The sequence below is a fragment of the Mchenga conophoros genome, linkage group LG4, assembly GCF_057382185.1.
Source record: "Mchenga conophoros isolate Kocher_MC1m ecotype Shallow Benthic linkage group LG4, M_conophoros_male_GT1.1, whole genome shotgun sequence".
Classification (NCBI taxonomy): domain Eukaryota; kingdom Metazoa; phylum Chordata; class Actinopteri; order Cichliformes; family Cichlidae; genus Mchenga; species Mchenga conophoros.
Genome location: NC_140529.1, coordinates 31,240,100 through 31,366,508, shown reverse-complemented (window position 1 = coordinate 31,366,508; position 126,409 = coordinate 31,240,100). Strand labels below are relative to the sequence as shown.

The following is a 126,409-nucleotide window of genomic DNA, read 5'->3' as shown; positions in this document are numbered from 1 at the left end:
GCGTGCAAGTGAGAGGGGAACTGCCATTAAAACAGGCTGGGGTAGTCATATTTCAAGCTGAGGGGCCCAGGGTCGATGCATAATGCCACTGCCTCTCATAGTACTGCGTAGCTTTAGGACGCCTGTCCTATTTATATTGAGGGGCTGTGGATTGATGCGAAATGACGAGGGCCGCGAGGCTGCTGAGTGGGTGGGCATCCACATGCTCTGCTCCACAGGCAATCCTCTACTTCTATGCACAGATACATACACGCGCAGAGATGCACACTTGTCTTTGTGTCGCACTGCCACCAGCCTTAGAAAAGCCCTACAGTCTCAATGTGCAATGTCCTCTCTCTGTCAACATATCCTCTATCCCAGCGTTAATGTGACAGAATATAACCAGAGCCCAGAACAACCAGGCGGTGCAGTGCAATGAAAAACAGCATGTGTAACAGGCATGTTTCCTCATCTTCTATAACAGTTTGCTTTCTCATCACATTGTAACTCAACATGTAGCAATATTGAAAGTTTGAGATGCTGCTAATTCTTTTGAATAAGGCTCTTAAGTCTGATTTTGATTATTTATTTATTGTGCACATGGTTTTGGATTCAAATGTACATAACGTGTACTGTTACACTGCAAACGTATTGTGAATTTATTGAAAATTATTACAGTAGTATATTATTTTGTTTGCTACTTATTGCACAGATAAAGTGAGTGTTTAATTTTCCTGATTTTAGAGTGTACAGTATATGAGTGGTCTGACCTATGAGACGTGATGGGTGGGTGGACCAGAGCGAGGCAAGTCACTGGTTCTGTAATTACGCCAATACAATATAATAATTCTACTATTATCGCTGTGCTGCATTTGAATTTTTTAATTGGTATGTCTGTTTGTTTCCCCCTTTCAATTCTCCCAACTCACTGTCACACACATACGCTCTGTCCCCTCTTTCACTCATGCTTCTTACCCCCGCTTCTACATGGAGACTTTGACTGGCAGTTTCTCAGGTTAGTAGAGAAGTAGTTGGCAAAGTCGGTGAGAAAGTGGGGGAAATTTGTTAGCATTATAGCAACCAATAACCAGTCATGTTTTAGGACCACAAGCTTTAGCTGTCCATCCATTATCATCATTATTTAACATTGCTGCCACGTTCTTACATGGTAGCCATCCCACCCATTTAAGTAGTAGTTTGACTATTTGGGATACGAAAATGCTTTTTGCTGTATAGCAAAATGATATAAGATGCATTAACTCTCGCATGTCTTTATATGTTCAAGGCTTCAACAACAGCTGGTTAGCATCGCATACACTATTTAAAACAAGGGAAATGGCTAGTCAGTCACTGCCTAAACTCCGCCTACCAGGAAGGTTTTAAAAAAATCATAGTGAAAAAGCTACAAATTGTATTTTTAGAATGACAAGTCTCCTTCCCAACTTACTGTCAAGTAGTAAGTCTATTTCTAAAGTGCTGAACTATTCCTTTAAAAGGTGTCCATTAAAAAATGTTTTTTTTTGTCTTCCTACAGAGAACAACAGCTGTGCTCAGCTTGAATTCACGTCGTTTACGATGTTCAGAAGTGATTTTTTTTTCCCAGAGGAAAAAAAGGATCATGAGCTATCAAATCTTCTGATGTTACTTCCACAGTAATCCACCTCTCTGTTGTCTACCCCATATGTCTTCATAAGAGTCAAAGTTTCACCAAAATGTATGTACATTGCCTCTCTTTGCTTAACCCCTAACAGTGTGCGTACCAGAGCCACAAATGGAGGCATATTTGTTAATAGCATTGTGTGTTCATTAGCCCAGCGGCAGATTATTTTCTTCATTAGTTAATAAATTATTTGTTAAACAAAATGACAGAACAAATGGTATAATTTCAACAAAATACATGAAGACATCATGTTTCAGCAGTCTAAACATCTAAAGATATTTGGTTATTAGGTGAGGCATAAAATTGTCTCATTCAAAGTTCAGTCTAACATATTTGGCATTTTTGATCAAAGCCCTAACTTGCTTACCAATGTTGTTAAAAAAAAGTAAGCAGGATTAACTGATTTACAACTTCAGATTACATTGATAATACTGATGCACCATGTGTACCTTTTTACAGATGGTTCAGTATAGCGGTACCCAGCCACCAAAGAGTAACAAAATAAATATTTTTGCTATTTCTAGCATTTACTTGGTGACTTTATTGAAATTAAACAGATACAACTGGTAAATGATAGTAGATTTAAAAACTTGATATTCATCTCTCTAATGCATTGGAATAGTTGTATACAGCTGCATAAAGTAGTCAAGCAAAGTGCAAGTACCTGCCTCAGTTCCACTGCCCTCTGTTATAGTGTGAAGTCATATTAATTAATAAGTTTTAAGGCAAAGTTGCGATGTTTGAGTATGCAATATAAAGTTAGTAGATTTGAGCTGCGTTTTTACCTCGAATGGAATAAGTCATTAAATTAAAGATGTTCTGTTTGACTTGTTTAATGATCTTTTGGGTCTCTTGGAATTTATATGCTACATAGCAGTGAAGCACACTGGTTCATCATTTGTAGGTGCCCTGTGACTGTGAGTGTCTTCGGAGAAGAAAAATTAACTTGGAATAATAGCTGAGGGAATAATCTGGTTATGTGTAATGAGGACTCTTATTAGTAGTTATGCGCCTATCAGGAGTGTGGTGGAGGTGGACTTCCCTCATCGCCCTCTCTAGAGGCATGGCGCTTTCACTCCGCTCATCTAGCTTTTTAGTGTGAATTGTGGGCAATTAAAACCCCACCATGTAAGAGTGGAAAAAAGGTAATGAATATGGAACACTATCTCAGAGAGGTCCGCGGAGACTGCTCGTCGAGTTCTGAGGTTTCCATTCGCCAAATCATTGGGAAGCACAAAGACCATTTGACAGTGTTTTTTTTTTTTTTTTTTCCTCCTTCTTCTTCTTCTGTCCCTGGCTTGGTGTGCATGTGACTCCCCAAATGACAGCCCAGAGGTTTTAAAAATGCGAAGCCCATCCTTTAGGCTGGTGAACTTGCGTGACCTCTGGCAGTGAGGAGAAACTTTTTGTCGTAGGTTTGGCGACCTGCCTGCCTGACCGTGCCAGCGCCCGCCGCTTCTGAGCAGAACATGGGAGTGATGGGAAGGGGGCTGAGTGGATGTGTCTAGACAGTCAAGTGGAGGAGGGCAAATATTTAGCCATGCCACTTGGGGAGGAGATCCAGGACTCCTCTCCACACTAAGGCATGCCTCTTAGACACCGAATAAGGCCACGTCTCCGTCCTGCTCCCTACGCTGCTTCGCACTCTGTATTCAGGGTCACGGATCTCATTTCTTGGATAATATTTCAAGCTGGCCACAGATGGGGAATTAAATTGAAGACTTGAGTTGGTATGGTGCATAAAGGATAGATTTTGGTGGCTTTGCTGAGCTGATATGAAAAGGAATTGGATACAGTAGATTTAGCTGTACTGAGGCTGGCTTTAAGGCTCTTTGTAAATTAATGCATTAAACGTTGACTGAGTTGTGAGCATCCTGAAAGCAGAACAACCCCCTAAGTCATCAATTATTATCCGCTGTGACACATGAGTCACCTCATTTTAAACCGCCTTGTTATTTTGCTGTTGATAGTTGAATGTAATACTTACCCTCTCATTTACAAAACAGAGCCTGCAGAGCCAGCATGGTATTTGACAGCACTGCAGGCTTTTACGTGCAAGCTCCAGTACCTTCCCAAATTCACTTCTGATACAAGGAAAATTCCATGCATTTTTTTCTCCCTGTCTATACCACATTTGAATAAGCCTGTAATCAGAAAAATTGCTGTCAGATGACTACCTAACAAGGCTTCTCACACCAGGGTAAATATTGATTCAAGTGAAACAGCACGTGACAGTTTATGGTAATGGCACAGTGCCACACTGACAACAATACACATCATCCTGTCACTATTCTGGCAGGATTTTGACACTGAGGGGAGAGTAAAAGTTAGAGGGATGGAGAGCAGATCGACGAGGCTTATGCTCAGTTGCTCGTGGTGAATTTAGGTGAGTGCTGCAGACTGGCGTTTGTGTCGCGTTTGCTGATGGGCTGAGTAAACCCTGCTCTACTGGTAGCCTTCACTCACCCACACATCAGACAGCGCGGTGCAGTCTCATGCCACCTGTGTTCTCACAGTGTCTTTATGATGATCTGTCTCTCTGGCCTCTCAGTCTTCATCTGGTCCCTCTGCTTAGAGCCAGCAAGAAGAGCTTTTTTGTTCTGATGGGAGAGAGCTTAACACACACTCGTGCATGTTGAATAGGAAATCCATCAGAGTTTCTCCTCTAACCATCAGTAGCTATCATGCAGTGCTGAAATGATTAGTTGGTTGATCAATATTCCAATCAGCAGAAAATTTTCTGTGGCAGTTTAATAGATTAATCATTAAAGTGATTTATCCAATAAAAGTTGTAGACATTTGTTTCTTAGAAGCGATCATTTGCTTTGCTCTGTCATTTTATTGCAAATTGAATGTCTTTGGAATTTTGATTGATCGCTGGTGGGATTTTCTAGTATGGATTAAATGATTATACTGACAAATCAGGAAATATATGTGTTTTTCTCAATTTTGTCAAATTCTTCAAGGGACAGTGCTCACAAATCACTGCATAAAACAGTTTAGTTCGAGCCAGATAAACTCAGCCACCACTAACAACTGCAGACTTTCCTGTAGATAAAAAAAGGCAGAGAGCCAGAGCATTCGTAACAAGTTTAACTGATCCAGTACTTTAAATTTACCTTATAATTCTCCAAATAGATATAATAAGTACACTGTGAGAGATTTCAAATTGACACTAAAATGTGCAGAAAGAAAAATGGCTGCAAACGTACATCCAGCCGAATTAGGGCTTTAATGATCACAAAACTCATGATGGGACCGGAAAATTACATTCGTTTCCTCCTCTCTCTGCACACTACAGCACATTTGTAAATTTCCAGTATGTTACCCATGCAGGCTTAATCTCGTAAACACTACATACATATTTGAAACTCCCACCTCTCTGAGTTAATGAAAGCATTTGTGTCACTTTAATGTAAAGGCTTGTAGGACTTGCCCATCTGTTTGCAGTTGTGCTGTTACAGTGTGTGTCATCAGAGTCTACAACCCTACAAATTATAGCTTATTAGCACCAATACTAGCAGTGACAACATTTATCAAGGAAAACATCTTCTATTCTCCCTAATTGTCCCCTCTAGGGCCCGCTGTTATGTGGACCGGTATCGACGGGCAGGCGCTCATTAGGACATCACACTTGAGCTGATGAACAGAGATTTAAGGGGACATGTCCATCCTGATTGGTTAATTTGATGTGAATAGAATGACACCACATCTGGAGCCGATGAGGTATTTATAGTCTGGGTGAGGATATCGAAACACACACCCTTAGTTTGTGTGCTTGGGTTCGTGAACTCTCATAGAGCGGTGCCCACAGGGGTTGCCAGCACAGCCGAGGCGGGAAGGAATATGAATAGCTGGCAGGGAACAGGGTGCCAGAGGTGGAAAGGGCAGGGAAGTTTATGTCAAAAAACAAGAGCGAGTAACTGATATTCAAGTGTATCTGTCAGTCTCTCCTAGCTTACGAGAGTGAGTGACAAAGGGCACAGGTCGGCCTGCTCTGTCTGAGGGTTTTTTTTGTTTTCTTTGTTTCTCCTCAACAATGGGCTCTTGTCTGATATAGATATGCTTCCTGTCTGTCAGTTTTACTCGCTGATATTTTGTCACTTTTACTGCGTGAAGTGAGACTGTAGACCTTTACATGAATGCCTGTGTGTGTTTCTGTCCTCAGATTGTGATCTCCAGTCAGGTAGAATTGTCCCCGTTGCTGCCCTAGGTTCACAGTGATACCTCCCTCCTGCCACTTTCCACTTTACACAGCTAACATCCTCAGGGAGTGACAGATAGAAATCAGAATCTAAGCCCGGCGCTCAGCAGCTCAGTACCTGCTCAGTGTCTGCTCCCAAATGCTGTGATCTTTTAAAAGGCCTTTGCCTCTTAAGTCTGAGAAGTCTCAGAGTCTAGATTTCTTTTTCTCAGGTTCCCCGTACGATCTGCTGCTATAGGATTGTGCATTAAATTCATTTGCTTTAACCATCCACAGTCTTGTTGCTTTCACTATTACACCAGGAGCTTGCTTACCATGATTTGTCACATTAAGGACCATACAGGCAAGCCATGTTTTTCCCCAATTTGTTCTGGTGATCAAACCTAACTTTTCTTTCCTGCCAGTTAGAGAGCTTTGATGTCTATCTGTGGAATGGGTAAGGATGGAAATGCAGCTTGATTCTGGTGCCTTTGGCTACCGAAGGCCAGACTTGTGCTCGCACAAGATAATCAGCACTTCTCACACAAACAAGATAAAAAATTTTAAAAAAAGTGAGAGAAGGATTTACTCCCATCCTGCCTATCAGGCACCCACTGAAGACAGGGGAATTATTTTGGCAGCAACACTAATGTGGTGACGGTTGTTGTTTCCTAAACTGATTTCCTTAATCCTCCACTTGTTCCACACTTTGTAAACATTGGGGCTTGATTTTGTAATCTGGGAGGTCCCATTGACGCACAGACACACATGCAAACACACAACCAACAACTTGTCCCCCTAACCCCCTCCTCGTCAGCCACTGCCCTAATTAGTCAGAATTAAGACGAATGCCTGGGCCTCACACGATCAATTGGTATCGAGCGGACCTTCGCTCGCCCCTGCCTGGGGGCCTCTCTTGGCCGGCAGATCATTTATATCAATCGCTTTTGTTTTTCTTTCCTTCCCTCTTTCCATTCTTCCGTCCACCAAATGCAAGATTCAGTCTATTGGTTGGCATGCAGAATGGCCTACCTGCTGCCGTGTTAACTGCTACAATTGCATTTATATCACAGCCACATTTTTTTCCAAAATATTCAGGGTCACATAAACCTGTCACATTAATACCTGTGTTATCTAACCGTTATCAGGTGTTTGAGTGTTTTCTGTGTACTTTATGCTATCTCTTTGTACTTAAAAGCTCACAATTTAGGAGCAGCAGTGCTGCTCCCCTACCCTTTCCTCTTTTGTCAAATACATTTGCCTCTATCACTTGCTATTCTGGGTGAAGAATAATAACTACTTATTTTTTTGGCCCAACACAATAATCAGTCTACAGTGATACCAGTTTCTCACCTCCTTTTTGTCTTTCACTGACCTTTTTTTGTGCTGTTTTGTTTTTGCTTTGCACCCCTCTCTGTTGTTCCTGTTTCTTCTGAAAAGGTGAGTCACTTAGTTTCATTTTTATGTTTTCTTTTGTAACCTGCCTCTTTTTGTCTTATCTTAATAGTCCAAGTATTTCTTCTTCTCCAAAACTTGGAGACAACACCAGAAGAATTTTTGTGTTGCATTATTCTTGAGTTTACAGGCACGACACCTTAGGGAAATTTATTTATAGACTAAATTAAATGGGGGGGAAAAGGAAAGGGTACAAAAGCGCACTTTTATTACCTCCTTTCTCCAAGGTTAATGGTACAGTAGTCAACTGCCACTTACAATAGATATAGATCCAGTTTGTCCTCTGTGTTAATCTCCATGGGTCCATGAGTGTGTACTTCAGTGTACTATATGTTAGTAGTACCTGAGGGTGTTAGAAACTGAGTGATTTTGCCCTGGAAGCAAGTTTAAACCTCTCAGGTCAAATGCCTTTTCATGTAGCATGCTTTGTGTGCATGCCTGGTGCATTTGTGATGTTGCAGAGAGCAGCGATGGCCTTCATCCACGTATGTGGTGCCAAGCTTGGATGGCGCGCAGCAACACTTCAGCCTTCAATGATTTGGAAACTGGCTCCATGATTAGGATTCTCCATTCTGTACACCAGAATGTAGCAGTATGCCTTTGGTGTGATTTATTTAGAGTTCACTTCAGAGAAACCTTGGGTAAATGTCTTAAGATAAATGTTTAAGCTAAGATATACTTTAGGGTGCAGTTAAAGTTTGATAGTGTCAGATGAACTCTATATACCTGTGTTAGATCCCAGTTACTCCTGTACAGGAAGTCTAGACCAGCTCTCTGTGTAAATAGTCTCTGCGTCTAAATAGTATTACCTTCATGCAATTGCCAGAAACATACATAAGCCAGTAGGGAGACATGCCTTGCTCTAACCGTCGGATACCTCCCCAGCTTCCTCTGTGATACATTTAACTGAGCAGCCCTATTAGTTAAATACAATTACCAGCCACACCCGTTAACATGATCTGTGTACTTGGTGAAATTATTAGGTATTTACTTCAGTGGCCAGGAAAATGGGCCTCAAGGATCTGTTAATTTTGTGGGCCAGAACAACCCATAACATTACCATTAAAAAGATGCAAAAGTGAGTGTGCACATTTTAGACTTTAAATGCAGATAATATATTTAAGGATTTTAGCCTTTGCATAGCGTGCATATAAATCACAGTACAAAATAAACTTTAAAATCCAGTTTGCATAAATCACTTTACATATCACTAGAGCTAATCATAAAAACTACTGCAAAAACTACCACTCATCTTGGAAGGAGTGAGAGGAGTAAAACTATTGCCTGGCCAGTAACAACCCATCTCTGAATCTGATGAGGAAGTAGCAACTCTGTCCAAAGTCCCCTAGTTCCCCCAGAGTCCAAGAGTGAGCAGGAGGAAAGTTCTTGTAAATCCAATTCTGAAATCACAGTTGTTTGGTCACTGATAATCCTTCAGTACTCTTCATTTTATAATTCAATTACGAATCTTTAGCACAATTACTTCTTCTAGATTATCTGCTCATGCCAAGGTGCAGAGGATTAACAGGTTGTTATTACAGAAACATCACTTTTTATCCCCTCTCTCCACTCCTGATATCACTCTTAACGCACTGATGATTTTTAGTTTAAAAACTGTCTATAGATGGCGACCCCCTTACTTCCTATTCATAACCTCATTACAGTTCTCTCATTCAGAGTTATAGTGCAGAATCATTACATTTACTGTTTTTATTACATCTTTTAATCCTGAATAATGTATTTCAAACCTCCTCGACAGTGTCCATTTGTGTGTATTTTATGGATAATGTATGTTATGTTTAAAGGTGATGAGTGAATGTTTTTATTTTGGCACTCTAAAGTCCCGGCTTTCCTGGCACAAAGACATCTCGTCTATTTTCCACATACTCTGTCGTTTTGTTTATTTCACCGCCACCTTCTGTTTAGAGAAGGTGACGGTTTTAAACTCTGCCTTTCTCATCCATTAGATACTACTGGACAGCTATCATCTGTACAAACAGATGCTCTATATTTCTGCCTTGAACTCAGGGTCATGGAGGATATAAAAGAGGAGGAAAAACACAGAGATGGAGGAGGGAAGTTACTCTATACTGTCTTTGTGGATTAATGGGAGGAAAAGTGGGACTATTAATCCTCCTTTCCCATTCTGTGGTGTGGAGTATAGAGTTTGATGGAGACAAAGTGCTATGTAAATATTAACCAGTGTATCCTTTCACAATTTTGCCCATACATTTTCTGCTTATTATCAGATCCTTAATGAGTCACAGAGGAGAGACACACTCAAGCTCTCTGTGTGTGTGCGTGTGCTTGATTGGGCGGGATGGTTGGCAACCACTTCTCCATTTCTGCTTAATTTGCCATTGTGAACACTATTGAGTTAAGTGCCCTAACTTTGTTTTGCTCCCCAGCTCCCTGCTGCGCTAGCATTACTCCACTTGGGCTACAAGCAATCAGAGAAAAAGATACAGGAATTTAAGGGAAGAGGGACTGCAGTAACACGTTTTAACTGAGGAGCATACCAATTAATGCTGATAAAGAAGAAGGTACAAGGAGATTAATATCTGGACCCATGGTAAGTGTACCGTGCTGACAGGTGGTCCCTATTAGGCCTTCTGAACTGGGGAATCAACTCTGGCTACTCTGAACTTCTGCTACCTTTACTAGCTGTATGGTTGTTGTAAATGGCACAGACAGTAGCAATGATGTGGCAGAGAAGACATTATGGAAAAGTAGAGAATGCGTTGGTGGAATTTATCCTCCATGTGACCCCTAAATGAAATCAATGAAATTGATTAATTCTTCCACAAAGCGTACCCTTCAAGAGAAGCATACACTAGCAAGAGCTGGCACCTCAACCTTTTCATCCAGTGCATTAAATGATCACAAGCCACCTGCAGCAGAAAGAAAAATCTGAAAAACAGCTAAATTATATGTTCGCGTTTTTGATATACTGTTTGGCTGCTCATGAAAGCAAACTTGATTAGAACCACAAAGGAGTTAATTATATTCTGACCTTCAAGACCTCACTCACCCCAAAAAATATTTTTGCACAAAATATTGACTTTAATTTATTAGTCTACATTGAAATTTTACATATTTTGTATAAATACAGTGTAAACTATTAAATTGAATTGAATCTGGTCAAATTAAATATACTTGATTCATATACATTCAGTTTATGCCAAGTATTTTTTTTACATAATTCTGAATTATTTGAATAAATAATCCTTTGATTTTACATCTTTCAGCACAGGTCAAAATAAGTGCTGAAGTATAAAAATGAACAGCTAATCTGTGACCCCCTTTTGCCTTCATAACTGCCTTAATTCTTCATGACACGAGTTCAACAAGATGCTGGAAACAAGATTTTGTTCCATATTCACAGTTGGTGCAGATTTGTCAGCTGCACATCCATGGTGCGAATCTCCTATTGCATCCCAAAGTTGCTCTGTTAGATTGAGATGTAGTGACTGTGGAAGTCATTTGAGCACAGTCAGTACATTGTCATCTTCAAGGAACCAGTTGGAGAAAGTCTCTGCTTTGTTACATGCTGCTAGAAGCAGCTATCATAACATGGCTGCACTGTGGTAGGTGAATAACTGGGATCTAACGATGATCACCAAAAATACTCAGGCTGTGGCATTCAATCTTCAGCTCGTACTAAGGGGGCTAAAAGTATGCCAAAACATATCCCCCACATCATTAAACCACCATCACATGGAACTATTGATTGGATCCATGCTTATTTATACCAAATTCTGGTCACACCATCTGAATGTCACAGCATGTATTGATACTCATCAGACCAGACAAAATTTCCCAGTCTTATATATTCCAATGTTGGTGGGCCCATGCAAAGTGTAGCCTCAGTTTCAGTAAACTGTAGCCCATCTGTCACTGTTGCTCATTTGCTTCAAGGTATTAAGTGATGTGCATTCAGAGATACTTTAGTTTTAACAACTGGTTATATGAGTTTCTACTGCCTTCCTATCATCTCAAAGCAGTCTGGCCGTTCTCCTCTGACCTCAACAAGGCATTTTCACACAGAAAACTGCCGCTCACTATATATTCTCTCTTTTTCAGACCGTTCTTTGTAAATCCTAGAGATGTGCAGCATGGGAAAATCCCAGTAGATCAACAGTCACTGAAATGCTCAGACCAGCCCATCTGGCATCAACAACCATGCTACATTCAGAGTCCTTTAAATCACCTTTCTTTCCTATTCTGATGCTCAGTTTGAACGTCAGCAGGTCGCCTTGACTTTGTCAACATGTGTAAATATGCATTGAGTTTCTGCCATATGATTGGCTGATTAGATTTTTGTTAAAGTAGAAAAAAAGAAAGTGGGTGGTCAGTCTATATGTTCAACATGGAGTTGACACCAGCATGTATTTTATGCATTGGAGTTTCTTTTATGTTTGGTTTTGATTTGTGTCCTGCTCTCTCTTTTCTTATTCTTTCAATAATTTCAAAGTAGGTGGAACTTAAGTCGTGTACTGTGTGCACTACTGAGCATTTGACAACATTTGAGACTGTGTAAAGTCTGTGTTGGGAGTGCATTTTTATTAAATAGAATACAATAGAATGGACTGATTGAATGTTGGATTGCTGAACTTATACGTACTAGTAATTTGAAGAATTCATTAATTTTGCAGGCTTTATTTGGGAAAAAAAAAAGAATTGTGCATGTGTTTCATATCACAGTGCTGCGAAGCCTTTAGGTGCTATATATCCTGTGCAGCAAGGACTTGGATGCTACGGTAAAAAAATCTTGGGTTGAAACCTCCTACTTAAAACTACTTTTCCTGAATCGGCTCAGCTGCTGAAATTGCAGCACATCCAGAGAGAAAGGAAAAAAGGGACAGCCTGTTCCCCCATGCTTCATGATGTATTCACAACTAGAACATGTTGTTTTGAGATCCACATGGCAGATTCTTGTTAGTCTAGATCCTGAATAATCAGTTGTTGCTGGGGCTCCCAGCGGCAGCCTGTTGGGCCACAGAGACATGCCCAGGGAACCTTGTGGGTCCCGGCAGAGGGGGATGAGGGCGCTGGTTGAGTGCTGCATCTGTCTATCAGGAGATTTGTGTGGATGCTGAGGGCACAGAGGGGAGACGGTGTCAGGGCGATACCCTTGATGCTGATGTGATTGAATAGACAGCTGCGACCCGCTCCTTTCTTTACTCACCACCCATCTCTTTCCCCCATGTATCCACCCACTCCTCCGTACAAGACAACCCCCCATGAGTGAATGATCTCTTAAAACAGCGCTAGTTATTATACCATCCTTATAGCATCCTAGTAATTTATGCATGATTGCCTAGCAATCTAAGGCAATTCATCATCCGCTTTCCTATCTTTCTTTTTTTTAATCTGTTGGTGTCTTGTTCCTCTGGACTTTAATCTATAGGGCTATTAAGACTGCCTGTGTAATAATGGCTCAACTCAGGTGACAGCATGACATTGACTCTGTCATTGCTGTGTAGGAGATCCTGGAGGACTGCGGACGTTGAAAGAGGGCAGAAAGACCTCGCTTATATGGTGAAGAAGAACAAATTGTTTTGTCGTTGGTGCAGAACCTCCTCTCCGGTCTAGCTTAAAAAATAAATAAATAAATAAATAAATATATATAATATATGAATGAGAAAACCTATAGTAGTTTTGGCACTCTTTAATTGAATTTGCACTATGTTCCCTAACACTAAATATGTAAATACAAGCTGTATTTTTATTTTTTATCAATTTGCATAAATGTCTTGTACTGATTTTGCAGTTTGATGGGAATGGATGTTCACAGTTAGTTACTGTATTAACAGTATTGCTTTTGCATTTGGTATAATTACTTAGTGCAGAATGAATTTGACTTGCCCAATGGTATGCATATGTACTACAGATTATTATTAAAGTTACTGCATTGTGTATGTGGAGATTTGTACAGCAGTGTACCGTAGTTCAGATAAATTCCATCACTTCACAGAAGCATCTAAACTCGTGCCTAATGTATGTGCAAAATGAAGATGTTAGCACCAGCAGCAGCAAGCACTAGCTAACTGTTCTGTTGGGGAGTTTCCCATCTGTAACTCTAAGACATGGCTAATGAATGCCGACCTTGCTCCATGTTCTCTTTCGGTTCCATTCAGTATCTATCAACCCAGGGATGTATCTTGATTTACCCCCCTGTCCCTCTACCACTTCATGCTTGTAGAGTGGAACACCAGAGTGCATCTTGGCCTGTTGCAGGCCATTGTAATCTGTGTGGGCTCAGAGGAGGCTAAATTAAGAACTGAACAGCAAGACTGAGACAACAGAAGGCAGCAGCTTGGCAGATAATCAGAGGAAAATGGACCACAGATAGTGACCCTGGCTTATCCTTATCTTAATCTTTACTTATATAATTGGTCTGACTTCAACCTATTTATTCACAGTGAAGACACAGTGTATGGGTACTGCGTGAAATTACTGAAATTATTCTTCAGTAGCCTAAAGCTCTTTTATTACTTGTAAACTATATATTTTTTTCATTTCTGACAATATTGTTTTTTTCTTTAAAGGATAGTTCCTTAATTGGCGCCAAATAAATGTTGCTATTGTAGCTAATCGATCATACTAACCACTTCTGTCACAAAGCAAACAACCATGTATCAAGCAAAATATATTCTTTCACATCTCAAAAACACATATTTCAGATAAGAATTATCAGAAGGGTCTTTGAAAGGCCTTTTATATGACATTCAGAAACACCGGATGTCACACTTGAATGTGCATAGTAACAGAGTCTGACAAGAAAGAGTTGTCCTTGTGCGAAAATGTCATATTCTTTTCTTCTTTAGCTCTGTTCTTTGTTGTGCGATTGTGTTTGAAAGCCATAAGTACTTGGACGGATGATTTTTGTGGTTTTGACTCTTTATTCCAACAATGAGATATTGACTGCTAAGCAGTTTCATGGCCACGTGTGGTATCCTTCTGTGTTGCAGGGAAAGGTGCAAAATTATGGCTACTGCTGACTTAGGCTATGCTCTTGTGGAAGTCAGCATGCCATAACTGGCAGTGTGGAAACTGTGAGATTCAACTAAGAACTGAGAAGATGACCATCAATCTTAATGGATATTTATCTTCTTGGTGTGCAAAAAGTGAAACATCTCAGAGTCTAATGACTAACCAAGTGCTCAGCAATCTAGTGGCCAATGTTAGATATATTATTTAACACTTAGATCAAGTGAATACTTATCTGCCCACTCCCCTTGCTGCCATCTTCATTACCAGCATTCTCATTGTTCAGATCATTTGTTAGCTTTAGCAAGTTATGCTCAATTTATGGCACCACAATTGTGTCTGTGTTTGTTTGCTCTACAAAGAGCCTGCAGAGAGAGGTTTACAAATAATGCATGTCCCGCAGTCCTTCAAAATCCTAATTGCACCTTCTTCTATGTGGACAACATTGTGCATGGGTCAAATGCAGACTGGTTGAGTCTTGGGTTGGGTCAAAGAAGGGCACAAGAAAGGTCAGCAGGGATGGAAGAAGTGCAAAAAACCAAGCAATCAAATGTTGGAAATTTAAAAAAATAAAATAAAAAGAAGTACAGTAGGAAAAGTACAGACAGTGGCTAAATTAATCACTTTTCATTGGTTTTTAACATTGTTTTACTTTGCAAGTTATAACTTTACTCTTTTCTGTAGCTGGCTGATGGTGAGAGAAGAATATGGCAAAGGACAGGATGGGCTTAATATCTAATGCATACCATGTCATATGTCAAAAATGATGGTGGTACGGTAGAATTGGAACACTGGTGTTTCTTGATGATGTGAAAGCATCATTCACCTGACCTGAGCTGAATAAAGCATTTTTTTTTTATAAAGACAAAATAGAGGCCAGAAAGGACCACAGTGGGGAAAAACAAGCAACAGCTGAAGGTGCAGCAAAAATAACCTAGTGAAACACCTCAGGAAACTATTTTTTGTGGCATCCACAAGTTTTAGACTTTTTAATTTACTTATTATTTCTTTCTTTATTTTGCTGTGGACCTGACTGTGTATTTGCCTCTGTAAGTCAAATTTCTTGTTTGGACTTGAGTGCTGACACAGATGGTTGGGGTTATGTTAAAAACACCCAGATGGTATTTGAAAATATATGAGTCATATTTCAGTTGCTGTGGTACAGTATGGAGCTGCGTTTACCATTAATGTGACAGTGAAGGAAGCCTCACAATGTCAAGCAAAACAGGTTTTCAAAAAACACTTTTTTTCCCCCCCTAAAACTTTTCTGTCTAGTTTTATCCCTGGAATAAAATATGCTTCGTGTGTTATTTCCCCTAATGTATGAAGACAGTCAAAGAAACTCTTAACTAAGAAAACTATCTCATGGGTCTTAGATTTCTTGGCAATGAAGCAGTCTTTCTAACCCTTTTGATTTGCTTCGTATTTAATTGTCCTTGTGTATGTATGTGTGATTATTTGTGTGTGTGTTGTGTTTGTCCTCATTTGCTTCTGTTTGTCAGAGTCTAAAGCCACATGGGTGCGTTTTTTGGATTGCACCTCCAAACATTTCATTGACACTCACAGCAGCAGTCAGTGCATTGATTTCCCATTGGCTGATGCCAGTTGAGTTTACAGAAGGAGGTGGCTGAGGTAAAATGTCTGCTGTCTTTCTTTTTTTATATGCAGAAGTCACACGGTTTTTAGTTTCTTATTAAGAAGATAGTAATAAAGGATCTTTGCAAGGTAGCACTACAAATGTAGCAAGTTTAATTTCAACAGCAATATAAGATCACAGAAATGGTCATAAATAGAATTGATTTGTTCTGTCTTTAAAAAAAAAAGTATTATTGATTTGTTTACTTCTGCTTACTTCCATAGGTATGTAGAGGTTGTGCTGTAAACCTATAAGCTCCTGTGGCATCTCCAGCGCACCCTTTTACTGATGATGTGTACTTCAGCCATCAAGTGCTTTGCTCACTCTTTTCCTATCCTGTCACTTTCTGCTATTTCCCCTGCCACTGTTCATAAAGCTGTTGCCTGAATATATCCTTAGGGTGATATTGGTATCATCACTCCGTACTCCCTGCTGTTCTGAGCTTTGTATTGTCTTGTGGGCAGTGAGAGCCAGAGCCTTGACACCAACTTTAAATGCTGTACATGTTTAATTCCATTTCCAAAACAAATGTGGGGATGCTGTGAGGGATATTTGTCAATCAAATCAAACACAATGCCAAACATTTCTCTGGATAATTTGCAACCCTATATATTTTCATTAAATATTTAACTATTAAATGCCAGAACAAATTCAGAGGCATTTGATTTTAATTGATTGTGCTACACTAGAGAGAACACCGGTTTTCACATTGATTTGACTACAGTCCAAGATTGTTTGGAGAGGCAGAGCAGCCATGTGCTTGCATGTATAACCCCAATTCTGGAAAAAAATTGGGATGCTATGTAAAATATAAATAAGAATGGATTTGAGAAAACTCAAACTCATATTTTATTCACAGTAGAAAAACTTTTAAATGTTAAATGTTTATAACGGTTTTAAACCATAATATGAAAAATATTAGCTTAGTTTGAAATTGTGGCAACATGTTTACCATAGTATAGTGTGGAGCAGGGAAATTATTTTACTGCTATTGTTAAATAATCATCATTATTACCATTGCATTAATAATATAATCTGCAGTATGATCATTGCTTTGACAATGTAACAGATAGCTTTAAGATGGCCTTAAGATGTTTATGATGATGTTAATTTTGTATTTCAGATGCAGTTATAACTATTGTGTACACAATGCATATCTGTGCTTATTTGAGTTGATGTTCAGGTTCTTTAAAGGTCTTAAGCTTCACTGACGTGACTGTTCAGGTGATACATGCTGAGGGAAAACTAGAACATAGAAGGAATTGCAATACATGCTTACAAAACACTTATATATCAGGTCATTTTATATTAATTTATACCCTTTTATTCTAACAACAAATATGTGGGAAATGAGGAGACCGGCTGCTGGACTTTTAGAAGAGGAATGTTACCCAATTCTTATCTGATATATGATTCTAGCTGCTCAACAGTCCTGGGTCCTGCTTTTCATTTCAAGATCCACCAAATGTTTTTAGTTAATGAAAGGTCTTCATATCAGGCAAGCCAGTTCAGCACCCAGACTCTTTTGCTATAGAGACATCTATTACATGTTGTAACAGAAGCAGTATGTGGTTTGGCATTATGCTGCTGAAATAAGCAAGTCCTTCCCTGAAAAAGGCAATATCTGTATGGGAACATCTGTTCTAGAGCTCCTGTATATACCTTACTTTCAATATATGAAAGCTGCCAGTCACTAATGTACCCCCCTTACAATCAGAGAGACGGACTTGCTAGTCTCTCTCCTCTTGGAAAGGGTCCATATTTTCCAAAAAGAATTTCAAGTACGAATTCATCTAACCATAAAGCATTTTTTTCATTTGCACAGTTTGTTTTAAATGAGCTTTGCTATAGATGCTGAGATTTTCAAGGTCTTCACAATTTTACTTTAAAGAACACAATTCTGACATTAGCTGTTGTCGTTTTTGCAGACAGTGAACAGAGATGGGGAGTAACGCGTTAATCCGATTACTATTTTCAAGTAACGAGTAAAGTAAGGGATTACTATTGCAAAAAAGTTTTGGATTACTGTTACTTTCCTGTAAGCGTGCTGCGTTACTAAACCATGATTTTGTTTGTGAGAGTGTCTCTTGACAATGACGTACGAGCGTGCGACGTCCGTGGCAGCACCAGATGTGTGTAGATCAACAATGGATAATGTGGAGGGCGGGAGAGAGTACGACCGTGCAGCGTTTAAAGCTTGGAAGTACTGACATTACTTTGGGTTTGATTCCGTAAAAGGTGACAAAAACATTAGTGTCCGCAGTACACTCGGGATAGGAAGAAAACTTCTTTCTACAGCGAAAAATTTCACTTCAAATCTGAATGTGAAATTCACAGAGAAACTCCTGGATCTCCCCACTGACATTACTCTGCAGTACCGGGCAAACCTCCACTGCCCCCACTCCTGCTAAACAGATTAAAACAGATTTAAGAGCGACAGGATTTAGTGCTGCTGAATCTTTGATTTTATTTATTTTTTGCTTTGTTTTACCTGCATCTATTGGAAACAGTGAGTGTAAACACAAAACATATTTTATATACTGGAATATGCAGAAAATAAGTTTAAACGTTAAACAAAGTCAGAGAATGTTGCGTGTAATAACAATAAAATATTAAAACTAATAAAACAAGTTTTAAAAAGAGACTTTTTCATTTAATTCAACTTTATATGATGGATTATGCAGAAAAAATAGAATTGGGCTGAAAGGTCTATTGTTTTATTATGTATTCAGGTTGTGCATCATTAAAAAGTAACTAAGTAATAAGTAACTAATTACTTTTTAAAATATGTAATCAGTAAACTAATGGGATTACTTTCTTGGAGAAGCAATCAGTAACTAATTACTATTTTTAAGTAACTTAACCAACACTGCTCATGAATCCCAACTTGTCATTACTTTAGAGCAACGGCCTCTTTGAGACCTGTTGCCGATTGTCATATTAATTGGAAAATGTTCCTCCAGCTGTTTCTTTGTAGCTCTACTTACTTTTTCAGCCCTTGTGGGATTCCAGCATCCCAACTTTTGCCAGTATCAGAGTTGTATCTTTAAGCATTGTTTCTTGCTTTGATAATTACAAAATGTTTTCAGAAAGGTTAGGATGCGGTTTCAACATTCATACCTAAAGTAGAGAGATTTTTATTATGGCCTCTAATGGTCCAAATTTGGGGGCATAGTGGCCAAAATGCAAAAGTGTGGCCTAGCACTTTTGGGATTTGGTTTCAGTGTTGGTGTTTATACCCTCAGAGCATGGCTAATCCTCAGAGGCCATCATTGTGTACTCAATCATCTTCTCACATGAAGCACCAAGCCTGCTGGACATGCATGCCTAGTTGGTCCCATGACAACATTTTTCTTTGATCTGTGCCTGGTAGTTCGATGAAAAGCAATGAAAGAGAACAGACTTTCTCTTTCCATCTATTTCTTTACCCCAGAGCTTGCTGTTACCACTTGAAGACCTCACACTTGTTTTAAATAGTAAGAAGACGACGAGAGCAAAAAAAAAAAAATAATTTGAGATTTGATAGTTTTTTTTCCTCTTTTTTTGAGATGTTATTTATATCTACATTCTCCCCCCCCCCCCCCCCCCCCCCCCCCCCTCATGGTAGAATACAGCTGACCGGATCTTTGAGGGTGCATGAAAAAATTTGGTTTTGAAGTTTAAGTGTTTGTGACAAACCTGTCTGATCACACAGCACCTTTCTTTATAACAGTCTCTGATTCCTCCTCATACTGAGCTGGCAAAGCAAGTCTAGCAGATAGCTGCATTTAGGGCTTATGTATATAGACAGGTAGATGGACTGGTAGTGGGAAAGGAGTACTGTAACCACAGAGATGGAATGATGAGGTCAGTCATGGCATCTGGTAACCTAGTACCATACCAGAGGCTGAATATGGCCAGACATGAAGGATCTTTATTGTCAGAGAAGGAGCCACTCTGCTGTCCATGCTCGCTTAGAAGAATTAATCTTTCAGTTCTATGAATACACTCAATCTTCTTATGTCATTCATCATCAGTCTTTGTCCACCTACCTGTCCTCTTTGACCGCTTCTCATCTTAATCATTAGCAAAAGTTGGGCTTCATACTTGCAGACAGTATACCTCTGACAATTTCTTCAGTATTTCATTGTGTTCTTCTGAAACTCTTAACTGTGAAACCTTTAGCTGACATATAGAACTGGGTTATATCTTAAAAGGCTTAGAGTGAATAGGCAAACTCTTGTGAGGCTACACTAAAGTCCCATGTCTCTTTAAAGAAATAAACATGCTAACATGCTTACAAATAAACTAAAAGTATGTATGTATATTTACTACAGACCTGTTCCTAATTACAAAGTAGTGGAGGCTGATGATTTTCTTTGTTTTAGGTATTACATATTTAGATGAGAATTTCTGAAGTGATGGGATATTATTACTGCAAATAGTCCAAATTTCATGGAGCTCCACCTACAAATAAAATTGCACAGTATCAGAGGGCCATGTATAAACCATGAGTTTACACACTTTTTTGCCACTTTATCTGTGTTGATATCAGTTAAATTTTTTATGTGCTGGTAGTGTTGAAGGAGTAGTCAGACAATCAGATATTTCTATTCATATGATAGGAGTGGATTGACTCACCAACAGACTTGCACTGACATCCACAGACCAGTACCAGTTTTGTTACATTTTGAGTTTACTACTTTCTGCTGGCCAATATCATAAGTCTTTCAGTTCATGGAAGATTTGCTGTCAGATCTAAGTGGGGTTTCACAAATAAAGTTTAAAAACTTATTTAGATGGTCAGAATCAGTTGATGAGTTTGAAAAAGTGCAGCTTGTCCCTGTTGTTTGGTTTCTTTTCACACTGAGAAAACTCCAAACAAAATCCAAGCGGAACAAAATGCACCACTGCAAACCACATTGAGGACATTTAGCCTGCTTATTGGATACATGTGTCTGCTGTAGGAGCAACGCTCCGGGTAAATGGATAACATGGAAAATTTACTATCAGCAACGGCTAATTGCTACAGTTTGTGTACTCTGCTGCATCACAGACTGCAAAGGCTACAGGAAGGCATTGAAACCAGACTAAGCCCACATTCTCCAAAGGGTATTGGCATGATTGGTTTGTTCCGCACCTGAGTGCGATTACCGTGTTCACATCTGCACAAACAAGCAGCCTCAAGGGGGAATACGAACCAGAGTTTGATTTAAATGGACTAACCGGCACAGGTGTGAAAATACTCTAAGTAACTGCTGGGCACAGGAAGTGATGAATTTTGAATAACCAGGCCCAGCAGCTGCAATTTTTTTTTCTGTTAAAACACATAGAAGTCATCAGTACAAGAACTCAATAGGTGATATTACCCGCGGTAACCACAGAAACTGAAAAGCCCACGGAAAGCTGCATTACAAAAGGGGGAGAAAAACACATCAGCGAACTAAACACATTTGTTATTTATGTGAAGCTAATCATTGTTAGATCCTTGAGCAATGGCCACTTTGTGTCGGTGATTCAAATGAAAATGTAAAAAAAAAAAAAAAATAAGTTGGTACTCTCATGGAATATGGTTTCCACTTTCATTGGGCATGCAGTCGTGCAGTGAGTTTGTCCTATATCCTTGCTCTACAGTCTCAGGGAGGCAGGGAAATAAAAGTGAATTTGATTTCAGACAGGTGTTTCACTCAAGAACCTCCAAGGGGCCTCTCCTGACAGTGGTACTTCAAAACCCTTTGTAAAAAGTGAGGTGGGGCTGTCACCAGCAAGTCCCTACTGATGTGTCACGGAAGTACAGCATTTTAAGAATTCATGTGTTTGTATGCACATTTTGTATTGCCTATTTTCTACTTCCTGGGATATGAGTAACCTTCCTAATCAGCAAGTTCATCTTTGCAGAAGGTAGTGGATTAATTCTCAATCTGTTATTATTTTTCCCTGATGGTTTTATAACTTTAACTCTCAGTAGGAGTTCCCAAGCCTGTGCACAGCTATCGTTGATGTTGGATTTTAAAGATACTCTGGCCCCGGAAATTTATAGAGACACCATCTTTCAGCCTACTCAAATTCTTTCAGAACATTTGGCCCTTTTCTGGTTTTTATGATTGCATTTTGATTTGTTGGTTTGATAGATAGGCTTTTGGTGCCAGCCAGCCTCATTTCAACCTTTTCTGACTGACTCTTTGCAGAAATTAATCACCAACACCGTACTTATGATATTATTAATAAATCAGTAATAGACAGTTAATTCTTACATGGTAGACAGGATATCATGCTGATTTCTTCTGTATTCCAGTGAGTCATTTCTCTGGCTGCAAGGTAGCGACTGTCTTGGTCTTGTTTTAACAGGATTTCTCTCTCTCTCTTTTTTACTCATTCAAAATTACACTTGGTTCTAACAATTACCAAGACAAATAGATCTTCATTCTTTTATCAGTTCCTTTTGAATTGCTCTTACATTTCAACACACAACTTTGACTTCAGTCAACAGATTAGTCCCCAACCCATTTATTCTTCTCTCATTTTATGTTTTTATACATTTTCCTCTCACTCTGTCTTCTCTTCCATTTTCACACATCAAAAGAGCTTGATGCCTTGACAGGACGGGCCCTAGAAACTTGCTGCCTCCCTCCAGACCTTCCAGTCTCTGCTCCCTCATTGAACTGTTATCTGCGCCATTTCTGGGATTTTCCATGGCAACCAGGAGCCAGCGAGCGTGTGAGTGAAAAGAGTGAGGTCTCCAGTGGAAGAAGTATCTTGTCTCAGACAGCTGTCTGCTAAAAAGACAAAGAAAAGAGGGGAAAAAAACAACAAAGAGAAAAAGGAAAGTTTGGGAAAGTTGTTTTCCTCCCGTTAGCATGAACAACAACCTAAGTGGATGTATTTTACCACACAGTGAGCTACAGTTCAATTAAACCCTTTGACCAATCTCAATCCTTGACCTCGTGTGTCTCTGTCATGCTTTTTTATTAAAAAACAAACAAACTGTATTGCTTTACTTACTTTTAGTGCTCTGGTGACAAACACATTACAATAGTGCTCTCTTCTTGATCGGTTCCTAAGCAACCTGTTCACTTGATGCAGGCTGCAACTGCTGACTGACAGTCCTTAAAGTTTCATCCATGGGACCCCCTCAGTGGAAGTAACCCACATTTCTCTCTATTTTAAGATTAATGTCAGATGTAAGGTCTTACCAAAACATATGGGCCTCTCCACTCAACATGTATCAAATGCAGACTGATTTCCCTGGAAAGTCAACATGAACACTTTATTTCTCACACTAGAGCCTCTCTTTACAATCCTTAGCCTCTCCTCTCCAGGTTCTTCACTTGGATGTGGAGCGACAAGACAACTTTAAAGTCAGGTTATGTCTGTGTCTTCCATAGGATTACACTAGATTCCCAGTGGTTTTAAACAGTCACACTCTGCCACTCAAAGCCAGACATTTTCGTTTGGAGCGTTTATTAAAGGAGCTTGGGAGTCTGTGGTGACAAGTGAAGCGTTTTGTGGAAACGGAATGAGGGATGGAGAAGAACAGAACTCTGCAACAAGGGTTTTCCTTTTTAAAAGTTTCGGTCTCAAGACTTTCACAGCCTTTGTCACTCTGTTTAGAAATACAGTCACAAACATAGCCCAGGGACATAGTGACCCTGAGGACTTGGACGCAACAAAGAGTCAGAGGCAATCTGTGAGTGGCGATAGCCACAATTCTGTATGACGGTTTTCCTATTAAGTTTACTGTTTGTGGGGTGAAGTGAGCCTTCACCAACCTTAGTGCATGTAAAACCTGATGAGAGTGCTCTTTGTTTTCTTTTCCTAATAAAAAGGGAGTAGAACATGGATCAGAGTGAAAACATAATCTGGGAGAAAGAGAAGCAATCTGATTTGGTATGTAAGATGTCCTGTCATGGTAAAAAGAAAAGAGACTCTCTGTCAATTCTAAGGTTTCACATTTATGGACATAATAGAATAACTAGTCATTACTAAGTGCATCCCACGATTCAGTAGTTTGTAGAGCCACCTTTCACAGAAGTAGCTTTAAGTACTTGTTTTGTGTCTGTGTGTCTAATGTCTCACATTATTTTGGCCCACTCTTCTTCACGTCATAGCTTCAGTTCAGTGAGGCATGCACACATTCATTTATGCACACTTCTCTTGAGGTGCCATAACAGCATTTCAATCATGTGGAGGTCTGGACTTTGGCTCGGTCATTGTAGCACCTTGATTCTTTTCTTTTTCAGCCATTCTGCTGTAGACTTCCTGCTGTGCCTGTGATCTTTGTCCTGTTTCATCACCTGGGTTTTTGCCAAGTTTAAGATAGTTTCAGACACATGACCTCATATTGCTGTGAAATACTTATACAAAGGAGTTCATGGTCAACTCAGCGAGTCCAAGGTGTCCAGATCCAATGGCTGCAGAACAAACCCAAATCATTACCCCTTCACCATCTGCTTGAGAGATTTGGTATGAAGTGTTTGTGCTGATCTTCTTTCTTTGTTTTTTTTCCCCAACCATGGCGCTGTACATTATGGCACGGCATTTCCACTTTCGCCTTATCTCGGGGCAATCGTGGCTCAAGAGTTGGGAGTTCGCCTTGTAATCGGAAGGTTGCCGTTCGAGTCCCGGCTCAGACAGTCTCGGTCGTTGTGTCCTTGGGCAAGACACTTCACCCATTGCCTACTGGTGGTGGTCAGAGGACCCGGTGGCGCCAGTGTCCGGCAGCCTCGCCTCTGTCAGTGCGCCCCAGGGTGGCTGTGGCTACAATGTAGCTTGCCATCACCAGTGTGTGTGAATGGGTGGATGACAGGTTGTGTGAAGCACTTTGGGGTCCTTAGGGACTAGTAAAGCGCTATACAAATACAGGCCATTTACCATTTAATTTCTTCCAGAACTCTTTTTTTTTTTTTTTCTGATGCAACTTTGCAAATCTATGTCAGGAACCATTCTATACGAGCTATATTTGTTCAGACGTTTTTTCTAAATGCATTGTCATGAACTTTATCATTCAGCATGTTAACGCAGGGCTTGTAGAGTCTGACTTGGAGCTCTGAGGGTTATTTTATTGCAGTTTCTCTGAACATTGGACAGTGTTATTTTGACTGGAAGACTGGCTCTGTTTTCCGCTTGTGAATAATCTTTGCCATTGTAGAATAATGGCCAACAAATGATTTGGAAATGGCCTGATTACCCCTCCCAGCTAAGATAAGATAAGATAAGATAGCCTTTATTAGTCCCAGAGATGGGAAACTCACAATGTTACAGCAGCAAAGGAGACAGGGCAGGAATAAATATATAGATGCCGCATACCCGAGAGTAATAATATTATGAATGTATGTACATATACATATATATGCTAAATATGTGTATATATGATACAACAATGCACTATACTAGTAGCAGCAGAATGAAATATTTAACAGTGGAGCAGTTGGCTGTTAATAGTAATAGATTGATAAGTTCTTGTGAAAGATTATTGCTGATATTGTTCCTTTTTGTTGCCGTGTTAACACACTTGAAAATATTAATTTCAGCTGATTTAAGGACTTGAGAGTTATATAGCAGTTTTCAAAATAGTGACCCTCCCAGTGTAGACATTCCTTAAAATGTCATCAAAGATTTTGTGCACAATAAAAATACAGCATTCAGTATGAAAGTGCAGTAAAAGAAGGTACAGTAAAAGCACCACAAGTGTAAAAAAACACACTATGTAAAATGCATAAACCTATAGTCTGCATTTTTATTGCTACCGTTTGGAATCTCAGAATGACAGTTTAACAATTTGTGCTTCTGACTTCCACTAAAAAGTAAGCAACACCCCTTCTTTTCTCCCTTTACCAGTCGTTACTTCTATATCTAGTCAGTGTTTGTAACAACAAGCTTGCAGTGAAATCCCATGTGAAAAGCAGCATTTATCATCCTGCAAGAATAGAACAAAGACTGGAAGAAGCAGAGCAACATCTTTTTCCACCATCCGTGGTTTCCTCAATGTAATCTACCCTGCGATGCTTGTGAAAACAGAGAAACGCTCTCTTGCAAACTGCCTCCTCTGTCAGTTTTACTGTGTTTATCTACTCCTTCTGTCACTCTCATCTGCAAAATAGTTGGTGAGACTATGGATCCAGTTCATGACAATCCATCATTTAAGACAAGTATACACAGTAATCTATTTTAAACAGCAGGGTATGACACTGATGATGCATGGCAGAAGAGGCTGTACAGAATACACACTTATGCATATTGATAATCAATTTTCTTCATTTTAACCACTGCAGGAAAAAATAAAAGTTTCCGGGTGCCACTCTGTGCCGTGTTCTTTGAACTTAGTAAATGCACACTGATTTTCTGTATTGACATTACTCACTATTTAGAGTACTGGGATTGACCAAAATAAATGAAGCAAATATGCTGAAAGTCTTATTGTGTATTGATCTGTCAAAGCTAGACAGGTGTTTTAGTTACACAGACAAACAGAGCTGCTGCAGAAGAAAAAATAATCTAATTGCACCACAGCAACTTTAATGTGCGGAGCTACACAGCTACAGTATATAACACAGACGAAAGCAGTGTATTCATGTGTTTGTGGCAGAATATAGGGAGATAAAACAAGAGGTGTGATGACAGAGTGACAGTATTTTCTTCCGTGTAGCCTTCCCTAAGCATTTTTATTTATGTTTTTGTCGAGTTGTTAAGCAAGTGGAAAATATTACCATGGCAACATGGAAACTGTCCAATGACATGGCACAGCAGTCCTTGATGTGGCCCATGGCATTTCAAAATTTTAAACATCTGTGTCCTGCAACACTTTATCTGGTGAAAATGGAAAATTTGGTTAGCAACTTTCTTTTAAAAAATTAGTCTAAATAATTAACAAGTCATCAACAGGTAGCTTCTACTTCCTGTGTCCTGCAATTTCTCCATACTCAAATGTGCCTTTTTTCCCCAGCTGGTTCCCACCAGTATCCCATCATCACACTCCCATTCTTATGTTCTCAGTGACTGTAATGAATTCCATGTATGTAATGAAGACCATTCTTTTGAGATATGTGTAGGCTTTCTTCTTGCTTCCAGCTCCCATTGCTACAATTTCAATCTTCCTGCCAGTTTGATGGGGCTGCCAGGTGCTTCTAGCTAAACCATATGTCCTTTGACACTCTGTTTTGGGGATGGGGGAAACGTGGAGAAAGGGGGGTTAAAGAGGAGACTATCTGGAACTACCTCTGAGAAAAACTCTCCCTAAAACTCAGTTGGCTGACATGTGACAAAAACACAGGCCACCAAAACAAAACTCCAGTTCTAATTCCTCTTTGCGCTAGGCCTGAGAGAGCTATAGATAGAGGGATGGCAGGGAGCTCTTCACTGTTTCCCCGTGGGGTCGGAAAAACAGATCCTGTTTCAGTGAGCCAGTTGGCTTGGTGTGGCGCAGTGACCGCATCGCCATCTTCGGCTCAGTCTGTCAGTCAGTCACAGTCTGCTGGTCTGCAGCTCCAGTGGTCAGGCAGGAGTTCATTCTTTTCTGGTGTCTTTGTCTGAATGTTTTTCTGAGGGCCAGACAATCCTTTCAACTCTGAAACCTCAGTCTCTGCCTCGTCTCTGTCTCCGATCCAGGGCTGTGATTCTGCGCTGAACTGGTCACACCATCGTTCAAGCGGCTCCTCCTGCCTACAGGTAAGGCCTGTAAGCCTAGTGATAGTTCTGCTTGCACAAAGGCATAGTTACATGTATATACACACACACACACAGCAGATTTTTAAAATCACTTACAATGTCTCTGCAACAGAGACATAGCATAAACAACAGCTAAATGCCCCCAGAGAAGAAGCTGCTTTTGGCTGCTCCCTTATCTGTATTCTCTCCAGTGCAAAAACCAGTACGACACAACATACATTTTTATACTGAAACTCCAATGTGAGATTCTGTGTGTATGTGCTGAGCCTTTTGTCATTTTGCCGCACTAGACGGACGTTTTCCCAGAAGTCCATGGAACCCAGCAGTGACCTGAAGTTACCAAGTCTCTGGGATGTATTGTGGCAGACTTTAAATGTGAGGAAGAGAAACTCTCATCACCCATCACCTCTGTGAGATGAAAGGCCCCAAAAGCAGCCAGCCACCCTGCTGGACACAGCTCAGCTGTTATAAGAAGTGTCTGACAGAAGTGGCAGGTACTTGACCTTCTCTCTAGCTTTTTTTTCTCTCACTCTTTCTCTCTTCTTCTCTTTTCTCACACTCTCTTTCTCTGTGTCACTGCTTTGCCACAGGCTGACCACTCACGCCTCCCCGCCTCGTCGGTGTTGTCAGAGAGCTAACAATCCCAGCCTGCTGTGCTACACCTGCATTTATTTGTTTATTCCCACTGACTTCTAATAAGTACTCCTCATGAGTCCTTGTGGTGGCGCTGATCTTGACGCTGTGCAGTCCTACTTTCTCCACCTTATTACTACAGGGGTCTCATGGCTCAGGGAAATTTATTGGTGAGTTAATGTCAATAGTTGGTCCAAGAAATTAGAGGATGGACGCGTTTCTGCTCAATTCACAAGTAAAAGAAAGCACTGGGGATTCGAGTTGTATAAGCATGGTTTGTGTTACTCAAGTGGAGTTAGATGAAGAGTACAATAGCATCCACAGACTAAATCAGGGGAGAATTACAGTGGCAAACATTGCGGGTTACCTACTGTATTCTGAGCCTAGATCTGCATGTCTGGGTGGGGAGGGCAGTTGAATTTTTAACAACCTTGATGCACATTTCCATTTCTCCTGCAGACAGTGTCCCATGTATTCATCTCTCCTAACAATGGCGAAATGTCAGCATACTTTCAGGCTGGTCTAAATTAAACATTCATCCCCTTTGAGTATACAGCTATAGAGCTGTTCTTGCCATCCCCTCCCACACTCTTTCTTTCTATTTTCATATATAAGGGTTCGTCCAAATGTGGAACGAGAACAAGACACTTTCTCTCATTTTAGGCCAGATGGTCAGTATGTAGCGTTTAAATTATTTTAAGTTTGCTAATATGCTAAATAACACTTCTCTGGCTGACTTTCATAGTCACATCCCAAAAGTCCCAAGCCTTTATATGTGCAATGGCCAAGAAAGTTGAAGACAAGACTTAAGATGGGGAGTGGGATATTTTATTAATGGGAACTATTAATATTCCATCGCAGGGGGATGATGGCGTGTTTCTTTTTGCAGAAGCATAATGAATAACTGAGCGCCTCCATGGTACCCGATTCGTAGGCATGAATATTCAGGCTCTGGCGATGTATCATGGGAGTGTTGGGAGCCTCTTCTCTACCCTATAGTGGATCACACCCAAGCTCTTTGTCTCACCTCTCTACTCCTACTTTTATTTCTTTCCATGCACATTCAGCCAATGTCACTAAGGCCAGCAGCATCTTGAGACCGGCGACTATAGATCTAATGCTTGGCTCTCAATAACAACCGTCCACAGAGGCTGGATTGATTGATTACACTACTGTGGCTTTGTGTGGGTTTTTAATTGATTGATTTATAGTGGGCCTATGATTGATTATGAGTAGTCAGCAGTGGGTTGGAGTTGGGCTGTCAGGAGGACACAGGGTGAGAGGTGAGCTCTTGTGGCCCCTGTGATATGTTTGTTCTTTTATCCAAGAATCCCACTTTTATGTGTAACACTTGGTAGAGCCACATTTTGTCCTTACCTCGGTCACCTCTCTGGAGCTCTTTTCTCCCTAATTTCAGTGAATGCGCGCCTGTGTTCACATGTGGTGTTGCCTGGAGCTCTGTATGTCCTGTTCTTGCCAACAAAATGTTCAGTAATGTCAAGTTTGTGGTATTCAGCAGGTACAACAAAGACCTCCTTATAAACCTCAAAGAACTAACTCTCACAGTGCCTGTGTAGGAAAATAAAAAGAGATCAAGCATAAAAAGGAGAAGGGAAAGGGAAAGATAGAGAATCACATGACAGTGCAGAGGGAAAAAAGAAAGTATTACCCCGCTCTTAACATCCCATTCAGATATAACGCTGAGGAAAGAAAAACTATGAAGGACCAGAAGAAAGAATCAATTTGGTAACATAGATCAGGAAGGGGAGACAGTTAAATGCAATGGCAAACAAACATTTCGACAGTAGACATCCCATTCTCAAATGATACACTGTCCCAGTGGGCCAATAAATAACAAAATTCTATGCTTATTTCCACTCGTAAAATCAGGCCGGCCGAGATTAGGGGCGGTTAGTGTGCTACCACCAAGACACAAAGCCTGAATGTATCAGTCATTTCTTCAAGTTTCATTAAAGTCTGATCAGTGTTGTCTCAGGATGTGTAACAGATAAACAGATGAATGAATTAACAATAAGACAAACAGAGAACAAATGGATGAACAAACAAAGCGCAAACAAATACACCAAGAACAACAAAGAAGCAAAGAAACAATTCAGTGAACAAAAAAATGAAATAAATGGACTAAAGACTCTTGCATGGAAATGGGAAATGCACATGGGTATCAGTCATTGTCTTTTTGTCTTTAAACTCCCAATGCAGAATAAAAAGTATGGGACAAGCATCTTGGCAGCTGAAGGCTTTGTTTAATCACACATTAAATTAGCAATGAAACAATGACATGCATTTATTGTGTCATTGCAATTTTAGAAGTGTACAACAACAACTCTGATTACATTGTGACTAGTTAGTGCATGTTAGTTTGATCATTTCCTCAGTGTCTGTGTGTATTTTAGTATTCTAGAGTGGGGGAAAAATCAATTTTGATATACATTACTGTACAAAATTACTGTCGAAAAGATGTTATTAACTGTGGTGAGCTTGCTATTAATATTACTGGAGAATGGCTTTGTGTGTTCTTATTACACTTGTGGCTGAGACTGCTGTGATTTGAAACTGAGCTAATATCTTTAAGTCAAGCGATCTAACAGCACAAAGATGCTAGGCAGCTATTAGGTAGCTATTAGAGGCAGATATTAAAGGGAATCTGTGCGCAGCATCGGCCTGGACAGTGTAAGATTCTTCACCAAGAAAGAACATTATTCCTGATCCTAGAAACCTATGCCTTTGCAATGCCTCAGAGAAGCTTGCTGATCGTTGCTCACATACATCCAAATATGCAATATCTTTTCTTTTAGTTGAAGGTAATATGCAGTAATCTAACACTGCTACTGCTAATCCTTTTTTTCAGACAAAGGGTTACAGCACAGAAAAGAAACAAGAAGAACCCATCCTCTTGTTATCCTGATGCAATTAGAGCCCATGAGTGGCCCTCAAATGCCAGTTAAAGTCTGGAGGATGTCATCCGAACTTTGTTATGGCTCCCTGTGTCAGGTCAGTGATTATGGCTATCCTGACTTCTATTTGAAGACTGAATACAGTCTGCTTTCAAGAGGAAGAAGGAGAGGTATTACCCATAGAGCTGGAAGTTGTGCGCACTGCGATGCCTTGGCACTCTTCTTTGGTGTGGAAGTAAACTGCAGATGCTTAATTTGGAACATACACCCAAAACTTCTTAAAGTCTTTTTAAAACACTGGCTTCAGGCTCAAAAAGTTGTTTAAGGACCTGGTGGAGGGAGAAGAGCAAAGGACCTTTTGGCTTTAGCCCTGAAGTTAGCACAGGCAGACAATCCTGCTGCTTTACCAAGAAAAAAACATAATTGAAAGATGCTTCCCAGATGGCAATGCTGGTTGCTGGGACTGTCTAGGAGGTAGGAATACATGTGGCTGCATCACTGTAAAGCGTGCCCTTTATTAATTAACACAAATACCAGACAGGTAGTCAAATGGTCCTTTCACCTATTTCATTCTTTTGCACTTTGAAATGTCAGCATAGAATCTTTTCACTTGACCTTGTTTGCACTTTTTCCACATTAAATTAAAGATCTAAAAGTAAACATTTAATGCCTTTACTTCACTGATCTTATTCTTTTTGAGACACTTACCATGTTAACCCTGTTTTGCCATGTAATTTTTTTCAAATTCTGTTTATTAAAACAAATTTTAAAAATCCATATCAATTTGCATAGATATGTTCAGTTTATTTATATATATGCAAATAAAAGCATATACGGTGGTTAAGGCTAAAAGGCTAAAAACATACGCAGTATGAGTAAATCCATAGGTAACTCTGTTAACCTATGCGTATCGCTTACTGATGCATCACAATAGCTATTATAATGTACTTAAAACTGATATTTGTGAATATGCTGTTAACTGGAGCCACCAGAGGACAAAGACTGATTTTGGAGAAGCTTACTTATGATGTGCTTTTGACTGAAAATTGTCTGGCAGAGGTCAAACAAGTTCACAGCCACTCCCTCTCACATTTCCTGATGCTGTCTCCTTCCTGGACAGCCCAGAAAGAGAGATGTGTGACTGAGTCACATATCACAGCCATCTGTCAGCCAAACATTGCCAGATGTGGCTGATGATATTAAAAGTGGCAACACTCAATATATCAAAATTCCTATGCTCAACAGCAGGGCAGGTCAAAGATCACATAAAATAAGGCGCCCTTTCATTAAAACCAAGTTTTTGGGTCTTTTTATAACAGACAGGAATAAGTAAATATGCATTCATTCTATGACAGTAACTTGTACTTTCTAAATATGGGTTCCTGCTGGCCAGGCAGATGACATGACTTACTGCAGAACAGCGTGGCATCATGCCTTGAAGAGTAAACCTGAAGATGGAGGGCACATCGGTATGGTTTCCACTGACTGGATGCTATTAAAATCCCTGCAAATGTGGCTTTAAATATGAGAGTTCGATAGTTTTTTTTTTTTTTTTGGGATAAAGGCCCTTTTTTTTCTTGCTAAAGCACAACAATAAGTGCAATGCAGTAGGTCTGCCATCGACTGTCTATTCACCCCAAGAACACTTGCTGTCTTAGCTCACAGGTACAACAGGACAAAGTACAAAAGGGCTTACTGAAGTGGAAGATACACTATAATAAAACTTTATTCGAAGCACTTGCTTCAGCCAGTTATTTTGCTGCAGTGGATAGAAACATACAGATCAGGAACTTCAGTCAAACTTAACATCTAATATCTGATTTAGGAAAAATATCACCTGAGTGATCCAATGAGCAAAAAGTAAAAAAAAAAAAAAAATCAATAGGAAATAAAACTGTCTGTTTTGCTTAAACAAAACAGACAGACAGAACCACATTTTATCCCACTCCTGTCACAAATTCCCAAAACTAAGTCAAACATTTGTTCTTATTCATCAAAATTAGTTAAAAAATGTAAAACCTGAATTTTTTTTTTTTACTTCAATTGCAGCGTCAGAGTTTCAGAAGTTGATGTCAGCAGCACATATGCATAGATCCAACCTGTACACTTCTTGCCCCTTACTACCAGTTCTCTGTTAATATGATGTCATAGCCTATTTGATTTGTTATAGTAATTTTATTGGTAAAACACTTTTAAAATACAGGAAGTGCTTCACAGTTTGGATAAAAACACATTAAAATTAAGTGTAGAGGCTTGTGTAAATACATCAATGCATCATATTAAAAGCTGTCTAAAAAGGAGTTCATGAACATGAGAGTGACACCGAGTGATGCTTCCCAGTGACCAGAACTGATTAGGCTGATGGACTCAGTGGTGGGATTTTTTAATAGGGGAAATTTATTGTGCAGCAAATTTTAAAAAGAATTGTGTGTGTTTTAAGAGCAAATCATATTAAACGTAAAGCAGGGTGTTCCTAAACATTGGTTGATTAATAACAGATTAGAGATGCAATAATTAATAATGTTGTTCATGTAGGTTGGCATTTCTCATACTGAAAGCCTGATTGAACAAAATAAAATAATAAGTTCTCATGACCAGCTGTGTGTGCTTGGCTTTATCAGGTGATAGAAGTTACGGCCTGGCTGATGACAGCCCTGACCAACACTTGGTCCTTCTTGTGTGCAATTTGCACTCTGTCACCAAGTGCACCTTAGGTTTTCTGAACAGCTGGTGAACTTTGGTAGACACTGCAGACTGCCAAAAGGGTTCTGTCATGTATTAAAATTCACATCAACACCGTCAGTATGGAGCCTTGGGTATGTTATCTGATGGATATGTTGCTTAAATTAAAGCAGTATCTATGATCATAGTCTCTTATTAATTTCCTTGGTCAGTGCTCTGACTTCAAATTGTAGTTAAAAAAAATTGTGAACCTATTTCATCTAACTTTAGGTTCTTTCTTCATTTTTAACAACTTGTGCCTTTTCTCTGTTGGCAGTTACAGTAGAAGTAGATATATATTATAATTAAGTATTTGTTGAAGTATACTGTGTAAAAAAGCACAAACAAAACAGACAAAAAAACAACTTCCTGTACTCAAAAGTGTTAAGGTTGCAGAATTGGGATCCAAATGCATTGCTTCCAAAAGCAGACAGACGTAATAAAAAAAGCAATTGTGGATTTAGTTAATGCAAGGCCAAAATACAAGCTAAACAATATCAAACCTGAAGCACATATGAAGATGACACACTCTGGCAAATAATAATAAGAGAACCAAGCAATCAGGGAATGAAAGACAGGAAGCTAAATGTTCAGAGGACACAACAGAAAACTTAACCTTCAAAGTAAAAAAAAGAAAAGAAAACTAATTCAAGAGAATGACGCAGGCCTCAAAAAAGACTGAACAAGTCTGGGACAATAAGAATATGACAAAAACTCCTTTTAACTAATAAATGTATACTTGAACCAAAACAGAGACTCATTACTTGAATACAGAAACACAGGAAACGAAGACTTTATGTTTCAGGAATTAAGACCTTGAAATGTATACACTGAAAAAGAAATTAAACAATGAATCATAAACCCAACCTAGCGTTAACAAAAGAAAAGAAAAAAGACTAAGAGCATAAGGATAACAGTGAAAACAAACTCAAAACCCTTAATAACCAAAACCCCAACACTCCAGATCCCACAGACCATGACACAAAAGTAAGCAAGAGCGCATAGAGTATCAAGTTAGTGCCCAACACTGCTCATAGGTACTTTTGGGCCGAACTTGTCTTAAAAATTTAAGTCAAGTGTGATTGAAGCTTGTGGTGTTTTTAGGTGTTGTTTTGACCTGTAGAGCAGGAGGTGCATCTGGCTTTGGCTTTGGACAGTCTGTAGGTTCCCTGTGGGGCCCAGCAGCAGAAGCAGTAACGGAGTGAATGTTACTAACCCTTTCTACTTTCATTAGAAACAGAAACTAGAGGATTACTGCCAGGGGCAAGGCTAATGACTGTCATGCCCGCAGAAAGCCGATTTACTGAAACCGTGGCAGGAAGGCGTGAAGCCAAAATCTCCCACTAAGTCCCAGTGTGAGGGGCCTTAATAAAGGAGAGACTCTGCTCTATCGCCAGCTTTCTTCAGTGAAAAGTTGTAAAAATCACAAAAAAGTGTATGTAATACATGCATCCCCCCAAGTTTACCACCAGCATTAATCAACTAGTAAAAACAATGGCAAATGAAAGTACACAGAAAATTGCAAATATAGTTACCGAAATGATGACATTCCCTTACAGATCCATAAACCGACCATAAAACTCTCTTTTGCAGGCAAATCTATTTTTGAGGAATTTGTAATTCCTTCTTATTTTCAAACTGGGAGCATGCAGAAATAAATAGTCCCATCGTTGGCACTAACTCATAAGACTGGAATCACTAAAGAGTGTGGTGAAATGATTAAGTGGGACAATACAGACAATGAATCTTCCGTCTCACAATAACAATACAGTGCAATGCATGTGTTTAAATGTTAATGCTCTTTGAGGCTCTGCACAACTGCTTGACGATATTCGTTTTTCCAACGTAAGAGTTTGGTTCTGGAAATAGAAGCATTTTATTTAACTAGAGCATCGTCAGTTAAAACTCTGTTGATGTGATGCTAAAAAGGGGGATTGCACAAAAAAGTGTTTTTGTAACATATTAAAAAGCAATGCAAAGTGGGAAATTCAGCACTCAAAGCAATAAGCGCTGTCCCAATTGCTAAGACACGTTTATATTCAACAACACCGTAGGGAGACTTTTCAGTGAGATTTAAGAATATCGAATCTGAGGAACTTCCTAACATACATACTGCTACTTCTCATATTTAAACAGATTCCATTTTCCGTTACCTTTCTCCACCTAAATAGCATGCACATACACACAGGCTCGCAAACACACATGCCTAAGCATTGATTTGGCTGCTTCAGGGGCAAGGGAGAGCACTCATCGAGAAGTTCGGACAATTGATCTCTGGAGGGCATGAGATACAGGGCCCGCTTTCTTCTCTCCTTTCTCAGTCGAGTCTTTCACTATCTCTCACACACACTCTTCATCTCTCGACTACTGGACATGTTTCCTCTGAATGTGCATTCTCTGGATTACAGCGAAGTCGAGGAGTAGCGAGGGAGATCATTGCTTTACTGAGTGTTTGGGTGAGATACTGTGGGTATAGCTTCTCAACTCACAGTTGAAACTCAAAGTTGAGATCGCAAACCCAGAGGTAAAAAACCACAAAAACTAGCAAAGATTTTTATACTGTTTCACTCTGTTGCATCAAAATCAGGCTTTTTATACTATTGCTCAGAGGTGTTGTTCACATGTCAGTAGTGCATCTATATGTTCAAACAGTCACTGTCCATTTAAGCCTGGACCAATTACCTACTGCATGTCCCTCAAAGTTCCACTTCCACTGACTGTGTAATCTCCAAACCCTCGCCAATTGGTTGGGGAATACACATTTTTCTATAGTGACTAGAGGTTGCTATGGAAATGTGGATTGCCAGTTAGTATTTTGGCCTGCGTCACTGAACCTACATACAGACTGGAAGCACTGTGGTGACCAAACATCAGGTGAAGGTGAAATAATCGTTGGTAATAGGACGTGGGCAGGAGCCAAGAAACTTTAATTCAGCTTCAAGCCAAGCAATGGGACTACCGATAAGAACACATGATACTGCTGATTTAGATATGATGTGAAATGGACATCAAAGATAACCTGAGAAAAAGGCGATGTAGGATTTTAAAATTAATACCATCGGTGCGTTTACTAAAAATCGTGGACCGCAAGGTTAAGGCCTGAAAATCACCCAGCATTTTTCAAATTTATTCCACAGGTGCATGTACAAGGAGGCTGAGGGGTAGCACTGGTGGACGTCAGCATTTTCACCCCCCAGTACTCTGTCCTTCTCTATACATGTGTTTTCTTTTTTGTTTGCAGCATAGTGTTTAGTGTAGCCAACACTGACTTGCATGACATCACTTGAGAATGTTTATTAGATTTTGCACAGCTTACCCTGGAACCATTAAAAAATTTATACCACTTTCATTGCCTCATTTGAAGTAATATTGAAGGCATAAAAGGAGCATAATTAAAATCAGAAATATTTGTCAACATGCATCATACAATAGCTACACAAACCAGCGTACGGAGTTCCTCATGTTCAACACAAATGGCAATTTTAAGCAGTCAGATGAACGTACTCTGTAACATATTATCTCAACCATAATGATGTAATACAGATGCAATACATACTAGTGATTCAGTTTTCTAGTGAAACAAAGGCACTAACCATGTAAGCTAAAGTTAAATATGTTCGAACCATTTTCTTAAACTCCAACATATCACAATTTAGGAAATGAAATACTTTTTTTTTTTCCAGCATCAGGAAGTCCAGCTGTACACTAACAGTTACACTTTATTCGCTTGGTCACCATAAGTAAAATGACTGGCTTTTTTGTTGTGTTTCTTTTTTCCCCCCCTACTATTTTAAAAACTGTATATCACAAGCTGGAAAGTCTTTGTGACCATCTGATGTCTGAATGCATTTTCTCTGAAATCTCTGTATATTTGCAAAGAAGAAAGTCTGGCGAAGGATTAGGGAAGAACAGCAAACTGCCAAAATCTGCACAGCCTGTCAGAGTTTGGAAAAGAATGAGACAGGAGAGGGAAAAAAATGTCAAGAAGGAGACTGCAAATGAGGCTTGTTTCAATAAGAAGATCGATGGGGATGAAGAAAAGATGTTGTGTGCATCGATGATAAGTGTCCATGGGCAAACACGAGGGGTGCCTATAGAAGTGGGATATATGGGTATGTTGGGAGGGAAGTTGAGCAGTGAAGATGGTGTGAGAGAAATGATGGCGAAAGTGTGGCCCACGAGAGGCTGCAGATAAACAACAGTTTTTGACTACATTTCCAGTGTTTGTGACTTGAAAACCATTTTTCTAATAAAGAAAAGACCGTTTCATGATTATAGAAAAGACTACATGAGAAGAGACTCGGTAAGAAAGCGGTAAACAGCATCCAACAACACTTTTTAATTGCCGACTTGGATTTTGCTAAAATTCTGCTTTATCTCTTTGTATTGTATTTTTTGACTTATGTGTAGCCTTGATGATGATCATTCATGGCTTCTGTATTAAGTGGGAAATCTCTATGGGTTTGGTAATTATTTTAGGCTGTTGCCCTTTGTGTTATTCAGTTTCCTGGTCTGGACCTTTTGGGGGGAGATGTGATTGTTGAGGACAGCCCTTCAGCAGTTGTGCATGTCACAGGGTCTTGTGGGGGATACACTTTTCACCACGAGACCCATCATGGCAAACCAGCCCAAACAAACAGAGTTGCTCTGTTTATGATAATCTTCTTGTAGTAGTATGTTATTTATTTGTACATTCTCCTCTACGTTCGGCTTGTACCGCACGCTGCCTAGCTGTGTGCATATATTGAAGTGAATCCTTGTAAAGAAGAAAAACCTAGGTATTTCCCAGCCTTGATGTCAGCTGCGTTACTCAGCTTCTTTTTCTCAGTGTTGGCAGCTCATATGTTGTGAAACCACTGACCCTGAGCTTATGGATGAGCCACCAAAGAGCTTTCCCTCATCTAGTCATGATGCCATTAGTCAGTGGTAGCCTCTGAAAATTGAAAAATGATGTAACAGCGGCTTAGTGTATATCCATGTCACCTGTTTTGGTACCATTTGATTTGGTATTGTAATGACTGCAACTCTTTGAGCCTACGTTGTTCAGGAATGTGCCGCACAGTGTATGTGAGGACGTTGCAAGCTGTGGAACAAAGGCATATTGATTTTTAAAGAAGAAGAAGATATGCAGACATTTCTTGATAGGTGTCACTGTATGTTTATCAGATACCACTTCACTGATGTGTTCACAGTGACAGTAGGACAGATCAGTTGCAAGTGTGGAATATTTTTTGTTATTATTTTTGAAAGCTGATGGCAATAGGAGGAGATCTCTCCAGTGTTTCCCACCGCTTGCCATCCTGTGTTAAAAATAGTCATACAAACGGTGACACTGAGCCATCATGGCATGTCATTTTTGTCATCATCTCTGTGCTGAGAAATGGCTGGAACACATGTGACAACCCATCAATTGAGAGGGGAGAGATAGTCACGATTGTCCACCTGGCTCATGTGTTTGTGTTGGGTTAATTTTCAAAGAATACACATGTAGGCTCTAATCATGCTGAAATAACATTAATTACTTAATGCATTGGCTCTGAGTCATTTTCTGGGTTCATATTTTACTTTTCTTCCCTGGTGCAAAAATAAGGTCTAGGAGTAACCTCTTCTTGTGGCTTTTAATTCCAGTGACAAGACCCTCTTGCCAATGTCAAAAAGTGATGATTTGGAGATGATAACATGTAAACACCTTAAAAGTTTTGTAGTTCTTCACCATTTTTGGAATTGGCCATTCTCCAAAACTAAAACCATTGTAACAAATATAACACAGTGTGAAGAGGTACCAACACCATCCTTTCGGATAGTGTTTACTGAATGAAGATGGAGAAAGCACTAGGCACTAACAAGTCCCTAACCCAAAGGTGCTCTCCTCTCCATCTTGTGCTAGCAGTGGGGCTCTTGAGCATGTTGTTCACACACAGGCACATCCATCTTCTTTTTATCCCAAATTACTTGCCGTCTTTGATTCTCACTCCCCGTGTAAATGAAGTGGGTGTGAGAGGGCGGGAAAGTGGTGGGCTGATGGATCTTATTAAAGGTGTTGCATTGATAATCAGTGGAGAGACAACAAGATATGGGTTGAGCAAGGAGGAGAAAGAGAGAGGCAAGAAAGGGGTTGGGGGGAGGGGGGGGGGGGAGATAACAAAAGATATGTCTCTGTTCACAGTGGCAACATGCCCTTGAGAGGACGGAGACAGAAAAGCCAAAGAAAGACAGAGAGAGCATGGGAAAAGAGATGGAGGAGACTGTTGAGCTGTCACAGATGTAGCCGTTATGTCACTTTGGTTTATCTCCATCAGTGCATCTGACTGACCAGGGAGGCAATTTCACATGTTTGAGCTGAGTGAAACTCCATGTTTACGAAGGGATAAACGTTTGTAGGACTCTCTCTCCCTATCCTTCCATCCATTCCGTTTCCTGGCCCTGCTCTAGACCTCCATTTAGAAAGTGAGAAATTACACATCTTTATTTATAAATCATGGAACTCCCATATCTTCCACTTGGTAACAATAACTGCACAATTCATTTGCCTTTTTCTGGAGGCACTCTGTCTGCTACGGTGTGAGTGTTGTTTTTTTCCATATGATAATGTGTTTTTTCTCAGTTTGATTTGTTTATATTGAACTGTGAACATACAGTGCGCAACATTACCGAAACACCAGTCTGATCTTTCCCTAACATTGTTCCTATTCAGTGCAACTGCAGGTCATGCCTTACAGAGTTCTTGCAATGAACAGAATATCACTTTGACAGGAGACCTCAGGGGATGCTATCCTGTCTCTCAGTCGGATTATTTCCACCTGCTACGATGTGTGGCCTGGAGGACATGCTATTATGATATTTTCTTTTTAAAAGAAGGCATATGTTTGACTGTAATACATACAATCAGATCTTGTTCTGTTTATATCCAATGGTGGGCTAGGTTTGGATACAGCTGCAACAGTATTTGTTGCATTTCTGTATTTAAAGGGAAGTGATATATAATTTTTAAAAAACACCTGGATTATACAGGCAAAACTCAGACCTTCAAGCATTTATCTGGCCTGTCTATCGGTTTAGGTTCTCAGTAAAGCCATTGTCAGGAAATGTTGAAATTTTAAGGCTTTAAAAGTAAGTATGATTATGCCACAGAAAGTTACAGAGTCAAGGACCATTTTCATGTTATTTCATGTCAGTTTTATGTCAGGATAATTTCCTGTATGGTTTAGATGTTTTTTATAGATATTTAGAAATTTTCCATTTATATGTCATGTTCAGGCAAGCAATACAGGATATATAAAAGAGTTAGAAATATGTCAACGAGCAAAAGAATTACACATTAGTTTTGAATGTATTTAATTTTCTAAAATGTCCTTATTCTGCCAATAGTTATCATGTTCAGACTTTTGAAACTTGAGATCTCTTCAGCATAAACTAAACGGCTAAATCACTTTTTAACTCACCTACAGCTGGTGGAGGATTTTGTATGCACAAGATTAATGTTTGGGCTTTTTTAAAATTATAATTACAATTACACTTAAGCATTGCAACAAACTGCATATGCCTTGTTCTGGTTATTGATTGGGATTTTATTGCCTTATTCTTTATGACCACCCTTCTTATCTCATTATGTTGTAGATAAACTAAGTTTGCCAAGCTTGGAAGTCAAAGTCGAGGTGATGTGGGATGAGAAAGGAAAGAGAAGTGTTTGGGGCTTGTACAGAAGGTATTATACACACACTGGTACACTGCATGCTAGAGAAAACACACTGAGCCTGTGAGCTTGACTTTATTAGATTCAAGCTTAAAGTATTGTCAGTTACAGCTGGAAAGCTGACTTTACGTAATCGCACAGCCTGAGACAGCCAAGCAACCCAAGGATGCACGAAAAGACACACACACACATGTATATGTGTGTGTATGTATATATATATATATATATATATATATATATATAATCTCTCCAAATTTAGATATTTCTTATACTGTGAGGTGTGAAAACTGAAAGTAGGCTAAATTGAATTGTTTATTATTAGAAGAATTTAACTTTTCTAGCTTCAGTGTAAAAGAAGAACAAACTGCTTACAGAACTTTTAAATGAATTAAATTAAATGGAAAAAAAATAAAATGACAAATCTGTTAGATGTGTTGACAACAAAAACCGTGTCTGTGGAAAACAATTTTTAAACTTTATGAAAATAACCCAAGAGTTATTATTCACTTTTGTTTGTCATAGTTTTTATTTTTTAATTATTGCTTGCTTTAAGCAGCAAATTAACTTGCTTGTGGCCAATGCACTGCTAAGAGATTACAGTAATTTCACCTATTTCTATGTGACCAAGTTGAGTTGTAAAACGAAACCTTGTACAACCTCAATATTCACAAGGTCTGAGTACTGAGCAGCTCCCATTAGCAAATCAAAGTAATGTGATGGTAACTGTCAAATTTCAGCTGTTTATTTTTCTCACTACTCTTACTAGCACCAATATCTTTTGCAGCTTTAATGATATAGAGGAATAAAGGCAACACAGATACAGAGAGAAAGCAGAATATCTGTGTCAAACAGCATGAGATACTTCTGAATTCTGTCCTATCCATAGACAGCAGAAAACATTGACATGCCTCCCGTGACGTTTGGAAGAATCCAGTTGAGTGTTTTTGTTGTTGCCACCTTGGTGTTTTGAACTCAATCTGACAAAAAAGGGGTGGATCTGACTGTGAACCCACATGCTCATTGGCTAAGGACATGTCATTTACAAGCACCAAGCCAATGATCATACTGTGCATAATCTTTCTTTTCTGAAACAGCCTAACTTTTTATTCACTATGACACAAAATGAGTGATGGAGACCATGAATGTGGCAAGAAAGTGTTTACAGAGGTCAAGTCAGAGAGCAGTTTTCCTGTAGACTTCTATATTGTTGGAAGGTTTAGGGTTTTTTTTTGCCACCACCCCCACAGAGATTGTCCCCTGGTGGCCATTTAAAAGAATGCAGGCTTAAGGTCCTACCATGTTTTATACTGTTTATGGTCCTGTCAGAGAGCAGGCTGGTAAAATGAACTAACATTGAATCATTAGAAATGATTTCGTCATTCCATTAATTCGACTTTTAAGTTGGGCTGGCTCAGATTCGTTCAGCATACGCTAGCCCTATCTCTTCTTTTCATCCCAGTTTTGTTAAATGTCACATTTCTCAATTTGTCATTAGTCAGAGTTCAGTGTGGAGTGACACTGACTGACAGCCAAGTCACGCTGTGGCAAACGATCAGTGATGGATTTGACTGAACCAGCTCAAAGGGTTGTTTAAAAAAAAAGCACGATTTTATTATTACTTGTTTTCATCCGTTGCTGAAAATAGTGAAATTATCATCGAAATACAGTTTGTTTAAATGTCATCGTCTGCTGGCAGGGACCCTACGATGTAATAAAAAAAAAAAAAAAAGCAGGGTAGCAAAACTAGAACTTTCCTCACCCTGAGAATTGAGAAATGGGGATGCTTTTACTTCCCTTGTTTTATTTATTAGTTAATCACAGTGACTTGGTGATGGTGCTTTATGAAAAGTAAAAAGTATAAGTAATGTGTAATTTTTCCTGGGGTTCATCCTCTGAAATCTATGATATCTCTGCAAAAATGTGTGAGTTACAGTTAGTCAGATTAATGAGAGATTTCAGAGATTTGTTGTTTGTGTATTTTTCTTTTCTTTTTTTTTAGGGTCACAGACAGAGATGTGTCTGGTCTGTTAATTTACCAGAAAACAGTAAAAGTATATTAAAACAAGAGATGTGAGAGAACATAAGGGTCAGTGTGGATGATGCAGTTACGATGCGTAAGTACAACAGAGCCAAGAACTGAGCGAAATGCATAGAGGAGGAAGAGGACAAGGCTTAAAAATTTCCCCCACATCGCGTGCCTTTGGGTTATATCTCAAGTGCACCAATGAAACAATGTTTTCTCACAATAAATTACACATGAAATTGCTGGATCATAATATATTTGCAGACTACATATAAATGTCATTAGGTATTTAACTGTGTGTCTCTTTGAATGTTCCTATCTGCGCCTCTGTTATGCTGCCTCCTTGTCTCTCTCTGTCTTTCAGAGGTTTTTTTTGTTTTAATTCGTTTCTCTGGAGGGGATTAGAATAGCAGCAGTCATGAGGGAGTTGTTACCTGGATTAAACTTGATTGGTTGCTTTCTTGATTGTTGATGATAGTAACATAAAACAGTAATCCACTGGATAATGATGATTCTCTCGAGATGGTAACATGGAATTAGAATCACCAGGAGGCTATGTTTTCTAACTACCAACTAAATTAAAAATCTAATTTTCATAGCTTTGTTTTATTGCTTCTCCCATTTCTAAATCTTTATAGAAAAACAGATACTGCTAAGTATTAGTACTAGACTAAGATAATAAGCTGTCTGCGCTGTATGGGTTTATTTAATGATCTGAGTGAGAGCTATTTTAAGCTTAAATACCGGACATTAGCAAAGTAAATTGCAATGACACTATAGCTGACTGAAAACACAAACTGTCAGCTATAACTTTTGAAGTATTTTTCTTGTCAGTGAAAAGGTGTTGTACTTGTCAAGCAGCATAAATGGATGTTGTGCATTTTCTCTGGTGACACAGGTTTTAGCAAAAGATGCTCTTTTTGGATACAATCTGGCGCGATACAGCAGATACAGTATATATATTTAAGTTGAATACTGAGCCTTGTGAAATTATGTGATGTTGATAGTCATGGATGTCTTTTAGTACATTTGGGTGGAAATGTGTAGGCCGGTTGAACATGCTTATTGAATGTTATTCCAGCCGCACCTCGGCGTCTCCCCAAGTCGCCCATTAACTGAAATGTGTGAGCAAATGCATTTGACTGTGCTGAGTGTGACTTTGCTGAGTGTGACGGAGTTTTCTTTTCAGAGGAGGAAAACGGCGCCTCTTGAATCATTGGAGCGTGATGCATCTGTATGGCAGCAAGTTGGGCCTCTGCACTCGTGCAAATGCTGTGACACCCTGCTCTGCAAATGTCAGTCCCATCCAATTAAATGGTTGAGTGATGCCATTGCCCACAAGGGGATCCCGCCGATGAAGTTCTTTGTTTGTTATCAGCTTTGTTTCCCGTTTTTCACTTTCACAGACAAGAATGTTGTTCATAGATGCCCCTGCAATACATTCTGAGAGAGGGAAGACCCGTGAGCTGTTACAGTGCCATGTTTCATGCAGAAGTACCCTCATGCTCTGTCTGTGATTCTCTTGGGTCATGTCTGTGCTTGTTATTCATTTGCAAGCAGTTTGGACCACCTACACATTGGCTATATTTACAACAATGTCAGTCTGTAGTCTGCAGTTAACTTCACTTTGATTATTGGTTGCTCTCCTTGTCAAGCACTTACATTATCTGTCTAGGCTCAAGATATTCATGTGAATGTTCAAGAGCAACCAACAGTAAGCAGTGGTCTCTGCTGAGTGATGATAGATTCATAAAAAATCCACACAAAGCTCAGTTATTGTCATTATAATGCTATAATGCTGTTCTGTCTGCGGCAGAAAACAGCACAGTTTTATGTTTCCTTGGAGATTGAGCTAAAAATTAGCTTAACATTTGCCACCACACTGTCTCGTGGTATATGAATACAAGGGGAGTCTCATACTTGTTTTAATTTTAACATGTTTTATATAAAAGAATCCCATAATGATGAGCCAGGCCAATATAGTCATCTAAGAGGACATACTTTACTGTAATGTTCACAGAGAAAAATTCCTTAACATGACTATAAGCCATACTGTTTGTTCTTGGCTGTCTATCAGAGCATGGAAGGGTTATTGGCTGACTTTTGCTCATATAAATCCTGCTTCAGCAGCCACAGTCATTTCCACATATTAATTAAGCCAACTTGTAAACCTACTGCTAGTAGTAGCTGTGCCAATTTGCCACTCTTACAACAAGAAGATAACGCGGAGGAGAAGTGTGCAGGCATTTGCTGTCTTTTAGGAGGGAAGGTCTTAACCGGTGAATTTGGATCTCGAGGCATATTCTCCAGATGCTAGGCCAGTCCCACCCTTTTCTGTTGGATGTGTGTTTCACACTCTTACTAAAGTCATTAGCCAAAGCCTTTTACACTTTGGCACCAAGACATTTTTCAGGAAAGGGATTTAAGAGCTCTGTTGAACTGTTTCCTTAACTGGGCTTGGTTTGCTCACCATGTTTTTTTCCTGTTGAGCTTATGCTAAAAAAAATGATTCAGATAGTGATTAAAAAAAAAGGACAGACCTTATAGGACTGTAATTCCCTAAAAGGAATTTGATGTTCATTCCACCATGTTAACAGTGACACTCTCCAAAGGCAGCACATGTGAAAGGTTGGACACTACATTACAGGGAAATGTTTTGTGTGAGGGGCTTCTGTATGGGTCAGTGGGTACTGCCAAGAAAATATTCAGAATCTGACATTTGTTCAGGGCTTGTCTTCAATCTGCTGTAAATATTTTCTTTGCCAATGAAGTTAAGTCACATTTGTGACTTATAAGAATTATAATTCTCTCCAAACACATTCGAAATGATTGGTTAACTCTACAAGCATATTGAATTCCTCCTGAAAAACTGATGATTACATACTGAGGGTATTATGAGAGCTATTTTGGGAGAATGTGCGCAGTGAGTTGGCAGTGGTAGACATTAAGTGGTCTAAAACTAGATTTTTCAGCCTGGCTTATTAAATGTTTGCTAATTGACAGTGCAAAGGTCATGATGTTCTTGGCTTGAAAATGCTCAAATACCTCGGGACAATTTAGCTGTCTACTATTTCTATGTTTAAGCTAATTGAGAAATCCAGTACATTCTTTTTCTTTTAGCTTCTGTGCAGTACCAATATATTAGAGAAAAGAAAGTGGACATTTTATAAAGATTAAAGGACATGTAAGTTATTAAATGCAACAGCTGCTTAATATGGAACATTGAATTAGTTTTATATGTCAGACATAAGTTACAAAAGTTAAATAGTAAAAAATAAATTACACTGCTTACAATATGGATTCCTGGATACATGCATTTTTTAAAATCCTGCAGATTTCATTTAAGAAAAATAAATATGAAGGCAAATATATCAGACACAAAAACATAAAAGCACCAACAAATAATCCAGAAAGATAACAGTGTGGTTAAATAGTAGATAGCTTTAAATTCATAGACACAATAAATTTAAGTAATCAGTTCACTGTAGTTTCGTTTATATACCACCATTTCATTGTCTGAAAGCATTTTATCTTGTAAAGGTAAACAATTTCCAAATATTAGCATGAACACCAGCCATGAGATCCACTGTGAGTAATCTGACTCCAATGGTGGGGGGGAAGAACTCCCTTGAAGAGACCCCTGGCACAACCAGGTTTTGGTAGGGGGAGCCATCTGCCATGAGTAGAGTTGAAAGACAGGAACAAAGGTTAATGACATGCAAATAGTGGCAAATAGATGGGTAGTCAAAAGAGAAGAGTGAAAGACAAGCTCTCATTGCATCATGGGAAGTCCCCCTATAGCAGTACACCTAAAGGGTGTTCTACAGTAGAGCTTAAGGCTCTGACTCCCAATTAACAGTATTTGAATAAGAGATTTAGCTTTGAATTTAAATCTCATCATTATGTACATGTTTAGAGTCCACATTAGCAAAACTCCAAAACACTTTTTAAAAATTCACAGCACTATGTTTACAATATCATAACAAATTAAGACATGTATTATATTTTGTGACTCCTCTAACAACTGCAAGGAAACTACATTAGTTCTGACTTTAAGACTAAAAAGCAATGACTTGTACAACAAGCTCAAGTAGACAAATGCAGCAAGTCCCTGAGGGGTTAAGAAGTGTCCATCAACTGTCTGTCTGCGCCTCAGCCTCAAGCTTTTCCTATCCTCTATCAACTCGCCTCCCTTCAAAGTGTCAAGTCAGTAAAAAGTTTCTTTAGACAGTGGAGACTCTACTGAGTGCAGCTATAGCCTAAGGAAGATTTATTAAATTGTAGTCTTTTTTTCTCAAAATTGAAAGTGACAGAAGGAAAAAAAGAAAACAAATTTAACGATCAAAACGATTTGTTACGAGTTTTGTTTGTCTATGGATGTCTGACAGCTGATAAGGAAACGTTGAAGCATTGACGGGAATAAATAAGTTCCAAATGATGAGGAATAGTTTTTGTATATTCATACTGAACACTTAGAGTTTTGTGTATATATAACATACATACACCGACAAGGAGATTATGGCATTGATGGAATACAACTCTGACAGCAGACACAATGTGGTAGGTTATACCTTTAGGTATATAAATATTTGAACAGAGACAACTTTAAAAAAAAATAATTTTGGTTCTGTTTGTTACCACAATGAATTTTAAATGAAACAACTCAGATACAGTTGAAGTGCAGACTTTCAACTTTAATTCAGTGGGTTGAACAAAAAAGGCTGCATTAAATGTGGGGAACTGAAACATTTTTAACACAATCCCTTCATTTCAGGGGCTCAAAAGTAATTGGACAAAATAAATAACTGAAAATAGATTGTTCATTTCTAATACTTGGTTTAAACCCTTTGGTGGCAATGAAGGCCCGAGGTCTTGTTCTCATGTACATCACCAGATGCTGGGTTTCCTCTTTATTAATGTTCAACCAGGCCTTTCAGTTGCTTTATGTTCGTGGGTCTTTCTGTCTGAAGTCTAGTCTTCAACACATGCTCTTCTGGGTATTCCACTTCTTTGCTTTAAAAAACTCCTGGGTTGCTTTGACTATATGTTTTGGGTCATTGTTCATCTGTATTATGAAATGTTGGCCAATCATTTTCATTGCATTTAGCTGGATTTGAGCAGACGGTATCTCTCTGAACACCTCACAATTCAATCAGCTGCTTCTGTCCTGTGTCACATCATCAAAAAACACTAGTGTCCCAGTACCACTGCTAGCCTTGCATGCCCAAGCCTTTACACTTCCTCCACTGTGTTTTACAGATGATGTGGTATGCTTTGAATCATGAGCTGATATACGCCTTCTCCATACTTTTTTCTTGCCATCATTATGGTAGCGGTTGATCTTGGTTTAATCTGTCTGTGCTGTCTTTTTTAGATGTTTTATTTTGTTGTTTGTTTTTTAGCAAAGTCCAATCTGTTCTTTCTATTCTTGAGGCTTATTAGTGGCTTGCACCTTGCAGTGGACACTCTGTACTTATTTTCATGCAGTCTTCTCTTCATGGTAGACTTGCATTTCAATACGCCTACTTCCTGGAGAGTGTTGTTCACTTGGTTGACTGTTGTAAAGGGGTTTGTCCTTACCCTGGAAATGATTCTGCGTTCATCCACCTCTGTTGTCTTCCATGGATGTCTAAGTCTTTCTGCATTACTGAGTTCATCAGTGCTTTCTTTCTTCCTCAGGATGTACAAAACTTTAGATTTTGCCACTACTAATATTGTAGCAATTTTTTGAATTTTTTTTTTTCTGTTTTCACAGCTTAAGGATGGTTTGTATCACCTGCATGGAGCAAAACTTTCCAAATACAAGCACCACATCTCAAATCAACTCCCGGGATACTGATAGTGGACTTCCGGAGGTGCAGAGAAGTACACACCCCCATCACCATCAACGGTGCTGCTGTGGAGAGAGTGAGCAGCTTCCGCTTCCTTGGTGTACATCTGGCTGAGGATCTTACGTGGTCAGTACACATAAACAAAACAGTAAAGAAGGCACAACAGCGCCTCTTCTTTCTCAGGAGACTGAAAAGATTTGGCATGAGCCCTCGCATCCTCAGGACCTTCTATCGCTGTGCCATTGAGAGCATCCTCACTGGATGCATCATCACCTGGTATGGCAACAGCACCGCCTACAACCGCAAAGCTCTCCAGAGAGTAGTACAGTGTTCTGGACGGATAATTGGAGGTGAGCTTCCCTCCCTCCAGGACATCTACAGGAAGCGGTGCCTGAGGAAAGCGGGGAGGATCATCAAGGACTCCAATCACCCCAGCCATAAACTGTTCAGACTACTTCCATCAGGAAGGAGGTTCTGCAGCATCCGGTCCCGCACCAGCAGACTGAGAGACAGCTTTTTCCATCAGGCCATCAGACTGCTGAACACTTCATAGACACCTCACCTTCACTACTGGAACTTCAACATTATGCACACAAGAATTTCACTCACATGTACTGTACCAGTGTACCTGCACATGTGATGTGACAATAAAAGTGATTTGATTTGAATAAAAGTGCTTTCAGTCTACCACTGCAGCCTTTTCCTCCTTGTCATCCCCCTCTGTGTCTGGTTGGTTGGAAAATAGCTGCATTTTCATCTGAAACTTGTAGTCCCAGATGTTCCAATCACTTCAATGGTCACAAGTGTCCAGAATCATTCTTCTAAAAGCACTTGTGAAAAAAATGGATTGCTCTCAGGAGCTCGGTGAATTCCAGTGTGGTACTGTGATAGAATGCCACCTGTGCAACGAGTCCAGTTTTGAAATTCCTTGCTACTAAATATTCCACAGTAAACTGTTGGTGGTACTGGTAACAATAGCAACTCGGCCACGACATGGTCGGTCATATAAAATCAGAGAGCGGGTCAGCGGATGCAGAGGTGCAGAAATCACCAGCTTTCTGCAGAGTCAATCACTACAGATCTCTAAACTTCATGTGGCTTTCAGATTAGCTCAAGAACAGCTCATACATGGGTGACATCAAGCTGTATGCCAGAAGTGAGAGAGACATCTACTCACGGATCCATCTCACCAGGATCTACATTAAGGACATTAGGATGTAGTGTGGTCGAATGGTTGCAAATAGAGGTGAAGTGAGCTGAATGAATGGAACTACCAGTCAGAATAGCAGAAATGCAGAAACACGGGACAACTGCAAGTACCTGGTTATTCCACACGCCAGCAGCAACTATGATAAAGATGTGAAAGGTCAGCCATAGCCAAGTACCTCTAAAAGACGGGGGCTGAGAACCTAGTAATAAGATCCAAGCTATAAATATGTGTGGGTGTTTGAGTGTGAGTGTGAGTGTGCATTTACATCCAAGAGCACTCTAACATTTTGCTATCATATTTTAGTTGAAAATATTTTTTTTTCTCCATGTTATTTGATAATTATTTGATATAAATGAACATAATTCTTTGCAGTGCCTCTTAAGATTATCAAGGTTTGTATTAGTGAGTTTTGTAAGAGTCCAGATATTTCATTTTCTGAAATTACACAGAGCATAAGAAGGCCCATCTCTTTACCTAAGTTAAAATAAACCTAGAGGCTCAAGGCCCATTATTCTCTATTTTCTTTGGTCTCATCTGAAACATCAATAGATTTAAGCACTTAGCAAGCCTTTGTCACCAGCTGCTTGTCCTCAGCCCACCAAGTATCCAAGTCTTTGGAAATTAAAACCTTGAAAATTGATAATAGTAGTTTGGAAAAGCTTGAGGAGCTCAAAACGCAGTTATATGCAAACTGAAACATCATCTAACCAGGAGTGTCAAACATAAGACCTTCAATCTGGTCCATTGGAGGACTGAAAAATGTTGAGGAGTGCATACATTTTAGACTCTCAACTGTATTTTCATTAGTTTTACAGCTTTTCCTACTGATAAAGATCTCCCCATGGCCATTCATTTGTTGAATTTGACATATTTATTTTTCACAATTTAAGTCCAAAGAGTTGCACTAACAGATTTCTTTCATTTACTGCAACACCATTTTCTTTGTTCATGAGACATAATGTTGAAATTGCACTTCTTTGCGTAGTTCAAGCTCTTTACATTGACAGTTTCATTGGTCTGGTCTATTTGAGAACAAATTGCATTGTATGAGGCCCACGATGTAAAATTTGTTTGACATCCTCGATCTAAACAGTTAAAAGATTACTGGTTTATGTTTTATTCGTTGACGACATTGGATATTATTAGTTTAGAAATTTCAGTACTTTGTAGTAAGTTGGATTGAGTAAATTGGGATTGGGTGGGATGTGGTATAGCATGGGAAAAAAAATCTAATCTAAGATGTAAGAGTGAGTAGAATCTTTTTTTTCGCTTCAATTCATCTTTATCTGCATGGATTTATGCAGCTGTCCCAGCAATTTGCCGGTCTTTATGCTACACCCTGTTATCAGACTTCAAAGACCATGCTGTGTTGCTTATCAAAGTGTTCAGGGTCTATAAAAGCTTATCGTGGTGGGACATCACTTCTGACACCAACAATGTGTGTTTAGGGTGAGATTGGGCTTTTGATTTTAACTAAACCCGTAGCTGATACAGCGCTGATGATGCTTGTTTGTTGTTTTGCAAAACTGATCAAATGTGTCTCAGAATCAAATTGCCATGAGGGAGTATAAGTTATTACTAGTTCTCCTTTGTGATATTTTCTAAGACTGACCAAGAAATATCTCACTTATAGTTTTGTAAATAAATATTAAACTATATCAGTGTGACAGCCTTGCATGTAAGGGTGACGGAATAACTTTACTCTAAGAGCTGTTTGCTACAATAAATATAATATTGGGTGTTGGGACCATTACTGGTATAAGATAAGTAGTAGTAGAAGTATCCCTACTACCTGAAGAAGAAGCCTCAGATATAATGTACAGCCAGTTAGACTATTTCATTGATTTTTGCTGCCCTTTTACTGAAGCAAAGAAAAATATGAAAAGGTCTGAGGTTTACCAGTACTTAGTAACAGCTGGTGTGGTTTATGTAGGGAAATGGAAAAGAAGCCTCTCAAAAGAGGCTTAGAAGCACATCAGGACCTCAATGCTGCCCTGTACCACCACAATTGTGTGATTATTTAAAGACAAAACTACCCAAATGCAAAACCAAATCTTTATTACAGAGGTTTAAGCCGCAAACAGGAGGTCAAAACAAATGAAACAACATGTAGACATGTAGTAGGAAAAAGGAAAAAGAACAATAGGAAAAGACAAAATTGCAAAAACAAAGGAAAGAATTGCCAAGAGGAAGACTGAGGTAAAATTGTTAGTCCTTGCTGAAACAATCAAGAACTAAATCATTTTGTGCGACAAATACATTTTTCTATTTGACTCTTGTGTATAGTTTGTCTTTATGAATCTCAACCTTGAAGCTGTGCCTGTAATTTACACAAGCTCTCATGGAGCTTGAATGAAGGGAAGCTACGCATCAGCTTCTTCGGTTTGCCATTTTTGTTTCTCAGATATGGCCGTTTTAACACGCTGGGCAAAGGGTGATTTCAACTTGGAAGAACAAGACAGTGAGAGAAAAGCTAGAAGACAGAGCAGAGGGAGATTGATTGGGAGACATACCTTGGCTAATGGAAAAGCCTTCGGATGAGACTGTAATCTGGTTAAAATGTCAGACTGCTTTCAGCCGGGGAGCCTGACGTTTTCCCAATTAAGCAGAGGTGCAAAGGCAGCTTTTCCCTAATTGTTTAACATGTAGTCCAGTGGCCGAATGGCACAACTTACACAGGTATTCAGGAGATCACCATGTGGTGATTGACATAGCCAGCCCTCTGTGATGTCTACTCCATGAACCTCATCAGCCTTCAGGTCAGCACCTGCACAACAAAAGAAGGGCTTGTGGCTCGGCTTAGAATGAAGAGCTTCAGAGGGATAATGAAGCTGTTATCAATAGTGGTGGTTATCAGACATGAGTAGTTTTGAAGGACTTCATTTATCTTCATTATTAGTCTAAATATGTCATTCAGATATTTGCACCTCCCTCTCTGTTGACCATTCAGAATAATTCAAATAAAGAACAAGGGAACTGCTTTCCCTCTTCTTTTTACTGCCTTTTTTCAAGTCCTGTAATATGTCCAGTTTTACTGAGCTACTGCCATAGATCCTGCAGGGCTCTCAGAAGTGAAACATCCAATTTTGGCCAGTCTTGTGTTTGCAGCAGTCCTGCGCTGGAGTGGCTGGTCAGTGCTGAGTTTCACTGTGTTTGGCCAGCTTAATGAAACCTTGATTTCCCAAACTCCCTTTCTGTATGTTTCTTCTCTCATCACTCTGCTCAGAGTCTCTGTGCCTCTGACAGTGCCAGGAGCTGCCATTTGGTTTTGTTTGTAGAGTGCTCATAGCCAACTGAATCAACAAGCTGACTGATTAAAATGAAAATGGGCCCTCACTCTTGGCCCTCTATTTCTGTCTTCTGTTTTCTCTCTGCTCAGCTGTGGGGGCCTTGCTATATACATTTTCCTCTCATGAATAACAGTGATAAACCTCAATATCTACCACTGCCACTTGAAATAAAAAGTTAATGAAACATAAGAATTGTTTGGATGTCAGACTGTGGAAGATGGTGTGTTTCTGGAGAGTTCCAGCACTTCAGGCAATATTTAACTACAGAAATTGCTGACTCAAACATGCAGAAATCTCCTCTTTACCGTTGGTAATGCAATAATAGAACTAGTCAGCATTGTTGGATTTTAGGTTATTCATTAAATGTCAAATATGAGAAGCTTGTGTATGAAGGAATCTATCCTGCTATTTTTTTCTATTTAGGAATTTTGTAGTGATTAAAAAGGTGTGTTAAAATTAAAGTTGATTTAACATAGCGGGGCATCTGAGATGTTGTTATCGCTGCCTCTGCAGAAAAATAACTTACTGGAACTTTATATATAGTATGTCGGACTTGTACACGTGCTCAGCTGCACTGAAAATAGGTAAAGTGGCCTTACCTATGTGAAAATGCTTATTTATGATGTTAGGAAAGCAGGGTTTTTTTTTTTCAATGATTGCACTTTTATGAATTGAAGCTTCCCTTTTGGAAAAATATGACAGTGGCATATCACCAACTGCTGTGATGCTGCTTTTGAAGTGACAATTGGCTAAGTCTGTTGGAATACGTAAAAAGACTGCCACTGGCCAAGCTAGAGCACTCGATGAGGGATGTCAGACTTTTAGACACACCAGAGAAGACACACAAACTGTGGTCAGCACAAGTGCTACAAAGCAAAAGGGAACATTTGCATTTCATGGCAGATTAGATGTATGTACTCCAGTGGTTTTAACTGACTGTCTTTAAATACTCAACTCTGAGAAGCACAGAGCAAGTTGTTAGGAGACTTGAAAAGACGTGATGAAAAACCAAAAGTCAAATCTATATTTTCTATTTTTGCACAGGCGTCTTTCTCTAACAGGGCTCTATAGGATTATAGCCACTCAGGATCACTCATGTTCAGGCAATCAGAATGATCCTCTTCAATCCTTCAGGGTGCTGCCCTTATAAAAGGACAGCAGCCGCCCACATTTCTTCAGTGACAGCCGACGATACCATGGATAGCTTCATCAGACCACTCTGCAGAGTTCTATTGCGCCTGGCACAGTTGACTGCATGGGCTGCTGGCTGCTGTGCAATGATGCTGAGCGCACCCCTGCTAGTGTCACACAACTTTCTCGGTTATTGGCTCTGCCACAAAGTTTTGTTACACCGCAAAATACACGAAATTCCACATTTTAAATTCTCTGCTGTGAATAAACATCATACCATCATATATGCTTTTGTCAAGACACATACAAGTCTATTTAATACACCTTTTTCATGGCTTCTGTACCACTATGATGTGTTAAAATTAGTTTACATTCTGCAGTGAACTATTGTTACATTAGGGAATTCTGTGTTTTATGTATATGTCAGATACAAATACAAATGCAATTAGACTTTAAATATTCTGCATCAGGACTATAGCTTTTTCTTTTTAGCATGGATAGAGCTACAAAGCTTTTAAAGGGACTTTTTCTTTACTGCTTCTTTCTCCACATTTTTATATTTCTCAACTAGCCTAAGATCCAATTTCTTACAAAGAAAATTAGCAGCATTAGATCCTGCAGGACTTGCAAATATGATTTTGTCTGGAAAGCTACATTGTGACTGTTGGTAGATCACTTTCTGATAAGATATAAGAAGTTTAAATCAACGTATCCTACGTTTTATATTGCCTACTGTTCAGACAGATATAAAAGCAAACAAGTAGCTTGGAGAACTTCCTGAGTGTAAGAAAGGCTGTAAATTAGCCCTTTCCATGACAGAACTTCTCCTCTGTCGCCCAGTTGGATTGAGCACACACTGTGAGTTTCTGCACTCGTCATGATCACAGACCTTTGTGTGATACCACAGGGCACAATGGGTGACATCCTTAGTAATCAGCGCCTGCTGCCTGTGACAACAGAGCTATATATTCACAGATGACATGTCATGTGGTCACATACTGTGTGTTGATGTGTGCGTTTGATAGCAGGGAGAATAAAGGTGTGAGTCTAGACTCAAGAGAGAGGAGATCGCCGTAGGAGACTGTGAGGCAGTGGTTTACATGCAGAGCTGGTGGTTTGTGTGAATAGCTAATGACGAACAAAGTCATCCACAATTCTTATATGGGATAGGAAGTCCTGGGAATTAGCTAGCACCCTTCCAGATGCATCAAAGCGTGAATGTCTTCTGTTGGCAAACTGTTACAGCACCTCCCACAGTTTGCGCAGATTTCTGTGTGTATGTGTGTGACTGAACCTTTCTTATTTAGGCAAACCCTAATTATATTGCCTGCACCGAGAAAGGTTTGTCATGGATTTTAAACAATTAAACTGCATATAGACCATGCATATTAATTCTGATAATATTTCCTCTCTCTTCGATTTGAGAACTTCCATTCTTACAGCATTGTTTCCCATACTCTTTATCTATTTTCTATCCCGTGCACAGGGATTCAGATAAATCCTTCATTATCATTTTCTGCTTACCTCCGGGTTGTCAGATGCAAATTGATCCTCTCTTTTCTACACTTTTTAATCAACATGAGCCTAAGGGAAAACAATGCCTCCCACAAGGTAAAAGTGTTTGTTTTCAATATGTAGAAATCAATCTGTCTTGCATTGCTGCAGTGTCCATTTGTGGTGGAGAAGCTGCACTATCTGATAGCTTCAGAAGGCTTTGACCCTTTGTTACTGTATATCCCTGAGTGGAATGAAGAAGTTAGCTTTGTTTGAGTGCTGAAGGAGTGCACACACATATTTAGACAAAAATCCACTCACAGACGGGCTCTGTCCTTGAGCGTTTAAGAGAGCATCTCATTGATGGGTGGAAAATTTATTTTTCTTATATGTCTATAGTAGTTTTCAAGCATTATTATTATTATTTTTTTTTAAAAAGGGTTGCCTTTTTTTTCTTTTTTTTTGCTGCATATATTTGTTATTTATTTAATTTTGTGTTTTTACAAGGTTGTACACCAAATAAATATCCTGTAAGGTTTGCAATGTAATAGAAGAGCTGAACTCAAGGGTGCTACAGAGATTTAATTATGTGAGCAGAATGATCTTGAAAACCAATATATATACTTTTTAAATACACAAGAGGGGTTATAACTCATTTTGTTCATTTCCTCAATTCAAATTATGACATCATCCCCTTTATTGTAGGATGATTGTTTTATACAGATTCCTTTTTTTGTTTATTAACCATTTTTATTTCAAACATAAACACAGAAAAATTAAAAAGAATAAGTGTTTTGACACAAGCATACAAGCTATTCTATCAATGAAGGCACAATTAATTAGCAAAGGCTTAATGAATAAATGCATTCATTAGGAATGATAGCATTCATGAAGCATGTATCCTCAGACGCGCTGGAGAGAGAAAAGTGTTGCAGACAAAGGTGGGCACAGATTATCTGCTTGTACAATGAGCTTACATCCTCAGAACACTCTGCAGCCATCCTGAACAGGTGTTGTTGCGGATTTCTACAAAGACAGCTTAATGATGCAGTGAAAGCTTATCCATGCTATCACCTACCTTTTTTCCTCCCCACCCTAGTGAAGTTCACCTGCAGTTCTTTTTGGAAAATGAGCATCCTGTCTGTACTGGATCTCTCCAGCATGAGTTTGCCCCAAGCAAACAACAGGGTTTTGTTTGTTCGTACCCTCTTGAAGAACACATAGATGCTTTTTCAAACATAATTTCTCGGTGTCTTTCAAAACTGTTACAAGAGTCTGTGTTGGGAACAAAAATGCCATGTATTCATCCAGTTTCTTCTGCTTAGAATCTCTAATTAACCTAAAATATATGTTTTTGGACTGTAAAGGACCTTAAGTTACAATTTCACAGCCACTAGAGGGCTTTGGCACTTCACCTTATGCATTTGTCATTCAGTGGCTCTTAGTGAAACAGCTAATGTCATTCTCACCTGCTAATATTTTCACTTATATTTCTCTTTTTGTGTCTTTTAACAGTAATACATTCTTGTTCGTGTAACTGTTGCTATATTAACAGAGGATGGTAAGTATTTCTAAACAATGCACTGTAAAAAATCAAACTTGCAGTTGTTGAGCTTACAGTCATTTCTTTCACAATTCAACAATAAAAGTTCAGTTGGCCCATAAACTCAAATACATTAAGGGTTTCAACTAATCATTTAACGTTTTGGAGCAAAAGTTGGTCTCAGATGAAATTTATTGCTGGCAAAATGAATGAATTCAAGTTTTACATGAGTTGAAGCTGTTGGCGCCTTTCTGTGCCTGAGTACGCATGCGCACCTCATATTTTTGGATGCTACGGGGTCTACTTTGCGCTTTTGCAAGGACTGAAAGCCACCTGCCCGTCTGCCTTAATGAGAACGTGAGGCTAGGAGCTGGATAGATCGTTCATCTCAAGTTTCTAAAGGCAAGTAATGTTTCTTTTATTATATCAGACAGTATATGTTTGAACAGTCTCAATTTGTCTGTTAGAAATATCACAACTGAAGTTCTTCGTATTTTTCCGAAACTTAGCATAGCATTACTTTCTTGGCTAAGAAGCCTTGTGGCTTATGGGTATGTGTTTACTATATCATTTAAGATTCCATGTCACAAACTACGTGCCATGTCACAAAACAATGAAAATCCGACAAACTTCGCTACTAAAGAGGCGCGCTCATATCTGACAAGCCTCCGCGACACCCCCTATGCGTATTTCATGAAGTGCAGTCTGTGGCCGCCATACCACCGAACGAAACAAAATAGGCTGGCTCACTCATGACCAACGGCAGCAACCCCCCGCCGCTATTTAAATAAAATAAAATAAAATAAAGTTCGGGGGCGCCTGCTGCCATGTCGTTTAATTTGTTCGAATCACATCTAGCCAATAAAATGTGTGCTTTAGTTTCTGTGTGAACGGGGTGGTGGAGTCCTCATGGCCAGCGAGCTCCACTAAATGAAATATGAGATGTGACAATATAGTTTATATCGATATAGTCTACATTATCATTATACTCGTGGGGCCGCAAGTTTGCCTCTCTTTCGTCCACTTTTGTCTCTACGCTGTGTTACTCCGCCTCTCTCCTTCACTGAACACAACTCCCCCTCCCCCATCGCTTCACCTGCAGGCAACGACAAGATGGACACGGCAGCTATCAAAGAGGAGCTGGTCGGTAAAAAGAAAACATTTGAAGATTACTATTTTAGTACTGTCAGCGTAAAGTTAATGCCATAACTGCATTAACGGGGCAAATCTCCGTTAACTAGTTACCGCGGATCACCCCGTGCGTGGGGCTGGGTGGCGTTAGTGAGCTAACCGGGCTAACGCGTTGACGCACGGCCTAAAATCCTTTCATCTCAAAAATCGACAGTCTGCCTTATGTATGAATTCTGGTTGTGCTTACTGACCTCGAACCAATTTTATGTGGTACACAGCTTAAAAAAATATGTCAAAAAATGTTTTGGTACGACTTTGGTAAGCTATGAAGCTGCACTGCTTGATGGATTGTTGGAGCATTACGGCTACCGAGGAGCCTCGCAGAGTGATACGTACTCTGCTTCAACGTAATATTACCATATTATGCGTGTAAGGACCATAAATGGCGCCTGTAAGAGACACGGTTACAAAGAGAATTTCAAACTCCAGGCTGTCAGTTGCGCAGTAGAACTTGGAAACAGAGCAGCTGCAAAATCTGTCTTTGTTATTATGCTCAGCATCTTTTAGTTTACATTTTGATCGCACAATTGTGAGCTTTTTGTTATGCACAAAACAACATTGTTTTGGTTTATTTATGGAGCACCATTAATAAATGCACTGATAATTTAAACAGATGCTTCAGGAGTTTTATCCCACTCATACTCTCAATCCAATGTTTGTCATTCTAAGTTGTAAAACCAATCACACAAAATTATCCTTGGCTTACATAATACATCCCAGTATACTGTTGGTGCATTCCATGTAGAATACAATTTGTTAATAATAAATTAAATAAATTAAACATTTGATGTAATGTATGTTTTGTAAATTATTTGTTTTACTGTGTTTCACATGGCATTTTACAAGGCAGAATCAGCTCACTTTAGTGAGCCAAAAAAATTCTTAAGTAATGTCAGGAAGCTGGTATTTTATTTTAAAACTAATTGCTATTTTTATTTATTTAGAGAATTAAAAGCCAACTCCAGACCACTGCTTGTCCTGATTTATGAGGGACTGATGAGGAGTTGGTAAGGAGAGGAATCAGAACAGGAGTGCCTGCCCCCCGCCCCAAACACATTATCAGGTAATGTAACTTTGGTAATTTGAGATTAATTCAGGTTTCTTTTGAATTGTTGACACTGTCCTCTCCTCTCTTCTCATTATAGCTTTTGTATGCAGTGCCAGTTCTGCTCTTTTGTCTGTTCAAGCCAAGAAGTACTCTTAAGACATCACCAGCTACGACATAGAAGAGGATTTCATTTGCCCTGTGTTTACAGTGACTGCGTCTGTTCGTTCAGGACACGAGGGGCATTGAAGTCTCACCTCAGCAGATCACACAACAGGGCTAAGAAAAGGCAGGAGATCTCAACATTTTTTTGTGATTTTTGTGAATTTAAGGAAAACTGCTCACAGCATACATTTATTTCACATATTTTAAGGCACTTAAAAAAAAATCAGACTGTATCCTGTCCTTTCCAAAAATGTGACTATGCTACCAACAATTTAACAACCTTTACGTCACACACAAGCAGAAAGCACAAAAACTCAAAAGATATAAAAAACTGTATTAGACTGATTTCTCATGCAAATGCATGTCCTAGTGAAAGTAGCTCCCCTGATAAATCCTTAAATACCTCTCAGGAGCCAGAGACATTACCAAGTGGTTCAGGTGTAGCATCAAGTGATAAAGAGGACAATGAGTTTGTAGATTACCAATGTCTTGAACATAAAATAGCTAGACTTTTTCTATGCATGCAAACATTGTTACATGTTTCTAAAAGTGCTTTGCAGAGAATTATTGAGGAAATTAGTGACATTTTAAAATTTTCTTAGGTTCATTCATTTCAAAGAATCAAACAGGTGCTTGCTTAACAGAACATTGAGGCAGATGATGATGTAATTAAAAATATAAATGATGCACTTTTCAAAACCAACCCATTAATTATCTCAACAGAACCAAAAGGTGAAGAAGAGGGATAAGAACATGGCACTCATCACCCAAAAGATGGACATCACATTCTCTCTCAGGAGGAAAGAAGTTGTGGAGATGCAGCCCTTGGTCAAGGAAATGCAGCTCAGATGGCCAGCTCTCTTCTTGAAAGAACAGGTAAGATAATCTCTTAAATATTTAAAGGAAAACTTCCGTTTTTTTCTTCTTCCCTTTTTCCCCAGTGTGGTCTTATTTCTAAAATTGAAAACGTTCATTTATTCACCCAGAAAAATTTCAAGGCATTTGGAGTTGTTAGAAAGAAATTTTAATCCCAATGTTACGAGTCAGTCGTTTTGCAAGAGAGAGCTGAGCCACGGTTATGGGGAAAGGATTCACTGAGACAACTAAGAAATGCCTGAATTAAGCCAAAAACCACTCTGGAGGGATTTTAATCTAAGGAAATAACATTAAAATGTGTTTAAAAGCTCCAAAAAGTTGATTTTACATGATATAGGACCTTTACAATTCCTTCTGAACAACTCCAAATGCCTCGAAACTTGTCTGGGTGAGTAAATGAACGTGAGCTCCATTTCTTGTGCCCTTGAGAAGCATCTGTTTGTATCACTCCAATATCTTGTAGAAAAGGTTGAAGGCTACCGTTGAGCTAACAATGCTAGTGGTAAAATATAAAAAAATACTTGGCTCTAAAAATATGAACTCTATTGAAGTGAAATCTATTTACTTGTCAACTTGCTGTGTATAATAACGGATTGCTTTTATTTCGCTCTTCTCTGGGCACCCAAAGCGCTTTATAATTCCACTACTCACTCACTCACTCTCACATTCACACATCGGTGCAGGGAAACCACAGTTGTAGCCACAGCTGCCCTGGGGTAGACTGACAGAAGTGACGCTGCCATATCGCGCCACTGGCCCCTCTGGCCAACACCAGTAAGCGGTGGGGTAAAGGGTCTTGCCCAAGGACACAACGACCAGGACAGAGAGAGCTGGGGATAGAACCAGCATCCTTCCGGTTACAGATGAGCTTCCCAACCCCCTGAACCACGGTCGCCGCAATGACTTGTCTTCACTGGGCATCTAGAATCTTTTGGTGCTGACCCTTAGCGGGCAACAGCCATGAAACTCACAGAACAGGATTGAGAAAGTCACTTACGTGTTATGAAAGTATACAAATTTGACCACAGGATGTTATTCTTACTTCATTTCTACATAACTATAAAATTAATGGAATTTTTTCAATGAATTTAAAATACAATTTATTGATTTATTTCTTTTCTGCAATACATCCTGTAACAATTGAAACCATTATTTTGTCTTATCAACATTTGATTAGGTATTCTATAGACTTACTGTAAAATCTGCCGATCAGATTTTTCTTGTTTTGTTGTTTTTTTTTTAATACGTCAGTTATAATTTGTACCACCACTACCACTAAAAGAAAAAAAAAAAAAAATCCAATCAAGGCCTGACCAATAGATCAACCGAGACTAACTAAATGTTTTGAAATTAAGCTCTTTTAACCAAATTTGAAAACAATGTGATTTTTATATAATGTACCTTTAAAAGTTTTCTTCTATATTTTTTTTGTTGCTTTGTAGATTTGTGCGGAATTCTCACGCATTACCACCAAGGATCTCATGGGGACCTTCATGACTGCCCTCGACACTTACTCACTTCGGCTGATTAAGCTGTATCGAATTAGAAAAGCTGCTTTCCGCAATGACATGGATTCCCTGTTGCAGAAGTTTGATGAACAGGTAATATATAAAAATGTATTTGTGTCTGGTTTATGAGGAACCTGAAGTTCCCACTGTAACGAAAGATACTTTATTAAATATTTACTAAATTGATGTAAAAATTGTTAGTTTTCAAAAAGTGTGTCCTGAATGGGATTATAAGCTAACAAGCAGCGCTGTGTTTGGCAGATTGCAGGTAATGACAGACAGTTCAACTCTCATCCCACTCATGGCACTTTTTGTTATAAATGTTGTAATAAGTGTGCTACATTTGTTGCACATCAAAATTACTTAAAAAATAAATAAATAAAAAAAACTGACAAAAACATGACCAATTATCTGTAATAACTCATTTCAACATCTTATTTCTTAAGGCTGTATTTTGAGCAACAACACTTAATGTGTTTTAAAAACAAAATGGTAGGTTTATAAATGAGACTGAGTCTTATTTGATTTCCTTGTTTTAGGTCTCAAACATAGTCCAGCATCGACGAACCATCAGTTTGGAAGGGTTACCGATATTTGTTCGCGACGACGAGACCAAACTCTTCTTAACATGTCTGGTGAGTATGCAAATCTACTCAATCTTCAGTTTTGGTTTTCAGAGACTTATATGTACTGTTGTTTTTTATTTTGCATAGGATACAGATCCAGTTGAGAGGGCAACCCGAGGTGTTACGGTGGGCATCCTCACTGTTCTGGAGGACTACGTGGGACCCAACTCGCAGTCCACAGTGGTCAACACTGCCATTGTTTTGGAAGAGGACATTATTCTTGATGATCTGCCAGTCCTTCCCACTGCCTTTGCCTACTTGTTTGGCCTACTTTATGGGCTCAACATGGAGTTTCCCAAAGAACTCAAGTACACATTTGAAGCTGTGCAACACATTTTTATGGAGTTGACATCTACCTGTTCCCAGAGGATAAGAAGCTTCAAAACCAAGCTCTTAACCAAAGTCTAACCTATTTGACAACATGTTCAACTCAAATGCAACTTGTGTAAAACAGAATGGCAATTTGTTTTGATTTACTGTTTTTGGGTTTCGTGGCAAGTTGCTCTGAAAAAAGTTAATTTCTGTCTTTAAGAAAACGGTAAGGTGCAGAAAGTTCTGAATCAATGTCTTCTGTTCTAACTTTACTTAATGTAGCTTGCATGGCTGATTGCAGATTTCATGTATAACATGTTATTATAAAATGTTGAAAGGTTTTATTCTAACTTGAGCTGTTTTAAACAATTTTTATAATCTGGTTTTAGGTACATTTGTATTAGTTTTATAACAAATGTGGCGCGATACTGAACTTCACAGGAAATTGGAGTGTTGATACCATTACTATTAAAAGACAAGTGGTGGAAAAATTTGTTTGAAAGTTGTTAGCTGTATGGAAACCAGGAAGTTGTTCACATCCTGCCATCTGATGTTTTGAATCTGTTTGTTAGTGACTATCTATCAAGATAGGTTTGATATTCTGTCTGACAACACCACCTTTAAAATTGGATGAGTAACATTTGTTACAAAAATTTGACTTTTTTTGTGTTTTTGGAAGGACTTTATTTGTGGCTGAATGTTGTCAGTATGTTAAAAATGGCTGATCTCAAAAGTCAACATTGTCAGTGGTGCAGTTGTGTTTGAACACAAAGTTATTTGAAAATCAACTGTGTAAACATTCATTGGTACAACAGGGAGCACCTCATGAAAACTATGAAAGATACTTTTTCTAAACTTTAGGAAATTGATTGGCAAAACAAAAAAAATATGTTGTGTAAACTTTAGGAAATACGTTGCCAAAACTAATACCTTGTGTAAACTTTAGGAAATACGTTGCTGAAACTAAAACTAATACCTTGTGTAAACTTTAGGAAATACGTTGCAAAAACAATAAAATATGAGTTGAGAAAAAGGACAATTATTAATTTTGTCAACACAAAAACATTAGCTAAAGCAACTTATCACCTAAACTTGAAATTATAAGTTATCCATCAGAACCTAAAAACGTAAATGCAGTCGGTTGCCTTGAGTTTTTAAGTTTTAGCAACGTTTTTTTTTTTTTTTTTTTTTACAGTGTACCAGTGCAATTTAAAGTCCAAACCTGAAAGATTGAACCCTGTCTCATTCTCTCCTGTGTGAGCTTTTATGTTCAGCTTTGGTTTGATTTTTTAAGGTCTTTACAGTCCTGCTGTTGTTACGATTAGTCTCATATTTTAGTGCTGTGTTAGCACTGCGGTACATTGAACAGCAGTGCTGCTAATTCAAGTGCATAATTCTCCCACGTCTGGCTATGAAAATGTATAGCGTCTCCGAGCATGAACAGTCATTCTTATGAGATGCAGTCTCAGTTGTTTGACCATTATTGTGATGGGCACGGTTAAGAGATACAGCTGTCAAGAGGCCAAATGGAGAAGCTAAGTTCAATACTAGGTCAGCCTTGAAACAATTCATGGTAAAGTGACAGTGCTGTCATCAGTAGCTGCGTTTCAGTGACACATTGCAGAGAATCATTAGGGAGTCATGGTGAATGTCATATTAGAAATCCTTGTGTGCAAAATTCATTAGTGCTTATTGTTGTTGTTGTCAATGTTTTACCTTCCTCGTGGAGCCATAGTGTCTCCCTGATGACAATAAAATGCCTTGTTCGGACCTGCTAACCTGCTATTAAAAAATAACATTTAGTCAACAATAAGTTCCTTTTCTTTTTGAATCATAGACTGTAGTTCCCAGCAACTCTTCCACATATTGTAGAGTGTTAATGAATACCCTTCTGTCCCCTGCATTTTCAGTTCAAATTATAGGAAAGCAGGCCAACTCTCTTTTCAGTGAAGCTGTACTTAGTTTGTGGTTGTGGAATTAGAAAAGCAAATTTATCATTTTTTTTGCAGCAGTTAGGGAGCACTGGTAATTAGTTTAATTTGCAACACATTCTAATCCTGATCACGTCTCAAATTTGAGACACAGTGGGTACTGTTTTTGCAGAATAGTGTCACCGGGCCTGTCAACTCACACACGCAATGACTTATATTTAGATGTTTCTGTTTTACTCCCAACATATGTTGCCACTAACGGAGACAATGAAACAAGGGGTTTGAAGATAACCAGAAAGCAATCAACGTTTGGCAGCAGTTGTCAGCCACTGAATGATTTATGTCCGATCGCAGTTCTGGTTTACCTCTCTTCCTGCCAGTCAGCGGCCGGTGTGTTGTTGTGAAGCAGAGGTTCTGCTCGCAGTTTGATTGGAGTGGCGTGGAGCTGCAGCACATGAAAAAAGAGCCGGTGTCACCTTGTCACTCCTGGGCACGCCGCCAAACTGCCGGTGGGGGGGTTGGAGCGGGCATGTTGCCGAGGAGGGATGTGTGTTGAGCACGTTGGTGATGAATCATTGTGCTGCTCGACTCTCTCCTCTACCCCTTCTCTCCCCCAGCCTGTCCCATACCCCACCCACCACCTCTCCCCATCACTAACACTGTAATTATCCGCCTACAGAGGGTGGGACATCTGCAATAACACTAGAGTTTGATCATTTGTGTGTGTGTTGAAGACCATAGTGACTCACTGCAAAAAGGAGCATGCTGAAGAGGGTAATTTAGGATTGAATCTGTCGTTTTCATAAGTCATTCAGTGAGTTTCGGTCTCTGTATGTCAGAAAGTTGGCAGCAGGTGGACTACATGTTGTCAAGTCGGTTTGGTCGGAGGACCTATGTGGTTCATTTCAAGCTTGCACATTAGAGGCCCAGGACTGCACTTAGTCAAGATCCTGCAGCTGATCCATCTGGGGGTTTATGTGTGGTACATCTGATTAGAGACCGAGGGTCGAATGTGAAGTCACTCAAGATCAAGGCTTGTGCTGAAATAGATGCTCTCATGGTAGCAGGGCTGTCACAACAGCTGAAGCTCTGTGGTGGAGAATAAAGGTGGATGGAGGTGACGCTGGGGGACTCTGGGTTGGTAACACACATGCTCAGTCGCAGCAAATGCTTCTGGTGATCGGAAGTGATTTCCTCATATTTGACCATCCCACATCTGTGTAGAATCAAAGTCAGTGGCTCACTGATGAAAAAATAAATATATTTGTTAATATAACAATACAAGTATTTGACTAACTGAAGAGAATATCAAATAAAGTACGCAGTGGATTGTGTATTTGTTGTATTTATTTATAGCTCGACATGTGGAATTATATGTTAAGACATCAACTTGTTGAAGGTTTTCATTAACCTAACACAAATTTCGATGAATTCATAGTGTAGCACATCATATTCTTGTATATTAGCTACCACTAAGCATCCACATAATGAGAGGGCAAACTTGTTATTAATTTTAATAACAAGTGATTCGCTCATTATATTATATTTATAACCAATACTTATAACATTTTTAGAGGGTCTCTCTTTTTGACCTTTATATTAACTTTATATTACAAAAGGTTGTTTAAAAACACAATCTCAACACAAACCTCCCATTGCCTTGCATGCTGTTGAGCTTGAGGTTTCATCATTATGATATAGCGCTTTACTATAATTCCTCCTCTTGGCTTTATTTCTGTGTGTCAAGACAAAAACTGTCTAAACTTTCTGCAACTTTTTTCTTTCTTTTTTTATTTCAAGAGGAAAATTTCAGGCTAAAACTTCCATGGTTCCTACCTCTCCCGGCTGTGGCCCAGCAAGGTCACTGAACTGCACACTAATTATCACCTGAGGGTGCGTAGTCTTCTCAGGGGTCTGGGAACCCCACCCCCAACCCAACCCACTCACCATTTAAGGACTTGAGCATTTAAGGACTTGGAGCAAGTGTTGCATGGGTACACATGGGTACACATCTGTGCCTGCTGCATATGTGTTTTTTATGCATAAACTGTAATGTTCACCATTATCGCGCGTGTGAGAGAGACAATGGGTGATCCCTCTCGGATTGTCATGGTAGTGAAGTCTGGTTAAGCACCTCTTAAGACAGCTGCGCTATCTGTCTTGTCTCGGTGGATTTCCTCCCAATTTCTGTGAAATGAGACAATATAAGAGACCAGCCAACATCTCATTTAAAGAGTAATTAGGTTATTCAGAAGGCGGGCGAGGGCGTGCGTTGCATTAATGGTTTAATATGTGCTCTTTGAGATGATGAATATTGAGTCACATTTATATTGCATGGGTGAGTGAAAATACATAATGTTATCTGTTATTTAGATCCTTGTAGAAGCAATCTGCATATCTCAGCTTTTAAATTCTCACAAGATAATTAGAGAGATAGACTGTATGTAACACTGCAGCATGTTTGCTGGCACACAGTTGATTTCTCAAAGTTGGGGGGGGGAAAAGACAACTGTGAAATGTGTTTGGACAGCAGAAGCATTAACATCTGTGAAGTCAGGAGTGTGAAAATGTCTGAAAAAAATCCGAGTTTTTATCTGTGACTCTTCTTTTTTACCTCCTCTTATATAGACATGACAAGGTTAAGAAAATGTATAAATTTAGTGCAGCTGTAATGTGATATCTTTTTCCAATTAACACATGAGATGTTAACCGAGCAGCCATCTGAGCGAAGATGACATTTTATGCAATCCCTGCACAGCTTGCCCAAGAAGCAGGACTTGAGGGGGTTTAACTCATGTCAACATATAGAAAAAGGGAAAGAGAGTATGATATGAAGCAGAGAGAGAGAGAGAGACAATTCCCTTAAGAAGAGAAGAAAGAGCTTTCACATGACCTCCATGTACATCCACTGGTGCTACCTGGAGCACAAACACTGGGATCCAGAGGATATGGAAATTTCCCCTTGTCATCCATTATCGTTTATGGCAGCTCATGGATTTGATATTTCTAGTCAACTGAGATCGTCTTTCATCCATGAACACCCCTTGGAGAAGAAAAGCCTCAAATAGAGATTAAAAAAGGAAAAAGTATGGGAATTAGGAAGGATGAGGGAGAGCTGGACACTTATAACCTCACCTTATAACCTTCTCTGTTAAGCCATCAGTCTTTCTGACCCTTGTAATTAACACACAAAGCACAGGGATGGAAATTGGTCCCTGTGAGACTCTGGTCTCAGCCTACAAATAAGATATTGCCGCATAGGCAGTATTTTACAGAAAGCAGAGAATAGATTTGTCTCCTGGCAGACACAGCAAATATTTCATCCAGGGTATGCCTGCGGCTTAAAGCCTTGTCGGTATTAGCGTGCCTAAAAGTTGTCGGGAGCTTACAGTCCACATGGGAATGCTTTTACAATATCAGTTACTTCAAACACACACAGGCATTCAGAGGGATTTACACACACATTCGTGTCAAGTGGAGGAGAAAAAAAAAGCGAACAGCTGGAAATGACATAACAACTTCCTCTTGTTTTTCTAATTGGCTTAATCTTTAATTCTGTACTGTTACAGTGCAAAATGACGGTGATTTTGCTCCACGCAGCACTCCCATCTTCGTCTGTACCCCCCACTAGCAGCCCCAGGGAGTGGAGGCCAGCCGGATATAGTAATTGAATCACTAACGGCAGATCACTTTTTGGCTGACTCCAGCTTGTGGGGTAGACACGGATGCTTCGACAGTGTTGGCTGGCAGGATGAACAAATAGTGGACGATGTGGATGCATGCTGAAGAAAGCCCGAGCTCAAGAATGAGAATGATTGGACTGCACATGTTAGCTACAGGGCTGATGGTATAAGAGCAAAGGATAAGGCTGTGCCAGTGTAATCTCACAAGGGACCACTTTAACACCATTTCTGAGTTCTTCTTATCATGTAGCTTAATGACTTTAATGACTTGTAGAAAAATTCTGAAAACTGTTAGAAGGCTTTGAAAATCAAAGAAAGGCTTTATGAAGTCAGGGATTTTTTTTCAAGCGCAGCAAAAGCCTGTACAATCCGGTCTGTGTAGAGTCCGCTCAGGACTCTGCAACGCCTCATTTCAACTCTTTGTCTTTGTTCCTGTGAAGAGGACAGGAAGTGTTGCAATGTGGAGGAACTAGTTTACTTATTCATCAGGTTTTCAAGTTCTAGCGGACACAAGGTTTCTCGGGGATGATAAATGGCATTGGAAGGCCCAGGTGGATGGAGAGGGGGAGGAGGTAAATAATGGAACAGCCTGACAAACAAAGGGGGCTCCATGATGCATTGTCTGAATGTGAAGCAAAGCTACAGGTGTGTGTGTCTGTGTGTGTGTGTAGAGGTGTGAATGTGTGAGCAGAACTGATGGTTGTGGAAACTTTATCGTCTCTTTCTGTCTCTCCCTGATCCCTGTAGGTGTGTTTAGGCATTTTTTGAAGTGAGCCTTGCAGCGCCACCTCTGTGAAGTGACTGCGTGGATGAAGACGGCAGGGATAGAAAATAGAATAAATAAATATATAAAAGAGAGAACATCCCCCCCCAGAGTGGAAATGTAACTCTAATGCAGCAGGAGGAGGTGGACAGGAAAGCTATTAAGGCTAAGCGAGGGCCTGGGGTCCACTCAAGTTTTACATTCCTACTCTGGGCTGCACCGTGTGTTTCACTGACACAGTCTCTCTGTCTCACACACACACACACACACGCACACACACACATAGACACACTTAGACACACATCCTCTCAACCTGCTCTTCCAGCTCTGTTCCATCTGAACTCTTTCTCAGCGCTGAGCTGAGCAGACTCAAGGAAACGGTTCATTTAAATGTACATAATTTGCTCTCCGAGGCTTACTCTTGGTCTTACTGTTCCCCTGTGGCGCCATAGAGAAACAGCCCAGGAGAGAGACACAGAGAGAACAGATTTTATCCTGGATGAATCCGGTGGCCTGGACAGAAGCACAGACTGGTAAAAGCCAGGCAGTGTGAGAGCTTCAGGTACACTGGACATTTATCCCCTCGAGGCTTTGATGCCAACACGTGTTTTCATCTTGTCTCGCCACCAGATTCTGTGTGCTGGAGAAGCCCAAACACTATGCTGCACAGTTAGTTATTTACTCAGTAAAGTGCTCAATAGCATAGATTTTCATACATGTCACTATATGTTGAGAAAATTCTGAACAATAAAAAGAATCCTGACAGCGGACTAGCAGGAATTGGCTTAGTTGCAGTGCTCTCATTCTGAAGCAACAGGCCAATGAATAATAAATGTAACGTTCCAAAACCAGATGAAACGAGGAAGGCAGGAAAGAGACGAATTGAAAGAAAGGGAAAAGCGGTCTGGCCTTTGTCAAAGTCAACACTTGACCTTTTGCGGATCAGGAGGTGATTGTTTTGACTGTGCTGCACAAGCTGGTGTGTTGTCAGAGTGTGTAAGATGCACACCAGGGCAGACTTACTGTGAGGCGTCACAATATCGCTCATCAGGCTGTTTGCTTATTTCGGTGTGTGAGAAATTTCTTAACCTCTGGATTTAAACTGGCTCAGTCTTTACACTAAGCGTTGAAGCTCCGAGCACATGTCTGTTCTCCGTGAATAAAGTAAACAAAGCAAACAAATCCACATAATTGATTCCATTTGGTCTGAGTCAATTCATATCAAATAATGGGTAAACAACAAGAGGGATAAAAGGGATAAAAGACATGTTTTTTTTTGCAGAGGGACTTCGAGTCACTACAGTAGGAATGAAATAAAATTAAAGATTTAAAATCACAACAAAAAGAGTTTTTGCAAAACAAAAGCTTAATTAGGTGGTTCATTCAACATCACAGGTGCATTTCTTTGACTCAATTTTGACCTGAAAAAATAAATGAATTCAAGAGTTTAAGAGCTGATGGGCGGGTATACTCTTGACTTGGTTGCAATATACAGCTGAAATAAAACTACTGGCACACTGGTTCCCTTCTGTACTAATCATTAGTGCAGAAGATGCATTATCATCCATTCTAATCAATAATAAAAAAAGAAAGCAGTCCAGATTATGAAGAAGACTTCATCCCTTACATGATCAGTGAGTGTAACTGATGATGAGGTAACTTTTGATTGCTACTGCTAAATTGCTCTATATTTGTTCTTTGCAAGGCTTTCAAATGTTTAGATTAAAGGGAAGCAAACGATCGTTTACATGTGTTCGTTCAAAGATGTTCTTTAAAACAGCAGCAGGCAAATAACTGCTCCATTACTTCTTAAGTTCCTCAATCTTGGATTTCAGACTGTTTGCATTTGTTATTGCACATATTTGTTAAAATCATAGCAGCCTCTTTTGAAGCTCTTTAAAATCCACACTTGCTCAGAACTTACCTGTGATTAATTACAGAGCAAATATACTGGAGATCTGAGGTTTAATTATGACTTAACTTCATTTAAACATTATTTTTATGTGTAAAGCAAAGTCTTCACAATATACTCCTGTGAAAGATGCCAATTATTATAAATTTAATTTCCTCTTAGGACCACAAATGGTGGCTGTTTACCCTCTAAAAGTAATAAAAATAATAATAATGACATAATTTATTCAGTCAAGTCAAATAATCACTAAGAACAAGTTCTATGTAAATTCATTTGATTGCTGTATTAGTGCTTACGTGTATTGTCTCAGTAAATTAAACTAAACAAATAAAAGCAGTCATGAATTCCAGACTTCTTATTTTGCATGGCACCATGCACTGGTAGATCTGGTCTTTTATCAGTGTGTCAGTTTACAAAAGACCATAACGCCCACACTCCCACTGGGATAAATCTGCTGCTCAAACACACACAAATGAAAATATTTAAGAAGTATTTCTCAAGAATCCATATGGTGTAGATGTGTAAATGTGTCTCATAGATCACGGGGCTCAGTTGTTATTAAAGCCACAATAAGCAAAGCATTCACATTGAGTGTTGTTAGTTCTTGCTCCTTAATTGGTTGCATTCACAACCGATTACTAGATTACATTTCAAACTAAACAACACCTAACGTTAGCCTGAGATAACGGGAACTTGTAAATTCTTTTGTAGAAGCGGGTTGCTTACAATGCTCATCAGTAATTTAAAAAGCAACTCCAAAAGGCATCAATGTATGGTGCTGTGAAAAAATATGTGCCCTTTCCTGATTTTTTTATTTTTGGCATATAGTGTCACACTTAAAAACAAACATAACCCAAGTGAATACAAAATAGATTTTTTAAATGATCGTCACATTTATTAAGGGACCTATCTGGCCCTATAAGAAAGTGTAACTGTGAATTAACTATAATTACAAACTTCTTTTGAAAACTGAGTTTAATTTCACTGGCCACACACAGGCCTGATTTCTGTCAGGGATGTTGAATGGAATAAATCACTTAAATAGAATCTGTCTGGAAAAGTGACGTAGGTTAAAAGATCTCAAAAACAGCATGTTTTGTAGCATCTAAAGAACTAGATGAGAAACAGCCAACTTTCAGTCTGCAAAGGGATACAGCTGCATTTTTAAGGCTTTGAGACTCCAGCAAACCACAGCGAGAGTCATTATCCACAAATGTGGAAAAGTTGAAACTGTTACGTGAAGGGCTGTATGCAGGCAGGAAAAGGACTGAAAGTGCAGACTCCGGAAACAGACGTGAACTCAAAAAACAGCTTTAATGCTGATTTCAAAGTAAAAAAAAAAACCTTCCAAAATAGAAAAACAATAAATGCAGGCAGGCAGCACACACAGCATACAACACCAACAAACTGAAACACAGGGATTAAATACATAGAGGGAGCAATCAGGGAATGGGCAACAGGAGGGAAACACAGCTGGGGCAAATCAGGCCTAACGAAACAGGGGAAGCAAAACCAGATACATTAACATAAGACATGCACCTCCAAAGTAAAACAGGAAACATAACACAGACTGAACTACAGACACAGACTCTGACTGGACACGGGGGAGACAGCAACTATGGAACAGAACAGAAACCAGAAGACACAACTCCGACAAGGAAACCAAAAAACTAGAAATGATAAATAATATAATAAACTCAAAACTCTGGGTCAACGACCCAGGCATCCAAACAGAAACAGTGGTGCACCATTCCAGGAGGTCGCAAAAGAAACCAGGAAAACATCCAAAGAACTACAAGCCTCACTTGTCTCAGCTGAGGTCAGTGTTCCTGATTCAACAATAAGTGTTCCAAAGTGAAAACCATTTCTGATCAAGACTTGTCTTAAATTTTCCAAAGAACATCTTGATGATCCCTTCTGGAATGACTTTTGGAAAACTATTGTGAAGACTGACAAGAGCACAGTTGAACCATTTAGTAAGTTTGAGTCCCGTTGCATGTGGTGTAAAACTAACAAAGCATTTCATAAAAAGAATATCATACCAACAGTTGAGCATGGCGGTGGTAGTATGATGGTCTGCCACTGCTTTCCTGCTTCAGGACCTGGACAACTTTCCAGAAAGTACTGTAAGAGAATGTCTGGCAGTTTATGTGCCCTGAAGCATAAGCTTACTTAATTATGCAATTAATTAATTAATTAAATAATAAATAAACGTGATGTTGTCAAACTCCAGACTCAAATCAGATTAAGATGCTTTAACACAGAGGTGTGGACTCGAGTCACATGACTTGGACTCGAGTCAGACTCGAGTCATTAATTTTATGACTTTAGACTTGACTTGAAAAAATGTTCTAAGACTTGTGACTTGACTTGGACTTTTACACCAATGACTTGGGACTTGAATTGGACTTGAACCGGTTTACTTGAAAAGACTTGATATTTTACCCCAAATATAAAATTTAACACGCATATTATATAGAGATTGAAAATGTGACGTCATTCACGGGTAGAACCGCAAAGGATTCTGGGAACTCGTGGCAAGCGGTACTAGCGCACGCAGGCTTTCAATTAAAATCAGTTACACAGCGATAAAAAGAAACACAAAAATGTCAAGAAGCTGTTGTGTTATTAACTGCAATAGCCGGTCGCATGACAGCCACGGGAAGCCGACGGGTAAAGAGATCGGTTGTTATCGGATTACGTCGTTGAAGAGAAATTGTTCAGCCATGTTTCCGAAGTAACAAAGATGCGACTGGATTGCAGCCATTCAAAGACCAATTATAACGTCCCAGAACCCTCCAGCTCACAGGTTAGTCTGCTCCAAGCATTTCCACAAAGGTCAGTCTGCTGTTGTAGTTAATGCGTCATTTTTCTTAACATAATTGGTGATATAGGTTACAAGCAAGTCTGGCGCTGAACAGAAATTGTCGCGCTATGCTCCTTTGTTTATTGTGCATAAATAGTGAATTGTCCTGACACAATATTGCGTTTCGCTTCTGTTATTATGGTACATTGACAAAAACATATACTTTTATTCACAGGATAAAACAGTTGTTTTGTATCACTAATTGCCCAGTACGATTACAGCATACAGTATTATTGTCACTGCTACATTTCTGTGATGCTACCAGAAATTATTTCCACTGCTAATTAATTACCGTTGAGCTCAAAGGTCCTATTAATAAACGGTTAACGAATGTGTATTTATGAAGACGATTTGTGAGACTGGTAAACTTATGATACGTACGATGGTCTTTCGTTCTACACGGTGCATTTCAAGGTCCTGCACCCATCCGTCGGTAAACTGTACCTGGGCTTGTTGCAGTGACCGGAAGTTACTAAACTTCATGAGTGTATGCACTCACTCCAAGAAGCGTATAATTATAAATATGCATATAAATATGCTACGATGAGATAGCTGACTTCATCTAACTAGCAAATGTTTTCCAGGCTACGTTGGTGATGCAGTTTTTTTTAAATTATATATTTTTTAAAATATCATTTATTTATGTATGATATTTTTGTCATGCGATTTTAAAGCTGGTCCTACAAGCGCATCCAAGAATAACATGCAGCTTATCTCAGAACTGTCGGTGAAAATTATTCTTGGAGCTAGGTTTAATTGAGCTGCATTTTAAAGAGGTGCAATTTCACAATTTGTGTATATTTTCTAAGTTCACTATTTTGTCATGTGTTGAGAAAAACACAGATTTAAAAATTACATGGTCTAATATTTACATTTAGCATAACTGCAACATGCTTTTTTTCGTTTTTTTTTAAAGACTCGAAAGGACTTGAAATTCAAAATTTCAGACTTGTGACTTTACTTGGACTTTTACACCAGTGACTTGAGACTCGACTCTGACTTGCCTGACATTACTTGAGACTTGACTTGAGACTTGAGGATAAAGACTTGAGACTTACTTGAGACTTGCAAAACAATGACTTGGTCCCACCTCTGCTTTAACATGACCTTAAACAGGCTATCAAAAACCCTCCAGTGTTATTGAGTTAAAACAAACTTCTTCCACAGTGATGTCAAAGATCCATTGTCGGTTATCACAAACACTTGATTGCAGTTCTCACTGCCAAGCAATTACTTCTTCACACAGCAGTCAGGTTTGGATGACTTTTTTTCACCTTAATAAATTAAATCTTCATACAAAAACTGCCTTTTATATTTAGTTATGTTATCTTTTGATTTGTTTGATGATCTGAAACATTTAAGTGTGACAAATATGTAAAAAAACAACAACAAAAAGAAATAAGGAAGGAGGAAAATAATTATAGTTTGTCACAGCACGTTATTATAAAATTGTGGAGTATTACTCTCTGCAGTCTGGTCAATGAGCTTTTTTAAATGACTACATACACCCTTTACTTTGAACCAATATTGGATACATGTACATTGCTGGAGCTGACGATACAATAAGGCCTTGTTAGACATATTGCAAAGGAAACTATGACAGTATGATCATTAATTAAGATACGACTTCTTTTAGCTTTCAGTCAAATTCATATATCTTTATCACTTATTTGCAAAGGCACACATTTTTCTGTTCTGTCCTCTTCTCTTCAAACCTCATCTTAATATGTTAATATGTTGTTAATATTTTAAGCTGCTGTAAACTTAGCACAAACCTCTAACCTCTGGCATCCACTAGGTTTTAGTCAAGTATAGTAATTTATCACATTTCCATAATAATTAGTCAACAGTGAGCTCCATAGCCGCCTCCAGGAACACAATCGGCAGCTGCTTCACACAATCGGGGTGCACCAGGAAAACAATGGCTGGCAATTGTCACTTCAAAGTAATACTATTTATCAAGTGAACAATAGCAAAGACTATTGGTTGTATACATAGACACTTTAGAAAATATTATAATTTGCAATTTGTTTTTATTTACAGAAGATATATTTTTATTTAATGCACAAAAATAGAAAACAGTTTTCACTCAGAGGACAGTGTGTTCTAAAATCATGTGCATGTATGCACTTATTAGGAACAAGTTATATGAAACAAGTATTTAATAACAAAAATGACTACATCTAAAAGACGTCATCAAATGCTTGCCTTTTTTGTTTCATGGAGAATTTAGACCTTTGTATTTTGGCAGAAAATAAATGCCTCTGTTATTTCAACTGACACAGTGCCAGTGCTGGTGCCCAGTCAAGAACCAGTTACGCCTATTTCCACCAAAAAAAGATTGGTGCTAAATAGCTGGCAACAGAACAGCACCACAAAATTGCTAGGTCCAAAGTTGGAAGCACTGGTGTTAGCAGAATTTCACCACAATGAATTCATCAATGATTGGCAGATGTAGCTATCAAATTGATGATTTTCTTTCCATGGAAATGATCCCAACCTGTTATGGGCTGGTTTGATGGCTCTTTCCAAGGTACTATGTTGGTGGAAAAGAGACACAGGTGTCAGAGTTTATGTGTAATGTTAACAGGCCCGTGTTGGAGTTGATGATTTCTTAAAATATTAGATGTTTGAAGATGAAGTTCATTCATAATCATGGAATTTATCACAGTATTTAATATTACTCCTTGTAAAACTTCAATATGTTCATACTCAGTCTTAGTTTTGAAAGTTTGGATTAACATTATATTGGGTTGCACTGTATTGAAATTAATTGAAGCTTAAAGAATAAAACGAGTACCTATCTGTTTGTGCACCATTCTGCATTTATTCAGCATTTATTATTAATCTTTGGCTCTCTTCTACTGTGTTTCTTTTGTTCTGTTTCCTTCACATAACCCCTAACTTGTTGTGGTAGATGGTTGCCCTTTCCTGAGCCTGGTTCTGCCAAAGGTTTCTAATTTCTTTCTGTTGAAAGGGAGTTTTTCCTTCCCGCTGTCACCAAGTGCTTGCTCAAAGGGGGTTTGTCTAATCGTTGGGGTTCTTTTTTATTATATTTGGGACTTTACAATATAAGTTACCCCGAAACAACTGTTGTTGTGGTTTTGCGCTATTTAAATAAAATAAAATTATATTGAAACTGAATGCTGTATGTCTGGATTCAAAACAGCAACATCACCATTCAAACAGCTAAAATAATGTTAGTTTTTGGGTTATTTTTTAAATCCTTGCTTCTGCGTACTGCAAAGGTTCTGCAATGTATATTGTATAACTGGCACTACTGGAAAACAAGCTTTTCATTTTGTTTGCAGTCTCTCCAGAGGCAGCCTAGTTTTACCTTGGACGATCCAATCTGCAGTTCAAGGTTTTACCTTAAAAACTGATAAACATGAGCTGTTTTCTTAAACACCTTTTACCGAGGTACTCCCCTTCAGTTCTTAGTGAGCACTCTTTCTAAAAAAGCAAGCAAACAAAAAATACAACAACTGTATTTTGATTTCGTAAAAACTTTGGCATCTGAATGATCACTGTCACTGGTAGAGTGTAATTCTGATATGTAGCAGGGTTATTTTCTTTGTTTTATATTTATACAGACAGATTCAGATTTTCCTCCATATTTTTATCACACTTGTATACAGTCGTCCTACAAACCCCAGGCTCAATTAGCTGAAGCAAATAATCTGGCCTTTGGCAGACGCACTCTACTTCTTGCCAAACTTTGCCGGCTGTCATGGCAACAGGTGACACTGACATTTTCAGTCGGATGCGTTTATCACCTCACACCCTCCCTGCTATAAACACCTCTGACATTTTGGAAGGGGTGGAGCTGGCACTGGGTACAGCAGCTCCACTGCCTCAGGAGCCTCAGTTGGTGTCTTTATGTGTCCCTTTGCAGAATACAGAATACTTCATGCATATATGCTCATGTGTATGCATGTACGTAAATGAATGCCATGATGCCTTTATTTCATTCAAGACCTGATGTCTCACTGAAGAATTTCGGTGCATTTCATGCCCACGGTGGAATAAATAAAAAAAGAAAGAACTCTAAACAAGCTGTGGTGCCATGTAAGTTATCCATTATGAAAACATTATGAATAACACAGCCTTGTTTCAATGATTCATCTCATCCCATATTGCGTACATGAGTGGAAAAGTGTTTTTCTATTAATGTGTGGAAGTGCTCAAAAATGAGTCTACAGACCTCGTGCTTAGGCCTCTAGCCCAATAATTGAAAATTGAATAGAACAGTGAAGTCGCGGGCTTGTGGCTCATGGCCTAATTTGGCAGATGGCTCACTGAATCTCTCGGTGGAACCAATCCCTCAAGTGTGTGTGTGTGCGTGGTGTGTATTTCTGTTTGTGTAACTCCTCAGAGATAACAACTACTCAAAGTGTCCTCTTAACGATTCAAGTTTACATCAGGATCAGCAGTTGGAAGCCATTTAATAGTTTGGGGTATTGGCGTTGGTTTGGCTTTATTCTCTCTCAAACCTCTGTTGCCCCTCTGTCCTCCCCTGCGGTCTCCTTCACCTTGCAGGGGCTCATTACCTCCTCTGTTTGTTTGAAAGCTAATCTAATTCCCAGCCAATCAGAAGTTTAATGTATTCAGTTTACCAGATGTCATTCTGAACATTTGTTGTTGTACTTGTCTTTACTGTCCAGGAATATGTCTGCTAGAATAATGTTAATATTATTCATAGGAATGGCAGTCAAGGCTAATGCTCTAATGTACCGGTGCCTCAGTGTACAGTAACTGTGATGGTAACGATTATTGTTAGGGGGACGAGGGTGCTATCTGAACATATGGTGCTGGGAAAGGATGATTAAATTGTTGCTCCGAACCTCCAATCCTCCTAAAACTGGCACATCTCCAGAGGTCCTTTCATGTTTCTAAATAACACTAAAAACAATTCGTTGCGCTTCCAAAGGCAGGTGTTAAATGCACACATGTGGCTCTATATATGCATACAGCACATACTAATTTCTCTTGCACTCCACGTGAAATGCATTTTTCACTCAACATATTAATTATATTCTGCTCGTGTAATTTAATCCTTTGCGAGTCTATCGGTGGGCTCATTGTGGCCTCCCAAGAATTTCTCATCCTTTCATCTGTGTCTTTATTTAGTCAAACTTTTGCCGTCAGGAGCAGGTTGTGTGTGAGCGTTTCCCAGCGCGCCTCCCCGCAAATCCTCCACACTGACACGTGTCTGTATGTGTTAATCACAGATGTCTATTTCACCCCCACTCTGGCCTCCTCCAGACCTCCCATGGCTCTTCCCCTGTTTCCCTGCCCGGTGCAAGTGCAGCACAGGTGACACAAGGCAGCATGACTAGCGTGCCACACATCCATCAGTCTGCAAGAAGCAGCAGGAGAGAGCAAACTGAGCTAAATTGGGAAGTTATTACTCACTACAAGCAGCCTGCTCAAAGTTATCCAAGAATCTGGTGGCTTTTATATTTTATTAAAGGTTTGGCAAAATTACCATTTTGTGGTTTCACTGTCTCCCTCAGACATGTTGTTAAGGTTTCATGTATTATTCACAATATCTTAATTTTCCAGTGAATACGTCTCTCACTTGTCAATATTTGTCTTATCTGCATGCTACTGTCTGAAATACAACATGTAATGGCCTATCCTGTTTGAGTGGGAGTAATGTGGGGGGTAATATCTCCTCTTTGACATATGCCCTGTGCAATTCTGAGCTTATCCACCTCGCCGCGGTTTCCTGCCGTAGGCCCTGTAGCTCCGTCTGATGTCCGCTCACGCAAACACGACTGCGCTCCGCGCACATAAGCATCCATACACGCACAAACACACTCACTGCAATTAGAGTCATATGGTGTGAGCTTACTGCCTCCCACGATACTACCCAATAAGGTCATTTTGTAGATGAAGAAAACAAATACTTCCATTTCTGCAAGAAGCCCGTTTCGAATGTGCTCTCCAGCCTTTCTTTTCCTTGAACCAAACAGTAGATTATATGGTTGTATTTACAGTATCCTGGTGTCTTTCCTCCTCCATAGTTATTGTTTCTTCACAATCCTAGTCGTCCGATTCCCATTTGTACAAGAAAAAAATACGAAGCAGCTTAACACGGATATTGTTTTACCTAATAAAATAGAACCACAGCGTCATCCAAATGGTTGAACAATAAGTCAAGGCAGCACTAAAAAGTAACACAGCATTTTATTTTTGCGTGCTTGTAGTCCTCACCCAGCACAAACTTTCACTCATTTGGCTGCTGTTTCTGTACAAAGATGTTTGTTTGTCTTGGCTACATAATTGAATAGCATTAATGTAGCAAGAGCTGCCTCATAGCCAAGAAATTGTTTGATCTTTGTTTAAAGTGTGTCAGCTCTTTAGCCCTATTAGTAGTTTGTTCTTCTTTGGGGTGTGTGCAAAGCGCTAGGGAGGCTGCACTTTAAAAGGTCACTAATGCACTCAGCCTGCTGAAGGGGAAAAAAGGCATGTTGGATGTTTGTTTGTGCTTTTTTATCTCTCTTTACAGTGAGTTCTCTGGAGATGTGGCACTACAACATGTGAGAATACCACAGTAGTTTTACAGTGAGGGAGCAGGAGGAAAAGAAAGCGAGAAATATTTACCGCATTGCATCCTGTCGTTCCTGCCTGCAGCTTGTAATATCATGGTCCCAGGGTCTTGGACCCAAGGCTTTTGCAAGTTTCACAAGTTCATGGTTCCTTTTTATCTTGAGCATGATTCATATTTGAGTTTGTTCCTTGTTATTCTTGACATTTTGTGTTTTTGTACTCTGAGTTTTGATATTTTGGTCATCTTTTTGGTATTTTCCTTATGTGCTTAGCTATTCACATTGTAACCTTGAACCTTTTAAGTCTTAGCTTTTGAGTCTGCATCTTGTTTCCTTTCCCATAGTTTATTTGCCTGTATATATTTTATTTGTCTGTATTTATCTTTAGTGTCACAGAAAGGTTTGCCTTTTTGTGCTCTTAATAAATGCATTTTGGTTGAGTTTCTTCTTAGATTTTATGCTTATACAGTGTTTTGATTTATATCCTAAGTTATCGTGAACCCCTTAGTTCTTTAATAGTTAAGTTAAATTCCTCTGAATTCTGTCTCATCTCTCCTTTCTTTTGTCTTTTGGTGTTTCGGTCTTCCCTGCATTAAGTTACTTTACTTGCTCTTTTCGTTACTTCTTTTTGTTATTGTCTTGGTCGTATTAAGCTGTGTTTGATTTCCCTGCTATTTTCACTTCCCTTGTTACCGTTTGTGTTTATATATTGTCTCAGCCTTCCTTTATCCTTTCTCCTGTTGTCCATTTAGCTGTTTGTCTCCAGGTGTATATCCCCTGTATTTCCCAAGCTTCTGTTCCAATCGTTTCCGGATATTGGGATTCCCTGGCTTTGCTCTGTGTGTATTCTTGGATTTGGACTTTGTAAATCTTTGGACTTAATCAGCATTAAATGCTTGCTTTGTGTTTGACTTCTGTCCTGCTCTTTGGTCCTTAACCCTGTAAGACCCAACCGATCAAAACATAGCCAGAAAATTCAGATATTTTGGAACTGAGATGTTTATTAACCCTTATAAGAAAATCCAAAAAAAAATTTTCTATATCATGTTGTGTGTGATAGATTTATAATATATATTTATTATATATTTTTTGTATCACATTTGATACATTGGGTGTTTTTTGGCAACTTTTTGTTAACAACAATGTTAATTTTAAGGAAAAAAGGAGTTTTGTCCATAACATTTTGAAATTATGGCAAGTATTGATCATGTTGATGAGATAGCGGTCTCAGAAACTCACGTATCAAATATGATACAAAGGGAATTATAGGGTTAAAGTAACATTCTACACAGCTCATTATGATAACTAACACAGAAATTTAGAAGGAACAAAAATAAAAGACAGACATGATGAGTTTAATGAAACAAATGAGGGTTATCAGTGTCTAAAGTTCTGTGGATCAGTGTGTTGTTGCAGTGTTAAATTAGTGCATATAAAGCAGCAGAGTGGTGAGCTGGGGTCAGAATGTCACAATGAGCGAGGGTGGGTCTGCAATAAGCGCCCGGGCAACTCAGCTCGGCCAGCTCCCACAGTGCAGGGAGTGACTGCAGAGTACACCTGGCCTGGCAGCTTCAGAGCATACAGGGATAACTGAGAAAGGCTTCTTCCTCGGCCGCAACCCAAACTGACAAAGGGAATCATGCACTGTAGTTGAAGCAAATAGAGCAAGGGTGGCAGTGTTAATGTGTGACTGTGCTATCATGCAGAGGTTTTTCCACGTATGCTTATGCATGTGCGTGTATGTGTGCGCATATAGTAGAGGCTCAAGGGTGGCGGGAGGAGCCCCGTCTACTAACAGCTGTCTGCTTTCCTAACCTTTGTGTTTGTCATACCAGGTTAAAAGCAGGGCACAGTAAGGAGAAAAAAAAGTGAGGGAAAAGGTCAAACTGAACCAAAAAATGATGGTGCTAGAGTGCATGCATGTCAGATTTCTAGAATGTATCACTATATGAAAGCAGCGTTTTGCAAGCTTGAACTGGCTGCCAAACCACTTATGAAACCGTGTCGGGAAAGTTGCTAAAAACATTTAAAAAAAACCCAAACTGTGAAGCTTACGTCACTCAACATCTTAGCACTGAGAAAAATAACAGACTGTGATTTAGCAGCCTTTTTTCTTACATAAATAGTGTAACTTATTGATCCAGATTCTGTTTCTTGAAGAGAAAATTAATAATTAAAGAAAAAACATGCAGTCCACTAATATACATTCAAAATACTCCATCTAAACATGCATATATATATATATCACCTGATTGCTGGGAAGGGCACACTGCCTATATGCATCTATAAGAGATCATGTCGATATGGATGCATAACTGAAAAGAAAAACAATCAAATAAATAAATACACTCTGGGTATCAGTTTTATATAGGTAATGCTCTATTACGCACAGCAGTAATTTAGGATTTATTGAATATAACACAATGCATTGTGGGATTCAATCGACATTGTTTTTTAGTGAAAGACCCTTTAGTCTTCAGCTGCCAGTCTTATATATAATGCATATTATTCACACTTATGACTCGAACACTCAAATCAAAAAGAAGCCAGTAAATGAATGCGTGTTATTCTGGAAATAGACTTATTCTGTGTTTGCTTGTTTGCAAGGGCGGAGGCTTATGCAGCAGGGCCCCTTTAGCAGCATGAGAAACATCTGGGCTCAGTGTTCTCTCGTGATGATAAGCAGGTGACATTACCAGTGCAGACATTGCTACAGTTGCACCTCAGTAATTAGTAAATAGGCAAACAGTCAACATGTTTAAGGTGCATTCACAGGGCAAAACATCGGCAACACTGCTGACGTAATCACAAGCTTCTGTGAGATCCACAGCACAAAAACAAACAAATAAATAAAAATCGAGAAAGGGCGCTCATACAAAGGTTTCACAAATGTGGGCACTTCACAAACAATAGAAATAAATGAAGCATCTCATTTTTTAGTGCTATATTTTAATTACAAGTAAAATGTCTCACATTATTTTCACAATCCTTCATAAATCATCTTTCAAGTAACCTTTTAGCATACATCATACTATAACATATTCTGATTGTGTTGATGCATGTCATCAAGTTATCACAGCACACACTGTTCATTGTATTTGTTCAGTGTTATGTTGCATTAAAAATGAATGAAACATTTAGTGTTTCTTTAGTAGAAAAACAGGTTGAGTTCCAAAAATATCTCCTCCTTGCACAAATTAATTCATTAATTTAGAATTAATTATTTTGGTTGCTGTTTTCACCATCTAATCACTACTCTCGTTATTTATAGCTAATCTTTCCTGCAAAAAATATATATAATTACATTTTTAGAAGTTTTTTAGTAACATTTTTTTAGTTTCACCTATTTCTCCTGAATATAATGCTACATGACAGTGATAAATATGAAATAAAATTGTCCTTTTGCTACCTTTTTACCTTCTGACTGTGAATTGAGATTTGATGTTGTTTAGTCTATTTGTGCTGAAGTAAATCTCAGTTTTACTTGGCACAGAATTTAATCCTGAAGACCTTTTCTTTTCCCCTGCTGATGGCAATGTCTTTAAAATTAAACCTGGAACAATTACAGCTGTTAAGATGCTCAAGCACTCTCAATATCACTGATGTGTTTGGAATAAACTTGCTATATGCTTGAGGAAATTTCATAAAATGATACAGAGAGGGGTGAATGCCCCCTTAAGAGCAAAGTAGTGCAGGCGAGCATGGCAGCCAGTGTCACATCCCATTCCTGCCAGGTCCGAGGAATGTCCAGTCCTTGACACTTGTCCAATCTAAGCTATCTCAAGCTCTCTCCTCCAGCTTCACGCTGGCTAATCTCTCCTGACACCTCACACAGGCCCGACAGGGAATCACTCTACCCTGAAAACAATCCACCCCTCCTCACTCTTCACCCCAAATCAGTACCACCCCCTTTTATTTCTGTCTTCCTTATATTTCTCTTTACCTTCTCCTTCCCTATCTATCCATTCCCCATTACTTCTCTGTGGCCTGCTCTTTCTCTCATGTTTCCATCGGTCTTTGTCAAACCATATTCTGCTCCGTTTTTATCGTTCTCAATCTTTCCTCCCCCTGTCTTCTCTTCTCCGTCCTCATTTCTTCGCTAGGTATATCATACCCCTGTTGATGTGAATCTGTGAAAAGAAACTGTGATTGCAGATTGAGGAATAGCCTGCATTTCCCTAAGGGCTCATCTGCATTCAAAAAAGGCATTTTACTCCACTGGAGGATGTTGCTAAAGTTGGAGAGTCTTTATCTCCAAGAGCACCTTTCCAGATGGAGAGAAGCACCACAGGATCACTTCAGGATGGGACGTGGCGGGGGGAGCATAAACACAGACATCTCTCCCTGGATGCTCGTCATCCTGGATACACTTTGCATTCTCCAGAGAAAAGAGAGATAAGGGATTTGCTGATAGGATCTTTTTATTGGTTGCACTGAGTGTCCATTATTCGAATTCTCGCTTCAAACAGAACAAGAAACGCACATTTCCAGTCATGTTTTTTGCTGTCGCTGCAGTTAATCTCACAGAGCGAATGAGCTCTTTTACAGATAATTTGCCTTAATTAGTGTATTTGGGATTCAAAAATTCTCCTGAGACAAGTCACTCAAAAAAATCCCATTTATTATTGAAATGTATTCAACAATTCCAAAAGATAAGATAGACAAACAAGTCATAGATTTCAATTACAAGCTGTTTGTTCTTCTCATCATATCTATAGAGGCTCCACCCTACAGAGCACAATCTCATTGGCTGCTGCGTAAAATATATGTCATTGGCTGTAGCACAGGATAACTCTGAAAAATAACAATGTAATTATGGCACGGCACATGCTAAGATGCATACACTCACTGGTATGCACAGAATACACACATACGCGCACAAACGCAAACACGCATACACTCAAACGTGCGGTCATAATAGGCCAAAGTCACTCACCCAATCAGTTTCATTCTCAAGCAAGCCATCAGGCAGCCATGTCGAGTAAATATTACCATAATGCCTGTGTGTCATTGAATATGCAGCTAATGAATGGATGACATCCAGTGAAGACACTGAAACATAAAAATTGCCCACTCACTTTCACTGTGCTTGAACGCCTCCTCTACCTCCCCATCTCACTCACTTCTGACTCTTTCTCTGCATTTGTGACTTTCTTTTCCTTGCTCGCTGCTTCTTCTTCTTCTTCATTTTTAATACCTCGCAAGAAACCTTGGAGGTCGGCATAACAGAAAAGAGGAAAGGATTGGCGTTCTTCAATTGGGTTACCTCTGAGTTTGAAAATTTTCTGTATCACATAACTAGTTGTACTGAGTGGAACATCTACATGAAGCTAGAACATTGAAAAGATTATTTATGCCCTCCTTTAATCTGAAGAGCAGCAGGACATTTGTGACAGTGCCAGAAACAGTGTGAGGTGGTTTCTGGAAAGGGTATTGTCTATATTAGATGTTTTCTTCTTCAGATACACTGGAAGTGCAGAATGTATTGTTATTCTCCACATGAATAATAGTTACCTTGTTTTACCTAGAAATGAAGAAAAACACACACTGCTATAAAATAGTGAAACTCTTGATTTAAAGATTTGTTTTCCAGCTGTTAGAGCTCTGAGCTGCATCACAAATAACATCTCTCAGTCAAACAGGATATCTTCACAAGGGACAAATATATTCTCTTTTATTTATTATTTTTTTTAAATCTTGCTCGTGTTGAATATTATGCATGTCTACAAAATGAAAACACAATCTAAGGAAAATTTCACGGAACAACACTATAAGTTTCAGTCACTTCAGTCCACTGATACTGCAGCTGACTGCTGCCGCTGTGGAGAGAAGAGGTGAGATCATCCACTTAGCAGGGTTTTCATATTTGTTGATATTTCTGTGCAATGGAGCAGGGCTAAAGAGGAGAGACACTGAGAGTGAGGAGCTTTTGACCAGTGGCACTGTGGCAAGGAGTGTGGAAAAACCGGCCCACCTCCACCTAACATCCCACTCCTCCCACACACGCCCAACCGAGCTCCTCTCAGTCCTCAGGAGCTTTGCATCCAGACTTGGCTACAGAACCTGGATGTCTTGACTGATGGATACGAAGCAGAGGTGTCCGTGATGATGGAGAGAATTAGGAAAACTAGAAAGCATTCCAGGCTTTTAACACATACACCCCCTCCCCCCCGTCATACTACACTTAGTCTGAGTCTCTTCCTGTCTGACTGTCTCTGTGTCTGTGTGTTCTCAGTCTGCGTAGAGGATGAAGCCAGAGAAGGTGCTGTACTTGTTGTTGTTGCCACCGTGGGCTTTGCCTCCATCCAGTTTGATGTACACTTCGTCTCCTGCATCCAGATGGAGGATGACACTGTTGGAGGCGTAGTCATAGTTCTGGTCAGCATCTTGGGCAATGGCACTGGCACGAACCTGCAAGGCCAGGAGCAGATAAACACGTAAAGAAGAGGTAGCCTTCATAGTTGCTAAAGGTATCAGTACATTAGCTTAATGTATTTAGCAAATGCTATGAATCAGGTGTCAGTCTCTCATGCTAAGACAGATACTGTATTCACTCTTAAAAGTCTATATTACTGTAAATCTAAACTAAAAGCACTTAGCGCATGTAAGTACTCATATATCTCCAAGGATGTACAGACATTACATTTGCTATTTTGAGCAGGGAATGTGTTTGGCATTTGAGCATAGAAGCTTGTAAGAAAATACACATAGTTTTGATTACAATGGTGAATATATTCAGGAAACCCCAAGCTTACAGTTTTAAAATTACATTATTTTTAAAGTCAACTTAGATTAACATTTAAAATAAAGCTAGCATCCTCTTCCTGTCTCAATGGTCTAAAGTTCATAGAATTTTCTTTATTGATATTCTGCTAATTAAGAAGCAGAACTGCATTATTTATGACATGGAATAATGAAAGTGCAAAAAAGAGAAGCTTTTTTTTATCATAAGAGAGCAATAATGTTTATTCAACAGGAAGGTAATTTATCATTTAGGACATACATTTCGATTTGGTTTCATTTTGAAGTCGATTTTTTTTTTTTTGACAAATATATCTTTTTAATATTGATATTAAACATATAAAACCGACCCAAAACTTTAGCCTCTGTGTCAGGAAGATTTATGGTTTCAATCAAGCCAGGGGTCTTTTGCAGAGCTATTGTTCGACCTTGAAGCAAAATGCGCTCCAAAAGTCTCAGAAATGCAACAACAGGGCTTACTCTGGGGGGTCACAGTGTGGAGGAAATTAGAAGAAACAAAACATAAAAGATGTTTACTGAGTATAAGCAGAAATATCTGATAACTAAGAGGAGTGATGGGAATCGCTGGAATGAGTTTGCATCAAAAAGAGGAAAAAAGAACTTTGTTGTTGTTGTTTTTGGGTTTGCAGCTTCTGTCTGGCCACATGTGTGTATGTGTGTGTTTGTGTCCCTGTGTGCCTGTGTGCCTGTGTGTTTTGGCACTCTGTCTGCAGGACATTTGGAGCAGTTTCTAAATAACCTGTCCGGGGTAATTAAGACATCCACTACAAACGTGCTGTGTTTTTAAGTGTAGGTGCAGTCCCACATGAGTCTTGAAACAATAGCTGTGGTTTATCGCATGTGTGTACTTGTGTGTGTGGCAGAGAGCTGTTTTAACAGTGATTATTTAAGTAGGAATGAGTACTGCATAATGCTTTTCAATTCAATCCAATATTTATATAGCTAAATCACAACAAAAGTTGCCTCAAGCTGCTGTATAGTGTAAAGTAAAAACCCTACAACGATGCAGAGAAAACAGAGAAACCCCCAACAACCATATGCCCCCGTATGAGCAAGTGCTTGAGCAACAGTGGGAAGGAAAAACTCCCTTTTAACAGGAAAAATCCTCCAACAGAACCAGGCTCAGGAAGTGGCAGCCATCTGCCACATCCTGTTGGGGTGAGGGGAGGGAGACAGGGTATAGACACGCTGTGAAAGGGAGCCATACTAATAATAACTAATGATTACATGCACAGAGATGTATAAACACATAGGGAGTGGAAAAAGTGACTGAAGAAGAAATACTCAATGCATCATGGGAATCCCCCAAGAACCTACACCTACTGCACCGTAACTAAAGGAGGATTCAGCGTCACCTCATCCAGCCTTAGCTACATGCTTTTTTTTTTAAAGGGACAGTTTTAAGCCCAATCTTAAAACCAGAGAGGATATCTGTCTCCCAAATCCAAACTGGGAGCTGGTTCCACAGAAGAGGGGCCTGGAAGCTGAAGGCTCTGCCCCCATTTTACTTTTAAATACCCTAGAAACCACAAGTAAGCCTGCCATCTGAGAGCAAAGTGCTCTGTTGGGGTGATCCATAGCTATGAGGTAAGATAAGATGGGGCCCGATGATTCAAGAACTTTCTGAAGCTACATTTTAAAGACTAAAATCTTTAGCCTCCCTGTTTTCCAGCTGAAAGGTAAAGAGTGAAATTAAAGGCAAACCAGCTGAATGAAGATCCTAAGTTGGTCAACAACAGCTTTTATGAAAGCCTTATTCTCAATTCTCACTTCAGTCTGGCAGTAGTGCCATGCATTATTTTGTGTTGTTTTGCTTCTAGCACATTCGATTTTAAATTAAAAGAGTGCTCATCCAATTTATTATTACACTCCTACAGTGTCATTCTCATGATGGTCTTTTTTATGTCTGCAGCAGTAGCAGAGATATTGTTTGGTTTTTTTTGTTTTTTTGTTCACTCAACAGAGTCTGCTTCCTTGACAAAAATCTGGCACCAGTTCAGCTGGAGACAGTGGTGTGTTGCACAAGTAGCAGCTAATATAGCCTCGAGCTGTAAGCTTTAAGCAGAGATGAGGAGTGGGCTCAAAGGCTCTAGTATTCCAACTTCTTTCTAACTTCACACCTCCAAATTATTTTTCAGGTTTAAACTTCATTAGTGACACCAGTTGAAGAAACATAAGGCTTTATACAACCTTTTAAAAACACATTTAGAAATTATTCTCAAGATCTGAAAGTGTAAAATTGGCTTTAAACAATGAATATTAGCTCAGAGGAAGCGTTCGCTTTAATGTGGAGTTAACAGACTCATTGCTCTTCTTCACCCTCTTTTATTTAGGACTAGAGTAATAGGCTGGCAATCCTGATATACAAATGCAGACAACCATGTGGATTTTACAGCTTAATGGTAGAATGATCAGTCACGATGACCCCTAAAGGAAACAGCGAAGAAAAGGAAAAGAAGAAGAAGAGGTAGGATGTTTTTTAGGATGTCTGTAGCTTCAATTATGCCAAATGCTGAAAATCAAACTTAAGGCAAACGGCAGAGAAGGAAGCAAGAAGTGGATGTGGATTCAGTAAATATACATAAACCGGTAATAGTAATTAACAGCAAAGGAACTGGAGCCAAATATTCTTTTTGTTTTACGCTAGAGAAAATAATGACACAAACACAATCAGCATGTCCTTGATATATGACACATGCCTCAAACAAGGAAGAACCACATCACTGGTAATCTGTGTTTGTCTTTAATCGCTTTCTTTTCTAGACTTAATTGTTATGTACATCACAAAAACATCACAAAAGCTGCGATGTGATGGCCTTTCCACCATAGACCTCAGAGCTGGTGTAGATCCCCATGTAACACTCTGACATAGAGGTGTGCCTATAACAAATCATTTTGTCGGTGTTTAAATGTAAAAAGTCTGTGATCTAAATATAAAGACAAAAAAAACCAGCTTTAATTTTCATTACATATTTACCACATATGCATATTGTCGACTTCGTATCAGGTAAATTCTCCACTATGCTCACCAGCTAATTGTGCAAGAACATGTCTACTGTTTTTTAGAAAACAGCTGCTTCTTACCTGAAATGGCAATAAGAAGGCAGTGTGGGTGAACTAAAACAGTAGATCTGAGGCCAGAAAGCTAAACAATGAACTGTAACTAAGTATAACACTCTGTAAAGCAGAAGTCAACTAAGAATTCTCTGCTTTTTCATTGTTAATTACGCTTGTCGTGGTTTTTAAATCGCTATCGTTTATAATCTTTTTCACTCAACCAGTGTTGTGCTTGGTGTAGAGGACAAAAACAAAGACAAAAAGCAAAACACACACAAAAAAAGTGTAACTCTCTACTTAGCGTCTGCATCGTGGCTCAGTGCTATTAAACAGTTACTAACTAGACAAACTACATCATATGTAATTCAAATGGAGCACAATCGAACAGGAAGATCATTAATTCTCTAGAGATGGAAAAAAAGAAAGCACTGTACATCCTTAAAAGTATCTTGTGGTTAAATAAGCCTATTAAGCACTTAGTCTGGTCAGTAAAGTTGAATCCAAATCAATAGTTCGTGTGCATTTGCAGTGTTTCTTGTGGCTCATTATGGGGTCTCCGAAGTCTATTTCAGGCCTATCTTTAACTCAGTGTCCACAAATCTTTAAATCTGGGATTTTTGAGTGGGAGTCGACAAGTAGCTCAACAGGCATGCCCAATAATGCTGAGAATGCCCAATAATTAGTTGCCCTGTTTAAAGGGAACACACACAACAGGCATATTGACAAATGTTTGGGCAAGCCAGCTACTGACAGAGCTCTCCTGCACAGAAGGTATCACTGGTGCCAAATCTAATGGGGAACCTAAAACAGATTTTCTTTGCATTTAAATGTATAAAATAATAATAATATATAGATTATTTGTGTAATTTAAGTATATACCATTGACTAATGAAGCATTTTTTAAATTAAAAAATGTTTTTCTATTGTCTTTCCTGCTACAACAGCTAATGCTGTCAGCACTAAACTCTTAGCTCATCTTCTGTTGATTTTTGAAAACCTGCTGTTGGAAACATAAAAGTGTGCAGAGGATGTGCAGAGGCGTACCAGTCTTATTAAAATAGCAAATGTAAAGCTTTCATGAACTCAGCATTCAGTAGTTTGAATAACTGTTTCATGAGCTCGACCTGACAATTACGTGTATTTATAAAATGATTTAATTAAAATTCTGCATTTTTAAACTTTACATGGTTCAAGATTGAAAAGCTTCTGATAGAAACCACAAAATTCTTTCAGGGAAGCTTTTTGGAGCCAGTAAGGGCTTCTCTGCTGCAGCAATACAATGATGAACAGCCCGGCGTACACAAAAGGCTACAGTGGGTCGTGAAATCAAAAACAGAGGTGTTCTTTAACCGCAACTGTAAAAAGCATTTGAGTCTCAAGATGTCCTATTTAGGACACCGTATTTACAACCTGTTTTGTATGCTGTTAATGCTACATCTTACTTTAGGTGCAGCTACATTTCTGCTAATACCTCAAGAAATAATAATAATAATACCCCCACAGTGAGAGAAATGGCTTGGTCAGTATTAACATGTGTGATAACGATTCTGCTATAGAGTCAACATAATGCAAAATCTTATACTTTGTTACTTGCAGATGTGTTTTATGAACTCTTCTTTGCATTACCTTTAGCTCACTGCTTTAAATTCAAGTCAAGACTGACACTTCTTCAGCTTTCCACTTTAAAAAAAAATGTATCGATTAAACAAATGCTTGATAAAAGACTGTGAAATTCATAATTAACAAGTGAGATAGACGTAAGAAAGGTGGAAAGTTGTGGAGGGCCTGACAAGTTCTCTAACAGCAGTGTGGACAGTGTCACACTAGTACGAAATGTGCAAATAATGTAAAGGCTAATTTTGGATAATGAAATTCCGAGGAGAGGTTTTAAGATCCAGAAGTAATATATGGAATATTGTACATTTTTTTTCTTATTGTTTATCCTCCTGATTAAATCTAGCGCAGCTCATATCGATGTGCAAACAAAACCTCCTGTTCTGATTCTAAGATGCCAGTGTCCGGTGCATAGTAATACGAAATGATATGCAATGAGTGTGCAAAGTCAACACCATCTTATTAGAGGGTTACCGCCTTGGATTGTAGGGGAAGCAGGTGATGATGGCTCTGGAGGATTTGTCAGCTGAGATTTTTAATGAAACTTTACCAAAATATTTGCTTTGCAGGCAGTCGCACAGAAGCGGAAAACCTTTGGCAATGTCACATATGTGTAATATCGTTAAGTTATTCTCTTTTCTTTCTTATTAAAGGGCTAAATTTAGGCCATCTTGAAGTAAATGATTTATGGGATTTTTTTTGGGGGGGGAGATGAACAATACAAATATAACGGGTTTTTTTGGCAGAGATGGAATGAGCAAAGCCCTGGTGAAAGCAAACTTCCCTGAAATCCTTGTAGTTCATCCACAGTGATATTTTTGTTTTGTTTTGTTTCTTTGCTCTAATGGTTTTTATCCCCTTCTGAGACTAACTGCCGCAGTCTAGACCTCCTTCGCTTGCTTTCAGTGATAAGCATGCATGAATAAAACCTCTCACTATTTTTGAAATAATGATCAGGGAGCTCCTATTGGAGCTGTTTTTCTTTTTCTCTTTTCTCTCCCCCCCCTCCCGCTTTCACTCCTCTGCACAAAACTTGCTTGCGATATGAGCCAGAGGTCTAAATTCAGGGTATGGCAGATGTATAGCCAGAGATGAGCAGGACAAACAGCCAACTGGCAGTGCGTGACCTTGACACGGAATATGTAGAGGAACTTTGACAAGACAAACAAAGCGTGAGGCCGTAAGCGGCGGCTCCAGCAATGGTAAATGAGGTGTCAGGCGATGTTGTCTTCCTCGTGGCTGCTCGTGCATGTTTGAATCCGTCATATCATCAACATGATGGCCTTTATTGAATAATATTTAAGACAAAAAAAATACAGGGCTGTGCTTGGACTTAATAATACATGCCTGTAACAGTGCAGTTTCTCTTAAATGTGAATGTTACAGCTATCAGTAATGATAGCATTAATCTGAAGGATGAATTTGTGGAACATTATTAAAACCGTCACTCACCCTCAGTCACTTGGGATTTCCTTTACAATCAACCTATTATCTAAAAGGCGCTTTGCATTATTTGCATTCAGCTGGCGCAGCTTGCTGAGTTTAATTGTAAACTCTGTAAAAATTCAGTTTTTTTTCTTTGTCTGTTGTCTGCCACGAGACAGGCCTGAAACATCTCAATGGGACAGTGATCTTACAAGAGGCTTTGTCACCGTGACAAGGACATGTCTCGTGGCTTCTCTGACAGGGATTTGTTGACTTGATGTTGAGCCTCCATTTTGGATCAACGAGTCTATTGGTCCCCTTTTAAATCAAAGTGTGCTGCCATCTAATTGTGTTTGAACATTCCAGCCGTGAACCGCATGCCTAATGGCAGCTTAGATAGCACGCCATCTCTACCGAGCCCTATTCAACGCATTCCTGCGACACACGTGCAAACGCATACACGCACCATGACAGAGCGACACAAAGAGAGACATGCTACATGGAAATGCATTTTTATGCAGCCGCGTGCGCTAGAGACACAATTTTACTAAAGTAATGAGAACAGGAAAGTACGAGGGGTTGCAAGAGAATTGTACTGTCAGAAAGTGGCATGTGTTTACACGTTCATTTGTTGGAGACCTAAGTGAAAACATGATAAGAGAAGTGAAATGGTAAGAGCAGATTTGCCATCTGTCAGAAGCGAGTAAAAAAAGGTCTCCTGAATTAATTTCACCAGCTGTTCTCTTTGTACCTGCTCAACCTGCTTTGAAACGCAGTGACTTTACAGCACAGACCTCTCACTGTTTATGAAATTGCCATTTGGTATCAGGTGTTAGTTCATTAGTTTATAGCATGTAGCAGCAGTACGTGATACAAATACCGTAAAACCTTTTCCCAGGGCCTGATTATTAGTATTGCAGTTTATCAGTGGCGACAAAGAGGATGAAACTCGGGCAGCTTCTCCTGAAAGAGCCACTGAAAGAAGCCTGTCAGAGGAAACAGTGGTGGGGGAGGAAAAAAGAGGAATGAACTTTGACCCGCAATCCAGCCACTCTTTTCTTTGTTGTGTCTGCTTCATCGCGGTCAGTTAATTACCGAGATACAGCACAGCACAGTCTGCCTCGAGCATCACCACCAAAACCACAATCACTGCTTCTAGCATTGTCTGAAAAGACACTTTCACTGCAAAATTTTCAACCTTTGTTCACACTGAGCCTGTTTTCCACTTTGTTTCATAGTAATCCTCGAGGCACCGAGAGTTTCCTTTATTCTTACCAAGAAAGCTACAAAAAAGGCAAAGTGGGTTTTTGTATATGTGTTGGATGAGAGCGAGAATGTCAGCTTTGTTATGACATGCATTTTTTCGTATAGTAGTCTGTGTCGTTCTTACTGGGCAGTTGTTGATATTTTACCCATACTCATTTTAAGGAGGGCATGAAGTGTTAAACGCGCTGAGTTATGTAGCAGACTGTGAGTCATTTGGAGCCATTGACTTGCTGCTTTCCTGTGAAGAGGGAGAGAATAATTGTGGGTATCGGTGAAGACTGAAATCGGGGGACGTCTAAATGTCAGGGGCGTGAGGAGAGAGAGAGAGAGAGATGTTTGCATAAGAGGGCCAGGGGCACTTGTCTATCTCCCATATGGCCCTCATTATAATGAAGAAGCCTTGTGAGTCAACACCATAGCATCCTTGAGTCAGCCAGTCACAGGAGACAATCCATAGCCTATTTTGGACCGTATGTTTCAGATCTCTCAGTACTTGAGATATTAGACATTATCAGTATTTCATGAGTTACTTAATCTGAGATGCCAGCTCAGATGGTCTGTGCACTGCTGAGCTGTAATAGCTCTCTATTTGAGAAGCTCAGTGTAAAATGTTTTAAAAGTAATTGAATGATTACTGACAAGTGGTGGGCAGCTTTCGAGCAACTTTTGAAACTTCACCAATAAATGATAGATTTTCTCTCAGTGCTTTCAGATGACAGCCCGATGTCATCTTGACATTTCCAATCTGTGTGGTATTTCCTAACAACGTGGGCCAATCTTCATTTAATAGCCCTCGCACCTAATTAGGCCAGCTCTAATGTTCCACTCGGCAGAGTGTCAAATCCAATGTCCAATTACACAGCAGATCAAGGCCAAAGGTCCGCCTTCACTACCTCTCAGGCTGATTATAGAAGAAGTGCCATGATATACATCACATTGAAACAGGTCTGTCAGAAGAAGAAAGAAATGCACATACATGGGCACACACGCTTCCACACACACGCATAAGGGGATCAATACCGCAGGCAAAGAGGGACTGAGGGTAGCTCACTAAAACCCCGCCTGTCTATTTCAGACAGAGTCTCTCTGTTACACCAGGCGAACGCACAGAGGCCTCTCAGTGCTGAAGTCAGACCACGATGAAGAATAGCAGGTCTGAACATTACCAGAATGTTAAAATCAATCAAGTCGAAGTATTGCTGTATTTGTGTGCAGATAATCCACGAGAATGCAACGATTACTCCCTTTTTTACACTTTAAGAATGAAAATGACTGAAAATCTGCCTTATTTTCTGAAATCTTATTTGGTTTAATTAAAACTTAACTTCTTTGTTGCACCTTTTTTTCTTCTTCTAAAACATACGTCAATAATCGAATCAAGCAGAGCAGACCTTCTCCAGATGGCTCAGCTTCCCTTGTTTAATGTTGGGATTGACACCAGATGCTAAACACAATGCGTGGGTTTCACCTGGATACACAGCAACAAGATAAACAGCCTTGTGCTCATGTGTATCAGAGCTGAAGTCCCACCTGGAGGTGTCTTTATGAGAAGAGATGGGCTGAGGCAAATGGTTTGACTGAGAAATGACATGTGACTGAGATGGGTTTTGGTTAAAAAAAAAAAAAATACAAAGATTTTTCCTATGGATGAGTTGAAGGATGGTTCACTTTAACTTATTCTGTTGTAGTGCAATGCATCACTTGAAAGAACCGAAGAATATTGATGGCATTGTGTTTTAGGAAATCGATCCTGTGATACAGCAACCTGGATTGTCTTTTTAAAAAAAGTTTTTCTTTTTCAGAAGATGAAAACTTTCTGCTCCTTTAAAAAAGTGAGCTTCTGTAGACCAGATGCAGAGGAGAGATGGAGGGCAGTGCACAGTTGGGGTGGGTTGAGGCTGTGGGTTAGAAAGGAGGGGCAATCATGCACGCGTGTGTGTGTGAGCATGTGCGAATGTGTGTGTATGTAAGGAGGAGACTGCTGTGGTAATTGCTAGGGAAGAGCCATGTGCACGAAGGACGTTGAAGCTTATTAAAGGAGGAGACAGAGTGATTATTCACTATGGTCCTCTTGAGAGACTGACGCTGAAGTCATTGCTTTTAATTAACTCTGAAACGGTTTTGCGGATTAATAACAATATTAAGAAGGGAACGGAGAGGAAAAGCGCAAACACATCCTGGATCTGGTTCAAGCTTTTTAATTACAATTAAATAGACTCGATGGCACAATAGCACAATAACTATCTCTTTTCTGTCCTCTTTCTTTCTTCTCCTTTTACTGCGTCTATTAAATTTATCTTCTTATAGCTGCTGCCATGTCTCTCAGGATGTGTCCAAGACAGGTTGTAGCAAAGCATTGATTTATTGGAAAGAGTTTAGGATCGGTTGGGATATTTGGCACAAAAATAAAAAGAACATGCAAAGAAGAAGCCAAAAAAAAGTGTGAGAAGAGGAAGCTGGAAAGTGAATAAAGTGTGCTGTGCTGAAAATAGATTTTCCTTTTGTTTGTTTACCAAAAACTGCAACTTTTTGCTCTAGCTTGAAAAGTGTCAAAGTTCTGGAGACAGTGTTTGGATTCCACTTGGTGCCCTTTGCCAAGTTAAAACACAAAGTGGAAGAAGCGGAGAAGAAATAAAGTAACCTCTGGATGCTTATGTTCGAAACAGCTTGTAAGAACCCCAGGAGTAGGAGGTGCACATGCTGGAGTAAAACAGTTCTGCAAGGCCTGGAAACCCACCACTTCAATAACGCCAAAAGATGATAAAATACTAGTATTGTCTGCAATTCCCTGGCCTCCCCTATCCCAACTCACAGTGTAGCTTTTTGCTGCCTTAATGAGCTGAGTAAAGCACCAGTGTGACTGTAGGAGTTTCAGTTTGACTCTGAACACTTCAGCAGAGATGTAGCATAAGTTGCCCAACATTTATAACTATTCACAGTCATTTACACAAACTAAGTCTCTAGGGCGTCCTCCATCAGCCAAGCAACCTAATAAACACCATGGAAGGACTGAACATTTATGCATAAGCTGTGCATAGGACACAGGAAGACAGAGAAAGAGAAGCAGTTACCACTTTATAAACATTACGCGGGTCTCTGGTGATGCACACTGTGCGTCTAACTTAAGTACCTCCACACCCTCCTCTTGGGAGCACAATGAAGCGGGAACAGAAGGCGTTTTATAGGAACATATGTTCTTCTTCCCCTATTATATATCAATGCTTTTACACCCACCCAGAAACATTACTGTTAAGTGAGACATTATACTGTATATAGAAGGCAAATGTTGTAACTCTTTTTTTCTCCCTGGGCTTGAACTTGGTGAGGTTAAAGGATTTAACCTCTATCTCCCTGGGTGACACAGTAGTTTCACACCAAATCTTATTTCATCTCTAAATCTCACATATCATGACCACAGTACTTGTTATTGAGCACCCCATATTAACTATTGCATATTTACATTTTTTAAACAGGTCACTTAACATTATAAAAGGGGAAAATAGCCATTATATGTTTTATAGTATTTAATAAATGTGAAGCAGGTCTTTTAAATTGCATTTGGAGGCTGAGTCTCAGAGGATCAATCTCATTGCTGTGTACCAGGCTGTGAATCACTGTGAAATTCTGAATGTGGTCCAAATATAATACATTTCATGTGACTTGAAACAAGTGTTCTCATATGATGTTAATTTAAAGCTGAAATGTCTATCACATTTCCTAAACGATGAATATTGTGTCTCATTATGGGTAAAGTATTCTGACCATGCATGGTGGCAAGGAATTAAGTGCAGCAGAGCTTGTAACGCATCCAGTTTCAGCCCACATTAGTAAAGCATAATAATGTGTGAAGTGCAATGTGAAGGTTATTATTTTTATTATTGTTATTTGCCATGATTTCTTCTCCTATAATAGAGATTTTATTGTTTCGTGTGCAGGTTGCAGGTTGAAAGGTGAAATCAGGTAAAATAGATCTGTTTTTATAAACACGAATATTAATTTCTTTACTGCAAATAGTGCTTTTTGGTGTCTGTGATTACACTTGCAGCAAACTACAGTGTTTGATATGGGCTCAGCCACAAGCTGGTTAAGCAAAACAAAGAATAACTGTAGCATGGCATCCGATCTGCTTACAGGCAAACCATTTTACTGAGCCGTTTTGAAGATAAGAGATCTGACGGCGGGTGGGAAGCCTGATCTGGTACGCATTGCCAACCTGAGAAGACCCTCCGGGGCGCACAATAATGTTAGCTCCCCATTAAAATGATGCATCAAAGAAAGCGATAATAGATCATGCAGACGTCCTAATGCATTTAATACGACTGTAAAGGCAGATGGATTGGTCCGCGGTGTCCGCTAAGCTTCCACATGTAATGTACAGTTAATATGTTGTAAGCGAAATTTCACATTTCCCCATCTGCTACTTTCACTCACAGCGACTATGAGTATAAAGTTATGTCGCAACAGAATGTTATAATAATAATATTATTAATAATACTTACAATAACCCTCCCTACTGACATTTATATGGAGTATAATTCGTCCTCCGAAACTGATAAAATGAAAGTAAAGCCCTCTGGAAAATTCAGTCTTGTAGGTTAAAAAATACTTTCTACTTCTGCAATTTGATTTAATAAACACTCGAGCGTTTTCACTCTAAAACAATTTAGATACTCAACTCCTTCCTCACGTTGCTTCCACTTCAGGAAAATCGATACGCACGATAGTTTTTTCCTTTTTCTTTTTTTTTCTTTCTTTTTTTTTTTTGCTAATTTTACAGTGTACAAGCAAAAAGATCGGTCGCACCCCACGCTCAGTCCACACCGTGACCGTCCTCTAGATCGCGGGACGCGGCAGTGTCAGGACGCATCATGCAAAGAGGGGACGCACTTGCAAACGGTCAACACATCTTTATCTCTAGGCGCGGTGTATGCCACAGCTGCGCGCTCTAGGCTTTAGAGGCGGACGACAGATGCCCAACTTGTCTCGCAATGTCACTTTTTATATGCAGGGTGTGTCATGAAGCTACTTCTTTAAGCAGGAGAGCCACAGAGGAAGCGGGAGAGGACAGGAGAGTGAGCATCAGAGGAGTCAGATAGTCTTACGCTGAGAAAGAAAACTCAGAAAAAGTTTCAAAGCACTAACCTGGCCATTCTTGCAGAGGTCTGCCCACATGCTTGTGCCGTCCCCTCCTCTCATCAGCACATGGTAGATGAAGAAGTATGTACCCGGTATGCTGCAGATGAACTTGCCCGAAATGCCATCATAGTTGTTGCCCAAGTTGGTGACCACATCATCAAACTTGAGGATCTCGTAGCCTTCGTGGGGATTTTTAAGCCCTGCATAGAAGGCCACCCGAGGTACTGTGCTATAGGTGGCTGTGCTGATAGCTCCGTTACCCCCCAGACCCAAAATCCCAGTCCTTCCTTGATCTCCTCTGTCACCAGGAGGTCCAGCTGGTCCTGGTGGCCCTGGTGGCCCTGGTTCTCCCGGCGGTCCAGGTGGTCCCGGCTTGCCTGGCCTGCCAGGCTTCCCCTGTGGGCCCTGCAGTAAGGTGGAGGGTGGAAGCACATTGCTGTGGTCACTCAACGCCTCTGCCTCAGCCTGAAGACCGGTGGAGCTCGTGCTGCTGGCTGGAGTGCCTTTGTTCATGTAGGGATCACACACCATACGGCAGGTTCCCAGCATCTCATAGTGGCTGGCATCTGTACCCACGGAGCTGACGAGCACGGGGATGAGCACCACCAGCACCAGGACCAGCATAACCCCTACGGCAGCCGCCACCAGGGTCTTCCTCCCGATGCTGAGTCGGGGAAGAGGCTGCGCTGCCAGCGTGGGTCTCCCGGGGGCGGAAATGGTGACTGCTTGGTGTGGGGAGCCTGTCACCGAGGAAAGGGATCCACAGATCCCAAGAAGAGTTGCAAGAGGAGCGGCGAGTGTGTGAGGGTGAGACAAAGACCCACATACACTTGATACACCTCACTGCTCCACTAACTCACTCTAAAGTAACCAAGCAGTCACTCACACACACAAAAAATACTTAAGGAAACCCAAACATCCACACGAAGACATTCAGCACGTACTTACAAACACAATCTGACTTGTGAGAAGAAGCAAGAAGGATGCAGAGCCCAAAGGAATGGAGTGAGAGACAGAGGGAGCGAGACAGAGAGAGTGAGTGAGAGAGAGAGAGAGGATGATGAGAGTGGGTGAGTGTGAGAGAAACAGAGCAGTCACTGGATCTCTGTGACTGTGTGTCTGTGTGTGTGTGTGTGTGTGTGTGTGTATGTGTGTACGTATAGTGAGTTAGTGGAGCCGGATTCTCAGGCTTGGCTTTTTATACGGCAGAGCAGCGGAGCCTCCCCCCTTCCCCTCTGCTCCCCTACCGAGTGAGGGGCTGGTGTGGCTACGTCCCCTTCTCTCTCTCTCTCTCTCTCTCTCTCTCTCTCTCTCTCTCTTTCTCTCTCTCTCTCTCTGGCTCACTCAGTAGAAGGACTCTCATCACACTGCATTTCTTTCAGCCACGCTCCGAAACCACAGAGGAACCACAACAACCCCCTGACCACCTTGCTCCCCCTCTTTCAACCTTCTCGTTCCTCCTCTCCTTGCTTTCCCTCCTTTCCCCACTTGGGATGTTGTTTCTCACTCCTTTGCTTTCTCCTCTCTCTCATCAGCATCCAGTCTCTAAAAATAAAGATGGAGCTGTGGAAAGCCAATCTTTTTTTTTTTTTTTCCTGGAGGTGGGTTCTAAAGATTCATGCATATATGTGCAGACACAAGACAGCATTTAAGTCTTCCATGCCAGGAAATGCTAGCAGCTTCTCAGGAAAAAAAAGGTGCTAATTATAAAAGTTAATGCCAAGAACAGACCAGTGAGCCAACAGAATGACCATACAACCACACATGTAACCTGTTCTTAAAGGTTTGAGTGTGTTTTTTTTTTTAATGATCTCAGTGGATCATGTCTACCCCACTCTTCGGGGCAGCCGGCATTGATGCTCCTCTGCTGATATATATTTTTTCTACTCCCCTTCCCCCTGTGTCAATAAGACTGTTTCTCCACCTGAATGTGCTGACACCATTTCTTATTTGTGTCTTTTTTTAGGTATCGATTTCATGGTTTTTATCAAATTAAGGGTCCTTGTTGGGAGGAAAAAAAATCCATATGCAGCAGTGATGTCATTTGTTTGACATTTTCATCCCTTGGTGTGATGAATGGTAAAGTAAGAAAGCAAATGACAAAGTTGGTAGATGGCAAACGTAGTCATCATGAAATGTGTGTTTGGGTTGCAGCAATTTTGTTTTGCTTGTTTTTGGTCAACTTTAAATCAGAACACAAAAAGAACTAATATGTGATGGATGGAGAAAATCTGGCAAGTCTGTTCATGCAAATGGAAAGCTATGAAAAATAGGATTCATAGGATTTTACAGAAGCAAGCGTAAAAACAGCAGGGGTGGGCTTATCCCTTTATATCTAAATGTATCTTTTATGTATTTAAGCCAATGCAGCTAATAGAGTAACAAAATGCATTTAAAGTTCAGATCCAGATCAAGTTGACTGAATTGAAAACATGTTACTATTATAGGTCTCATTGATAAAATGGCACAGTATGCTTTAAAGTTGCAGTAATCCAGCGTTCCCATTTTTAGATTATTTTTGCCGTGGCATATGCACACATATTTGGTTAAGGTCAAGTTTTTTTTAGTACACCAGGTGTTTTTATAGATAGATTCCACTAATCTGTTTAAACTTGTGTTAATTAGTGAAATCAGCCCATGTGGTCATTGGTTGGAAAATATTTCCAGACTCTTGGCTTTCTCAGCGTTGCCTATTTCTGGCTTTGATAGGACAGTTTGTTCCTGAGCTGGACTGCGCTCTTGTGACGGATTGAGATGGATCAATGAGCAGGATGCCTGACTATTTGTCATCACTACACTTGACATATCACCAGTTATTTTGCTGTATTTCTGACTCTTCATCATCATTAAACTTCAGGCACAAACTTATGGCATCACCAGTTGGTTGTCTAATTTATCACAGAGCAGAAAGCGTGAGACATATCCAAATAACTGGCACACCAGGTGCACCTGCAATGCATATTTGGCTGTTTTGTTCTATTCCTCATAACAGACATGGAGTTTGCCTATATGACGAAGTACACAGGGCCTAAATTGGTTTTGGGGTTTGCTTAAGGGGTCATTGTTTGTTCTTCACACCTGCCGGCTGTAAGTGACAGTCAGATCACTGTGCCCCAAATCTCTAAAGCTCTGCACCACAGAGATCAATGCACACTAGAGAGGACAAACAGAATGCTATAGTGATGAAAGAGAGATGAGAAAGACAGAGAGCCAACCAGTAGCGATGGGAGCAAGAGGTACAACATAGGCGGGCACTACCTGCTGTAACAGCTGAAATATCTGTCAGTGGAGCTGGTTTGTTTTGCATGATTGCATATAAAGAGATCATCTGTAGGTGTAATTAGAGGTGAAATTCAATTGAATGTTGCTGACATCATGCTTTGAGACCTGAATAGCAGTACGACAGAGAGATAAGTCAACTGAATTTCTTCTTTTTTTTTTAATTTCATAGTTATTAGTTGTTTAACCCTGTGATTTCTAAGTCATTATTGGTCGTGACCATAATCCTATGGTGTCAGAATATATAATTTTTGTCTTTTTTACTAATTTGTTCTCCATAGTCTGTAAAGTCTATGAACTGAAATGCATCTAAAATGTCAAATTGTTTTTCCAAAATTGACTTTTCACATCACTTTGAGGTTAGAGTTTAGAGGTAGGATTTGTGTCATCACCACTGACGAGGTTAGTTGTTGTTTACACTTGGATGTTAATCAGTGCTTCACTACCTGGCTAACTTGGAATCCTTGGTTGGGGTCTTTGTGGGGACTACTGGGTGACATTAATGTTCACATGGGCAAAGACAATGAAACCTGGAGGGACTGCCTTCCTGATCTGAACCTGAGTGGTATTTTGTTATGTTTGAGTATAAAGATATTTATAAATGCGCTTGGCAACATGGCCCCCTAGGCTGCAGGGCGATTAAATTTGTATTTGTCCAATAAGGTCTGTGGCTGTATGTCCTGGAAAGTTTGTTGAAGAAAGGAGCTGAGCCGTCAGATGACTTTGATGCCGAAGAAAATGCCAGGCAGGCTTGGTGCACCCAAGTGTGTAATGATGGTGTACTGGGTGAATCTGCAAAGCCTGGAACTGAAGATCTTCAACTCCCACATCTGGCAGGATATCAACAGCAGCAACTCCTGAATCCCAAAAGTGGAAAGAGAGTGGAGCAGGAGGTTAAGAGCTAGATTAGGTTATTTACCAATTAACCAATAAACATCAGAATCAGAATCATCTTTATTTGGCCAAGTGTGTGCACACAAATAAGGAATTTGACTCCAGTCTGCATGCAAAAAAAGAAACATTTTTTTTCTATCTTTTTCTAGATATTAAAAATTCAGGGAAAGTGAACCAAAATAGTAATGTTAATGTTGCCTTTGAGTTTTTCAATAACTAGATTTATTAATCTACATTCTCACTTGCTCACAAGATAATCCAAGTATTTTTTTTGACCTGGTTTATTGGAGGGAGTGGTTAGCACTGTCACTGAACAGCAATATAGTGCTGGGTTTGAATCCACCAGCCAGCTGGGGCTTGTCTTTGTGGAGTTTACTTGTTCTCTTGGGTATTTCTGGTTCTTTGCTCAGTCCAAAGACATGCTTGTTAGGTTAGGACTGGATATTCTACACTGGTAGTAGAAGTGTGAAAATGAGTGGTTGTCTATTGGTCTGGGTTAGCCCTGCAGTAGCCTGGCAACCTGTCCATGGTACAAACTCCACCCTTTGCCCCATGATAGCAAGGATAGGCTCCAGTCTTCTTGTGCAACCCTGAATTAGATGAGTTGAAGAAAAATGGATGGTTGCGTTATTGGAGTAAATGTCAGAGCGCAAAATATATCAAAGAATGGTGAAGACATGTTTAAGTATAACAAATATACATGTAATAGAAACAAATGCAATAAATAAAAATGCAGAAAAATATGAATGCATTTTTGTGTAACCCTGCTATGTTACTCTGAAAGACAAAGGGGTTATCCTTTAAATGTACAGCATGCTTTTGGGGGTTTTTTGGGATGGGGTTGCACCGTTAAGTGTTGTTAAAAGGAAGCACAAACAGGTTTTGTACTGTACTACTGATCGAACTGTGATGAGAGCAAAAGCTTTTGAAATTTGAAACGTGAGCAGATGCGAGGACATGGCAAGAACAGGAAACCAGAACCTCAGTAGCACTGCGTCCAGACATCAGCCACATCCAAACACACCTCAAAAGCTTTTAATCACTTTGTTGTTCTCCCTGGTTACAAAGAGATGGGGAGGAAGAACAAATGTGTTTCCAAGAGTTTCAGAAGTGCACAAGGGAAAACCACAAAACATGGAAGAATAAAAAAAAAATAAAAAAAAGACTTTCATGGATTTTTTTAAGAGTGAAGTTTAACAGGTCAAAGAAACAAAACAACATCACAAACACACAAGCAAACACAGTAGATGTCTCATCTCTAGTTGAGTTTGTGTCTCTGATTGCTTCCCTTGTGTTGCTCCTGGCCGAGGCTTATCAAAGAGCTCCTTTCATAAGTGCCAGGATCAAGCCACTGCTGTGACTGCTTGGCACCCACTGAGGTGGTTTGGAGATGGGGAGGGGGTGTGAGCTTCAAAACATAGGCAAGGCAGAGGAAGTCAAAATTGAAGGCAGTAAGTGAGGGGGAAATGGTGCATTTGTGCATTTGAAGGAAAATGGGAAAGGAAAAAGGCTGATTTTAGGGTGGGGACATAGCTTCTGCAAAATGCCTGGAATAAGTGTGTGTGTGTTTGTGTGTGCATACAGTTTTGTTTATGACAGAGAGAGAGAGACGGGAGAAAGAGGGCAATCTTTCAGTCAGGGAGGAGTTATTTTATATATGTGCTGACAAAATTAATATGTATTTGCTTTAAGCTTTCTCTGCTTCTGTGATTTCTTGCTGACGCACACTAGAATGCACAGAATATCCAGGTGAATGCAGAAACAGTGAAGGACATGACTCCAGAGGAAAAGAGCAACACACACACAAATACCCTCGGGCCATGTGCTCCTCCTCACTACAGCAGCTACAGTCCTCACAAGCCCGATATCTGCCCTGTTTACTAAACCATGTGACAGCATCGCATTTTTACAAGACATAATAACTGACTTTGCAGACTAGAGCTCATCCACTAATTGGCGAGTCAGTCTGGTGTTCCTTCATGTTGGGGGCTCTTGTTTGCACGATAAATCCTGACACAGAAGTGATTATGACATGTTGTAACCACTTTGCATGTTATGTCACACGTATAGTTAAATCAGCCTTTTTGTATGCGCTTTTCAGTGCAGTGGGCTGATTATTGTTGCATGCTCTGAAAGCAAGATTATGAAATATTTACTAGCTGATTACACTGACACACATCACCATCCAAGAGTAGAATACTGTACAATTTAGACATTCAGGCTGAATTTTGTCATCCATAACTGTGGGTTGATTTTTAGCCTGCTTATATATTGTCTATTTTCTCTTTTTTACTTGACTGAACAGCAAAGCTTCAGGCAAGTTTCATTTATATAGCACCAATACAACTAAGGGATGGTTTAGGGTCATTCATTCAGCTCTAACTATAAGCTTTTTTACAAACTTGCTACTTCCTATGATCAAAATCAAAATCTCATAATGAATTTGATTGGTAACTGTGTGTGTGAGAGAGATTCATTTGTGCATCCTCTCAGTCTGCCCTGCATGCTGCAAGCTTGTTGTCTGCCTTGACTCCTCTCCCTCAAGGCTCCCAAATGATGAGGTGACCTTTCCACCTCATCCAGGACTGCAGTGTCACTCACAGCATGAACTGAAAAGTCATCCTCTCGCTAAACACCTCACATCGCTCTCTGCTTTCCTCCTCCACTTGCATCTGATTTGAACTGTGCTTTGCAAGAAAAGGTCAGAATTCTCTTTGGAAAATTACACTTATACTTAAAACTAAGCTAAGTAGAGTGGCAGCAATTAGTTGTTAAACGAATTACTATTGATTCACTAGTGGTAATAATTACTTTTTCCGAGCATTAAAAAAAAAACAATTTCCAGAGTTCATGACCTGGTGACTCAAAACAGTCCATAAACCTCGTGGTGAGCAGCAGTAATGTACAAACTGTTTTCCCTTAGAGAACCGCGCCCTGTATCACTGTGAAGAAAAGAAGCATTCATCTGGGTTAATGCAACTGACAGCATGAAATTATTAATGGTGTCCACTCTAACCGCAGCTGCAATCATCGCTAGCTACATTCTTCTTTTGGTTGAAGGATTTAGACAGTAGAAATTGTGTCCTGAGTGTTGTTTGAGTGCTTTTTAGATTTAACGTAGACATGTGATGATTGTTTTGTGTTACTTTCTCTCTCTGATTGTTTTCCTTCTTCTTGCCCAACCCAGGGGATATCCCGGGGTGGCTTCCTTCATCTACCCATTGAAGACAAGAGTCTGTCAAAATCTCAGCTGGAGTCCAGCAAAGACTCTCTGTGGTCTGGTTTCGCTCCCAGCATGGCAAAGCTTGGGCAGAAACTCACAGAGGAATATTCTGTTGCGAGGGAAGAGTATGAGGCTTTGTGTGAAATAGACAACTTCCCCACAGGTGAGATAACAAGAGAAAAAAAGAGCGTTAGAAGCGTTAAAGTAGCAAATTTCCTGTGTTCTCTGCATTTGTTATCTTGTGATTTAGCAGGTGTATGCAAGAGTGAACAAGTGATATCTTAAGAGGTATTAAATGTTTACAGTTGGTTAATGCAGCACCAAAACTGTTGTTTCTGAAACTATGATTGCAACAGTAAGATTGTTTAAGGTTAAATGAATAGTGTGACATTTTGAGGCATAGATTCTCACGCTTACTTTGCTTCTAATCATTAAGCGAGATGATTATTAGCATTTTAATCTCTGTGCAGTATCTACAAAGCTTTAGCACCACTAACAGTGGGGAAAAGCTTCCCTCATTCTGTCCAAAGGTAACAAAGTCTGCTCTTCTTCAACGCTAAACCTCACTAATTTATTGTTGTTATGTGTTCATTTTACATTACCTGTTGAATTGAATTCAATTTTATTTACATAGCACCCAATCACAACAACAGTTGCCTGACACAAGAGCTAAAGAAAATAATACACAGAAAACATCAACAATCATATGAACCCCTATGAGCAAACGCTTTGGTGACGATGGGAAGGAAAAACTCCCTTTTAACAGGAAGAAATGTCTGGAAGTGTCACAGTTACTTTGCTTTTTTCTTTCTATCCATCAAAGATCATATGTCACGTCTTTGGTATTTACTGTGCAGAAATATATGTAGTATTTGTCGAGTAACAAGCAGTAAGTCCCACAAGACAGGAGAATTTACTGACCATTTACCAGCTTGTAGTTTCCATTTTGCAGTGATTAAACACAGCTCTCAAGAGGAAATTTAGCAGTAACCCTCACACTCGCATGATTGCAAATAGAGACTATATAAAAGATGAATGTTTCCATCAAGATGCTGCCCAGTGGTTTGCTAAGTCCTATTTTTGTAGTCTTTTTGAAACCAGAAATCACAAAGTGACATGTTTGCACTTCTGAATGAGTTTTCCCCTGCGGTGTAATGTAAGCCTGCATTTCTGGTACACAGTGCTTGATTTGTTTAATGACTACAAAAACAATATGCAGAGTTTAACAAGAGGCTATCTGCTGGACAACTTCTTGACCAAGGAAGTTGCTGCTCTGGAGAAAAATCATGCAGTTTTGCACATAAAACCCTAGATTAAGCAGAAGGCACAACATCTTAATTAGAGAGGTTTGAGGAGCTGGCAGATGGGTTTTGTATTTGGCATCGGAAGCTATTCCTCACTCCCTCCAGTATTTATGGTAACTTCATAAATGACACAGCTCTATAGAAGCCAGTTTTTGGAGATTTCCATGGAGTGGTGTATTTTCATGTTCACAGTTTTTCTCCCCCCCTCTTTAATGCCTCTGTTCCTAACTAAAGTAAAACAGTGCAAACCCGAAACAACTATAAATTAAACATTATGATAAATGCATCACCTTGTAATATTATTATTAAAACAACGGAATTATAACACAATAACAGCATCCCTCTTTTAGCACAACTACAATAATTCTGCAAAAGTACACTAAAGGTCAAGGCTCTATATGGGAAACAGATGCATAATGAAATCACCCCATATTTCACTGCAAACCCACTGAGCCTGCAGGAGAAAATCGAGAGATGTGTGTAGGCACACTATGTGTGTGCTTTGATGGTAGAAGCAATAAAGCTGCTGGTAGAGCATCTCTTCATCAGCAAAAAAGGGACTAATACTGTACAGGAAAGCATATGATTTATGTAGAAAATAAACTAAAAGTAATATATCTGTGACTTCACATACACAGCGCTTATATTTTGTATAAAACTATATGATTTTCTTACAGTGGGATGTCACATGGAGTCATCCTCACTCCTTATTCCCCTCCCCACTATGTACCTTCTTGCCTCTACCCTTACCCATGAGCCCTTAACCTTGAACCTCTGACTCCAGCTAGCTATTTGAGCCACCCTGAAGCCGCTGTCTCAGGGCATAGACTAGCCACACAGCATTAAGTATTGTGCAACAAATATGCATTTAAGTGTATGAAGTCTAAATGAATTACATGTGTCACGGTGAAAGTTTCTGATGAGCTCTGATGAGGACTCTGTCCTTTAAGCTTTTATGTCAGCCAGCTCAGTTATATATCTTATTGCCATCAGGCAATAAATGGTACTATAAAATGTTATGAATAAGAAAATAATTAAAAAGAATGTCGCAGCAATGCATTTTAAAATAATTAGAAATCCATGATTAGTAATGCTGTAGCTCCACATTTCAACCAAATCTATTATTAATTATTCATAAATTAATGTGGGAAACACATATACAGGGTATTTACATATACTGCGTTTTGAATGGCGTTTACTCTGGGTAAATTAAAGGAGTACCCACGTCCAGCACCTTCTCAGCAGTAAGTGCTGCCCTTGACCTTGTAGATTTCCTTGTTATGAATCTGCTTACTGGAAGAAAAGAAAATGTTTTCATCGGACTGAGCATCTTTTCCTGTGAAATTTTTCAAAGTCCATGAGTGAACTGACCACCTGAATCCAAAAAGCAGTACAAATTTCCCCCACGAGAAAGAGGGAAACAAGACAGAGTGGGAGAGAAAAGACAGAGAGAGAGAGAGATTGAGAGGTGGAGTGCAAAGGGGAGCAACCCAAAAAGCAGTAGTAACCTCGATCCTACCTCTGTACAGCACGGCAGTTAATTTAAATTCTGCAAGGAGACAACTCATAAATCACCTCCATTCTGACTAATGGCTTCTGCACTGAGGGAAAACTTGCCTCTCTACCTGGAGACTTTCTGCACTGCAAAAAAATATAGGCTACATTCATTTTGTGTGTGATGTGTGTGTGTGTATATATATATATATATATATATATATATATATATATATATATATATATATATATACTGTATATGAGCGCGTCACTCAGACAGACAGTTTTTGAAAGAGTCAGCAGCACGACTAACCCCACCACGTGAGCAGCTATCACTGGAGGCAGAAATCCCCCTGTGCTGGTCCATAATTAGCCCCCATAACTGCCTGACGTCAGAAGTATGTGACATAAACCTAACCTTGGACTGGATTCCAAAAAATCACCCTGGGTTAGCACACAAGCACAGCTCACCCAGATTTGTGAGTCATGTGAGTCATAAAAGCTTCTATAAATGTGCTTTTTAAGTGCTAGTACTTCAGAGATTTCGAGATGTTTTTTTTCCTGATTACTTAAGAGAAAATGTTTCTTTTGCTGTGTGTTTGTGTGATTTTGCAGTAATACTGTTTTTTTTTTCCCTTTAAGGTCCAACAGAATTACTTTAGATTTAAAAACTGTTTTACCAGTTAGTTAACGGAGCTATGAGCAACAAAATAACCATAAAATTGTAGTTTTTGAAACCCTAATAACAGTTTCTTAGTATGAATATTTGGTTTCACTTTTCTGAAAAGATTTGAGGGATTTGGTAGTGTCAAACTTGCCCCTATTTTCGTGGGGGTGGGTGTAGATGGTCATAATAGGCTTGCATAGTTGTTGTTTAATGCTTGGTGGTGGCATCCTTCGTGTTTAGGGAATTGTCTTTTCGGGCGGTGATCCTGATCGCATTGTGTAAATTTACAAGATAAGCTGACAGAGTTTCAACTTGCAGCTGACTGAAGTCGATACACAACTCTCCAGACACATTTGCGAATGTTTCCGCTACAATAATACTCCCTTGCTCAGCTCCTACAGTCAATGCATCTCAATTTCCAACAGATTCTGTTTTTTTTATTTATTAGTAATTGCTGCTGTTCCCTGTAGCCGTTAGACTCAAGCTAAGATGATGTGAAAGTTATAGTCGTGTCAATGCTTTGTGTTTTTCAAAAGGGGAATAATTTTAGTATCTGAGAAACAAGGACGCGGAAAACAAAAATTCATACTTTTGCACTACTTCAGTTTGGTAGACAATTGTATACTGTATGTGTGTGGGGACACAGTGATGTCACTCACTTATGTTGGGGATATCCTGGCCAGAGTGGAGTAGACAGGGTGGGTTGGGGACAGTACATAACTTCTTGCTTGGGGCACTGGTCACTTGCTTGTTTTTTTAGTTGGTTCACAATTTCCTGACAGCAACTGCCCTTTGCTCTGGGATGACACACAGTACCTTGGGGCCATGCTTGCTTCTTTGTTGCTCCTTCATGAACTGTCACTACTCATTTGAGAGTTCAGTGGAATGACTAATTCAAAACATGCACCAGTCTTTCTAAATACATTTGTTCTATGATATGTCTAGACATCAAATTAAAAGACTGGAGTTGTTGTTGCAAACAAAAGCCACCTCGCTTCCCTTTATTCTTTAGTTTGGACTGGCACCTACCCAGATCTGGAAATAGCTTTTGTTCAGTGACACAGTATGGTCAAAGCAAGTGGAAAATCATTATGAAAATTCTCTAAACACCATTGATGGACACACACGCGTAGGCCATTTCATCAGGCTTGAATATCCATTGAGAGCCCAGTGGAAGATTAAACAGTGTTTTGTAATTTGTTACACTCTGTAGGCATTTAGTCTATACACTCCACATGAAATTGGGCGATTGCTTGTGCAGTGACCTGGAGTAACCGGCTGCAGCCTGCTTCGACTCTTATTCCATCCCAGTAACATGGGTGACCTCCAGCTGTGATTGGGACCACTGTTTCCCCTCGTGGTTAATAAATGTGCTTTAAAACTCAGAGATACGCTTTCCTTTCCCCACCTTTCCGTTTAGTCTGTTCACCTCCTGCTCCCCATTTTAACCCCCTTTTCTGGACTGTAGCTTAGGCAGGCACAGTTTACAGCTGGATTCTGACAGAGCTTTAGAGGAGGTTTCAAGCTGTCGGTGATGACACATAGCTAGGCTTTCCAGTGCTCTGGACCACAAGGGTACAGCTTTCTTACTTCCATGTCAATCTGTGGAAGAGACATATGACTGTGTCCTTAAGCTCCGCCCAGTTTTACCCACAGTTAAGGACCCTTACTGCCTTAAGATGACCTGGTATACTCTAGCACTCTTCAGTTTAAAACAGCTGGTCTATGTGCGACAGCCTAATGACTGTAGTAGCGGCTCATTGCAAAGAGCCCTTGCACTGCTTACCCATCCCACTGATTAATAATGACTATGATCAATCATATGTGAGACTTCACTGCAAGACTGCTAGATCACATGAGATAAGAGCCAATACATAAATCCCCACTAGCCATGCAGGTGCTGAGTTGTTCTGTCCCACTCAGAAAAACAGCGGGAAAGGCCTGTCAGGCAGCACATGGTTCAAGGTCATGCTTTGCATCTGAGTCCTCGCCCCTAGATTTTTCTTATTGTAAAATCTATTTTCTTTCTTTCTAGCTTTTTAAGTCTTGTAAGTATTCCCTCTGCTCTCTGAAGCCTTGGTCCTGTAATCCAATATCATTAGCCTTACGAATGGAAGGCTCTCTGCGTGAATCCATTAAGAAGGCTTCTCTGTTACTCCTTCTCTGTAATCTCTCTAACCCCGTGGGATTAATCACCCACAGAGAACAGAAATCGATCCATTTAATCACTAAAAGATGTGACAAAAACACTATAACTCGCGTATATGGTGGGAAATTATTGGCCAGTTGAAATCCATTGGGGAGAGAAGAGAGAAAGCCTTATAGAAAACAATACTCTGTTGCACCTTAATCAGGCAATCATTCCACTTATTTGTGCTTTGTATTTATACAAACAAAGGAAACCTTCTATTGTTTTTTGGGAAACCAACAGTGACGAAAGTAATACCTAAACAAATTAATGATTAAGAATTTATTTTAAAGCCCAGACTGCGAGTTTGACCATGAAACACCTGTCTTATTGTACAAACGGACAAGGTTTTCATGTAGGAGTAAATCATGTTTAGTGCCACTCACTTTGCTTGTGTATCTGCATGTTCAGCAGATGTATTTTAGAAATTAGGCCAGGGTCTGCTAAGAGGTATTGTAACATTTACAATTTGTTGATGCCTCTATGAGCCTATAATGATAAAGAATGAGGGTCGTGTGGCAGTGTTAACCCACTAATAAAATCTGCCTTCCTTTAAAAGGTGTTAGAAAACCACAATTACCCCCCTGACATTTTTTATTGCATGATTTATGAACTGATTATTGCATTTCTCTCTCTAACCCTTATTCTAGCTGCGGAGTAATAAAGGGAAGTTAAGGGGCAGTATTGATCAGGTAAAAAGTAGTCTTTGATTTGCCATAGATATGCAGCTGGAGAGGAGAGGAGAGGAGAGGAGAGGAGAGGAGAGGAGAGGAGAGGAGAGGAGAGGAGAGGAGAGGAGAAAGCTATTGACGAGTTTTTCCTCTCCCACAGCCCTCTACCATGCAGCCCCTGGCCGTCTGGACACCCACCACGTGTGAACAAGCTTTCAGCTCACATCATCTTCTCCACTTCCACCTATAATTGGCCATATGTGTCACTAGCACCCTGCTGCTGCTGCCACTGCTGCTTCTAGAAGGAAAGAAAAGGAGATCACAGCTTTGACAAGGTGATTGTTGGATGGCTCTTGCTTTGACGTATCAGGTAAGCCTTGTCTTGGCAAACATTTACTTTTGAGCCTTTCTATGACATAAATTATTAGATACATGTTGTGTCACAGCAGTTGGCTTGATTTTAACTGTTGCTTAACTCCTCTGGTGGTAAAGTTATCTCCATATTATAGCATAAAAATAACACACCGAGGGTTTTTAAGTTTAAGTTCTTGTCCTTCACATAGAGGCTGGATATAACGAGACATTTAAACTGTCTCAGGAGGATATTTCTAGAAGCGCTGGACAGAAAATGTACAGTAGATCATCAGTGGGCCAACAACTGAATAAGCTGAATGCATAATACCCAAAAGTGGCCCATGGCATGTGGCATTCAGTGAGCATTCATTAACCTTTACAGCAGCTGCAGGAGTTACCTGAATTAAATAAGGTAATAATAAGGTATAGTGTTAAGATAAATAAGGGTAATTGAATCTATATGGGCCGACTTAAGCTCAAACAACAGATATGCTATTTTTTTTCTGGTGTCTAAAATGCATTCTCGCTTAATTGGCAGCAAACCTATTAGTGATGCCAGAGAGGAAGAGGGGGGGAAAGGTCAGAGTTTGGATAAGTGTCGCTCTGCCGTTGTCTAAAAGGCAAATGTCACACCATAGCAGGGAGGCTGCGGAGAGAGGGTGGTAAGTGAACAAGCTGGTAAAGTGAGTACCGAGAGTATGGTTAGGGTGGGGAGAGGAAAGAGAAGTAAGTGGAGAGGAGAGGTGAGGAAGCATCTCTTCTGAGATGCTACAAGGCACATGTAGATGCTAAGTGGTGAATGGGGATAGGGAACGTGCCGAACAGAATTCCAGAGCAGCCACAGGGCAGCCTGGGGTTTTGCCACAGGGGAGTTGGGAGGCAAATTTCATGTGACAAAAAGGCATTCACAGTAGCTCTAATGCTCTTTTCTTGGGGAAGACCACTGGTGTCATTTTTATCACGTGCAGTCTTCACCATCTAGAGTTGTTCAGGAATTGATGATGTCAAGCGCAGTTTTACTTTGGATTACAAGCGCAAAAAAGAAAGGAAACAGTCCTTGTGACATGTAAACAGTTAGGAAGCCGCTCTACTTGTCTCAGTCTCAGCACTTCATTAATTCATTAGACCTAAATGAACATGTTGGGGCTTGTATGATAAGTCAGACTTGCCTTTAAGTTTTAGCTTTTGAAGCAATTAACAAGCTTGATAAAGAATTGAACTGGTGCCCTCATAACAGGAGAAAGCTCCAAAATTAAAACAAAGCAATTACCCATATAATTTTCACTGTCACTAAAAAATAACAGTTAACTGTAGCTGTTTTTTAATATATAATTTTTTTTATAGCCAACAAGTCCTAAAAATAAGTTGATCCTGTGGATTCTTATTTTTCTGTACCTTTGAGCTCCACTGGTCTGTCATATCTTGTAGCTCCTGCAGTACAGGTTTCAAATCGTCTCATTCACCGGAGCTTCTACACTGCACTGGCATTGCTGAGTGGTGGATACATTGCTCATTGCTCTGCTGAATCTTTCACCCATACAAGTACATTGTGTGAGTATATCCCATCCAACTCTTTCTTCTTGTGAATTACACATACACATAGTGATCATGCATCTCCAAAATCATCAGGACACCAGAGTGTTGGAGTCCTATTGAAAACTGCAGCGCTGATGCATAAACATTGCCTACACTGGAGTCTTCACAAAGAAACCTTATCTGACCCCACATGATAAAAGTCACTCCTGGAGTTGTTTTAGGAAAAAAAAGGTTTTAGAGAGCTGAAGTTCTGTTAGGAAAATATTATGCTTTGGGGTTGTGCGGCTTCTTGTGGCAGACGAAATTACACCAAAATATCAGCAAATTTGGTATCCGAGTGCGATGCAGTTGGTAGAGAAATTGAAACTGAAAGGAATCTGGCTTCAACAGCAGGACAGTGATCCAAAATGCACCTCATAATCAGCAAATTCACTACAGGAAGAAATGCAAGCTGTAGCTTTTCCAGTGGCCCTGAAGCTCCCCTGATTTGAACCTTACTCTGTTTCTGTGGATATATCTCAATTATTTTGCACACAGGAGATAAGCAAATTATTTCAGAATTTGAAATAATCTGCAAGGAGCAGTGGGTGAAAAAAGTGGGTGATCTCACACGCCTGGATGAAAGCCAGCGGAGATTTTTTTTAACGATGTTGTTTACTTCCCCCGTTGTTGTCACATAGATTATATCATAAACCAAGAAGTGTGATAATGCATAATCATTTAGAACAAAAGTAGCAACTAAATAGTCGCACTTCTTTGCTTGTGCAGTGCTTCAGTACAAATATCTGTCTGTAATTTTAAATTGAGATGTTTAATTTTCAAAAAAACAAAGGGGTAGTCGAAACTCCTGTTGGAAAATTGCAGGTTCTGCATGACAAGCTAAAAGGGGAGAACAAATAGTTAAATAGTGATATCAGTAGGATGCTTTGATGGTTTGACACAGTTTATTTGTGCCATCAATGGCCTGTAATCACAGAGCACACAGCAAGTCCTTTGAGCTCCTCAGAGAATGATGAGTTGTTGTTTTTTTCCTTTGGTGCCATAGCAGCAATTTTCCCTGTCTCTGACACATCACAAAAGCATGTGGTATGAGGGATGTTGTGATGTTATGCTTGTTTCTTTCTCTCCCTTTTAATCTAGTGATTATCTAACAGGCTACTGCCTTTAACAATGGTGATGAGACATTTCACTGAAGCATTCTGAGATTTTATCTTCAACTTTTGACACAGGATGTCAACAGCATAGTGTGTGATATGCTGGTGTGCACAGTGTCTAACTGTGGAATGCCAGCATCCTGATGTCTTGTTTAGAGGACATATCACATACCCATGTGACAGCTATAACTGAATTCCCCTCTGGGTGCTTTTATCTTCTGTTATTTTTGTTCATTTTCTGTATATCCACATAAAACAACAGTCATACTGCGGATACTGGGAAAAGACAATCAGGCAGTTTTAGGGGCATCAATTTAGCAATAGAAAGTCTTTGATTGTCAAATCTAAATGGTCACAAGAACTGAAGCAACCATAAACTGCACAAATTCATTTCTGAGCTGTCTGATATAAATAAAACTTGGATTAAAAAATGTTTTGGTCTTTTTTTGTTCAATAAATGTGTTTTTTTTTTTGTGGTTTTGGATAGCAATTTATTTACCTAATCATTATGTGCTCTATAATTAGCAAATACGCTATATTTCTAGGTTAAAGAATGAGTGATGATTAGTGTGAATGTTTTGTCTTGCAGATGTAAGTAGTGTTTTTTTCTGAAATTACATGAATGAAGATAAACTAGTGTAAGGTTCACAAGACTCAAAAATGATAGATTATAGCCATTGTGTTTCTTTTTTTCTGATTCTGAGCATGAAGGTTCAAATGTTGAGGAGTTAACCTTGGTAGCAAGGGTGGGGGGTTCAAATCTTTAAAAAAAAACAGGATCTGATGTTTTGCTTTGGATATTTTCAGCCCCTGCAGTTTCTCTGGTGGCAAACAGCACCTGAGAGTTGCCAGCATCACAGAAGTGGAACCAGGCCGAGACATCGGGGAAGCTCCATCCTCTTCTAAAGGAATGGCAGAGGAGGGCACTGGCACAGCGTCTGGCCTCATGACTTAGTGAGGCACATGAGACCACTGGAGTCCGACAACCATCTGGTGTCTGTCATTGAATTAGATTGACACCATGATGAGAAACATGGAGGATTTACAATGTATGTCTGCGTCTCTGTCAGTCTCTGTGCATCAATGGCTTAGGCAAAGATTGGCAACCACCGCCCCCCTCCTTCCTCTCCTAGTCTTCAAATACTCCCACCCACCCCCACTCTCGCTCCTGCTCCTCATCCCTCTCTATATATCTCAGTCTGGTCTGAAGATAGACGAGAATCTGCTGTGGGATTATGTACTGCGAGCTGCTAATAATGTTGAAGAGCCTCCTGGGCTCTCACTCCCGAAGCAACGGAGCAATAAAACCAGAAGCTGGGAAATACATGGCTATTTAATAGAAACCGAAGCTTCTGAGCTATTTACAGGTAGCCTTTCTGCTTTAGTTTTTTTGCATCCTGCGCTTGTCTGCCTTGCCTGCCCACCCGTCAGCCACCTTGGAGGAGACCTGGTACCTGCTGTTCCTTGCTCCCTACAGCCTCCCACGCCACTGCCACAAACACGCTCTGCTTGCAGAGGCAATAATGCAAGAACCGGTGCGAGTGCAGTCATTGTGATTGTTGTTAAAAGTGACACTGGGTTATGAAGCATGGAGCAGGTGACAAAGAAAAAAAATGATGGTGCTATTCACAAAACACGGAGAAAAGGGGCAGAATAGAATGCTCTCTTCATCACACTTTGTTGTTTGTTGTGCTTAGTGATGCTGCCCAGTTTCCCAACTATTCAAATCTTGCCATTTAGTTTGTACCATCTGTCTCACACCGAAGTCAGAATGGGTATGGGACACAACAGGGCCAGTGTTTTGTTGTCTTGTTCTATTTATTCCTCGATAATGAGAAATCAGCAGAGGAACTGGCATGGTGCTTGCTGCCACACATATACACCCATGAAAGTCTTCCTGGGCCATATGGCTTGTCTACAGGGGGCTATTTGACTCCTCTGACTCTGTGGCACCAAAACCACAGATCTTCATCTCTTTTCTTCAGAGGCGTATCATGAATGCACTCTTATCACGCATCCTCACTGAAACTGAATAACCTTTTGTAGTATTTCCAGTGGATACTCATCTCCCTGCAACTGCTTAGCCGTGAGTGACAGGTGGCTTGATTGTCAAACAGCAGCATAAAAAATCAGTCAGAGGATGTCATGAGAAAATTATTGGGACGTGCTGTGGGACTTAAATTGTCATAATTGTCCTGCCTGATTGTGGGACACTCTGTCTATGAAATTCCATCTTTAGCCTCATGTGTGTTCATTGTGTCATTTCTTCAAAAGGGAAAACGGCACCATGTGACTAATTACGCACTCTTGGAATGTTTGAAGTGATACAGATTGAGGATGGCATGCAAGCAATGTTTAATTCACCATCCCCGCATGAAGACTTTTAAATCTAGAGCTTGCTTGACTTTGCAGCAGCAGGCTCTGCCACAAAAAGGACTTACTTGTAATCCCCAGTGTCACAAACAATAATGTGCACTCTCTCCCACAATGGTTTACAATGGTTCAAATGTGGAAAGGCACACTCACTGCAAATCATATGCACATTTAATTAAAGCTTTACAAAAAAATATGTAAATTCTGAGTTTAGTAATTGTGGATAACTTGAGAAGTTGCTACTGTACGAATGTGCAGTGTCCCCGTTTCAAAACATAAGAAGACTTTCGACTTCAGTAGGGTCATGTCACAGAAGCTAAATCCATCTTTATTTACAGTTTGTGCTCTCAGTTTATTGTCTTGCTTAAAGCTGGGACACAAGCTGGTGTGCTCCTGTTAAAAATGAAGCAGACCTTATGATTCAGCATCTGGTAGAACTTTAGCAGTAATAACTTGAAGTAATCTCTTTCTGTATGACTTCATCGTCTGTCACATCATTTTCCATTTCTAAAGAAACTGAAGTAAATTTGTAAAGATTGTGGCCCACTCTTTAGAAATTAGCCTTAGTTCATTGAGGATTGCGGGCATTCTTGCTCGATTCTTTTCTTTTTCAGCCATTCTGTTGTAGCAGACGAGCTTTAACTGTTAAACAGATGGCCTCACATTTGACTCTAGAATACTTTGGTATACAGGAGTTCATGGTTGACTCCGTGACTGTAAGGTACCCAGATTCTGTTGCTGCAAAATGAGCAAATCACCCGTCCACCACCATGCTTGACAGTGAGGTATTTGTGCTGATGTGCTGTGTTTGATTTTTGCCAAATGCGGTCCTGTGCACTATGGTCAAATATCTCTAGTTTGTCCTATGTGTCCAAAAAACATTCTGCCAGAGGTCTTGTGGTTTGTTCAGATGCAACTTAGCAAAGCCAACCCGTATTGCCATGTTGTTTTTAGAGAGAAGAGGCTTTCTACCGGCAGCCCTTCCTCATGGAGGCCAGTAGGGTCTGAGATGTGTTTTATTTGCAATTTCTTTGAGCATTGCATTGCTGACCTTGGAGTAAATTTGCTGGGACATCTATTCCTACAATAATGCAGTGGTGTGTTAACACATACATGAATGGTCCAGTAAACTGTCAGTGCATATTTCAGTGCGTATAGACATGATCATACTTCCTGATGATCAGTTAATGAAGTGCATTTGCTTAACTGATCACTTACTGGCTACTACTAACCCTCTTAATTCCCATGGAAACAGTAAAAGTGTACTTTGTTTTTCACAAGACAGCACAGAGTGTTGTGATGTTGTGTTACTGTCCAGCTATGATTACAGATGCTCCATCTCCATTCACTTTTATTTTGTTTTCACTTGATTAATTCATCAGAAAATACAACATAAAATAAACAACTAAATTTGATTTTTGACTTGAATTTGATTTTTAATTTTTAAGTTTCATTTTTGTTTTTGTTTTCATTTCTGTGATATTGTGCCAAAGTAGATACAAGACAGGGCTTTTTTCACATTAAAGTTACTCATGCTCACTCTCATCGCAATACTCTAATTCAAAAAGCCAAGCCAGTCACAGTTTATTTATAAAGCACTTTAAAAACAGCAACTAGTGATCAAAGTGCTGAACACAGGAAAAAAAAAAATTAGAATTAAAATAAACTGTTACATCCTGTGAGGCTGTGGGAGTGTGTGGGTGGGGTGTTTGCCCGCTCTCCCCGCCTCCTCCTCTCTTGCCACTCCTACCCCCTCTGTCTCTCTCACTCTCCTCTCTCCCCAGGACACAGCTGCTTTTGATTAGCCTCGTTTGCCACCTGACTCCAGTCAGCAATCACCTCTGAGGCTATTTAAACTGGGGATGAGCTATGAGCAGGGTGTTTTTTTTTTCCCCCCTCTGTGGCGCTACACGGTTTTGTGTTAGGTTTTGGACAGACAGCCTCCTTCTGACTAGTGAGTAGCTGGGCTTGTGGGCCCTGAGAGTGTCTCCCCGTGGTGAGGGGTAGGGTAGGAAGTGCCTCCCTTTTTTGTTTGGTAGTCTTCTTGTCTTTTGTTGCTGCGAGTGTTTCCTTTGTTTCTTTGGCATTATTGGTAAAACAGCGTTGCCGGCTCTTTAAGTTAATGTCGTTTGTAATAAACCTATTAATATAATATATTAATATAGTTTTATTACAAATGATATATTTGTAATAAAACTATATTAATACAGAACAACTCTGTCTGTTTTCCTTTTCATTCTGTTTCCAGACTCATTTGTTACTGGTCCCCTCACTCACATGCCTAGACCCTTTCAGGGGGGAACATAACATAAACAAATAATACAAAATGAATGGAATTAAAATGACAACAGAAAATAAAGGCATCAGTACAAAACTGGGTTGAAGTTCGGTCATTTTAGAGCTTAAAAACAGAAAAAAGAATTTAGAATTGAGCTCAAAAATGGACAGAGATAACACCGACACACAAGGAGTTACTGGACAGTAATCTATCCAAGTGTGATAAAGTCATGGATTACTGTTCAAAGCCTGGAAACAGGCCGAAAGTTGAATAATGCAGTGGGACAGGTTTTTTAATCAGTGGAGGGACTGTCACAGTCAACACAATAAAGCCTTCAGCTCTTGTCCTCCATCTTCCAATATGTCTGTCTTCATCATAGCCATAAAACATTAAAGAATAATTTTAGGAATATACAATGTTACTGTTTAAGCTTTAACATTTTAAAATAGCACTTCTGTAAATCAAAGTCCGTAGAAGCTCTTGAGTTTGTGCTTTGAGTGTTAATACTATATATAATAAGTTACAAGATGATTATATTATGAAACTTACAATCTTCTGAAATCTTTATAATACTAATAATTACAGTTGCATGCTACACTATATATAAACATTATATATAGGGTTTCAGAGAAAACCTTCTTGTCAAACAATGTAACTCTTCAGATTCAGAGAGGTCTCAACAGGCTGTGGTGACCGTGAAAGCTTTCACAGACACTTTAAATCTAAGCCAGATTTGAAACTTGAATGGTAGCTGACAGAAAAAAATACGTTTTTTTTCTCCTCAACCTTGAACTAAAAAAGGACAGCAGAAAGGACAAGTACTGAACAATGTGCAAAAGAAAAAGAAAGATGGTGTTCGAAATCATTGGAAAACATAAGGTAAAGAAAAACATACTCCCAGCAAGCCTAACATCTTTTTAGCCACAAAATCTTTATCAATCTCTGCACTAATGCTTTTCCAGTATTGACTTTAATTACATAGTATATGGAACTTATCAATGATCTAATCTTTTGTATAAGTAAAGGTACTGGGCTACAGCTTTTAAATTTGGAATTCAGGTGATTACAGTTCCATTGCTACATGTATATAAAAATCAAGTATATATCCATGCAGTCTGCCATACATATTTTTGTAAAAGAATAGCTCACTCTAAAGAGCTCACTAAAATGGAGCATGATACCGTAATAGCATACTATCCCTGAAACAAGTCAGATCGTCAGTTTTCTTCTCTCCTAGATATTCCACAATCAGCTGTAAGTGGTATTTGATTTGATATACCTTTATTAGTCCCACAAGGGGAAATTTCGGCGCCATCTTACCCTCCGACCATACATACATTACACAAAACATCACATGGGGAAGACAGGTCAGAGAGGTATAACAATGGAAAATGCACCACATGAGGAAAGATGAGGAGAAAAAAATAACTCCCCCCAGACTGAGCTCCAACAGGGAGATCAGTTTGAGAACAGAGAAAAAACACCTCTGCACATAGCACATGAAAAAAAACTCTTAATACACCAAAGAAACACATGACAAGCAACAGGGGTGGGTAAAGGGTGAGAGACCGCCGATTTAGACAGTACATCCGGGCCTGCAGCCTGTGCGCTGGTCTCCTTGATCCACCGTCAGCATCGTTAGGGAATAAGCGTCGAAGGCGTTTGGAAAGGGAGGGGGGATGAGTGTGTGCATATCAGTGTATATGTATGTGTGTGCGTGTCCAGAGTTCAGCTGAGACAGTGTCCTTCGCCCTGCTAGGCTAAGTAAACAGTCTTCCAGCCAACCCAGGTAGCCTTGCATAGAATGGGAAGGAACAGTCAAAACACAGTCGTTATCAGGGTGTTGTTGTTCAGCTCCAGCCTTGTGACCGCAGCTGGCGCCGAGAGGGTATCCGCATGAAGTGATGGTGCTTTTTACTTTAGTGCGAACAGCTCATATGAATTTCAAAGCAGTTCTACAGTCCAACACTGGTCTCTCAATCTCCCATTGGAGAGCTGCGAGCTTCGCCATACTTGCGCTCTGTGATGTTGTCATTTCTTGTGCTCAAGGAGCCGATTCTGAGAACTCACGACAGTGTGCCTCCCCGAGATGTCATACAATTTGCCCGCAGAGATGTTATTCCGAGCTAGCCCTTCCGAGATGTAATCCAGTCTGCAGTCAGAGATCTTATTCTGAGTATTCACAGCAGCCGTAGCCTTTCCAAGATCTTATCCGTGCTGCACTCAATGAGCCCATTTTGAGAAACTCATGCCTCTTCCCATTGTTTCAATCCCAGCGGGCAGCCTTGTGGGGTTTGAACAGCCGGTTCTGCTTTCTTAAATCTTTGATAAGTCAGGGCCAAGCCAGCTCCGATCCGCCAGAACCCTGTTACCATGGTTCCGAATAGGTAGATATCTTCAGCACTCAGGCTCACCCAAGCCCAAACTTCTCGTTGAGAAAGGGGTGTCAATTGCATTTAGGGACCAGTTGATCCAATCCATAATTCCTCTTTTAGGTTTTACAGAACAGACTGTGAGAGAGTGTTCCAGGGAAAAATAATACAAAAAACACGAGACTAGACAAGGATATAAGAGGCTAAGCAGGGAAGCTAAGGAAGAGGAGGAGGAGAGGAGAAAAGTGCAACCGCCTTCGTCAAGAGCAGAGCAAGGTGGAAGCATTTAGGAACCATTTAGCAACTCGGGCAAGAAGTGGCAAACCACATAAAGTTACAGAGCAGGGTTTGCCAAGTGCTGAGGCAAATAATGTGTAAAAGTCAGAATTTCAAACCTCCTCTGGAATAAACATCAGCATGAAAACTGTGCACCGGGAGTTTCGTGGCATGGATTTTAAGAAGTCTATTCAATCCCCCTGGACCTCAATCTCTATAAGATATATTTTCATTTAAATATGACTTTGATTCTGTATGCAAAAGATACAAGATTTTGTATGAGAAGTTTTTTTGGACACCATTTCTATTCAGTAGAGTGCTAGTGGCCGGCCACATTTGAGCAGTCTCTTTTTTGTTTTTACACTATGTAACTAAAAATTCAGTTTGGAAAGCACATTGTTGGCCATTGTCTGGTGGCAATTTAGCATTTTATTAGCTTTCTTTTTCTTTCAGCTGCACTGGCAACCACAAGATATTGGCAGTTTCCCAAACTCAATGAATGATGAATGTAGATGCTAATGTCAAAATGCCCCACATCTTTACTCTGTCTATAATATTTCTTAAAAGAACATAAAAGGATGATTGACTTTATATGAAGTCTATCATCCTGTCCTACCCCTCCACGAATCGCTACTTTATTATGGCTACGGAGTTTGTGTGACTGAGTGTGCCCAAGTGATCCCAGGAGCCATGTTGCTCCAGATTGGGAAGCAGTCAGGGCACGGTCACAGGAGGGACCCTCAACTCCAGGCCATGTTTAAAACATGATGGGAGTCAAACATTTACATTAGGCATATCCGTTTTAGGCATATCCTACTGGGAGAGTGGCTGGGTAGATGGAGATCTGGGCAGATAAGACATGGATGGATGGATTGTCCTCCCCTATTTAGAAACACACTGCATCAGATGTCATCCCAGTGGTCATCATTTCAATTTATTATTACTTAATGGGGTGAAAACGGTGCAGTTTTTAAACTAACTGATAATTCTTTTTGTTTAGTACTCAACTAAAAAGAGAAAAGGAGAGTTGTTTTAGCCTAACAAACATTATTTTCACTCCCTCACATCTGGAAGAGTCCACATCCCAGTAGGGAGCCACCTCAGGCACAGCCATGCTGAGCAGAATTTCCCAGCAGGACCAATACCATCACAAACAAGGAGCGAGGCCCCACAGAGCACACATGTGGAGAGAAGGTCACAGACCGTGCTGAACCAGCTGAACACAAACAGCATCATCCACCCAGTCCAAAACCACAACTTGTAGAGCTGCACCCGGTTCAGACTCTAAAAAGTCCCCTGGTGGCTCCATGCCTGTCGGGGTTTATTATTGTTATCTTACTGCTGTTTGGCCTCATGCTAACCTAATAAAAATGTATGGAGACATTTCAGTCCCATGAAATCTATTATTCCAGTAGTAGTAGCCCATACTTCTAAGTTCTATGTGATATGTTAAACCGTGTTATCTTGCATATATTGTAGCCTACTTGGACATATCACAAGCTGCAGCCACTTCAAGTTTAGCCCAATATCCTGAAAGTATGGAAACCTTACAACCTAGAGTCACATTTAAAATTGAGAATATTCTATTGAACAGAGGTGAACAGAGGTGATCAATAATCAA

The 126,409-nt window shown here is 39.7% G+C and overlaps 2 protein-coding genes and 1 long non-coding RNA gene across 6 annotated transcripts; 2 read left to right on the top strand and 1 right to left on the bottom strand.

Annotated features, from left to right (window-relative positions):
* The first annotated feature begins 27,263 nt into the window (after window positions 1-27,263).
* Window positions 27,264-50,052, top strand: LOC146576478 (uncharacterized). 3 transcript variants are annotated; one of them, XR_014892253.1, is made up of 6 exons: window positions 27,264-27,549; window positions 27,840-28,043; window positions 28,140-28,352; window positions 31,052-31,194; window positions 41,436-41,523; window positions 49,290-50,052. It is a non-coding gene; the product is annotated as an uncharacterized LOC146576478 (long non-coding RNA). The 3 variants fall into 3 exon arrangements; XR_014892252.1 differs by lacking the exon at window positions 28,140-28,352 and having other exon boundaries at window positions 27,274-27,549; XR_014892254.1 differs by lacking the exons at window positions 28,140-28,352; window positions 41,436-41,523 and having other exon boundaries at window positions 27,275-27,549.
* Window positions 50,053-56,623: 6,571 nt separating this feature from the next.
* On the top strand, window positions 56,624-64,247 carry LOC146576477 (uncharacterized). Of its 2 annotated transcripts, none has more exons than XM_085271772.1 (7): window positions 56,624-58,435; window positions 60,169-60,287; window positions 60,370-60,558; window positions 61,158-61,310; window positions 62,753-62,911; window positions 63,358-63,453; window positions 63,532-64,247. In XM_085271772.1, the coding sequence occupies exons 4-7, from the start codon at window positions 61,188-61,190 to the stop codon at window positions 63,850-63,852; spliced, it is 699 nt and encodes a 232-aa protein (XP_085127898.1). In that variant the 5' UTR covers window positions 56,624-58,435; window positions 60,169-60,287; window positions 60,370-60,558; window positions 61,158-61,187; the 3' UTR covers window positions 63,853-64,247. The 2 variants fall into 2 exon arrangements, with proteins under 2 accessions (XP_085127898.1, XP_085127897.1); XM_085271771.1 differs by lacking the exon at window positions 56,624-58,435 and adding an exon at window positions 58,476-59,176.
* A 21,822-nt stretch (window positions 64,248-86,069) lies between these two features.
* c1ql1l2 (complement component 1, q subcomponent-like 1-like 2) lies at window positions 86,070-101,917 on the bottom strand. The gene is made up of 2 exons (XM_085271769.1): window positions 100,732-101,917; window positions 86,070-87,876 (listed from the first exon to the last, which is right to left on the bottom strand). The coding sequence occupies exons 1-2, from the start codon at window positions 101,347-101,349 to the stop codon at window positions 87,697-87,699; spliced, it is 798 nt and encodes a 265-aa protein (XP_085127895.1). The 5' UTR covers window positions 101,350-101,917; the 3' UTR covers window positions 86,070-87,696.
* Window positions 101,918-126,409: the final 24,492 nt, after the last annotated feature.

Bases quoted from the DNA above. Each gene is read 5' to 3' on its own strand.
- c1ql1l2 (XM_085271769.1), bottom strand. From the start codon at position 101,349: ATGCTGGTCCTGGTGCTGGTGGTGCTCATCCCCGTGCTCGTCAGCTCC. The intron at 87,877-100,731 runs GTTAGTGCTTTG...CTGGCCTTGCAG, and splicing joins ACCTCTGCAAGAATGGCCAG to GTTCGTGCCAGTGCCATTGC.
- LOC146576477 (XM_085271772.1), top strand. From the start codon at position 61,188: ATGGCACTCATCACCCAAAAGATGGACATCACATTCTCTCTCAGGAGG. The intron at 62,912-63,357 runs GTAATATATAAA...TCCTTGTTTTAG, and splicing joins TGCAGAAGTTTGATGAACAG to GTCTCAAACATAGTCCAGCA. The intron at 63,454-63,531 runs GTGAGTATGCAA...TATTTTGCATAG, and splicing joins AACTCTTCTTAACATGTCTG to GATACAGATCCAGTTGAGAG.